Source organism: Pseudopipra pipra, chromosome 3 (genome assembly GCF_036250125.1).
Source record: "Pseudopipra pipra isolate bDixPip1 chromosome 3, bDixPip1.hap1, whole genome shotgun sequence".
NCBI classification, from domain to species: domain Eukaryota; kingdom Metazoa; phylum Chordata; class Aves; order Passeriformes; family Pipridae; genus Pseudopipra; species Pseudopipra pipra.
Genome location: NC_087551.1, coordinates 35,201,760 through 35,341,329, shown reverse-complemented (window position 1 = coordinate 35,341,329; position 139,570 = coordinate 35,201,760). Strand labels below are relative to the sequence as shown.

Below are 139,570 nucleotides of genomic sequence, written 5' to 3'. Positions count from 1 at the left end.
TTTTAGAGTAATTTTAATACTACATTAAAGAGCATTAAGGGGCTCTCAGAAAGCAGCCATGACCACTGCCTTCCACGCATCATTTTATCAGTCACTGCTAAAACAAGCAAGCCAAATAAAAATCAATACAGCAATGAGGAAAAATACCCAATGTTTTGGACTGAACCATGTGAGCTGTTTCTGTGATTCTGTCAAGGATTAATTCCTTGAGATAGAAGGACATCAATATTATCTATGCAGGGTAATTATCCAGTATCTCTTTTTGGCTGAAATGCTACTTCTTGGAGGTTAAATAGACTTCTATTCTGAGGAGATGCTCAGGTAAACTAAAATTAGTGGAGAAGCAAGAGCCTGAAAAAATATCCCACCACTTGCTGTGTTGAAGTCTACAGAGATTATGTACTTGGCAGCATACCCTGGACTGAAGTATCTTGGACTCACTAAATCTTTCCCATTCCAGCCAAGATGACATGCCTGGTGTCAGATGCATGCCTGGTGTCAGATGCAGGCATATCTCAGATGAAAATCTGTTTATTTCTGTATTTTAGTGCTCTAAGTTTGCCAGAGAAAAGTGAGAAAAACTAAGTTTAAAGTTGTTGGCTTTTGTTTGGGGTTTTCTGTTTTGTTTTTTGACTCATGTCATCTTTCTGCAAATTTCCAAATACTTTGTGAACTTGTGTAATGCAGCCTGTTTCCTACAAGGGTTCATATGGCTCTAGAAAAGAGACAGTTATGCAAATTCATCTTTGAGTAATTTTTTATTCTATGTGTAGTGATAATACAGAAAATATTATGTAGTGGTTAGGGCAGAAAAATACAATTTAACTAAAATCCACCTCTCAACACGTGATTTATTCCAGGTGCTGTGTTGTAGCTATAAAAAAGGGTATTTTTCAGAAATCAGCCTACAAACAACCTAATATGCAAAGTGCTGTTTTTACCAAATGCTTTTAAATATTTCACTTTTTTTGGCAAGTATATACTGTAAAAACAATATATTCTTTTTCATACTGTTATTTTCAAATCTCCTTCTAGCAATTTCTAAAAGGTCTAAAAATTGCCTCAGTTGTAAGACATCCTTGAAGACTGTTAGTTTTGTTATATGCAGAAGGCTGGTATTAGCTGTGCTATTAGTTGTAGTATTTTTCTTCTGAGAAGACACTTCTACTAATGGAGTTTCTAACTGTTGGCCTCTTCTGGGAATACCCTAAGGCATGAAATAATCAAAAAGCCTGACAGTATGTCAGTAATGAAGTAACCAAACAACTTTGTATTTGTGGAGCAAATCATACAAGATAAAATGTGACCCTAGTGGTTCATGTTAAGTTCTGATTGCCTGGTTAAATTTGAATGGAGGCAGCAGGTGCAATTTGAATTCTCTTACCTGTCATGCAGATTCTATAGAGTGCAAAGCTTATTTTCTGAAAATGTTCCCAAAACTACTTCTGTAGACTGGAAAAAAATTGTTGATTACAGCCAACAGCTTAGAATGAGGTCTGGGACATTAAATACGTGTTTCATGGAATATAATTACCTATCCAGTCTGATAGTTGTTCTTAATTAATGATCCTGTGCTGTGTAAGGACCAGATAACACTCTGGAAAATAAAAATTATTTTGTTTTTTTATCAGTAATTCAATCACACTGCTTTGCAAATGCACATGAACAGGAGACAATACACACTTAAAGTTTTCGCAGAGTGGCTGGGAAACAAGAACATGGCTTGTTCCTGGTTTCAGTTGATGTACAGGCCTCTCTCTCAGCCACAGGCAGGTAAGTCTTCTGGTATGTTTTACAGAACAGATGAGATGCAAATAACATTTTTAACCACTTTAACTATGAGCACTAGACAACTGAATAGACTGTTGAAAGAACAAAGATTGGGCAGTGTTAGAGAAAGTTGTATCTCAGTATGTACAATAATCTGTTTTAATAAAATAGCTTGCTTCAATTTTTGTTCCTACCTCTTTTCTAATTGGTTTGCAAATGCAATAATAAATAAGCTGTTTTATGACTAAATCTTTTGGTTCATTAAATCCTATGCAGGTGTTTTACAACACACTTTTCCTTAAGAGAGCTATCTAAACTTCGAAGGTGACTTCTGTTCTGTATTTTGTTCTCATGAATGCTGGTTCCATGTGAAGTGATCTTAGCGTGCAAATTCCTTCTGACAGAAACAATTGGGCAGAGTTAAGCAGTCTGCTGGTCAGCCCACACGAGGGGATGGCTGTCACCTTGCAGTCCTCATGTCCCGGTGTTCCAGAGCCTCAGTAGCAATAGTCCCTAGCAGAATCCTCCTTCAAAGCTTGCTTTCTGCTTCAGACTGCAATAAACTTTGGGATGTAGATTCCTCATCTGGACTGTAATGCTTCTAATGTTTTTAACATATTCAGGGCAACGGGAGCAGTTCTCAGAATTTTAGCACATAACAAAGTGACTAGATTTTCAACAGAGTTTCTGTAGTTTGGAGAGCTACTGTCCTTTGGGGGTTTTGCTGGGAAAAAAAATCCCTTCTGAAAGCTGTGTACTGACTGCCATTAGTGCCCAGTACAGCAGCAGAGCGAGTGCTGGCTGTGATGATGCTAGTGTGACTTCAGGTATATTTTTATACTGGGGAGCAAACCCATCCTTGCAGAGTTGCTGTATCATGACCACCATCTGATGAAACCTTTCCTTGTGTTCTCGCAGGCAGTGAGCAGATAAACCGCAGAAATGTGGTGGGGTGGCATACAAGATACGTGTTTGAGGTTCCATAAGGCAAAGAGCCAGGTCCTGCACTTGAGTTACAACAACCCCATGCAGCACTACAGGCTGGCGGAGGAGTGGCTGGAAGGCAGCCAAGTGGAAAAAGACCTGGGCGTGCTGGTTGACTGGCTGAACATAAGCCAGCAGTGTGCTCTAGTGGCCAAAAAGTCCAAGGGCATCCTGGCTTGTATCATCCACAGTGTGTCCAGCAGGACCAGGGCAGTGATCGTCCCCCTGTACTCGGCACTGGTGAGGCCACAGCTTGAGTACCGTGTTCAGTTCTGGGCCCCTCAATTTAGGAAGGGCATTGAGGTGCTGGAGCATGTCCAGAGAAGGGCAACGAGGCTGGGGAAGGGTCTGGAGCACAAGTCCTACCAGAAGCAGCTGGGGGAGCTGGGGTTGTTTAGTCTAGGAAAAAGGAGACTCAGGGGGATCTTATTGCTCTCTACAATCACCTGAAAGGAGGTTGTAGCGAGGTGGGGGTCGGCATCTTCTCTCAGGCAACTAGTGACACGACAAGAGGACACGGTCTCAAGCAGCGCCAGGGGAGGTTCGGGTTGGACCCTAGGAAGAATTTCTTCACTGAAAGGGTGATTAGACACTGGAACGGATGGAGGTGTCCCTGGAGGTGTTTAAGGAAAGACTGGACGTGGCACTTAGTACCCCAGTCTAGTTGACACGGTGATGTTCGGTCATAGGTTGGTCTCGATGATCTTTTTCCAATCCAGTTTATTCTGTGATCGAGCCCTTTTCTCGGATTCTCGCAGGCAGCGGGCAGATAAACCGCAGCAATGTGGTGCGGCGGCGTATATGACCCGCATCTCCCAAGGGACGTGCGTGGGCCGTCACTTGTGCCTTTGAAGGGAGGCAGGGAGGGCGGGTTTGGCCGCGCATCCCCCGGGGCAGCAGGACGGAGCCGCCGCGGGCTCCGGGCGGGCGCCGCTTCCGCCACGTGTCCGGCCGGGCCCGCTCGTTGCCGCGGCGACGGGAGCCGCCCCGCCCCTTCCGGCCTCGCATGGCGCCGTCTCTTCCGCTGCGGGGAGTAATATGGTGAGTGGCCCCCGCCGGGGGGAGGGAGGGGGCAAGGGAAGTCGTGCCTCGGACAGGGAGCGAGGAGGCTGCTGGAGGCGCCCCTTTCTCCGCCGGGGCGGCGGCGCCGCGGGGCGCCCGGGTTGACGCGGCCTTTTGGGGCCGCGGGGCCCGAGGGCTGCGGGGGGCGTCGGTGTCCGTGCGGTGTTTCCTCCTCGGAGCTCCCCGCCCTCCCCTCGAGCGCGGTCGCCGCGGGCTCTCGGGGCCGCGTCCAGCCGGCACCGCGGCAGAGGCGGGATGGTGCCGGGGTCGTGGGGGCTGCTCTGCCGGAGGGGCGTCTGGAATGAGATAACCGGGCTGGGTCTGAGCCTCAGAGTTTTCACTCCCCGGCACATCAGTCAGGGAACTGGGATTCACCCCAGGTTACAGTGCCCTTGCTCCTGTCTGTCGGTGGGAACACGGGGCTGTCACTCCGTGTCTCGCTTCCCAAAGAGAAGTCGTTCTTGTGGGAACGACCGCTTTGTGTGTGTGTTCATCTGGGCGGCGAAATGTTCTCTTTCCACGCTGAGTATCAATGAAGTGACATCGGTGTCAATAACAGGTGCTGTCACCTGTTGGCATTGTCGGAGCAGACGCGGGCGCTCGCTGCGGAAACACTTCTTGTGCAGCTCTTTTAGCACCACACGGGGACCCTCAGAGGCTGAGCTGTGGGGCAGCTGCCCTCCTCGCCCACACTGAGGTGTTGGCAGAACAGTAGGATTTAGGGAAGCTTTAATGCCAAGGTGCAACACCTGCTGCGTTAGAGCTCGCTTGCGGGGTGAGCTGTGATTAGGATGGGTTTGTGCGAGGTTCTCTGTGGCACAGAATATACGGCACAGCATCCTTCAGTAAGCAGGGAGATGGGGCATAATGTGGCTGGGCAAGGGACATAGTGCGGGAAAGAAATGGGTGCGAAGGCAACAGAGAGGGCTGCGGAGATGGTGAAGGGCTTGAAGGGGAAGCCGTATGAGGAGCGGCGGAGGTCACTTGGTCTGTTCAGCCTGAAGGAGACTGAGGGGAGACCTCATGGCAGTCTGCAACTTCCTCTTGAGAGAAAGAGGAGGTGCAGGGACTAGTCTGTTCCCTCTGGTGATCAGTGACAGGACCCAAGGGAATGGCCTGAAGTTGTGTCGGGGAGGTTTAGGTTGGATATTAGGAAAGGGCTCTTCACCCATAGGGTGATTGGCTACTGGAACAGGCTCCCTGGGGAAGTGGTCACAGCGCCAAGCCTGACAGAGTTCAAGAGGTGTTTGAACAACGTTCTCAGGCACATGATGTGATTCTTGGGGCTGTCCTGTGCAGGGCCCGGAGTTGGTATTTGGTGATCCTTGTGGGTCCCTTCCAACTCAGGATATTCTGTGATTCTGCAATACAGCAACCTTCATAGGTAGGCAGTCCACTGCCTGTTAGAAAAGCTTTCCAAAGTGTTCTGGCATCCTGCATGTCTCCGTTGAGAAATAAAATAATTGTGTAATGATTTGCTAGTAAAGAAAACAATAAGTGCCAGTGTTTTGCCCCAGATGACCTAAACTTGGATCTGTAGTACTGCTTAAATTTTAATTCATGGCACACATATATTTCTCAGATAATGTAAAATACAGCTGTGATGACAAAGATGTCTGTAAGTTAATTGAGTTTGCTTTGGTGACCAGCCCATTAGGATATCTTTTTGTCTTCTGCTGGTACTTGAAGTGTGATAGTTTAAAATCAAACCTTATTTTGTCCAGCCCCAAATTGCTGCGGATGACAGACCATCCATTACAAATCCACAAATTTCTATTGCAAATCAGAAGAGCTTTTCACATGGAAAGCTTATTTCTTTGTGGGGACAGCAGGATGGAAAACAACTGACTAGAAGCTTGAGCCCTCTGAGGGAAGGGAGCCAAGTGGCATGGCTGATGAATTGTTTGCTCCCTGTCATGCTTTCAGGAAAGGCACATAGCCCCCCCTCATTCCCATCTCCTGTATGCACATACATCCCCTCCACACCAGGAAAGAGCTTATCTGCATGCCACTGGAAGTTAGGAGACGGAGCACCTACAGTGACCACATCTACTGTGCATGATTAAGTTAAGCCGTAACTGAGCTTGTTTGTATCTCTCATAGTGTTATTGGCCTTGTGTCCACCACATCACAGATGATACTAGCATTGTTTTTACTTCTCTGATGGGTTCTCTTTTATAGATACATAAACAGTATTTTCCTGTTTAGTAAATCTATTGGCTTTAGGTGGGAAGTAGGCTTTGATAAAGAAAAATATTTGTGTTGTCAGACTGTCTGTAGTAGTTTTGTCTAAATAAAAGTTTAAACCCACTCTTTAAATGGTATTTTAGTATGTTTTCCTGTAAGCTTGAATTGTGGATTATGTCTAAATGAAGCTTGATTCTAAGTAATTCATCATTTTCTAATAGAATAACCATGTGAAATGGCTACCAAAATACTGTTTTATTTATTGTCTATGAGATATTTACTAGTTACACAAAAAATTAATTTTGAGTCTTCGATATAATTATGAAAATAGTTCACAAATGAATATTTTCTTTTTGCTAATTTAAACCATGGCTTAAGTAAAATGTTTTAATTAAAATATTGAATTTTTTTTAAGGGGACAATACATCTGTTCCGTAAATCACAGAGATCATTGGTTGGAAAGTTAACACATGAATTTAGGTTGGTTGTAGCAGATAGAAGGGTAAGTATTGCTTTAAAAAATCATCACAATAATAAAAAGACATTAGCTGTGATAAGTTAAAATATATTATTAAGTATATTTTGAAAATTATTCTTTGAATTTTCAAGTTGTGCTTAAAAAAAGAATCCAGCTCTGAAGCTGGATTCCTTCCTGTGCAGTGTCCCTGTTGATTAGTGTTCTCCAGAATTGTACTTATATTTAATGTGTTCAGTAGAACTCTAAACTGAATATGTGCAGATGTTTTTGGGTCCAAAGTTTCGGCTCAAAAAAAAGGGAACCCATTAATATAAAGTTGTACAAATCTGTCTTCAGAAGTCAGATGGCGTGTGCTACAATAAAATGCAAATGTTATACAGGGGTGATTTTTTTTTAGACCAAAAAGGTATTTTAAGCATGGTGAACAAGGACTGTTTATAAAGGAGTTTTGAAATAATCTATGAAGTTTAAAATAGAATAAGGGCTTGTTGTTCTGAAACGAGTGGTAAATTTTTGGGAGGGAAGAGAAGCCAGTTCTATTTTCATGATGAAGTCCTGCAATATTGTTTTTTAAAACCAAATAGATATATTTTTGTCTTGTAAATTTTGGAAGATGTAAAATACATATTTATTCTCATCAACAGTCCTGGAAGATTTTGCTGTTTGGTGCTATAAATTTAATATGTATTGGCTTCCTGCTCATGTGGTGCAGCTCTACAAACAGCATAGGTAGGTGACTCTCCTGTACTGAAGCTACAACCAACTACCATGTGTTTCTTAGCTTGTGAAGTTCTAACAGACTGAAAAAGCAAAGTTCAGCAGGTAGTGGAGGTAGGTGGCTACACAGCCAGGTTCAGAAAGAGCTTCCTTTTGATTTGCCACAGTCAGTTTAGAGACATTTTTCACAGTCAAGTGTGAATGAATGAAAGGTTTTCCCGACCTGCTGGTTGTTTGCTTCCTGCAGTATCTTCTTCATCTTTAAGACTGAAATCCAGTAGACTTTTGAGTTAGTCCTCAAACCTGTTCCTTGTATAAATATCACCAGTGACATACAACGGCCCTCACTTGCAGTTGAATGAAGATGTTTGTAGTGTGGCAAATGGCTTAGGCTTCTTTGATTCCAGGAATGCCCCTTTTCAGTGTTTCTGTGGTATGTTGACCTTGGCTGAACATTGCCCACCAAGCTGTGGAGAGAAAAAGGGAAGAGAAGATAAGATGGAAGACAACTTTTAGGGTGAGATAAGGCACTTTACTAAAGGAAAAGGTTCAAAAGGTTGCACACTCATAAGCAAAGAGAAAAAAAATTACTCCCTACGTCCCATCAGCAAGTGATGTTCATCCACTTCCCAGGAAGTAGGGCTTCAGCACGTGTAGCAATTGCTCTGGAAGGCAAACGTTCTAATAACGAATGCCCTCCTCTTCCCCCTCCTTTTCTTAGCTTTTATATTTGAGCTGACATCACATGGTATGGAATATCCATTTGGTCAGTTTGGATGAGCTGTCCTAGTTGTGTCCCCTCCCAGGATCTCGCCCACCCCCAACCCCTTGATAGGGGGGGAATGTTGAGAGACAGCACTGATGCTGTGCCAGCACTGCTCAGCAGCAGCCAAAACACCGGTGTGTTATCAACACCTTGGTAGCTACCAATGCAGAGCACAGCACTGCGAGGGCTGCTGTGGGGAAATGAACTCCATCTCAGCCTGACCCAGTGCAGTTTTGTATGTCTTCTGCTTCTGAATAGGGGCTTCGAGATCTTCTGTACTGAAAATAGAAGGTTGAACATTTTTAATTTTTGTCACAGGTTTCCTTGTGGTTTTGAGATAGGTGAGAGATGCAAAGCAAGTAAAAAATTCTGTTGAACCTACTTTTCACTGCAATAATGCACATAAGAAATCTCTTGCTTTGGTGGGTGATGTGCTTTTGGAAGATCTCCTGACTTTTCTGTATTTAATTTCCTAGTCACAACATAGTCACAATTGTAATACATTTTGTATCTCGGTATTATTACATGGTTTAGTAGAATTAGGATTGCCATAATCAATCTGTTTGATGTTAAATATATTGGTGTGTTTAGAACATTCACAGAGACTTGTTCTATCAAGCAGAGATGGTTTATGTAGATAGAAGATTGAAAAGAGCTGCATGAAAGGGACTTAGAATACAAGTGATTTCTGCATTGAAAAACTATATTAATTTTTAATATTTGCTTTTTTTACAGCTTTAACTGCTTACACATATTTGACAATCTTTGACCTTTTCAGGTGAGTTTTTTTTCCCATTTTGTCTTACTGTTCATTTGTGCCTGTCTTTTTATATTTCCATACACTTAACATTTACTTACAGATGCAAACACATGTAACTTAGTCATCAGTACAGAAACAGTAACTGGTTTAAATATAGAATAAATAAGTATAAAATTGGACATCACAATAAATAGATTATAAAAACCACCATAGCTGTATTGAGAATGACTAGTAGCAAATCAGTTCAGTCATGGAATTCTCTGTGCAGATGCATGACAACATAAGACAGATTCTAGCATCAAACTGTCATGTGGTTGTTCACTCAGACCATTTCCCTAATGCCAGAGTCATTGATTTTGAAGTAACCCTCAGTTTTAGCATCAGTAAACAAGGAGTAGGTAATTGTATTTCTATTTCAAAAATATTAATGAGCTGAGTCCCAGGCACTCTTCCCATGTGGTATTAGATATTTTTAGTGTTTTTCTTGTTTCTTAAGAAAATTATATTAAAACTACTTTAAGTATGATAGTTCTGAACAGTTTTGGTAATATTGGTAGTACAGATGTGAAATATATTCAGTTAAATTAATCTGTACTGCATTAGAATTGTGATTTAACTTTAATGAATCTCATATTTTTCTTACAATTTTGTATCTGCTGAGTTTTGTCATCTTGACCCAAAATACCTTTTTCACCTTGGGGGACGTTTTGATGTTGTATTTCCTAGTTGTGTAGAATTTTAGTTTTAGAAGAAGATAGAATACCCCTGGCAACTTTTCTGGGGTTGGACTAGAAGATTATTCTAACTCACAGCGATCTCTTTCAAGAGTTTTGATTTGCTCTAAGGGAGAACAATGCTCAGTAATTCTGCTGCAAAATTCAATTTGTGGTTATTTCATTTTTCTCATCTTCCTGATTGTTTATAATAGTCTTACTGAGTATATGAATTTGCTGTTTTGTGTATGAGCAGTATTATTTCCTCTGATTTTTCTTTCACTCTGCACAGCTGGGGATCAGGTTGTGAGGATGTGATTGTTCATCAGTTGTAGGGATGAGTTCTTGATCCAATCTGATTTAACATTGTCATTAATTATGAAAGGACTGCATGAAGGCAGAGATGGCATCAAATCCATATGGATTCCTGTTTAAAAAAACTGTCCAAAGGAGTCAAAAATAGGCAAAGTAAATGAGACTCATCCTTGAAAAATGCAGGCTAGTACCATGGGGATAAAATAATTGGAATTCTGGTGTTAATTGTGAAAGAAAAACGTGGAAAGAAGATAGCAAGAGAGACCTGTAGCTGTCAATGAATGGCCAGTTAGATTAGAGGTTGTATACATCAGTGCAGCCAAAGAAAGTAAATCTGTTTTGGCCATATATGTAGAGCAATTACACTGTGACAAAGAATTCCTGACAAACTGAATTCCTGGTGTATGTCTAAAAGAAGAGTTTAGTGGAAAACTTCCTTTGCTTTTTTTTTTCACTTTTCTTGCTGATTTCTTTCTTTTCACAGTCTTGCTGATTAGCTTCCTTCTTATTTAAATGGCCTTTCTCAGGTTACAGTATCTCTAGGCAAGTTCAGAAAGCAAATGCAAGGGGAACATTTACTGGGTGTCTAGTTTGATACTTTCCCTGGCTTTTGCTTTGTACTTTTCATTACTATGTGTGGTACCAGACAGTATTAAGAAGATTTTGTCAAGTCACTTTTGCCTGTTAGTCAGGTTCTGGGGTACCTGGTCTCGTATGCTCCAGGTCCCTTTCAGAAAAATTCATGGAGCACATGCAAATTAAACACTGGTTATGCTATTTTGTGTCAGGGTCTCAGAGGAAAAATGCATTGCATTTGGAGTTATGGTAAACTTCATTTAGGCTGGGTGATGTTCTATATTGAAGAAGGTTGGTGGTAGCCTTTGTAAGCACAGCATGCCATAAGGGCAGCGTTAGGCTGTCTCCTGCTCTGAGGAATTAGATCGACTACCATTCTGCTAAAATTATTTGCTGCCCTTTTTATGGGACCAACTGAGACATCATCATGCAGTCTCAGCTTTGTTCCCAAGCACAACCTTTTCTGGATTCACTGGAACAGTCATTGTGACAGTGGTGGAGGTGTTGAGTCAGGGTAAGATGTGGTCATATTTGTTTGTGGAGTTCTGATGGCTCAAGTGTATTTGTAGATTGTCCAGTTTATAAAGGCTGCAGTTATTTATCATAGTCTAATTCTCCCCCTTTTTTCAGTTTGATAACATGTCTAATAAGCTACTGGGTAATGATGAAGAAACCCAGCCCAGTCTATTCATTTGGGTAAGTACTAATAACAAGATCTGGTGTTTGATAATGCAGCATTTGATATGTTGCTGGCTATCATTGCCTGGATCCCCTAACAGCCATGAGTAATAATTCGTGTGTGAAAGAGCCCAGAAATAAGGAGGGCCAAGACTGATGTTGTAAAGAACAGTTACAGAGTAGGGGAGGGACAGGAAGAAGAATTAAGAAATACTTAATTTTAAGCTGTATCTGGTAAGTGGAGTATTGACTTAAAAGAAACTGAAAATAATGCCCACTCTGTAAAACTTCCCCTTTCTTCCCATCTGTCTGCTTTTGAAGGAATTGGAAAGAGTAGGTCTGTCCTGCTGGTTACTGTGCGGAAAAGACTCTGTCTGATGTTCAGTGTTCCTAAACTTAATTCTCAAATTTCAGGTTTGAAAGGTTTGAAGTTCTAGCCGTATTTGCATCTACAGTTCTGGCACAGCTTGGTGCTCTTTTTATACTGAAAGAAAGGTAAGTTGTGTACTGTTTTCTTTAATTTTTTGTAATGTATGAAGATATTCTTCACCCAGAGGGTGGTTGGGTGCTGGAACAGGCTCCGCAGGGAAGTAGTCACAGCACCAAGCCTGACAGAAGCGTTTAGATGATGCTCTCAGGCACATGCTGTGACTCTTGGGGACGGTCCTGTACAGGCCTAAGAGTTGGACTCAATGATTCTTGTATGTCCCTTCCAAATTGGCATATTCTGTGAATCTGTGATTCTGAGATATGGTCCAGATGGAGCAAAAGCACATGCATTCCAGAAGTGTTATTTTAGAGATATTTTAGAAAAAAATATAAAAAAAAATTTTTAAATATTGCTAAACCATACCACTTACTCACATTTATTACTCTACATGTAGGGTTTAGATATAATGATAGAAATTGATAAATATAAGTAAACAGCTCTCAAGAGAAGGTTTCAATGTCTTTAAGAATATATTTTTCCAAAATGTTGGGTAATTAACTTAATGCGTTTCCTTATGCATCTTCACTTTTTAAATTCATTAACAAATAAAACTGTTTTTAATTATTTTTTCTCTTTTACTTCTGTTACTCCGTGAAGTAAAGCAGCTACATAATATATTAAGAATCTGAATGTTTAAACTATCAACTGCTTCACTCCTGCAAAATTTGCTCATATATTAATTTGACATACCATCTATGATTGGAAGCATTTGTGTTTCAGGAGGTTAGCTTAAAAAATTATTTTAGTGTTTAAAGATGAAGAGGCTTTTGTTAATTTAAAACTGGGGCAGTGTACCATCCCTTTTTCTATTCAAGGGCTCTGTTTTCTATATAAAGGGCTATGTTAACAACTTAGCGATTTTATACTATAAGGTTGGTCTGTTGTACTGACAGTACACTGGAATGGACCCACTGTCAAAGCCTCCAAATTTTCCAACATCAAAACTGATCGTAGGCTTTTCTGTTACATCTCATTTGGTAATTTATCAGTGCATAAAAAAAAAAGATCAGTGTGTCTTCCACAGTGTCCAATGTCTACTTTATTTGACCTTACTTAGTGAGAGGCTGTAAGTCAGAAATTTCAGACTTAGTTTTTTGTGGTCACCAACAGTGGTGGTGGTAGCAGTAGCAGTATGTTCTTGCATGTTCATTTACAAGCATCTTTTTATCATGTAGGCAGCATTCATGGTAGCTAGCATCTATGTAGCACAGTTTGGAAATATTTGGAAAACCGAAATTACATCTGCTTTGATTCAGTGTTAAATGCTTTCATTGCTTGTAAAAATTGCTGTGTTTATCTAAGCAATTAATTTTTTTCAGTGCTGTATCCGTTAGTTTTTGTTTATGAATGGCATATACAGAACTATGAAAATACGCTTCAGGTTTCAAGGTTTTACTGTATGAACATAACTCAAATTTTCAATTATTTTTGTAGTGCAGAGCGGTTTCTGGAACAGCCTGAGATACACACGTAAGAAATTATTTTGACATGTACAATGTGTCCGTGTCCCTTTATGTTTCTAATTCTTAATCTATCATGTGTTAGTTATGCAAGTACATTCAACACCAAATTGCTTTTGCTACCTTGGCATTTGTTTCAAACCATGTGCAAGCTGTATTATGAACAGTTTTTTCGAGGTACAGTTGAAACGTAATTCTGATGCTCTCTTAAATAATGATTTAACTCTATGTTGCTGGGTTTTCTAGTTTAGTTACTCTCATTTCTTATCGAGGCCTCTTAGGAGGCCTTGTATGTTGAGGGGAAGGATGCTGTGGTCGTGAGGGAGCTGAAGGTGTTGCAAAGGTCATGAAGACTATAAAGAAAGTGTGGAAAGGGAAAGAAGGTGTTACATAGCGAAAATCTGGGACATGGGATGTATGGTGAAGTTGTAGTTCTAGAAAAAGGATAGGGGCATACTGTAGGAAACTAAGCTTTTTAGGTGTGCTGATGAGGGGACAATTTATTCCTATCTTCAAAGGACAAACATGTAATTAGTTAAGAACTGTTATTCAACATTAGGTACAGCCTAATGTGATAACAGTTATGGACAAAACTCAGTGATCTCATATAACCCTTACAGTGATAATACACTGCCAGTTATTAAGCATTACACTAGTTTATCTTACTCCTGTTTTCAGCCTCAGTGAAAAATACCAAGCAAAGTATTTTGGTATCGTTTCTAGTAATTACAGTTTGATGTAATTACTGTAGTTTTACTATACATGTATATATATTTATATATAGTTTTATATAGCTTAATGTAGTTTGTGATGGTGTGAAATTAAGATACTTATTTTCCCCTCCCTAGGGGACGACTGCTGGTTGGTACTTTCGTGGCCCTCTTTTTCAACTTATTTACAATGCTTTCCATTAGGAATAAGCCTTTTGCTTATGTCTCTGAAGGTACGTGATTAATTAAATCATAACAACAACTGAGATAAGATTTTAATGTTCGTATTTTTATTAAGATATAACTTGTCTGGTAACTTTCTTAACTAGGGGGCATGTATTGCTATTATAACCTCATGCAGTTTAAAATTGCCATCTGATTTTCAACTCTAGTTTGCTTATAAGGCTCTGAGTAGAATGTAGTCGTTAATATGATAAATTAAGGGTCATTTTAATGTTGAATTATCCTTTATTTTCAATCTTTTGGATTCAACCAGTGAAGGTCATCTGACAGATAGCGGAACTTGGAAGACATTTTATGGATATATTAATGGATAAAAATAATGTAATAATTCTTCTTAATAGCTCTTTTACATTTTTCATTGTGAGTTAGGCTTGCATTCAGTCCATCTAACTGTAAATTGTTTATAGTAATAATTATACATTATACTTTATCTTACACAAAAGATAATGGTTATAATCTGCAATTGTATTTGTATTTAATCAGTTCAGATTATTACAAGATGAGTGTTTTACTTACTGCCTGGAAAAGTCAGAGTTTGGTTTTTTTCACATGCCAGTGAATCTATTGAGATACATTTACTACTTCACAGTGTATTTATTGGATTCTTTCCTTAAAATAAAATTTAGGTACTTTAAAATGGATACCTTTGCTTGTAGTAACTTTATTACCCTCTTTCTTTTGCAGCTGCCAGCACAAGCTGGCTTCAGGAGCACGTCGCAGATCTTAGTAGAAGGTAAAGCTTTATACTGTTTTTCAAAATTGTTATCTTCTGAAGGGCAATGTTGGTTTTGTGTGTATACTAACAATTTCGATAGGTATTGAGGCATAAACTGTTGTATTAGAGCTTTTAAAATAGCTTTACCTACTCTAGGTTTAGTGTATGAACTCTGGAGCAAACACTGTCTGCCATATTTCACAGATACATCAATCTAACAGAAATACATCTTTCTGGATATCTTTCCTTTTGAATGTATGTGTTCAGTACATTGTATGTAATTCTCCTTGAATGAGACGAGGAAAACTGGCATTATCTTGTACATACTTGAACTGCGTTTCTCAATATTCATTACCTCAGTGATATATTTTGTAGTAATTTGTGTTTATTTACTGTGTGGGCTGGGCAAATGACTGAGATGGTTGAGTTTAAAAGTGATATGTGAAACAGGTTACTCACAGAAACATAGCTATGGAAACTCCTCATCTGTCCAGCAGGACACTGGAAAGTCTGTGTCTTCCAGGGACAGAAGCAGTGTTGCTCCTTCATCTTGTCTGTTAACTCTCTTGCTTATATTGGATATCTGAACCATTGTTTGCATATAATTTTGTCAGATCTCAGAAAAGTTTATTTTAATCCATACATGTTTTTCCAAGTAGCTGTCAGTATCGAAATAAGAATGTTAAAGTATATTGTAAAACATGTTAACTATGCTTCAAAGTCCATCTGTTTCTGGGTGTTGTGATCTTTTTACAGTTGAGGAAAGCAGAGAACGCTGACTTGTTAAACAGAATAATTGATATTATATGGGCATCAGAGCCAAATTCTGCAAAATAGCTTTGGAAGACTAATAATTGGGTTGCCCAAGTACCTGAAGTTTCAATATAAAAAAGAAAAAAAAAAATTGGATAGAAATCACAGACAGTAGCAGAGTTTTTCTTTTATCAGTGTAGAAACATGGTGTGATGGGGAAGGACACTGATGGGTAACTTGAAGGGGTCCAAGATCAAGAGTGTAGAATTATTACAGGGTTTTAAGATAAGCTGTATACAATTATGCCAATAATAATAATTAAAAAAAAAGAATTAGTATGTATACAGCAGCTGTTTCAGATGCCTCATGTGGAGCAGTGCTGATTACAAAATATCTGCACCTGTATATAATTATGTTGATTAAGATTCTTACAGGAGCAGGCCAGCACATGATGTCTAAACATAGGTTGGCTCTAAACAGAACAACAAGATGTTTCATTTTGTCCCTGCCTTTAAATTTTCCATGACGTGACATGCAGTTGTATTAACTGGGAAGTACAGAACCTCCTTTCTCTCTTCATTCTCCCATTGATAGGAGATAGCTATAAATAAGTAACTTTTCCCAGTGTTCCCTCATGGGTTTTTTTTGTCTCCTCTTATTCAGCTAGCTGGTCTCCTTACTCTTTTCAGACTCCATGAATTAGTTAGCTTTGGCTTTAGAACACTTTTGCACAGTAAGGTGGCAGATGGATTGTAGACTAGTGCTATGCAAACCCCTCAAGACTTACATATATGTAAGAACAGTATCTGAACCTGTAAAGTACTTGTGTTGCATATGGCTGACACAGCCAGCTGAGTTACCAGAAAAAAAGAAACTGGCACAAGATGTGTATTTTAATGTGTAGAAAAACTGCATAAAGATTAGCATAATATAATGTTTTGTAGATGGGGAGATAGATTTAAGGCAAATTTTTTTTAAGATGGAAGAGTCAAGTATTAAATATGGGAAAGAATATGACATGGATCTAAACTTGATTAATCTTTGCTGACAGCAGCCTTTAAGCACAATTAGAAGGGCCTTTACAGTACTCATCATACGCTGTGACAGCAAGGTGTGTTTGAAGTCAAATGCTGAAATAGTGGGTGTAACTTTTGGGTTTCGAAGTAATGATGAACAGCTGGCTGACAACTGCTTTTCCTGTTTTGTTACAGTATTTGTGGAATCATCCCAGGATTAAGTAGCATCTTTCTGCCACGGATGAACCCTTTTGTCTTGATTGATATTGCTGGAGCTCTAGCTCTTTGCATTACATATATGCTCATTGAAATCAAGTAGGTACAGTTGTTGTTTTCAAAAAGTAACTCTTTTCGTATCCAGTCTATGGGAAAATACATTTTTTACATGAAAGGAATGATTTCCTCTAGAGCTGTATTTTGTATGAATGGCATTGCAACTCCACAAATGCATTTGTCTATTTTCCAAGATGTATGGTTCAAATGAGATTAGTATGTGTAATATTCCATAATTGTATATAACTTAAAAGACTAAAAAAGAATCATAAGAAAGTTTTCCTGCCTTTCAAAAATGTAAATAGCAGTTTTTCTTTAAAATTACTCTTTCTCTCTAGCAATTATTTTGCTGTAGACACAGCCTCTGCTATAGCAATCGCTTTGATGACATTTGGTACCATGTATCCCATGAGTGTCTACAGTGGGAAAGTACTACTCCAGGTAAGGCATTGCCACAAAACAATGGGTTTTGTGATTTCAGTTTTGTTAAATGTCCTCATTAACAAAAGCAAACAAACCTTAAAATCTGTTTTAAGCATGTGAATAGAAGTGTTCCCATGGAAATTTGTGATGTGCTATAAGAATTTTAAAGGCAGTGGAAATATGCATCATGAAGTCATAAGAATTTATTGTTTAATGCCATTGGTTTCTTGTGTAGGTAGACCGGACTTAAAGGCTCTCTTATTTAAACAGGGCCAACTAGTCTTTATTATAACTTTTTCTTTTTTTTTCCTCTTCTTTTTGAAGACAACCCCACCTCATGTGATTGGCCAGTTGGATAAACTTCTTAGAGAGGTAAGCCAGTGTATAATACATAGCACAGTGTGCACAGCTAACTAAATAAGCATTCAAGAATGTGAAGAGTTTTTCCTAGTAGTCCAAGAAGATTGCTAAAAAAATTATTTTTTTAATATTATTTTTTAGTTGCATGTAGAAAATATGAAACTTGCTTTCAAAGATGAATAGTGAAATTCAGGTATCTGGAACACATCTGTTCAAGTAGCGAAGTCGGTTTTTATTTAAATTTGAGCTACCACTGAAGTGGTTTACAAATGTGAGTTGGAGGAGGAAAAGGAGTACAGGCAGCTGTTGACTTACAGCATATTGAGTTGAGAACATACAGCAGTTTGTCAGCAAGAGTTACTTGAAATAAGTTCCTTAAATCTTTTTTTATTGATTTGGATGTCCAAGGATAGAAAAGTAGTAGATGAGCAATAGTGGCATTAGCAGATGTCGTCTGTTCTGTGTATAGAGCTTTTATTTCACTACTGAAAATTATGTATTATTCAGTTATGTTTGCATAAAAGTACATTTCTAAAGGGATTTGAAACTTATAATTTATTTTCATATTCTGGATGTTTGTGCAAAATTAGGTTTCAACTTTGGATGGTGTGCTGGAAGTTCGAAATGAGCATTTTTGGACATTAGGTTTTGGCACTTTGGTAAGTCATGTCTATTATCTTTTTAGCTTTTAAAAAAAAAGTCATCAGTTACTACTTTAAACTTTTTATTTAAATAAAGATATTTCTTCTAAAATCTTAACTATAAAAAAATTGATGGAGTCAGTATGCAGTCCTTGTGCTTTATTGCAAAACTTATCTTCCCCTACCCTTTATATTTTTCAAAAGCCTTGCTATTGGGTAATATTATTAATGTATACTGCAGTTCTGGATTAAAGTATGCATTTTGCAACTACAGAATTCTTTTGTATTTTGGCAGTGAAGAAAATCCCAAACAACAGCAAAAACATTTTTCAAATGGTGTGTTAGTGTAAATGTCTAGGAAAAGAGAAGAAAACTGTAACCCTTCAGGTACTAAAAGTCTACAGTAGACAGTAGAATTGTATTTTTTCAGCATTTCTAGGGGAGAAGGTAGAACAAAACAACTAGAGATATGTACCAATAAAAAAAAAAAGAAGGGTTTTTTGGTTTGGGTTGGGTTTTTTTGGTGTGTTTTTTGTTTGTTTGGATTTTTTGTTTGGTTTGGTTTTGGTTTGGTTTTTTGGGTTTGGGTTTTTTGTTTGTTTGTTTGGGGTTTTTGGGTTTTTTTGCTGATACAGAATGATCATACAAAACTTGGTTATTCATAAGTTGATGCAGGGATGTTGTGACAGCTGGAAAATTAATACTCTTAGGATATTTCTCTACTTCTGAATTCTTCCAGTATGCTACCCTCCTTAAAAAAAGAAAAAGGCTGCAGTTCCTACTTGCTGATGTGAAAATAGCTTTCAGTTTACTTTTCTGTCACCCAAAATACTGGATCACAGCATTGTTGGATCGATGACAGATATTCACAAGAACTTTGTGTGCATATTTAGCTACTGGCATCTCCCAGATTGTAGTAGAAACCTCCTGAGACCTGGATATGTTTTCAGCTGCACCATCTGATGTAAAAATGGCTTGTAAGGCACAAACCGTGAACCATGTTCTTTATTAAATATGTGCTGAAAAAGCATGTGAGGGGTTCTGTGTTGTGTCCTGCTCTCTTCTGCAGCAGTAGATCAAGGTCAACGAGATAATGTTGCTAAGAGGAAGGTAGGGGGGGCCTGCAGTTACATGCACATCCAGGGAAAGCTCTAGGCCTGAGCTCCACACAGCCATTGCCTCTGTTCTTGCTAATGGTCCCCATTTGAGCCTGTTTGCCATGCACATTGTCCTCTTGCCTGCTCCAATAACACAGTGATGACACTTTTGCCTCAATTTGGCATATGAAGTTTGTCTGCACTTCGTTCTTCTTTTGAGCCATTTTTTCTCCCCAACTGTTGTCTTTCCTGCCATCACATGTTTTGTTGAATAGTTTGGTTTTACGACTCACTTTTCTCGAATTATGATCTTGATATGCTCATAAGAGATCGAAGCATTAGGAAAGATCAAAATGTATCATAATTATGGAAGTATGTATTAAAGTTCTTAATTTAGTCAGTGGTCTCCACTGCAGAATGTCTTGCTATAATTCTCTGCAGGATAACTTACTTCTTGATGCATAGAGAGAACCTTTATTGAAGTAACAGTTAACAGCCAACTTATTTTTGTCACTTTCTAGGCTGGATCAGTACATGTCCGAATTCGGAGAGATGCAAATGAACAAATGGTACTTGCTCATGTCACTAACAGATTGTACACATTGGTCTCTACTTTGACTGTTCAGATTTTCAAAGATGACTGGATCAGACCTACCTTATCATCTGTGCCTATTGCAAACAATATTCTGAACCTTTCGGATCATCATGTTATTCCAATGCCATCTTTGAAAGCTGTTGATAATTTGAACCCTGTTACATCCACTCCAGCTAAGCCCAGCAGCCCACCGCCAGAATTTTCTTTTAACACGCCAGGCAAAAATGTGAGTCCAGTCATCCTTTTAAACACTCAAACAAAGCCCTATGGATTGGGCTTTAATCATGGATCCACACCCTACAGCAGTGTACTCAATCAAGGACTTGGAATACCGGGGATGGGAGCAGCTCAAGGATTCAGGACTGGTTTTACAAATGTCCCAAGCAGATATGGAACAAATGCTCGTGGTCAGCCCCGACCATAATAAACACCATTATTTATTGTACTTAAGGGTATTGACTTAATTCTTTTATTACCCAATTTTTATAAACATTTGGAATGTCAGATCATTCTAAATGGCTGGGAACAAGTGCATTGTTCATATTCATGAAATGGTTAAATTGCAACTTTTTTCTTTGCATCAGCCTGTGTAATGCCACAGATATTTTTCAGACTTATGATACTTTACAAGTAGTTTTTATAGAGTGTCTATTTCTACTCATCTTTTTATCCACTTTTCTTCATTCATCCAAGAATGTATTGAGACATAGCACAACTCCATAAGAGAGTAGAATTGTGACCAGGTAGCATTTTTTTTCTAATGCAAATTGCTTACAGAAATACAAGTCCCAATTTTCAGAGATGTTTTGATTGCTTTATTAAGCCATCTTTTGGCAAAGTCACAATTAGTTTTTGGTTGCAGAAATCCATCAGTATTTGTATTGTGGCCATTCTGAAGACAATCTGGCATTTCAGATTGTAATTAATTTTGTGAGACCACGTTTTTACATTTTTATTGATGCCTTTATAGAAATTCAGATGGTTCAGCAACCATTTTCTAGTTGTAAGTATTTCATATTCATCTCTGATATTTCTTCCTTTTTGGTTTAACTGCAAAATTATCTAGCAATATACTGGGAAATAAAATATTTAAAACCTAAAAGATTTTACAAGCACCTCTTTTTTACAATTAACCCTATTTAGGATACAGAGCAGATGACTGTATTGTTTCTGAAGCCAGTATTTAATTTTTGACTATGGAAAGTATTCTGTGATTTGATTGTGACTTTGTATTTTTCCTCTTTGTATTTTTTCTGTAGTTTCAGGGGGAAAAGTATCTATTTATATTCCTGGTTTATATCCAGAGTGCAGATTGGTGATCGCTGACAGTTTTAGTCACTGCTGGAGTGCTTGACCTTTGGGGCACACTTGGAACAAGACCACTTACCTTGTCTCTGCTTTTGCATTACTGTTCTGCTGTACATCTAGATGGCCATATTTCTTCAGGGCCTTTCTCAGATAGCTCTTTCCTCTGACTGTTTTCTTTTTCTTCACTGCTCTGACAACAGGGAAAGGCCTTTTAGAAATACTTCAATTTTTTCTGTTCTCCTGTGTGGTATCTATCTTATGATTGCTCCTCTGCACATTCTTCTGCATCTCTTGGCTGTTGAGGAATGGGTTGCCCATTCCTGTTGTTTCACTTGCAACTCAGGGTGCTATATATTGGCTTACACCTTGTTCATTTGTATACTAAGTGGTCTCTCCATTTGTCCGAGGTGGTTACATGGAGCTGTAGTATCTCAGGGATTCCAAAGATATTATGTTACCTGAAGATAATGGCTTTGATAAAGAAATCGTTCTCTTGTACAACTGAGTGGAGAAAACAGTCTTCATTTGAATTTTAAAGATCTGTGGCCTCTTCACACTGGCTGAGGATTTCTTTTTCTGCATAAGTACACTGCATTCCTCTTTTTTTTTTCCCCTCCCTCTCCATTACCTGTGTTTCTCCAGCCAGTGCATGGAGAAGGGTGTCATTCCTGCAAACTCGTGTAAAAGCAAGGTGACATTCTGCATTATGGTATCTTGTGGGGATATTTTAGACTGGGAGTAATGTCCAGACTGCTACTGGGATACAATCCATGTAAGTTACAAGTAGGGAATCTAGTTCTGTACTTCATTTGCAGTGAGAATGACAATTTCATTGCTGTTTTAGAAAATGTAAAGACCTGGAAAAGTTGGATTTAAAGATTACAATGAACTTATAAAGATTGGCTCTGTTTTCATGAGGTCAGTATTAACTCAGTAATCACCTCTGTTTCGTTACCCTGTCTTTCTGTGTGGTCTATTACACATGCCATTGCTGCATGGAAATTCCTGAAGTACAGAACACTTGAACAGATTCTCTGTACCTCTTCAGTGCTGAACTAGACTGCACTTTCTACAGCACCTGCAACACCTTAGAGCCAGCAGAATGTTTACAATATACTACTCTTGTGTGGCCTATTTGAGAATTGTTCCTTACTCCAGTTTCATAACCAAACACGCGCCCTTTTTCTGACATTTTCAATACATTGTATTATATTGATTGCATGCCTACTTGTTTTTAGTAGAAAATTAAAGCTCCATTTTATGAAGCTGATCTTTTATTTAAAATCAGAAGGGAGGACGAGAATCCCAGAATTCTGAGTGCAATATAATCACTTTAACAAAAATATTTTTCAGAGTGATTGTTTACAGTATATATCACATGTGCAGATGATAAAGATTCTTTTAGAGATTAGAATAGCTTTTTAGCCGTGTTATTGTTGTGAATATATTAAGAATATTTGTTAAATCAGCACAGAGTAAAATGTCTCCTTTTATATGAGGAAAATAAAATCAGTGTAATTCTTAAAGGACAAGGAAAAAGTGGTAATTTGTGTACAAGATTTTATAGTTATCTTTTTATATATATTGATTGTTTAAGTGATGCGCTTGGGTGATACATCAATCTCAATGAGCAGATGTGTCAAACTTCAGAACTGTTTTGATGGATCTGCTACCAATGTTCACTGGGTCCTTGGAATAATTCTACAGACAGTATTTTTACTGCATTTTGTCTTTAACTGTATTTTGCTCTTAGGTGGTCACAATCTAAATGTTTATTTGCTATATAGCAAATAAGAATTGTGAATTTATATCATCTTCATTCCTAATGATAGGAGTACTGCCCCAGCTAGAGAGAAAAGAGGACTGGTACTTGCTGTCATTTCTATGTGCCAGAGAATTTGGCATCATTATTCCCTTAAGTTTTTTCAACTTGATTGAACAGAAAATTTTCACTTTTAGGTAAATGCATCAATTAGAGAGTTTGAGGGGCATGTACCGTTATTTAGACTTAAGATTCTTGTGAGCAACTGTGCTGTCCTGATACAAAAGGAGCCAGAGCACCTATTACAATATAAATAACTAACATAATATGGGTTTTTTTGCAGCTTTACATGTTGAGTTTTGACTCCTGAGTTCATTCGGTTCTGCATTCCCTTTACGCAGGTAATAACCACATATACCTTTGGGAGGACAAAGCCAGTGACAGTGTCTTGTGGATGGTAGACTGACGATTTTTATTCCCCTCCCCTTGACTGAGATGTGACAAATCCTATTCAAGGAGAGAACTTGTGCAGCAATTCTGCTCATTAGATTAGTCGAAGTCGCTCTTTTGATTTCTGTCCCCTGCTGCCACCATCCAACAGAGACAGAAACTATGTGGGGATAGGTTCTTCAATATAAAGCCTCTGTCTGAATTCTGAATTGATTATCTGTCCTGTGCTTGTCCAGACCCTATGGATCTGGATACTTGGTCATATTCAGTGTTGAAACTGAGAGTAGAAGAGATACAAGTCCTGGTCTTTTCACTTGTATTTTTTGTTTTCTGGGCATTTATCAAATGACTTTGACTTTCTCCTACCTCCTTGTTCTTCCCTGCCTTAGTAACCATGAGAACCCACCTTGCACCATGTCTTTGCTTTACTGACTACTTCAGGTTCTTGTGCTTTTGCTAGTTTAGATTCTTGGATTCACATGGTTACTGGGTTGATATAAATTTTCCTTCCAACAATTATTTTTTAAATGAATGACAGAACATATAAATTATTAAGATGTTGACCCTCCCCTCTTTAAACATACAGTTAGGAGATGCCCTTCTTTTCCTGTACCAAAAAGAACCAACCCCAAAACCCAAGGTGGAGGGGGGGGGGGGAAGGAAGCTTTTTCATGTTTTCTTCACATTTTGAGAAACATTGATTTATATTTCACCAAACTGTGTCTCATTTCTTTGAACTGAATAAATTTGGTGTACTACAAGGTTAATAGAGATTTTTTAAAAAAATAGCTTTTCCCAGTTATAACAACCCTCTGATCCAGCATTTCATAATGAAGCCTATTTTAAGGTAACTTTCAAATTCTTGAAGAAGCAGAGCAGCAGTGCACACTGCAAATGTGTACTGCATTTTTCAGAGGCCCTGTAAAGTATAGAGTAACTCAAAAGTTCACCAGAATAAATCAGCCACACAAACTCATGTTTAATATTGCTCTATGTAGCCATTCTCTTACCTTTTTTCACCATGTAGGAGGGTGAAGAGGGTGCCTTATACCGCTCAGAGTACTCAAACTTTAGAAGATTTAATTTTGCTTGTTAAACTATTTTCTCATGGGCTGCAGTAGAGGAGAATATGATTGCAAGGAGTTCAGATAGCCTTGATATATTTACACAGATGTACAGTAATACCTGAAAATAAACACATCTGTCCAGCTTTTTAGAATTTTCATTGTATTCTGTTTCAGAACTTGCATGCAAAACAAACATTTCTCACAAATGTTAAAGTGATGGGAAAACATAAAATGCGTTTGTTCCATCTTGAGCAACCAAAATCAAATGGAATTTAATTTTCAGGCTATCACTAATACTAAAATTTTACAAATTTTCGTTGCCGTAAATGTGTATTTCTGTTACAACTTTAAAATATGGATTTAAATATTGTCTTAGGCTCAGAAATGTTTGCTTTAGGAAAATGGTAAAATACAGGCCAAATCTGACATCCTGACTTAAATCCCCATGGCTTATCTCCTTTTTAAGTCTCTTTGCTCAGGATAGAACTTCCTAAGGGAAGAAGTTCAGAGGAGTAAAATACTGATTTGTTTTCTCTCAGTTCATCTTCCACCAGCTTGATATTTTTTTTTTTCCTTCAAATGCTCTTATCTTTTTCTCACCAGTGGAAACCATAATTCTGTGAGTAGCTTCTGAATACTGTTTTTCTGGCTTCCATTGATTTCATTACAGGCTTTCTTTTTGCTAGTGTTACACTAAATTTATTGAATAATTCCACTAAGGAATGTAAAAACACAGGGTTGCTAAATTGGCGAGTATCTTTTTGGTGCCTAAACTACCGTTTTGCTTCTAAGTAATTTTATTTTTGATAGCACTTTGCCTTTAAAATGGTATTTAGATAAAATGATTGTTTCTAAAGTGATCATTTGCCTAGTATCATTATTTCTGTTGTGGTTTGTATTAAAAATGGCAGGTGGGTGGGGGTTTGGGGTTTTTTTGGGTCAAATTATGAATGATTCTCATGTGATTGAATGGTGTGTGCTGAGGCATTGTTCCCACACACCACCTGATCTCTTTATATCTCCTGTGTTGCAGTCAAAGCACAATGGAAACCCCCCCATACCTTCCTGTTACCATCACTCCTCACCACCATTCTCCCTCAAAAAGTATCCAACAAACAATTTGGGTATTGCTCTGTTTACTGGTGGCCTGCTGTCTGCAGAGCCCTTGTAGCCCTCTTCATAGGGGAAGGAGGAGAGGGAGCAGAGAGACTTAAAAATCACATCCCATTTCAGGATGAGGTGATTTAGTTCAACCCAAAATAGAAGTCTGTTTTAGAGCATCTTTTGATAATGTGGCATACATTTCCATTGCTGAACATCGCAAAAGTTGGTCATGCCTTGTAAAAACTGTATCCAACACTTAAGCTGGCAGGCATCCCTTCCTGGGATCATAATATGTGACAAAAACCAGTGATAACAATCTGGAAGAAATTCTGGGTTATTTTTTATTCAGAGGGAAGACATGGAAAGATCAAATTCTTTCCAGGCTGAACTAGTTCTTATTTAATGCTCTCTTATTTGGCTACATGGAACATTGGGCCAGGAACAGCTGAATCAATAATCGGTCTAGCAAGAGCTATCTTATTTTGCTTTGCTTTTACTGCTCTTCAGTTCAGTTAAATAGCAAATGTGAAAGTGGGCAAACAGTATTTAAAATGGAGTACAATTTGTTGATGTTTTGTCTATCACAGGTCGAGATATTCCAGTACAAACACTTGTAGGATTTTGTTGAGATTGTCGATAGTGGTTTTGTCAAGGTTTTCTTCTGTGTCCTCCATGGTATGCCATACTGCAGGAAAAGGGGATGGAATCAGATGTAGGACTGGAACTCCTATAAAAAGAAAAGTGAAATTTGGAGAAGAAATATTGGAGAAGTTCTGTTAAGCCAACTGATATGTCGCCATTTAGCAATAGAGTCAGGTAACTACTTAATAAACTTGCTTTATAGGGTGTGTCACTGCAGCTTCCTTTTATCTTGTCTTATTTTGAAGCTTGTGACTGCATCCTGTCATTAAATTGTGTGTTTCCTAAAACTGTCACCTTCCTTTCCTTTGAGTACTTTTGCCTCCTTTTATTTTTAAGGCACCTGTAGTTACTTGTTGGGGTTTTTGTTTGAGATTCCTTTCATTGTAGAATGTTTAGGAGCCACAGAAGGGCAGAGAAACGACTGCAGCTCCTCAAACTGAAAACTGATTACCATGACAAATGATTGAGCGTTTTAGAAGCATTTTTTTTAGTTCTCTCCATAAATGGTAAAGTAGGGTCTCTTATTTTTGCTCTGTAAAATAGAACCACTGTGATCTTCAGATAAGGAAGTTCCACTTGAAAGGATTATACCACTGTATACATTATATATATATTATATATATATATATATGCATCAAGCCACCTATACATACTGCAGCTTATAGATAAAAGAGGAATTAAATCAGACTTCTGCTTCCTGATCACTTTTGGGAGAGGAACACTTTTTTTCTCCAGCCTTTTTCCTATTTTACTGCTTTTCCTCTAATTTTTCAACTGTGTACCCTTAAGGAATCCATTTTCCTCACTGGGTGTTGTGTTATTAGAAAAGATAAGGTGTAGTCATTGTTTTCCCCTATCAGCTTCTCCCATGTAGGATTTCTTATATCCCTGGACACACATAGGATGGCTGTGTTGGATTTGTTGGACCTGGACCCTGTCTTGATGTGAAAAATGAAAGACTTGTGGAGTTGGAGAGCCATTGAGCTGCAGACAGTAAGCACAACTCAGTGAAGAGAGCACTCACTTAGAAGTGGAGAGGTGTGGCTGCCCTTGTGCCTGCTTCCAGAGCTGTGTGCACATTTTATGTTATTCAGTAGTTAACAGAGCATAAGCAGTGGTAAAATTAGGGGCTGGATATGAAGATACCTCCCTCCTTTCCTAGGGAGACACCCTCTTCACTGAACTTGTGTCGCATTCCTTTCTGGTCAACCCTTCTCTAGCAATATGACTCTTGCAGTCCTTGCTGTACAGTAGAAAGCTTCAATCAGAAGAGTTTCACTAATCTACTACCCTTATTTGCCCCACCTTCGTTTTGAAGATGCTTTGCTGAGTGCTTAAACTAAGAAGGACATGAAATACACATTTCAAACTTGGACAAGTGCTTTAATTATTGACCTGTAGCTTGACAAGTGAGAAGCAGTATGACAACTACTTTCCCTTTCTTTGATCAAATCCCAAAGGAAAAGAATGAACACAGAGCCAGAGGCTGTGACCCAGGTGTCTGCCAGAAGAAGATGCTTAGATTGGGGATTACAGTTTCAGGTATCTGCCTAATTCCAGAAGGGATTTCAGGCATAGTGTGTCCTTTGGTATTTCTGTGGACTACTGTCTGCACTTTTCCCATCCTCAAGGTGACAGCTATGAAATCTCCATTCTTTTTAGGGAACGAGGATATCTAATTTGAAAATGTGAAGTTTTGCAGGAGTCTTAAGTCTTTAACTTTAAACAGTTTTTAAACAAGTAGTGATGTTATTGTAACTTTGACAACAGATCTTTAAAAAATTTTGTAGTTTTTAGAGACATAACCTTAAGTGTTTCACTGCTCCTAGAACAGTAACTAGCTGACTAGTGTGGTATGTAGTGATATCCCGCTGGATCAGGGTCACTTATCTTTGTAGGACACTACTGCTGACAGAAATTTCCATTCTCTCCATACCATTGAAGCTGTGTTCCCGCAAAGTTATGATGGGTGTGTTTTATTGCTGCTTTTTTTGGGCTATGTTTTTCAAAGTTGTAAAGTTGGATTCAGAAGCCTCAAGTTGGGGCAAATAAGCTTGAAAAACAGGATCATATGCACTTGCTCATTCAGTAAATTGATGCGTTTCTTGCCGAACATATACTTTAAAATACAAGAACGTCTGGTACCTCTTAATAAAAATGGAATGTGGTCATCTTCAACCAAGCCTCGATGTAAAGTACTGTGGAAATACTGTCCTTCAACAAGGTGATTCTTCAACAGATTCATGTTGTGTAGCTTTTGCTCTGTAAAGCATAAGGACAGTGAGGCATGTTAGCACAGTTGAATTGTTTTTCCTGTCACAATGAAGCTTTTTCCATCAAAGAAGGAAAAGGAGTTGGTGACTGTCTTTTGCGTTTGTTTAGTACTTAGAAGGCCTCAAGACTGGTGCTATTACCATCATTTTACAGAAGTGAATACTAAAACATAGAAGTCAAGCAGTTCCCAAGAGTCACAGAGTGACAATCAGTAATGGACTCTGTTTTGTGGCTTCCAAGTGTCTGTGAGTCTGCCTCAGTTGTTTTATTAATTAAATATTAAAATCTTCATGTAGGTTTAAGATAAATGAAATTTAATGTTTACATTAGTAAATATTATTACTGTAAACCAGAAAATTTATCTAAAAATCTGATTTCCAGGACTTAATACTCTTAGAAACTACACACTACATTTTGAAATTCATCCAAAGCCCATATCCCTCTGCTTACCAATTGCTTGAAGCCTCTGAAACCATCGAGTAGTGTTCGGAAAATAATTGGGAAAGACTGGGTTTGGTGCACCAATTAAATCCAGTAGTACAAGCAGGTCCTACAGAAGAAAGAATCTTTAATATAGAACTCTTTACTACAACACCACCAACAGCAATGAGCTTCTTGGTTCCTGTATAGGTCATGACCAGGTCTTTGCTAGCTCTGGCTAAATGTCTGGCTTTTCTACCATGGTGCCTGAGAAGAATTTATTAGCAGAACATTATTCCAAACTGGCACATTTTGCTGTCTTTCTAAGGAGGGAAAAAGTAGGCTATTTCTCTGTTCCTCCAGCTGAAGCAGGCTGCCTTGCTTTGTTTGCAGTTTTTGTGTTATATCCCTTTAAAAGAAAAACTATGGTAGGTGGGGAGAAAGAAGAGGAAATTGCTTCTTCCCCTGAGAACAACAAAGTCTGTCAAGGGAAAGCCATTTTATGAGTCACAAGAAGCAGTGACAGAAGTGCCTCAGCAGTGAGTAGGGAATGTAGAAGGGAACAGACAACCAGAACGTTAGTAGTAATCAAAGAGAAACAGAGATTGCTGTAACTTAGTACTGAGCTAGGGGAGATTTGTTCATAGGCCAATACTATGTGCTCTTTCCTTATCACTTTGAATAATCTTTCCTGAAGAAGGTGGGTATCCTAGTTTACATTCTAATACATTTGTGTATTTTGATTTTTCTATGACTGCTCCTTATACTTTCATGGGCAGGTCTAAGCAGATTCATCTGAACAGCTTTTGCCAACTCTGTATTTTATCATATCTCATAAGCCTGCTTCTTCCTTTAACTTTGGTGGGTTCATGGTTTCTTGGGAATTTGGCCAATTACCTACAAATTAAATATTTTAAAAAATGCAATTTACTATTATTCATTAAGGAGGTGAAAGCCACTTACTATGCCCTGCAGCTGGTTTGTAGTTGAACCAGGTGGATGTGGAGTAGATACCATTTTTTGAGCTAAGTGTTTAGATCCATAGAGGGAATCGGAAGGGGACCACCGGACAAAGGCTTCTTCACCATCAAAAAAAATGAGCTGAAGTGAAAGGTCTGGTCTTGAAGTTGAGCTGGTCTGTTGGAGGAAGTTAGAAGTAAAATAATTGGCCAGAACATTAAATAAAGGACAAACACTGTAGCCATATAAGCAACATAAGCAACAGTAAGGGTATATTTTCAAGGTCCCTGATGCAAACCTTCCTTTGGCTGTTAAACACATTATGGTGTAATAATGGTAGCGATTTATGTAGCATGGTGACAGATTCTGCAGTCTCGTATCATTCTGGTTCTGGTTAAAAGTTTCATTTCTGACTTTAGCAGACATGAGCCGAGTGTTGAGACAGGTCTGCAAAACTAGGTCGCAGAAACAGTATCTCAAATAAGGAGGAGACATGTCAGTAACAACACCGGATGGAGTGCTGATATTATTACTTGATTGTGCCACAAGGATTAATATAATTGCTACAGCTGTGCATCAGTGGAGGAGAATTATGTATTTGTGGAGTTGGTGGTTCTTTGAGGGACGAAGAGCCATTTTTCATTCGTGAAAAGAATGACTATTTCTTTTTTTTCAGGGGAACTTGTAATCACTGAGGCAACTTTACCCTAAAACCAAAGCAGAGAGAGTGGAGTAGATATGCCCTTCTATTTCAACAACCAAAAATATCACAGCACTCAAAACTGAGGATATATATAATAAATGTATTTAAGGTCACAAAAGAGATATCTCTGTGAAATTTCTTTCCCATGTCCCCTTCTCTCTCTGTCTACTGTATGAAGCCTTGTTTGAACTGTAAGCATTTCCTACTAATCTACAACATGGCTAAACCATGTTCACTAAATGAACAGTTTTGGGAACTGTAGTCTTCGCAGTTGCTATAAATATTTTAACCCCTCTGAATTAACACTACTTCAAGTGAAATTGCATGATGTGGTTAAAAAGGTGGAGTCACTGGCAGCAGTCATGTCCTGTATGGGCTACAACTCCCAACTGGCTGGAGCTGATCCAATATAAACAGTAGTGGAAAACTTCTCTAAAATGTCGCTCACACAGGCAAGATTATATTGATTATGCTTACAGTGATATATTGATTACTGGCAGTGGTTTGCTGCCCTTTGTCCTTTGCACAGGACAGAGGTCTTTCGACAGCAGTCATTTTGCATTACGTTCTGGAGGAAACTTTATCGATGCCATTTGAATTTTAGAAAGTAGTATTTGTGTTATTATTGCTGTTTAACACATTTTAATAACATAGAGAGATGTCTTTGCCTATTAATATTAAACTTACTGTATATAACTGGAGAAACATCAAACTAAAAATCACAGCTGCAAATCAAAGTATAAATAGATGTAGATGAAAACATAACAAAGTCTGTTGTGCTACCATGAGTAGAGCAAAAAGGTCATAGCTAATGTATTAAGCAGATGGATCCTAAAGTATATTTTTAACAGACTGTACAAATGGTGCAAAGTAATTAATTGCCCTTTTGTCAAATGCTGTCATCTTACATGAAATACATAAAACAATCTTCATTGTAATGTGATGCACTACTAGTGAAAAATGCCAGTCTTGAAAGTCGGTGTGCAAGCTGTTCTATAAATAAGCATCAGGCAAATTTATTCTAAATGAAGCTTCCAAATGAAAGCATATGTATTACAGGAGTGTTTTGTTTTGTGATTAAAAATATTGGCATATTCCTAATCTTCTCATTCTTACATATTTGCATGTCAGAAGGCATCAAATCAGTTTCTGGAAACTATCGTTGACAAGTAATTGTAATACCTGAGCTGAGTGTATTCCTGCCACTCTGTAAAGTGTTCCTCACACGTGAGAGACCTTTTCCTGAGAAAAATCTGTAAGTGTATGAAAATTATTTTTTGTAAATAGTGAATACTGAACCAGTAGGTGGCACTCCTGAATCTGTAATCCTACAGATTTGTAATCCTACAAGCTTTTAGAGTTTGTGGGCTCAACAGATTTTTATGCCCAGCAATTGCAGCACTTTGAAGCAGATTTTCATAGCATAGGTAACAACAGACTGATAACATTATACTTGTTTCATAAATAAACTATTCAAATTGTGATACAGGAAGAAAAGCTTAAAATCCTTATGGGATGGAGGGACATAAGTGTCACTCTCCTGCACAGCAATTAGTTCATCTGTGTCCCAAAGCAGAATACAACTGAGAAATTTTAAAAATGCAAGATTTGGAATGCAACAAAACTTTGTCAGTGACCCTAGATGTTATTGGATAGAACAGGAACTTCTGAGTAGGGTTCTGTGCGTTTTAGTTTGAAAGTAGCAAGTCTATGAAGCATGTATTATTGATGTAAAATTTGTTATTTTTATATAGTATATGTTTATTATATGTACAGATCTCTGTTCTTCTTGAAGTCAATGGGAGTTTTATCACAGGCACAACAATTGGAGAACCAGGCATGCAGGCTGCAGAAAGAATGTGGAAGTGCCCTAAGTCCTATTGCTGTTGCAAAAGCAAATGCAAAAGAAACAAGTACACTACCTTGATTAACTGAAGCTTGTTATCCAGAGCACGTGCCAACTCCAATATCATAGCACAGGGCACGGCTGAATCAGTTGCTCCTACAAACACTCTCTCCTGCCATTGTTGTCCAAAGAATTTTGAGTCATAGTGGCAAGCAAGTACTAGATGGCGTTTTGCAGAGGGGTCAAGAGTGCTGATAATATTTGAAAATGTTTGATATCCATATGGTGTGTATCTCTGAAATGTATCTTCTTCAATTTCCCAACCAGCCTTTAATCTTTGAAGACGGTGCTTGATATGCTGCAATTATAAAAAATAATCAGATCAATATTGCTTGCTTCAGAAAGATGTTGCAGACAAATTGTCATCACCTAATTAATAGTGACCCTTAAGCTTATTTCTGTAAGTTCATTATATTTTTAAAGGATAAATTTTATAGCAAAAAATGTAATGTCACTATATAAAATAAGTGACAGCTTTGCTACCTTAGCCTTTGACTAGCTCATTTGCTTTTCATTTCTCCCTTTTGACTCCTGCCTTCGGAGCCTGAAGGTGTTTTGAATTATGGCCCATTAATATGACACATTAAGATCTTGATCTCTAAAGTTTCCAGGCCAGTGTTTTTTTCATGTGTAACTAGAGCAGATTTAATGTTTACCTCTTAAAATCTAAACTCATTTGTGCCCTTAAAACTCAGAATTGGCTGCAGAGACCCTGGTGTGGCTATTTTGACAATTACCACACAGAGATGCCACGGCATAATAATAATAAAATGCTCTTTGGTTTGGTTGGTTGATGTGAGGTGTTGGGGGTTTTTTAGCTTCTATGAGCAATCTGCCTTTCAAGTGACCTAAGTTGTTTAAAAGGCTATAAGAGATGATTCCTTTAAATTAAAGAAAGAATTAAACGTTTCAGAACAACATTTTAAAAATCAAATCCTCAAAGTGTAGCTCATGAAAAGATAAGAATTAAGACAGTAAATCTGTAAAAGAGATAATTTATTTTAGTTATCTTCCTACTAAAGACAATACCTCTAACAACCCCAGTTGTACTTCATGCAGAGTTCTGGCTAACTCTTATTAAATGAGGGACATCTCTATTTCTCTGTTGAGCAACTTATTTTTATGGGTCCCTAGAGTGCTTCTTCAAGGCAGATTCCTCTTTCTTTAAGTAAACATTAGGAAAAGCCTCTAAGGGGAAAATAAACTTTGAAGACTTGTTCTGCTCTTAGTGAACTCAGTGGGAACATTGCCATGTATTTTAGTGCTAGAACAAACTTCCATTTTGTTTGTGGTCACCCACTGAAAGCTTTTATGGCATTGTATGGTCTATCAGCTATCAGTAGGCAGAGCAAAGGATGTCTGTTATGGATTAACGGGAATATATAAGCGTGGATGGAGTTTCCAGTGTGCAGCAGCCATGGTTGGCACTAGCCTTTTCCCCTAAAGGAGTCTGATGCTTTTTCTGTGTCTCAACAAAGAAGTGTCATCCATTTCAAACTCCACTGTGCTTCGACAGTGGGAGACTCTTCTTTTTTTCCTTTGATGGGGGTTTAATTTAATACATGCTGTTACCTTCTAACAGGATGACTCTACTTTGAATGTGATTCGTGGTTTTCTAGCCCAGGCTCAGCTATTTTTTTGTTTTTCTTCCTTTTCCCCTTTTGATTTGGCTGCCTTCCAGAGTATCACTAAAGAAACCACGAAACTAAATCTATAGAGATATGTGCCCTCACACACACACACACAAAACATAAAAAGGCTGCATTTTTGCAGTCTACCAATTGCAGAGTGGCAAATAAATTTATGGTAGTTAGAGCTGTCTTAGAGCTGTTGAGTCACTGCGTAAAGGGTGGATGAAGGCTAGTGAGATGTTGTGAATGTCTTCTAGCAAACTCAGCTGTACCATTGTTTGTCTCCTGCTTAGTTAATGCAATCCAGAGCCAGCATGGCACACTGTCCTGAAGATGCCCATGCTGTGAGCACAGAGCAGAGGTGCTGACCGGGCAGCAACCCAATTGTGTGGCAACTCCTTGTGGCTCAAAGACAGTGTGCTGGAGCCTTTACTGGCTTGGGGTCAGCTGCAATCTGGGCATGTTAGCCCAGCATTACCACACTGCTGTGCTTGGGCCAGTGGAGTGAGCATGGTATGTGGACCAATGCTGCACTTTGTTGTGCTGGCCATTTCATCTGCCTGCCTGTTTGGGCCCCTCTGATCCCTTTTGTTGTTGATACATCCATCTGAAGGAACACTTCAGAGGACTGTAACAGCACAGGACCCCTCTGGAAAAAGGTGTGTGTGTATGTATGTATTTTATCCTCATGCATGGTCTCAGAGGATTTGAACCAGTGACCAAAAACTTGCTCATGTGAGGGAAAGGGCAATGGCTGTGTTGTACTTTGGATACCAAACCTGAGGCAAACTTTTTAATTAAAAAAAAAAAAGTAAAATTTTTCGTCATGCTATGCAGCCCTGGGAAATAATGTCAGCTAAAGTGCAAGCTGTGTCATGTAGGCTCTATGCAGTCTAGACTTGAACAATGATAGAGTTCATCCTACTGAATGAAAGGAATGTGCTGTCCCTTTAGTGGTCACCAAGGCATTACCAGAATATAAGTACTAGATGTTCTTGGAGGTTTTCAGGAAGTGTTGTCTTACCTGTCGTACGAAATAATTTCCGGGTGATCCTGGGTATCTTTCTATCAGGATAGGGCGCAAATCATTCTGCCACATTTCAGAAATATCTGTGTTTGCCACAACTTTTTGAATAGCATCAGAACCTAAAATTCTTGGTTGGTGAGAATACTGTAGAAGGCAGAGAAAAGGAAGACTGCTATAACTATTACTAGACCTTTTTAATCATAGTTTTCTTCAAAATTACAGTAAATATGATATATTGTGCTAGTTTGATTTACTCACAACAAAAAGTAATTTTAAAAAGTTATCACTCTGAAATTATTTGCTCTGTATCTTTTATTTCCAGGCAAAATATACTAATATTAAAAATATGTGAGTAAGTTCTACATACTAGCTAGCTGTAAAACCTCAACCCATGAATGGGTTCTCTGTTTCCTAATATCTTAATTCTACATACATACAGTCATGTCTGCAACCATGCCACCTTCAGCTGAAGTTTCTATTGAGACAAACACCAGAAGCTTTGTTTCTAGTGGTAATAATGTTTAGCTTTATGCTGTGTCTGTGTTATGAGGTGCAGTACTGCAAAGAAATGCATAAGGTAGCTCATTCTCAGAGAGAGTGAAGCTGTGTCATTGTGGCCTCTGCCCACAGCAGTGGTATGAGTGTGACTACACAGCAAGGCATGGCACATTTGGGGCTGTATGTCAGCTTGGTGACACATGGGTTAACCTCAGAACTGATGGCTTGTCTCCTGTGACAACCATTAGCATGTTAGCTGCCTCCCACAGGACTGCCTTTCTGTTGCCCAAGCACAGAACTTCAGGGCTATTTCAGGTGACCTGGAGTGCTGGAGGCATCCTCATGGGGCTCCCAAGTGTATGTCTTGCATGTCAACAGCCTTTCTCCCTCTGACTCAGCTGTGGTTTGGGTGGACGTGGTGCCTGCGGATTTGGTCCTTCTCTCCTCCCCCTGACAGTGCTGTACCATGTCAAGTAGTGCCCGGTAGGCAGTGGCCAGGGCCCAGCAGGTTGCTGTGAGCTGGCCATCTCTGGAGCTGCCAGAACATTTTCCCTTCACCAGTCTTATCATGCTAACAGGATCCTGCAGTTGTTCAGGGGTGAATTTCCAGATCATTGGAGGAGAAAACTTCTCCAAATACTGGCCGATGTCCTCCCACTTCCCGTGCCACTCAGCATTATCTGCTCCCAGGGCAGGTGTCCAAACAACCTCCCTAGAAGGCCCTGTTCTGACCCTAAACATGGTGTACACAGTACAGAGCAGACAGAGCAACACTAACAATAACATTATGCTGTCCTTAACATCAAAAGGGAACTCAATATTTTCAAAAACTGTTGTAGCAGGTCTGAAGGGGAAGAAGGAGGTGAGAGGCTGGAAACAACCATCCCCCCCTGTTCCCCCAAAGGGCTGGATGCGATTTTTAATGAGGCCCCAGAGGTAGCAACCCAAACCAGGACACCTGTCTACCTCATCCTTTTTGAGATGAGTAAGGGGAGAGAAACTGGAACATGAGCACACCATAGTTTAAACTGTAGGATAATGGTATTTTCTATTTTACTCTTTTCCTTTCTTCAAACTGCTTAACAGCTGACTTGCTTTTGGGGTGTTGCTGCGTCAAACTGACATTTTCATAGATATCCATAGTCTAATGCCATCACTGTATGTGTTAGCAAAAAATAATCATTCCCTCTCCTTTTCCACTCACTCGTGCGTCATTTCACACGTGTCTGAAATACCAACTAAAACTCATGACCTGGCAAGAAAGTATACTGACCCTGACAGTCAGGTATAATGACTTGTTATTTTATTACCCTGAATGATGAATATTGTTAAAAATGGGGTTTATCTCGCTATTTGACTTCTTTTCTACTTCATTTGTGTGTGTACTGAGCAAAGCAGGTACAAGCACAAGTGTTTTCTCAGCTTTACTGTAAAGATTTAATTCTGCCTTTCTCTTGTTTCCTAGTTGTTTATCTACATGTAGACCTTTCCTCTAATTCCATTTAAGTTTAGTGAAATTAAGCAGAGGGATGATGCAAAGACACCAAATATTACTGTGCCAATTTTAATACAGCATTTAAAGCTGAATTTTAAGACTGTAAGGACACCAAATTTTAGGATGTGCAGTTAATATTCTTAATGCTAGGAAATTTAGACATGGGTTAAAGAAAAATTGCATTTTGTCTGATATAAAGAAAAACTTTTAAAAGTTCGGAAATTGTACTGTGGAAGTTGTAAAACTGTCTCTTGAAAGACTAGAAGTAATACAGTGGATTTAGACCAGTGTAGAAGAGGCACAGACAAGAGAAGATGTTGTCAGGGAGTTATTCTGTTTAGGAGGAGCAGGGTATAAGGGGAGAGAGAAAAGCTAAAGCTATGTGCTTCAGAAGAGTGTAGGAGGACAATTTAAGGAAGTTCAGAAAATATGTCTGCAGCTGAACAAGTGAAGGGTTCAATTAGAATGAGGAATCATCTTGCTTCCAACTGTAGAGCACGCCTGGTAATTGGGGTAATTGAATCACTTTGCAAAGAAATTTTTAAAGTACAAATGCATGAAAATACTTCAGGAGGGAGGAATCAAATTCCATTTCTAATAAGGGAGATACCTTCAAATTTGGGAAGTGAAAGTAATTGCAAAAGTGGTTATGAAATAAGCAAAATAAGATCTGTAGGTGACTCATTCTTTACAGTGTTGCCACAACAGGGAGGCAGAACAATGTATTTATGACAGGGTTGTCACTAAACCTGTTGTACTAAGCTGCATAAAACTGCAAGACTTCAAGTTCTACAAGTAGCCCGTGCTCACCTGTAGGATTTTGAACTTCTGGCTCACATTCCTTCAGGGATAAAGAACTAAAAGTTGTCAAGGGACAACAAGTTGATGAGAAAGAGGAAGTGGTTCTTGCTTAGTGTGTGCACAGGCAGAGGCGATCAGATGCAATGGTTCTGCGGTTAGATGGTGCTGCTGACAGCACTGGGGTGTAGAGTGACTGGTGGGAGTGGAATGAACTAAAGAGTGAATTGGTGGGACTCAAGGGGGCTGAGAAAAGGAGCACTGGGGCTACGTTCGTGTTCATTGACTAGTATGACTAAAGAATTAGCCTCACATATTCTTACATATATATGTACATATACATGTATTATGCATAATATAGATGTATTATGTTACAGATATGTAGTCAGTACATGAGCTATACATGTATATATAATAAGATATAATTAACAGAACAGAATGACAAAGTATCTCATAAAGAAACAACCCAACACTAACTTAAATGGGGAGTGAATAAAATCAAGGAGAAAGGGAATGACTAAGGGGAAGTGAGTGGAAAAGTATGAGGGAAGCTTGATTTTGCCAGTTTGTCCTGGACTCTGATCTATTGGTGAAGAGAATGGTGCACTAGATTAGTGGAGTTCAGTTGCTTCTGACTGAACTTTGAGTTCAGCTCTTCTACAAACACCTGGGGATGGGCCCTAGACATATATTTTCTGTTTGGAAATTCCTGAAACTTTTAATTGAATGTGATTTGTGGTTGTATGCTCTCCTATGTTTCATGTGGTTTAGTTCTTCACAAAGAAACTATGTTAGTGTTTCATAATGGACCATTGAGTTGTTACACAGAGAAATCTGTGGTTTTAGGCTTACTACTGTTTAATTAAACCTTGAGAGTGCTTTTTTCACTGGTTCACATACCATGAATTAGAAACAATATAATATGGGTCTGCAACATATTAGAGTATTATATCCTTTCAAAACAATTTCGTAGTGGATCTCGGTACCATTCCTACTCGTTTTTCCTAGATATATGTGCATCACTGCTGGAGGAGCTATTCTTAAACTAAGACACTATCCTCCGACTCACTATAATCACAATGAAAACTGGAGTACAATAGAATGTTACATGGAATATGATTTCAGATTTTGATCCGTCTTGTCCTCTTCGGGCTTCCCTTAATGTCACAAACTGCCTCTGACAAAGCATATCGCTCTCGCTGCCCGGTCTCACCGAGACGTCAAACGTGTGAAGGCGGCTTGTTCTCTGCAGTCACCAAGCTCGGGGTACGAGGAAAGCCGTGTCACCCACCCTCACCTGCGGGCCGGCCCCTTGGCTCCCGCGCCAAGGGCGACCCCCAACCCGAATTCATGTTGGCGCCTAGGGCAGGAGGGCATGGGGCTGTACCCCGCCCAGCCGCTGACCCCTGCCCGCCGGGAAGGTGCTCCCCCACCTCCACCGAGCGAGGCAAGAAGCGCCCGGGAAACGCAGACGCGACCCACCTTCTCCAGGGTCCACTGTGCTCCGGCGTCCCTCCCGAGCGCCAGGTGCAGGCAGGCGGCGAGGCACAGCGCCCCGGGCAGCCGGGGAGCGCCCCCCGAGACCCCCGCCATCCCTTCCCTCCGCCTCTCCGAGTCCCGGGGGTGGAAAGGGTAGAGCCGGCGCTGTGCCGGCGGAGGTGGAGGAGGGACGGACGGAGGGAGGGAGGAGGCTGCTGCTGCAGGAGCGGCTGTGGCTGATGGAGCCGCAGCCCTGCCAGCCTCTCCCAGCCCGTGTGCCCTCCGAAATGAGCCCCGTCCCCGGCAGCACGTCAGCACTGCCACGGGCCCGCTCCCCTCCTCCCGCCGCGCTGTGAGGGGCGGCGCGCAGGGACTCATGATTCCCACTGTGGGAAAAGCCGGAGCCTGCGGCTTTCCCCTGAAAGCTGGTTTTGTGTTCCGAGGGGCGGCTGTGGGATGGGCTGGGGGTCGGGGGCCCCGCGTGATCTCATCGCGTTCGGGCAGCGGTGGGAGCTGCGGGCGCTGGAATGAGGGAGGGCTCTGCTGCGCTGCTCGGGCTCCTGCTGGGAACGGGCCGGGATCAGCGCTCATGGCTGATGGCCAGCTCGGAACGGATATTCGTGAAGGGTCTGACAGGGCAAAGACCTACAGAACTGCAAAGGGGTTTAATTTATTAGTTTATAAGCTCTTCTTAATATCCTTTTTAGGCCTAAACCAACAGTACTTGCTAGAATAAAAATCCATTCTTCAGGCATTTTAAATTCTGTAATTATACTATCAACTACCAATGAAGCAAAATCTGTGGTGAGGTGGTATTTTGCAGTAGACCAATTAAAATTATTAAACCAAAGATACAAGTTTCTGAGCCCGTGATCCCTTCTTTACATCATTTGACATCACCGTTCTTGCTCTACGATGTCGCAGAAAACATCTAACTATTCTGCATCAAAGATACTCCTTTTAAAGTCTCCAGTTTTTATATGTTTCTTAAAGCTCAGGCTCAATGCCAAAACAAGAGAAAAAAAAAAGATGAAAGAAAGGAAAGAGGGAGGGAGCAGGAGTAATCATATTGCTGCTCTCCAGCCTAATACTGGAAAGTCAAATCCTGGAAACTACAGCTTTGCAAGTATTCAGAGTGTCTACAAGGGTAATATTAGAGAAACAGGCCAATTTGTGATTCGCAGATTGTTGACCCAGTTTTCACAGATTTCCTAAAAAAGCTGAAGGATCTGCTGCCCAGCATACAGATAACATCTCTGGTGGTGATAGCTTTACTGCAGGATCAGCATCCTTCTAGCTGATACTCAGAATGTGGCTGTATCCAAATTTTTCATATATGGGAAAACGAAGAGTTAATTTAAATCAGGGCCTTTTTCTTTCTTTTCAGTCACAAAAATCCACTCATTGCTTCGTTAGGAAATTGTTCTAAATGCAAAGTCATTGGTTAATAGGGAGAAATGGGCAGTCATTTGATTACCAAGAAAAATCAGCACAGTTTACAGATTTTTTGCAAAAGCTCTGGCATGTCAGCAGAGATCAAGTCACAGGAAATTAGTCTAAATCCAACTACCAAGATGACAGTGATCCTAACAGGACTACATGAAGAACAAAAATCTGTTGCCCCTCCATGAGACGTCCTGTGGTTGACCGTACAATCCAGATGCTGGGCAAAACTTTTGGCTGATTTGCCAGAGTTCTCATTTAGCAAAAAAAAAAAAAAAAAAAAAATACAATAGCAATAGGAGAATTCTGACAAGAATATAAGCTTGAGTCAGGACTTAGCTAACACTGTTTTTCCTGAAGGGATTGTGGTTGCACTGAGGGCTACAGTTCTTTGATGGATTACAAACTTGGCAAGTGTAAAGTCAGATTTAGGTAGTGTTAATATCACCTACATGGGAAACACATATAAAAGTGTAAGTGCTGGGCCAGATGCATAGAGAGATTGAATGGGATTTTTTTAAAGGTGTTACTTTTAAAATTTGGAGTGGAGATGTTGCCTCCCTCCTCCCCATAACTACCCCAGAAAGTTCTTTGCCTAATGGTATAAAGAAGACTGAGGGGAAAAAAAAATCCATTAAAATGTAACAGAAATCGGAACGATTCACAGCTGAAAATAGAATTATGTAACTATTTTAAAAAAATAATACACAAAGTTTAAAAAAATCAAAGTTGCTGGACATTTTGTTTTTTCCAGGGATTTATAAGGGAAAAATGTTGTTTAGTCCTATTCCATACCACCTTATTGAAAAGGTGTCAACAGATTGCTAAGTGGTCATCTGTTCTATTTTATACACTTAAAATAGTTGGTTTATTACCCCGGAAAATCAAATAAAGGTAATCAGATGTCATCTAGAGGGGGAAAAAAAAGAAGAGAGTTTATTTGAAGAAAAGCATACACAATCTGTGAAGGAATAATGTGTACACTGTCTCTTCCTGTGCCCCAGTTGGTGTGACAGTGCCATCTACTGAAGTCCCGACAGACAGACGGTAGAGGCAGTGCTGTCAAAAGCTTTTCCTTCTGCTGACTCTCCAACATATCAGAGGCCAAACCACCTCTCGGAAGCTGAGGCCATGTGCTCCGTCATTACCTTGGCTATTAACTCTCGAGAAACGTGCTGCCAAATGCCGCGGATTTAATGCTCACCAGTTTTCTCCAGAAGGGGAACTCTTGCACCTTCCACCATTGCAAATGCGGTTGTGATGCTCAGCTTTTTCAGCTGGCAGACCCATGGCAGGGAGAGCAGAGTGAGTGTGGTTTGTTTAGGTGGTTTGGTTGTTTGTTTGTCTTGAATCCAACTAATACAAGGTAATTTTGAGGCCAGGTTGGATGGAGCTCTGAGCAGCCTGGTCTAGTGGGGGTGTCCCTGCCCATGGCAGAGAGGTTGGAACTAGTCGGTCTTTAAGGTCCTTTCCAACCCAAGCCATTCTACAATCCTGTGATTTTGTGCCTGAGCTATGGCTGATTTGCCAACAGTGGTAATCCAGCAGTTAGAATATACAGGCTGAGATTTCCAGTGTTTGGCAGCCTGAGCTACTGCAGGCTCAGAAATCCATAGGCAGCTCTTACAGCCCAGAGGGAAAGGGTGGTGGGGCTGATGTTCACAGAGAAGCACAGGGGCCTGCAGGTGCCCAGTGCTCACCTGCAACCTGTGGGTTTGAGCTGCTGTTCATCCTGGTTAACTCCTCCACCACTGATCTCTATAGGGCTTGGAACAGACTTTATCAGCCTGTGGAAGCACTGCACTTGGTCACTCGGGTTTAAGAGATTCTGTTTCTATGGGCTGATGTTTTCACAGATGAAGTTTTAGTAAGTGAAATGTGCGGGTTAAATGTAAACATTTATTTAGGCAAATAACTTTATTTCACAGTTGGTACGGTAGAATTATATATATATGATATGAATGAAGCTACTCATCTGGCAGATGCAAGGATCTGTGAGATCATTCCTTAAACTGGTGGGGGTGAATTCCAAAAAGCCAATTACATATAATTTATAATATAAGTATGTATTTTGTTTTCAAAATATATGTTTATACCAAGGTAAATTTTGATTCCATGCTTTTTTAAGTCTATACTAAACTTTTCACTGGTTAGTTGGAGTTGGATTTTGGGACAAAGTTCAACTAAGGGCTCAAACCAAGACGATGAGGTAATTCAGAGACATATCCATATTTCAGGATTTTATCCAAACCAAACCTGAACTCCTAACTCTTTTGGGGGAAGGGGAAGAAATGAGACAATGACCTGAAAAAAAAAAAAAAGAAAAAGAAAAGCATTTTTATATTTTGTCCACAGAGATACTACTTCCTCTTTTCTCTTTTTGCAAGCATTTATTGCAGATCTTGCAAATCCTGAATGGGTGCATTTGCTATGCAGCATCAGTGTCAAAAGCAGTGTAAAAATAATGGCAGCATGTGCTTATGGAATTTCACAGACAAATGCACCACTCAAGTCTTCCAAGACATTGCTTTTTTTTAACTCAGTTAGATGACATGAAAATAAAACATTCAGATAGGTGAATAGAAATGAATATATTATGTATCCATTTTTAGATACCAATTATCCAAATGCTAGTGGTATTATTTTCTAACTGGAAAAACATAACGCATTTTTAGAGTTATAAAACAGTTGTTCCAAATGCAGTTTGTCTTTGTAGACCTTGTGGTCCATACAGAATGAAAAACAGTTTTTGTTTATAAAAGCAAATAAATACAATAAAAGTTACCCTTGTTTCCTGCTATCTTGTAGATGCGAGAGAGAGTGATTTCTAAAGGGCAGCTGGCTTCAGCAGGGAAAGCTGAGCTGTGAAAACAAGCTAACCATCTGAGGGAATGATGTGGACTCAGAAAAAAAAGAAACATTGATGAAATCCACAGGAAGTCACTAATTATGGTAGTCATAAAAATAACAAAACAGAATGCTCGCCCTGTCAGTTACTGCAGACAAGGCTGATGATGTCATGGTGCTGCTACACAGTCACACAAAGTCAGCTGTGCATATGGACAGATGTGTGTGCTGCTCTATACATAGATGCTGAATGCAGAGCTGCTTTTGGATGTGTTTTACACAGAGATCTTTACAAACAGAACAGGTTTTGGATGCTTCAGGAATATTTGCAGAAAGTAACATTGGAGAAATACTTACAGAAGTTTGGTTTATTTTGGCTGATATTTTCTTGTGTTCTGTAATAAATTGATTTTAACTAATCCATCTTCTGATTTATGAAAAGGCGGATATTATGGCTTAGGGCAGCAAATTAAATGGCACCAACCCTATTGGATGGTAGAAAGCTGAGCTTCTTTACAAAGAAGTATAATCGTTGCCCAGTGACTGTGCTAATTCCTAATATCCATCTGGTATTGTCCATAAACAGCTATTTTTAGGGCTGTTACTCAGAATGTGAGAAGCTTGCTGCACTTTAAGTACTGCTGCACTTTTAGAGTATGTGTTGTGCTAAACATCAAAAATCATGTTTATGGAGGCAAGCTCTATGTTTACAGTGGTGGCGTGTGGGAGTCCCACTTCAGAGGAAAAAGGAAACGAAGATTGCTCAGTTATCTGGTGCAGAGCTTTGGCAAGAACATCCTCTATTCATGGAATAGCCTTCATTAAGAAGTCCCAGGGTGGTTTTTGGCATTCAAAACCAGTAAAAAGCAGAATCAACCATTAACTGCTACAGTTTCAGTTTAAAGTACTTCCAGATTTTGACAAGAAGCTGCATGCTAATTATTTATCTAATGAACTGGCTCCAATCAGAGTGCAGACCTGGTTACGCTCCGTATCAGCTGCACTGTGTAAAGATCTGATGCAAAACAGGGTGAAGTAAAGTGGAAAGACTCCCTTCAGTTTCAGCAGGTTTTAGGCCAGGCCTCAGGAGTGTAAGATGAAGGAAATGAGAACGTATGTAACAAACAGCGCTATAAATGACAAGGCACTAATCTGCTTCTCCATCTGTTTCTCTCCGAGCTGAGCATTGGAAGCCTTTGAATTTCTGTTGACAGTTTGCCTTTTCCAAGTGTTTTTGGTCTGGTATATAATTTAAACTTCAGCAACTTCCTATGGTAGTGGGTATCATTTTAAGATTTGTACACAGAAATTGAATCCAAATTCAAGAAGGAAGATTACGGGTTGTCTCTTCACAGGGAGCTTTTGGACTGGAGGGAGGTTTCAGATGCAGTTTTGCCTTGTGACCAGTTTTATTTGGTACTTTTGCTCGTTGTGTTTGCTAAGTATCTTGCGTGCAGAGATTTGGTGCTGATGCAAGAGTGGCATCATTAACGCAGAGCAGGAAGACAGGATTTGAGTGTATCAGAGTATTAGAAGGGGGGACTGAAACGTACTAGCAGACGGTGACAGTTACGTCCGAAAGGGCCTGGAGAACTGAGATCTTGCTGAGCCACACGCACGTCCGTAGGGGCTACCGGGAGGCGGCGGGGACGCTGAAAGCCCTTCCCAGCTCCCAGGTCAGCGCGGCCGCGGAAAAGACCAGCGCGATGCTGTGACACACTAGGTCAAGTATTTCCTGTGCAGCGATGGAGGGCCTGCCCGCGGCCCTGGGGACACCCCCGCGGGGCTGCGCCGCCCCCAGCCCGGCGAGGTGAACCGGGGGGGGCGCGGGCGGCCGGACACAGGGGCTGCGGCGGCCCCGGCTGGGCGCGGGGCGCGCCCCGAGGCGCCGCGGGGAGGGCGCGGGGGCTGCCCGGGCGCGCGGCCGGCGCTGGCACAGCCCCGGAGGGCGCGAGCTGGCGTCGCCCCAGCCTTTGGCAGGGCTGGAGGCGGCGGGGGCTGGGGAGGCGAGGGCGGCAGCGGGGCGGTGGCTGCAGCACGGAGCGGAGGGCCCCGCTGCCGGCGCCGTGCCGTTCCACCGCGCCCCGTCCCATCCCATTCCATCCCATCCCGCTGTAGCGGTTCTGGGCAGCGCCCGCCACGGGCGAGGATAACTAACGGAAACTCTTTCGGGGAGCCCTGCGCCTGCGCCGCCGCGCGCGCTGAGCCCCCCAGCCCGCGCAGGGCACGCCGGGACTCGTGGTTCGTCGGGGTTGGGTGGAAGGTGCCTGAACGCGGTCGCGGGACTACAGCTCCCGGCAGCCCCCGCGGCGCAGCCCCGTCCCGTCCCGGGCGGCGCTGGAGTGTGCGGGGAGCCGCGGGGCTGGAGATGCGCGAGCGGCCGCTCCGGCCCGGGACAGCGGGGCCGCAGGTGAGCGCGGCGGGGCCGCGGGCGCCTTCGCCGTCGGCGGCCGGCGCGGGAGAGCGGGGTGCGGGGGTCGGGGCTGCCGCCGCCGCGCCGGGGAAGGGCGGGGGCGGACTCGGAAAGTTCCTGCCGCGGCGGCGGGAGCGGCGGCTCCGGCAGGGGCCGTGTCCCGGGGGAGCCCCCAGCGCTCCCCCCGCGGGGGAAGCGCCGTCGCGGCAACAGCTTCGCCCTGGGTATCCCGGGGTGGGGGCGACGGGCCGAGGCCACATCATCTCCGGAGATGGTGCCGGCGGAGGCGGGTCGCGCAGCGGGGATTTAAACCTTGGACGGGCGGACGGGACGGGCGGGTGCCAGCGCCGGCCCGGCCGGGGCTGCGTGACCCGCGGCAGGCGCGACGCGTCCCGCCGGTCCCGCCCGGGCCGTGCGGGGGGAACCGCTGTCCCTCTCGGCGGGAACCGGCACCCGCGGGGGTAAAGACGGCCGGGGGAGTCGCTGGGAATGGGGTGCGACGGCTGCGCCTCACCTCGCAGCGGGTTAAGTACCAGGAATTTGAGAAGCTGCCCGGGAGCTGCTCGGCTTGGGAGCAGCCCAGCAAGGAACGGGAGGGTTAGCGCTTCTGGGCGAGGGGAGGCTGCGAGCTGGGAGCAGGGGAAGGGGACAGAGAGGCTCCCTTCCTAGCCTTTGTACCTCTCTGCTCTTTAGGTGTGGGGTTTCCTTTACATAAATAAAATACGGAGTTGTAGACTGCACGTAAATTTCGACATACACTTACTTTATTTGATGTTCGGAAGAACTCTATCCTCACTACAAAATGAGCAGTTTGTATGACTTTCCTTTCTTAGAAAGGTCCATTCTTTCCCGCCAAGTAGCAAAAATAGCCTTCTTTAAAGGCTTATATGCAAATACAGGTGGTATGAAAAGGCTTTGTCAATGCAAATGTATCATGCTTTTGGTAAATATAATTGATGTTCTAATTAGGCAGCTTTTGTAGTGTGTTTTCACAATCTAAATTAAATTTGTTTAGTAGACTCATTAATTCTTTCTCATCATAAGGCTTTTGTGTTCTCTGTTATGTTGGTTAGGCATTACTGTAATTCTGATCCACACCTAAGGCTTTGTATTTGCTTGCTCTGGTGTCTCTTGAGAGGTACGGGAAGGAAAAGCAGTATGTAGAAAACAACAGTCATCTTCAAGCAAAGCTGAAGGCACTATGAAGCTGCTTTCTTGAGAAGGGTTCTTAAACGTTGCTGTTCTTACTCTTCCTGTTTTTGACCTTCACCTGTATCACATTTAGTGTGTTCTTTAAGGCAGAAGTTATCTTTTCATATGTTGTTGCTACATGTCCAGCAACTGTTGCATATTTGAAGACAACAGTTTCTAGGTACCTGTGCTGAAAATCTGGAAGTTATCAAATTGTTCTCTCATGGAGCACTTGTTAGGAATTTTTATCACACTGCCAAGAGCTTCTCTTCCTTCCAGTAATGCAGTTTGTGTACCTCTCTTTCCTTATTTACCTTTCAGAATGCAATGGCAGTGGGGCTTTGAGTTATTACACTGGTAAATATACCAGGAGTGCACAGTGTATTAAATTGACTCTTTTACCAATTCTCAGCCTTATTTCTGATAAGGGCAGCTTATACTATGTGCAATAAACTGTGGCATTTCTCTTCTGAAATTTCATTTCAAGAATGATGTTCTTTCAGAGATTTTATTTTTTTGTACATAAGGGAAGGAAAGAAAACCTTTTCCTGTGGCAGAAGTTGCATGGGGAATCTAAAAATTATTCTTTTAAAATATTTCAGTTGCTCATGAAATGCTTGAAATATCGAATTGGGTAAAATAGCATTTTGTAACAAGTATCTTGAGCCCATGCTCATGAAATTATTTATTTTAAAAAGTTGTAGCCAACTTGCTTTTTTCATCAGGCATGTGAATGTAAATTAATTTGATTTTTTTTTTCCAGTGGAACCAATGCTCAGTTGTATGCTCTGCATATCTTCCTGTAGTTGGAGTTTATGCAAGATGTTCTTCAGTTGTCTTGAATCACAGGATTAAAATCCTGAGTACATGCTATGTAGAATTTGAGTTTTGACTTTATGGGGGGTTTTTTGACATTTCAATGCATTTAATAAATTTCCTTCTCTACCCACCAGCTTCTCAATATAGACCTACAGAGCAGAGCTGTGGTCTACTGCCCCCTCTCCCCACCTTTTTAATTTTTTTCCTCTTAAGTGCTAAGTACTTTGCTCTGCCAAATTACCATTAATTAGAAGTTGTGGTAACATATTGGGCAGTGTTAGATCTGATTTGTCTTGAGTATCACAGAGTGGGAAAGTAGTTGAGTAGAACTATAAGTACAAAACATCACTAAAATAACACATTTGAGTAAAAGAAGTTGGTGATTCTGCTGCTTCAAAGTACAGCGGTTATGACCCTGCTATGCCACTATGCATTTCATGTGAAATGACAGCTTTATCTTTTCCCCTACAGGCAGAGTACAACGTTTCAAAATGCTGGAGATTATCTGGGTGAAGCTAGAGATTACATTTAATGTGATTCGGTCTTCAGACATTCTGCTCCTCAATTTCATGAGCTAAAATATTTTATAAAAATGAAATCAGATATCTTCACTGATCTGCAGGTTAACTGTGTCCTGTGAATTCAGAGAAGCCTTTCTGAAGGAGGAATTGATTCATCATACATGGACTTCTGTTGTTACTCAAGGATACACCTTTTTTTTCATTCTAAAAGCCTATCTTCATGAAGATGCATCTGCATTTGAGATATCTGTGCAATTAGGTGAATGAGGATATTTTTAATGAATTACCAGCATCTATTTCCATCTGTTTCTCCAGCTTTTGTTTTTTAAGAAAAATGAAGAACAAGTATAAAACAGCAGAGCTGATGTGTTTCTGTGAGGCCTTTATGTAAGCCTCTGTTGTCTGGATGTGGTGCTAAAGGACAGGCAATCTGCTTTCAATGATTGTAACTGCAGAAAGACAACCTTTAATTTAAAGTAACTTGCAGCTGTAATTATTTTGCTCTTTGGCTTGCACGAATGAAAGGGAAATTTAAGTTTTACTGGTCATTTTACTGAACTAAGAAAGGGAAACTTACATTATCCTTGTTTGCATTTCAAACTAAGAACTGATAACGTATTTTTCTTAGAATTTGACTACTACAGAGATCTTGACAGAGTAAAGCAAGTCAGATGTCAGCAAACGACTCTTCTCCCCCATCCTTACAAAAGTTTTCCCCATCTACGTGTCATGTTGCTGCACCACAGACCCCAACTTTGTCTTCAAGTCCCCAGTCGGGGCTCTCCAGTCGACTCTCCAATGGCAGTTTCAGTACCCAGAGCCTCACCAACTCCCGAGGCTCTGTGCACGGGATCTCCTTCCTTCTGCAGATTGGTCTCACTCGAGAGACTGTCACCATTGAAGCTCAGGACCTGTCCCTCTCTGCTGTTAAAGACCTCGTGTGCTCAATAGTTTACCAGAAGGTAGGGTTTAACCACATTCTGTTCATGGCATCCCTTGTTTGGTAACAGACTGCTTAGTGATAACAATGTGTGACTGAATGATGCCAAGAGATTTGGTATGGTGATAAAGATCCATGTTAGGTATTTGCAGTTTTGCACAAATTTTGCTAACTCTCCAGGTAGAAGCTTTTAATTTAAAAGGAGTAGACCCTCCTGTTACTTTCTCACTTGTGAAATCTAGTAAAAGAAGATGTAGTAGTAAATTTTCTGCAAGAATTACTTTTCACAATATGGAGACTATGTTCTTTCCTTTCAGCAATTGTCACTGATACCTCAGGGTTTTATAGTTTATGCTTACTGTTGTTAAGGAGTATTCTTGGAACTGTATAGCCAGCCCTAATGAAAGGACCAGTTGTGGCTATAGACATGCACTGCACACTTGCAGACTTGCAGGAGGAAATAACACTGATCTTGCTGGTTTTGCATCCAAGTTTTATCTTTATTTAGGTTTGCTAGGTTAGATCCTTCTAAGCAACCTTAAAAGCAATTAACAATATTTCATAAATAAAAAAATAATTGCTCTTTCCCTGCAAGGCCATGGATGAGTGAGAGTGAGGGAGTTGAAAGTGAATTATTTTGTAGGGAATTGTTTTCTCTATGTCTTTCATTATTGTGATTGGTATTTATGGTTGGTTAGTTTTATACGGTTTTTTTACTTAATAGCTTGAAAGAATGTAAACTCATATATTTTATGTTATTTCCATATGCTTATGTATCTTTTTTCCCCATCTCATAACTTACTGCATCTTCCATATTTTTACAAACTAGTTGTCAAGCAAGCCAATTTCGGAATGACTACCAAAATATAGTCCAGCATGTTAGTTCCTTTCTGAAGAGATGAGTTATTTGGGTCAAATTCTTTTTTTTCGTGTACCCTGTGTGTTAGCTACACCTTTTTGCAGCCATTTTAGGGACCGCTTTTTCTTTCTATATGAGCTCTTTCTCTTTGTATCTGCATATTTCCTGTCTTCTGTCTTAAAGAAAGATGAAAACAAATACACTTACTTTTCTTTTTCCTTTCTGTTCTCTTGGCAGGCTCAGCTAAACATTTAGCTCAAGTTCTTGTTATAGCTCAAGAAACTTCTTACATGCTGAGCCTAATCTACTGCAAAACTGATGAGGATTTCATGATCAGTTTTCCTCTTTTGTCTGGCTTTGCTGCAGTTTTTGCTCTCCTGTAGCAGATGCTATGAATAAATGACTGCTCAGTTAAAACATGTTTGCAGGCAGCAAACTGATCAGGAAACAACCTCACGTGTGCTGGATTCATCTTTCATAAGTAGTTTTGCAGCCACTGCCTCTACCCTCTATTTGACAGCAAAAGGTTCTGCCTTGACTTTTTTCTCTTAGATCTGTTGACTGTTGCAAGACTGTTGCAAGATTAAATATTCTGGATTAGTATATACATAAGACTGTGCTATTCTGTGTAGTCATGTGTATGGTTGCCTTTTTTTTCTAGTTGAAAGCTTTGAATCTGGGTATGCTGTTGAGGCTGAACAGTGTAAAAGCTTCCCTTTCCTGTGGTATTCCACAGCCTGCTTCAAGTGTCTTGTCTTGATGTCACTTCAGGGTACTGTATAGTTTGTTCTTTTGATAGTTCTGTACTTAGCAGTATCTACTTACTGTTGCATTCTTTAATGAATAAGGACAAATACTTCTTTTATTTGGAATAATAATTTACGATTTTTCTTCTTATTTAAGTGTTATCTTTACTAGAGTTAAATGGACGTTTCCTTACTTTAAAATCACATTTCAGACTTGTGCTTCTCTACATATCTGGAACAAAATAAAACTTTAAGGAATCCTTCATTTACTTGGGATATTGAACTACCTGCCTACTTGTATTTGAGACTACAATTACAGTATCAAAAACGTTGATTAGGACTAGAGGATCTCCAACAAGGCTGGATTTTAACATTTGTAAAACTAATTATAGCATCCTCAGACATTTTCAGAAAAATAACTTGCATTACCTTTATTTCTTTCAGGGGAAATAATCCACTGGGGGGAAGGCAGTCCTGCAAAAGCAGTGTTGGAGAGTGGTTTAGTTAGGAAAAATACTGTGTTTACCTAAAGCGTTTTCATAGCGCTTTATATATTGCCAGACTTGCTATATTGTTGATGGTTACCTGTGCTTTCTGCTTAAGACACAGGTCGTCTGTGTAGCTTGTTTGGGTTTTACAGAAGTGTGATTAGAAGCAGCATCAACAGAACTGAAACTAAAGAGGCATATGCCTGCAAGGAGAGCGAGATGAGTAATGCAAACATTTGGTGTGCCTCTTAGCTCTGTTACAAATCTTCTAAACATCAGGAGATGTTTTTACTTTTTAAATGTTTTTCTTTAAACTTGAAATTTTCAAGTTTAAATTTGAATTTTTAGGGGCATTATGTTAGGGTTATTATGTATTGAAATGCTTAATAGAAGTCCTCAGAAAAGCCAAATTAAGACTTTATAGGGATACTTCAAAAAGTTCTTGCTTATGGTCTCCATCTTCTTTGTTCATTCCTTATTTAGATTGCTGTATATTAAAGTATCAGACATGCAGTTCTCGGGGGCAATCTGAAGAGGAACCTAAGCATGAACAGTTATGGCTGCTGGAACAGAGGGGGTCTGTTTAGAAGCAGAAAATGTGTAGCAAAATTTGCAGGTGGACAGTGTGTGTCCCTGCACAATGATCAGATGTTACAGAGTCAAGTTCTTAATCCCGTTTTGTGTTGGAATATTGTTTTTTTTATTCCTCGTGTGAGAGCATATGAAAAAGAACAAAGGTATTACTAACTTAAAACTAGAAACTTGCAATGTGGTGATGCTTCACTGCCTGCAAACGGAGAATTATGTAGGACAGCATGCTATAAATGCTTTATTCTAGCTTATTTATTTTGTTCTAGCTAAACTGATAGCCATAAGTGAAAAACATTTGATAGTTCTGTGCTATTACTTTTTTAGTATCAGGACCTGCAAGATTTATCATAACTTCTTCCTTAAACTTAAGAATCTTCAATTTTGTGTTTCTGCAACTTCTCTTATCTACTTTTTTTGGGCTACAGACCCGTCCTTCATCATTTTCACTTTCAGTCATGCTCAGTATTCTCCTTCTTTACATATGTTTCCTCTGATGGTTTTGCTACATTTTGCTCTGAAATAGACCAGTTGCTCTTCTGCTTTACAGTGTTTGCCTGAAATTCTCCCAATTCTTTAACTGTTGCCCTCTTTTTGACTTGAATACTGATACATTATTTACCCAGGCACTCTGTTTCTTACTCTTCCAAACTAGTTTTTCTACTTCACTGAACCCATCCAAGCAGTCGGCACTTAGCAAAGTCAAAGGGATTTTTTTTGTCTTACCTATTGGATTTTTCTTCTCTATTTTCATCATATTGTGCTCTCGTATGTCTTAAATAAAATAAAAAAAGCCAATCAAACTTATTTTCTCACTTTCTGCCTCTTTTTTCCTCTGTCCTTATGTACTTCTAGTGTTTCATTCATGTTTACTGCACTTGTTTCCTGTCTATTTATCTTTTTCATATTGATTTTGATTCAGGCTAGTATTATTTTGTGTCTTAGTTAACCTCTGAAAGTAATTTTTCCTTCCATGATCTGCCTGTTTCTGGTTTTCTCTTAAACCTTTGCCAGCAGTGTTTATAATTCTGCTGTTGTTGAAGTCTTCCGTATGTAGTGCTTTGATTTTTTTCATTTCTTTCTTCAAAGTAGTCTCATATTTGTCTTGCTTGTGTATAGTCTTGAAAACCTTATCTAGCACCTGTTGCTTTCATCTTGATTCCTGTAACTCTTTTTTATTTGCTGTTATTGCTTTTGGTAGCAGTAATATTTTTGTTATGTTATGTATTTTCTTCATCCTGTCATGATCATTCTCTTTAAACTGTGTCTATAATTGTCTGTCTCTCAACAGCAAATTAACAATTGCGTATAATCTCATTTCTGCTTGATTATTGGCTTTCTTTGTGCTTCTTTGTTCCTTCATCATATTTTTTGGCTATTTTTTTCCTGTGGTCTCTATAGGCAGAGTCTTTCAGATGTCAAAACAGTATTTACATTTTCTTACTAATGTTAATTGTCTGATTGTTTCCCACCTCATTATGCTGTTTTGTCTTGAATCTCTGTCAATAGCTTTTTATGTAGGTACTTAATATGTATACACTTCTGTTTATTTCTTCAGGACTCTGTACTGGGTAAGGTGGTGTGAACACAGTCACTGGAAGTATAGCTGTGTTTATAAGGAGTTAAATTTTGTATATTGCACCTGCTTGTGAGTCTTTCTACTATTTCTGTAGTTTTGTACTTGCATTGTTCTTATAAATGTTGAAGTTCTGGTATTGTTGTATTCCCTGGTTAATAATTTGAATAATCTAAGTTGAATGTGATCCTATTAGTATGTATGCACTTTTTTGATAGTCCTACCTGTTTTTTTTATTAGACTTTGTGGGGTTTCATTTTCAATAATTAGAGTATGACTGAAGTCCTTGGATTGTTTGGAAAACTAGCCAGTTTTCTTTGAAAATGAAGCAGACTAGGGCATGAGGAGGAGAGAGATGAGGAGATGCGTTCAAACATTTTGCTTTGATAATCAAGGAGGAAAAAAAGCCTGACACGAACATGCAAATGTATCTGTAGAATTTTCTAACCAAGAGACATTTAACTGTATATTTGTATCACTGATTTAACTAAGAACTCAAGTTTTAATGGGGCTGAGTTAAAGTAGTTTGGGCTGGCTTTTCAGTGAGGGCTGCTGAAGGGAAAAAGAAGTATTTACTTTAAAATACTGTAAATTGTCATGTGAAAACACCAAAACATGTAGAATAATATGTGTAGTCTTCCAAAGGTTTGGACACTGTTACGGTAATGGCTGTCTAACCAAATTGTGGCAGAGGTGTTGACTTAAAGCTTAATATGATTTCTCAAGTGTTAACTGATGTTTTACTAATAAAAGATTGAGAAGTAAAAGTATCATATTACAAGGATCGTGTTACAATCCATCCATATTACAAATGGATCTTTACAACTTTTGCAGTAAAAACTTAATTAAGTGTAATAAATAGGTAATGGTACTGCAACCATCATCCTGTTTTTTTCTCCAGGTTAAGCTTGTAATAATTCATGGTATTTATTTTTGAATGGCTCTAAAATTAACGTAAATCATGTTCTCTGTCCATTAGCTGTGCTGAAATTTTTTTCCCCTACTGCTCTGCCTTCTTGTCATCTGCTTTCTTCATATGAGCTAAATAATGCAGCAGAGTAAGAGAGAGTTGAGGCATGCTTGTGAAAACATGCTTGTGAGAAGGTGGGAGCTGGGCAGTTACTGGGGGTGCAGTGGTGTTATATGTGGGGCAGATCAGCATTTCCAGTATGGTGATAGGTTTGTATGCTGGAAAACCTAGCCAAGCAGTAGCCCAAGTATGCCTGTACTGAAGCATCTGATGAGGGAAAGATCTGCAACATGTTTGAAGCTAATTGTCTGTGTGATAACGTGATTTGGCACATGATTCTAAAGAGTGGGAGTGAATAACTGGGTAGGGATGCAGGATAATAGAATGGAGCAATTTCAGTGAACGAAGAGACTTTCCAATGGTGTTTTGCACCATTAGACTTTGGAATTAACTTTCAGTGGTTTGAAGCATTTGTTTTGAGTTATGATGGGTCATGAGATATTGGACCTTGAAACAATATCCTCCTACGCTTTTCCCTAGTGTGAATTTTTGGCGAGTAGTCCAGAACTTTGTAAAGCAAGTCCTGGAACCTGAAATAGAGGGATTTTTTCAGTTACTGCCAAGATAGAAAGAAGCCTCAGTTATGTTTTGCTCAGCGATACTGACCACTGTATGTTGAGTTCTTCTGGATACAAAGGACAATGTAATGTACTATCAATTAAAGCTGGTCATACTGTAGTACTTACAGTATAAGCATTCTAGATAACACCAACTGTTTTTCCTCAGTGTAACTGCAATCATGTACTAGTAGTGTTCCTTGTGCTAGTACAACCCAAGTACTAAGGTTTGCATATATTCTTGATGTAAGGTGATGATATCGATATACCAGAGATTAATTTTGGAACAGTCTGTTGCATATGTAGACTTCCCACAAGTGATTTCCTGTAGCTAGATGCTCTTTTGGAACTGTTAACACTGGGAACAGTCATCTTTTTGCTTTTAGGAAACACAGTAATACTGGGATTAGCAATTTATATGCTCTGAGTCACTGTGCAGATACTTTGGGCTTTTATGCAGGACAGTAATAGCTGTATAATCCTGTAAGATAAAACAGGCTTAAAAAAATTCTGCTTTGAGTTTTGTTTTCAAGTTTACATTATGAGCTCTTAACACTTCAAAGGAACTGGATAGTGTTCTTCCTATGTAATTGAGCATAAGGAAGGCTATAAAAGCTGTACTTCGCTGCAACAGAAGAGAGAAAAATTTGGTAGTGTACAACTTGAACATGGTTCAGCTATTGAACATAGTTTAAGCTTTGCGTAAAATTTCTGTTAAAAGATACCACTTGAAATGAAAAACTTGTTAATCGATGAGGTTATTCTTGGCCAGCAGTGTGCACATAGCCTTCTGGCCAAGGTGCTAGCAAGGAATGCTGTATTCCCGAATGTACTGGGGAGTGGAAGAGAGAGCAGGATGCTGCACGCCTGTAAGGAGCCAAGCTGCTTGCTTGGAGCTGATTGCTCCCCCCATGGAAGCCCGGCCAAGTGCCTGAGACTTGGGCTCTGACAGGCCACCTGCAGCTCATCAGCGCCGGCCATGCAGAGGGCAGTCAGCCAGCGTTTCCACTGCATGGGTGCACAGGGCTGCAGTGGGGGCAGAGGGGAGTGATCTGGGCTGGGGGGTGTGGGAAGGAACAGTCAAAAAGGCATCTTCCTGGTAGGGTCTGTTCTTTTATAACAGAAGGACATGAGGGCGAGGTGGTAAGGAAAGAGCAGGATTTGTTCATCAATCTTGAAAAGTTTTGTTAGGGATAATTGAATCTGACATCCTCCTGGCAGAGGTGAGGCTGCTGCAGCTCTGTGCTCCATGTCCAATCATGGCCAGTAAGATTGACCACATATTCCCGGTAGGCAGCAGCACTTGGATACAGGTTTACAGCATATATGTGTGTACACACAGATCAAAACAGATCAACAGTGTGTCTGTCTGTGAGCTCTCACATGAACACAAACAGCACCAGTGGTCTCATGCTGTACCCTTCTCTGGTGGTTCAGGATGAAGGTCTGTTAGTGGGGAAAAAGCCATGCAGACACATACCCACGCCCCCAAGAAGAAAACCGTCAACAAAGAAAAAGTGGATGTCTCCAGCAGCCAGGTTCATAAACTCTCTGCCAAGTATCAGCTGCTGGATCTTGGTCTTTCCAGTTGCTGGCACCTGGATATTCAAGCTCTTGATTTTGCTTACTCTAACCTCTCCAGTCACATCACAGGTTCCTCCAGCTCCAGTTGCTGGTACTCAGACCCCCCCATACACACACATGTGCTCAGAATGAGAGAAGATTGTCCAGGAAAATATTTAGAAATTGAATTTAATGAAAGATAAGACAGATGGTGCTGATCATGCACAGGACATGATCAGACAGGCAATTGTTTGGCCCAACCCCTGTTTACAGGTGACCAGCCTTTTTTAATCTTTTTATCCCTTTATTTTTTCCACATTTATTCCTTCCTTGCCTTTAGTTCCTTCCACAAACATTCCATAATAAGTATTGTACAATCCTAATTCCCCAGCATTTTATAATCAGTGCCATACCACTGGACAGCAACCCCTCTCAGCCCAAAAGGTGTTTTAGTGTTGACTTGTCTTGATCAGTTTTGTGGAAACTGGGTCTGACAATGTCCCGTGGGAGCCCTGGGAGGGACTGGACAGGGTATCCTTTCCGTAGAGTCCTTAATTTGGTTTCCCACCTGCCCTTGTTTCTCTGTGCGCCCCTGGCTTGTGGAGATGGGCCTTTGGTGGGCTGATTGCTCCTGTGGTGGGTTTGGGAGGCCCTGGGCAGGGTGCTGTAGGGGCTGCCCCTCCTGCTTTGTTGCTCTGTGCTGCTTTGTGTGCATGCAGACAAACACTGAACAAGCAGAATAGGTAAAGGAGCTGTTGCAAGGTTCCTGTTGTGGATTCAGGAAGATCTCGTAGCAACTGCAACTCATTAGTACCAATGAATAGGTGAAGTCTTGTCACATATAACAGAACCTGTATACAGAGCTATGTTTAGTGAAAAACTTCTTGTACTCAATACTAGTGGAGATTATTCTTAAGTCTTGTTAGATCCGGACTTGTGATTCTGCAGCTCAGTCTAGGAGCTACTAACCAAGCTCAAGCTTGTAAGTAAAAGTATTATCTTTTAGGGGGTTAAATGTTACAGTTACAAAACCAGTCTTTCACAGTTATTTCATCCATGTGTATGTATATTTGTTTTGAAAGAACAGGGCAGTAAATTGTCACAACAATATGAGAAGCATTCATGATACACAACTTAAAAGGTCACTTTAATTAATCGAGAACCAAATGAGGGTGTTGATGCCAACAGTTCTAACAATCTGTAATAGATGACTTTGCTTTTTTTACAATACTTTTACTCCATAGAATTTAATTTTGCATTTGTCTGGAATTTATTTGAAAACCAAATCTTAATTATAGGCATTATAATGTTATTTACAAACTCTGGAGTTAATGTTGATGCTGCTTTCTAAGGAATGTAGTGTCTCATTAATGATTACACTTGCTGTCACAAAGAGGACTTGAGTATTCATCTCTAACTCTAGTTTATTGTGTCAGCTAATGCTTTTTAGTAATGAAAGTTAATGTAGTGTGTTTAAAACATTTTAATAAATCCAAGATTTGTACATGAAAAGGGGTAAATGGTGCATATGCAGAATAAATATGGTCATAGCATTTAAAATAAGTGCTGCTTGGGCAGCACTTATTATGTGACCTGTGGTTACTAGGGTTGGGGGAATATGTGCAGGAATATTCTGGCAGCTGCATAGTATGTTTATGGTCTCAAAGAGTGAAAAAAAAAAAGAGAAGCAATCACGTCTTTATCAAGAGAAGGAGACTTAAACCTGTGAAGTATCTTAGAGGTTCCTTAAAATCTGTGGTTTATAGGTGGTTCTGTGAACTTAATACAGAGAGTTCACCCTGGTTCCCTGGATTGTGAGTTATCCCTCCTGGCAGCTGAAAGTAATATTGGCATCAATAAAAGAAGTTGTGTTTATCTGCAGGCAGATGCATACCATAGTCATGTTGATTTTTATCTCCCTTTTGTTGTAAGTTAGTTTTCAGCAGCATGATGCAATTGATAGGAGTTATCTTGCGGATACAATTGATGGTCATTGAGGTGGTACCTTCCTCTTGTTGATACTAGCATTAAGATATGATACCTAGCTTAACAGTGCATATAGTATCAAGGAACAAAACCTCACAGCACTTATTTTAATGATGTAAATATAACTTGTTTTCTTGTCCATCAAGGCACGGTGGAATTTTGAGTTAGAGCCTAAAGTAGGTTTATGCAGTGTTTCACTTATAAAGAACTGTTAGTTTTCTTGAAAGAATTATTAGCATGCTGTATCTGTGCATGCTCTGAATATGAAGCCAAGTCCTGTGCACGCTTGCAGAGATACTGAGACATATTTGGGCAGCACAGCTAATTATCAAGCTTATATATTTGCTTTCCTAATACAAATGATCTTCGGACAATTGGAAAAAGAAGAGTTCCAAAGGCAGATGAAGGAGCCTGCTGCTTTGGCATCAGCCCAGTAAATCAGTTTCTTGGTGCTGTGGATTAAATATCTATTGGTGTCAGTTTAAATTTGCCAGCTCTGTCTTTTGGTTTTATGTGCATTCAGTGGCACAAATTCTGCCTCTCTTTGTGACTGTCCAAGGTAGGTAGTATGCTTTCCAGAGCACAATTTCCAGAAATTCTTCAGTATTATGTGTAATGTAATTGTGTAGTGTGTGCGCACCAAAACAGAGAAGAACAGCTTGATATTTCAGATAAAATTACTGCTGTAGAGAGGACATTATTTTCTCTCTGAATGGAAAGAGAGTGTGAAAACAATGGGCATGATGGATACCTTCATTATGTCTCTGATTTGGTAGAACAAGTCTTTGATTACTTTAGTGTACAGTTAATATACCCCAAGCTTCATGGGGTTTAGGTCCTGTTACTTATTGACTGTGTAAGATCTAAATTAACTCAGTAAAACTGTAGTCTGTTACCTCATTAATTGAAAATTTCTTCTGGGCTTTTCCATATTTCTTTCCTGCATTCTTCCTGTTTTCTTCTGTGTGTGTGTGTTCCTACCTCAAGTTTGAATTCTGGTTTAAACAAAAAGGCCAGAGTAGCTAATTGAGTGGTACTCATTCATCTCCAGGATCTGTTCCTGCTCTTTCTCTCTGTGAAATATTTGCTTTTAAGCTTTTCATTTTAAGAAGTCTTAATTTTAGGAAGTTTTGCTCACACTTGACAATATTTTGAGGAGTAGGGAAAATACAAACCAAGAAAGATATTTTTTTCAGTGAAGTGTCATGTAAAAATGGCATGTTACTTAGTGTATCTATTTCCTGTATGGATTTGCAATATTATCTTCTGTCCTTGTGAGGATTTGTGTCCTGAGCTGAATACCTGCCTGACCAGAATATCTGTGAAATAAGGATTACAGGTCGTGCTATCCAAGTTAGAGACCTCCATTGGCTTTCACTTGCCAGACTGATATGCAGGTTTGAGAGACTAAAAACCCAAAGAAATGAAAAGCTTACCTTTTTTTCTTTTCAGCTGTAAAAAAAAGTGTGACTGTTGGGGGGGGCGGCAACAGGGAAGAAGTTGATGAGTTTTAGTATGTTTTGTTTTGGTGGTTTTTTTGTTTTGGTTTTTGTCTTGTCATTGTTTGTTTTTTAACTTGTTATGCAACATTTTAGTTCAGAAGATCCTTTGTTTCCTCAAAAATAAGCAGACCAATTTTGTTTCCATGAAACACTTTAAAACACTTGAGTTCTGTAGATGTTATTAAAAACATCGATGGATAGGATTATCAAAAAACACGTATTAATTCAGAGTTTGTTTTCTGTTGCAGTTCCCAGAGTGTGGTTTCTTCGGCATGTATGACAAAATTCTCCTGTTCCGTCATGACCTGAACTCAGATAATATTTTGCAACGAATTACATCAGCAGAAGAGATACATGAGGGAGATCTTGTTGAGGTTGTACTCTCTGGTAGGTATTATTGTAACAGTGGAACAATGCTTTATTCGGTAGATTAATAGAAAATAGGACTTCATGGAGCACTATTTTCGTGCCTGCCTTAAGCTCTTTGACTTAAGTCTTATATACTTTGGGGTAGAGGTTTCCAAGAAAATCTGAGTGATACTGGTGCTTCAGTACTCAGTTTTGTTATTTTTTTGTTGTCCTATTTATTCTTCTTCTGGTTTACTATTATAAATAAATCTGAATTATGCAAATATGAAATTATATCAATATAATATTATAATTACTTAAGGTAAAATGCAGGTTGGATCCAGAATTTGTTCTTCCAACTCTGTCATTTGTTTTCTTTTGCTTAGCTTTATCTTTTTGTTCTATAGTGTTTGCTATTGATGGCTTATACTGCTGTAAGGCTTTCATACCTGTAAGAACAGACTCTTAAGACTTATTGTAGTACTTAAAAACAGTTTCTTTAAATGATAAAATCCTTAGAATGGTAGTTATTAACCTGTAGTACTCTTCAATAATTGGGACAAAAAAAACCCCCAGCCCTAACTGTTTCTCATTGTATGTGTTTAATCAATATTCTGTCAAATTCAGTCAAAAGAGCCAGCTGTAGTTAAACTACAAATAAAAGCTGGACTTAGTAATGAGCAGTTTTTTAAGACTTTGAGGATGAAGTGCCAAACTGAGGTTACATTTTAGGAAGAGAGACCTCTTGACTCTCATGGGATTAGACGTGTAAATTTGATCAATAAAATATGAATTCCAGAGCCGTGAGGCTGAGTTCCTTGGCTGCATTTCAAGGCCTACTGTTGTAGGTGTGTCTGGGGTGTTCAGTAATTGATCATCTTGGTTTGAGCTTTTCATTGCTTCTCATAAATGGCATGTTTGGAAAATTTGCTGTGTGTCTTTTGACAATCTCTGACAGTTTCCTTATAGACAGACAGACCTGAACTGAGGCATTTTGTAGACATGTAAATCTCTTTCAGTAGGATTTTTAAAAAAAGAATCTGAATAGGAAGTGTTAGTACTTATTTGATCAAAGAATGAGTAGCCATCAGAGCAAGGTGTTAAATACCTTTTAATTTAAATATATCTATGCTTGTTTAAGAAAAAGAACATTATTAGTGAAGTTTGCAGTGTTCCCTGGAAACTCTATCCACAGTTCTGTTTTGATACACCAAGAATTCAATCTAATAAGCTTCTACTGAAAAAATCCTTTAGAAGATAAAAATCTAACCTGTAGAACTGTCTTTTCTTTGAAAATTTTGTAGATTACAAAACAGCTTGAAAATTAAGTTGCTCTTCTAAATGTTTGCTGTTATTTTTAGCAAAGCTTCTTTTACTTGCCTTCAACTTAGTGAGGTTTTCAGCACTGTGACTCATACTGTTGATTAGTTGTGGCCATTAGCCTACAGAGTCCAATGGATCTTTTTTCTCAATAAAAAAGTTTACTGAAAACCATGTAGTCTTCTAAATGTGTATTTAAATGGTATACAGTAAAATGCTGATGTCTAAACAGCTCATTAGTGTTCTTTGAATTAACCATTTTTAACAGAGCATGTTCTTTCCATAAATCCTTGTTGACCCAGTGGTAAGAACCATAACTTACTGCAATTTTTTAAAAGCTTTGGCTACAGTTGAAGATTTCCAGATTCGTCCTCATGCACTTTATGTGCATTCCTACAAGGCTCCAACTTTTTGTGACTACTGCGGAGAGATGCTTTGGGGTTTGGTACGACAAGGATTAAAATGTGAAGGTAAGTCTATGATATTTAGTGTATTTGTGTGTGTGTATATCTGTAGAAGATGAGGAAGAAGAAATTGTATCGTGTTTGGTATATTAGCAAGTGATAAATGTGTTATTTAATTGTTGGAAGGGTTTGTGCATCAGAAAGCCCAAGTTCTGATCTTGGCGTTAACACAAACTGTGCATGACCTTGGGCGAATGACTTAAGAAGTGTTCTTGTTTCCCAGTTTGAAACAAATAGCTAGCTTATGACCATGTGTTCTTTGCACAAGGAGCACACACTCTGGAGAGTCTCTCTGGAGAGACTCCCAAAGGGGAATCCCTTTCCTTGTGGCTTTCATCCAGCTGGCTGCCGAGCACTCTGCAGCCTGCTGTCAGGTACTGAAGCTGCCTTCTCACTGGCTTCTCTCTGGCTCTGTGCTCCAAAGTGAGGGAGTAGTGAAAGCCTCCTGGTGGTGGGAGATCAGCTGCTTCCTTGTTTCTCGAGCTGGGCTTACTGGAGACCGGTACTATAAGAAGTACTGCAGAAAAAGCTGTTTCTGTGAATTGGATCAAGAGCATTAAAATAAGAGAATTTAACACAACGCTCTATTTCTGCCTTTACAATTTTTGGATCGTCTTTTTAAAACTGCTTGGTCAAAACATTAGTACAGTTTTTGTTACTTTGAATGTTGGGAGTTTTTTTGAATTAAAAAACTACTCTTCCAGGTTGTGGTTTAAACTACCATAAACGATGTGCCTTCAAGATTCCAAACAACTGCAGTGGAGTGAGAAAGAGGCGTCTGTCTAACGTGTCTTTACCAGGAGCAGGGCTTTCAGTTCCAAGACCAGCACAAGCTGAACACACATCCTCTGCCTCTGAAGAAGTATGTAATGTGAAAGGGGAATCAATTTCTGCTATTAAATTGTTATTAGCCTTTCACTCATGGTTATGTGAACTCTGAGAACTTTGGTTTCAGAATGATAAAACATCTTGCCTTCTTTGTAATACAGATTCATTCTGTAATTATGGTATCAGGATAAAATAGTTACTTGGCTAAAGGGATATAAATTGTGGGCTTTTATGCTGGGGAGGAGAGAGTGTTCCTGATATGCTGTTAAGCTTTTCACAGAGTTAATCTAAAAAACCCCAAGCCCTATCAAGGAGGGTGTAGGGGATCAAGGGCTTACAGTAAAAACAGTCATCCATAGGAGTTCCTTTTTATAATGGTTATGATGATTGCTGAGAGGTTATCAATTATACTGCAACTATATTGGGATCATAAGACAGGACAGGCAGTGATTAGATCCATTTGTTTGATTGTGCCTTAGTCTTTTCTACTTATCCATTACTTTACAGTATAACCATTCTTAGTTTAATCATAGTTTAAAATACAAAGTGTATAGCCTAGTTCAAGAACATATTTATTTTAGCTAGAGGCTATAAAAGCCTAGTCATGAAAAAATATTCTGATGTTTGTAAATACTGGTAAGATTTATTCAGTGAATATAGAATTGTAACCATTTATCACAGAATTTAACTTTTGTTTCTATGTGCTTGTTTAGTACCTCTTCGATACCTCTTTTTTGTTATACTCAACGCCTTTTCTGTTTTAACTGCTAAAGTTTTTCTTTTAACTTAATTTCAAAGATTTTTTTTTTAGGGGATTAATTTTCAAAATAATTTTTAAATTTTCTAAATACTCTTGCCTAACAGGCATGCCATACTTTGGTTTTAAAAACTGATAGCTTGAGGTAGTGATTGGAATTTGGTTTGCCTACCTCTAGTGTTTTCCAGTTTATCCTCTGTATGGGGGTCTGTATGTGCTGTCTGTGAACCTTGACAGGTTGCTTAAGAAATAAAAAAAAGTAATGAGCAAATATTTACCATTTTATCTTCTGTGGAAATAAAGGTTCATACCTACTTTCCCGTTCTCTATAAGGCTTTTCCATCTGGTGTTTTCTTGGTTTTGTTTTACAATACCAGAATGTCCTCTTAAAGCTTCTTGGCCAGGTTGCTTTCTTATCTGGTCACTTTGAGTCAACACCTCCCTTACAACCCCACTGACTTTTTTTTTCATCCACCAGCAACTCCAAGTCCCTCTCAGCAGAGCTGCTCTCGAGCTGTTCATCCCCCAGCCTGTATTGATACTGGTGGTTGCCCTGACCCAGGTGCAGCACCTTGTACTTGGCCTTGTTGAACTGCATGAGCTTCCCATAAGGCCCACTTCTTGAGCTTGTCCAGGTCCCTCTGTATGGCATCCTGTCCCTCTCATGTGTCAGCTGCACCACTCAGCTTGGTAACATCCTCAAACTTGATGAGGGTGGACTCAATCCCACTCTCTGTGGCAATGATGAAAGCATTTAAATAGTACGGGTCCCAGTATGAGCTGCTGAGGGACACCACTTGTCACTGATGTCTATCAGGACACTGAGCCATTGACCACTACCCTCTGAATGTGACTGTCCAACCAATTCCTTATCCACCTAAAAGTCTGCCCATTGAATCCATCTTTCCAATTTAGAGTGAAGGATGTGGTTGTGTCAAAGGCTTTACGGAGGTCCAGATAAATTACACCTGTAGCCCTTTCCTTGTCTACTGCTGTAGTCACTCCATTGTAAAAAGCCAGTAGTTTGGTCAGGCAGGACTTGCCCCTGATGAAGCCATGCTTGCTGTCTCAAGTCACCTTCCTGTCTTCATGTGCCTTAGCATAGCTTCTAGTAGAATCTGCTCCATGATATTCCCAAGCACAGAGGTGAGGCTGACAGGTCGGTAGTTCCCAGAATCCTCCTTTCAAACATGGTTAAAAATGGGTGCATTGTTTGCCTCCTCACAGTCACCACAGACTTAGCCTGACAGCTGTGACTTTTCAAAGCAGTCATGGCAGTAAAACTGTTTTTTGGCACGCATTATGTACACCTTCTTTATTCCAGCGCTGCTGCCCAGAACCGAGTAAAAGAATTCCCTCTTGGAGTGGCCGCCCCATCTGGATGGAAAAGATGGTGCTTTGCAGAGTGAAGGTTCCACACACCTTTGCTGTTCACTCCTACACTCGTCCCACCATATGCCAGTACTGCAAACGGCTGCTTAAGGGCCTTTTTCGCCAAGGCATGCAGTGTAAAGGTAACAATTTCATTTTCTGCTGCAGTGATAAATTTCAGTATAGGTCTTGTATTTAAAACTAATTTCAGCTTAGGTGGTTTGCATACTGCAAAATAGGGCAGTGTAATTTTTGAAAAATTTTGTAATTTTGAGAAGATTACAGCAACTGTCATTTTCATTTTAATAGACTGTGCATTGTACATTTTTCTGAAAAATAAGATTTAATCACACATGGATTGAGAACACCTTAATTCTAGAAGGATAATTATGAATTAATAAAAACAAGAAGTGCTTCCTTTTGTTCAGTGTCTGTCTTCTAGACTCATCACTAAAGAATTTGTGAATTTTCATTCTATTATTCTAGTACAGGATACTGGTTAATATCTTTTGGAAATATTTTATACTGGTAGGTGCCCATCCTGAACCAGCTTATACTTCATCAGCTGCGTAGTTTTTATGTAGCATATGTTAACATTCATGCCTTCAGTTCTCAGACTCTTCCATGCAGTTCCTAGGGCATAACTATGACACTGTGATGATCTCCTGGCTCTTTATGGCTCGACAGTGCAGATCTATCAGCTTTGTTGCAGTAAACAAAAGACTAGTGATGAATCATAAACATGAATATGGAAAGGACTTTGCATTTCTCTCGTGAGTTTGTCAAATGTGAATACCAAAGGTCAGCATTTTGAGAGAGGTCATTTAATACATTTTCAGTTTGCTTTATCAGAGGAGAGAAAAAAAATTAAACTTACAGCTGTGGTAACATTTTTTGACTAAAAATACTGCTGTCTCATGTAAGTAAGGAAGTAGTTTTATCTTTCGTTTCTGTTGTTATTAATTTGCAGTCTTTGTAGTCTGTTTGAAGTCTGCATCCTGAACTGTTTTTGAATTTTTTTTCAGTCAATGTGTGTCTTTCTTGAATAGATGTAATATATAAATAATAAAGCCTGAAAAAGATGCTTTGCAAGTTTAACATACAGATGCTGCAGACCATATACGATTGCTGTGACTATATCCAGCTGAACAAGTGGGGCTACCACATCAGTTTCAGGGAAATGAGTGATACTGGGTAAAAATAGCATTTATGGAGGGAAAACAAACCTAGAGAAATATTATGTATATGCATGGGACAGAAATAAGTGTATTAATAGGCCTCTATTTATGCAGTATGATCCTATACTTATTTTCAGTATATCAGGAGTTGATATCAAACAATCCAAATATTTTCATACTGCCTTCTCCTACAGATTCTTAAGGTTTCCCACCAACTTCCTTGTGCACATTCCCAACGCTTGAGATCTTTCAGCAGTCTTATGTTCCTGAGTACCCTGGATTTCTTGAATTCATCCAGGCTACTACTTGGACTCTGAGGATGATCTTTGGGATGTTAAGGCTGTATTCGTGGTAATAAATTAAATGTGCACAGAAACATTACTGCACACTGAGATCAACTCAGTGGGATAAAGTGAGCTGTGTTCATGAACACGTTTCCTTAGCATCTCAGCCTGGGCAGCTCATTGCAGACTGCCTGTTCTGAGCAATTTCATAGGATGCTCTGGTTTATGAGCTAGACCTTGGAATTGTTTGGGATTGTGCTAATGCTGTGGGCCAAAAGCATGCCAGGGGGTATTTGTAACTATTTACTAGACTAGAGAGTTGTATTGCAGTATTCAAAACTGTTTCTGAGTGTAGTTTAATTTATTAGGATAGACTCAGTTTTCTAGTTCCCTGACAGGGTTTGAAACATCTCTTTCTTCTAGCCCTCTTCAAACTAGTGAAGTAATTGTATTCCATAATATGGATTGAAACCACTACTATAAAAAAGAGAGTTCATGGGTCTGCTAGGATACATCCTTCTAGGCACTCAGAAGCCTAACAGTATTGTATTCTGCTTTAGAATTGGGCTTCTTTGCTACAAAACATGGAGAGGTAATGACTTTTCTCTTGTCTGGGCTTAAAAGGAAAACACATTGAGCTTGTTTTAGATAGCAAAAAGAGGCTAAATTGTCAGTATTAAAACAGTTGTGGGGGCAATAGGGATTTTTGAAATTCATGGTGATGATAGAGTTGAAAATTACAGGGATGGTGCTAATAAAGGAAATTTCTGTTAATACCACTAATGTTGTTCAGGGGGCTACATCTGATACCTCGGGTACAGAAATGGCACACATCCAGGTTAGATTCCATCTCCATGTCAGGCCAAATCTGGTCATAATGTTTTTTTGTCTGCCCTGTGTCAGCAGACAGAAATGGAGCTTCAGTAGTCAGCCAGATCTGTAATCTGAATGGTAGGGGAACTGGACTCTGGTATTTACTGCAGAAGATATTTGCTCTGTGATATAGGTGTGTGATTTTAGAGCCTCTGATGTCTGCAAGTCTTAGTTGGCAGGTGGGGAAAAATGTTAGAGATGAGACATTTAAATCATATACAATGGAAAAAAGGATGTGGATCAAGTGAGAGAATGGGAAAAATTACATCATGATGGAAAAAATAGCTACAGAGAAAGCTAGAGAAGTAGAAAATTATTTTGTACTGGAAGGGGAAGTGCTGACATAATAAATAGTGGTGGGACAAATCAACATGTGACATCAGGACAAGATTGTTAATTTCCTCCTGGGGGTGACCTCATTGGTGCTGTCTTTAGTTACATGCAAATGTATGAATCTGAACTGAAGCTTGCGTTTGGAAGTAGTGAATAATAGAATGTTAGTGTCTGAGTAGGAGTGAGGTTCTGATATCATGGGCTTATTTATCTTTTGTTTTAGATTGCAGATTCAACTGTCACAAACGCTGTGCATCTAAAGTACCTCGAGACTGTCTTGGAGAGGTGATTTTCAATGGAGGTAAGATGAGAAACATGCTTTCAAATACTGACAGATCTTTTTAGGCTGAACAAGATGCACTAGCATTTGGTTCTGTCATCTTTGGATATTTTACATTTTTAAATTTTATCTTCTCAGTTTTTTCACCTGTGGTCACCGAAAATGAAGAAGTTTCACTGTAAAACTTACACTTTCGTGACTTAAATTTTACTTATCCAATCTTGGCAAGTTTAGTACGCTTTGCTTGAGTTTGCTCAAGGGAAATGAAAAATCAAGAAGTCATCCCAATGTACAAAATTTAAACAACTGTTGTGACCAATCTGCTCATTGTTCACCATGAAATATATATTTTAAAATGAAAATATTGGAAGACAAGTACAATTTTTTATGACTTTCTCATATCCGTGATTTTTAGTGGCCAGAGTTAGCCCAGCAGTTTAGGGGATGAAGGAGAAAGAAAAAAAGCAACCCAAGGCAAACCAAAACAAAGAAACCCACTCTAAATTTTGGAAACCTCAATGAAGTAGGACTATTTTCTGAGTAGACCTTACAGAATTGAAAGAGGAATGTAGGAAACAGTTTGTGGAAGAATTTTTAGTGTCTTATTCTTTTAAGTTTCAGATCAGTGTTAAGTTGATAAAATATGCAATGGATGAGCAGACAGGGAGGTGCATTAAAAACTGGTTGAATGGGTGGACCTATAGAGTGGTTATCAGTGGCATGCAGTCTAGTGGTAGGCTGGGAACTAGTGGTGTACCCAGGGGCCAGTACTGGATTCAATCCTGTTCAACATCTCAATTAATGATCTCGATGATGGGGCAGAGTGTACCCTCAGCAGGTTTGCTGGTGATATGCCAGAGGGTTGTGCAGCCATCCAGAGGGACTTCAACAGGCTGGAGAAATGAACTCAGGGAGACTGTGGGATCAGATGACCTTCAGAGATCCCTTCCAACTTCAGCCATTCTGTGATTGTGTTGCCTTGATCTTTGTCACCCATATTTTTGAGTGGAATAAAATTGGTGACATACAGCAGTTCACACCAAACTGTACAACTTGATTCAGAGGCCTGGGCAGCAGCTCTGTTAGCCATTGCAAAATGTATCCCATCCATTCATACCTGCCTTCTCCAGCTCCAAGGCTCATGCCTGGATCTTGAGGTTGGTGGCCATGAGCAGTAATGTGCAACATGATGTTGCTGCAGCCTGCTTTTAGCACTCTTGTGATGCTAAGGTGCTAGGGCACATAGTTTGGGAACTATAGTTTCATATAATTCTTCTGTGGATGTAAGGAGTCATTTAGTTTTTTTCTTTCTCCCGCTCTTAAATTGAGTTTGCATCAGATAAAAAAAAACCCAAACGAAAAACTCCAAACCAACCAAACAAAAATACCCCCCACAACCCCAAAAAAAAGCTACAGATGAAGATATTTTTGTATCTTAATTCTTAGTTTTCTGCAGTGCAAGTTGTACACCTTTTGGAAACACTGAACTTCTGCCAGCAGAAAATCAGATGCGAATAAGATGTGTTATGCTTTTCTTTTTTTCCTGCAATACCACAGCCCTCCAAATTCTCTCTTTTGTTACTATGGGCTACAAGGGCAACAACAGCAGAGTTGGGTTTCTATTGATGGAGAATTTCATTTGCACAGGAATAATTCTCTGGGTCATCTCTAGCCATCGAAAGGTTACTTTGTCCTCATTACTTGTGAAACAACAGAATTACGTAATGAGATTTAGGTTTAGACTTTAAGCTATTCACTGTTTCTTTCAATATGGTTCTTGTTTTAGTTGGATCTCTCTTGGCATTTAGTAAAACCAGATTGATAACGTTCATTAGCGTATTCTGCATTGTTCAGCAAAAATCTGAAGATTTTATATTTTGTGATTGTACTTTTATATTTATTTGCATAAATGTAGACTGAAGAAAAAAAAAATCTGTGAGTTTTGAGCGGGATTTTAGTACTTTTTTAAAATGTGTATTTGAACTAATATCTGAATCATGTGTTGTTTCCAGAACCTGCTAGCCCAGGCCAGGACTTGGATATGCCAATGGAGGTCGATAGCAGTGAAATGAACAGTGATGGTAGTCGAGTTCTAGATGATGCTGAAGAGCCCTCTCCTCCAGAGGACAAAATCTTCTTTATGGATCCATCTGACCTTGATGCTGACAAAGATGAGGAAGCTGTCAAAACAATCAGGTAAGTCATAAGGTGGATGTACTTTTTTCAATATTTTAAGTTAAATGTTTCTGATTAGCCCAGTTTTACTGCTGAAAGTGTTTTTTTCATTTGTGTGGGTTTTGTTTTTGTTTTTTTTACTTGAAAATACTTTTTAAAGTTCTGTCTCAAGAAAATCTGAAACATAAATAAATTAAAAGAATATAGTCGCTTCCAACTGCAAAAAGTGTTGTGCTATAACTGTTCAAAGCATGGTAAAATTTATGGCTTAACAAGGTTAATACATGATTAAGGTCTTTGTGACTTTAGCCCAATTTAGTTCCTGTTATATGTGTGGACTTAAAAGGAATTAGTTGAGATATTTTAATATTTGCATCATAGTCTATAAGCATTTTAGGCAAAAGTTTGCTTTATTTATCTTGAATGTGATTTTTCTGAAGTTTTTTTGTCCAATAACTTACATAGTTCCCTAAATCAAGTTTGGTGTCTTTACTTGCTGTATTTTTCTGAATAATGTCCTCCTATTTTTCTTAGTAATTCTTAATGACATAGGAGCAGTTATATTTGGTCAAGCTAAAGGTCATTGCAGCTCAGGGCTTAATAGCAACTTTGTGAGGAAGAGCATATAGTGATATCTTCACAACTTTCAGTGATTTATAGCTCAAGGACTTCCTGAGTTGGAAGTAACATGTACCTCTAAGTAGGATTTTTCCATTTCTTTCTGATCAGATTTGAAGCAATTCAGGGATTTTGGCATGTACAGCATCCCGTAGCCAATTCTATAGTGTAACTATATGCCACTTTAAAGCATCTTTACATTTTTGAGTTTGAATCTGTCTGGTGATTTTGCGTATTTACAGATGTTGGTTAGTGCCACATGTAGGAGGTCTGGTAGACAGGCAGCTTGGTGGTTGACTTCATCTTCAGTGCCATTCAGACCTGTACATTTTAACTAATGACTCTGAATATTAGAGATTGTCAAATCCTTGTCTGCAGGACAGTTAATATCCTTGAGTATTGATGGAATTTTCTAGTGCAGTTGTGATTTGAATTAACACACACCCTTTTATGTTTTCATAAATTGAAAGTATGCTTAGATAGGGAGCTTCATAGTGACCATATTAAGAACCAGCATAGTCAACTTACATAAACAAGAGAAAATAATAATTATGCTGATGTTAATGATATTTTTATGCTGTATTAAGACAACCTGTCTCAGCAAATTGTTTTGAGAGAGGATGATTTCTGTAGGTGTCCTCACTCTAGTGTGGTTCTTCTGTGTTTCTCAGAGTAATTTAAGTACTGCAATACTTGCTCTAAGAGAGCTAGTGGGAGCTAATCAATACCTTATCAATTTCATCCATCAACTAAATTTGTATGGGAAGAAAAGGTGCCTGTTCCTGAAAATTATGGACTAAATGTGTAATACTGGTATAATTGCAGTATTGTTGTATTTTAACTTGTTACATATTAAATTGTTGTATCTTCTTTTTTTAGTCCTTCAACAAGCAATAATATTCCTCTCATGCGAGTTGTACAGTCAATCAAACACACAAAGAGGAAGAGCAGTACAATGGTGAAAGAAGGATGGATGGTTCACTATACTAGTAGAGACAACCTGGTCAGTTACTTTAGTTTCTTTGTACATTAAGTTAATTCTCTAAACCAGTGTATTTTATTTCTAAATTAAATTTTCTGATTTACAGTATCATTTTAAAGACCTTAGCTATGATGTTAATTATAAAGAAATGTGGTGCAAGGGAGAAACTGTAGTTAATTCAAAATTCTTCATGTGGTGATTGAACAGTAGTTTTCCTTCTCTTTAGGAAGGAAAAACATCTCTAAATTGTCTCAAATGAATTGCATGTGTAGTATTTCAGCTTTCCCGAGATGATAATTTGGAATAATTTGCTTATGTCTTTTTTCTCTTTTTAGCAGTTGAACTAAATATTTGTTTCTTTTTAAAATTTTATTACAAGAAAATATGGAAATCATTACAAAATGATGAGTACTGAAGTGGTTGACAATATTATTCTAATGATCTAGATGTTTATAAATATTTATGTGTAGATATGGGAACCCTTCATTCCTCTAGCAATTTACTCAAATACCTTTAAGTAAGCATTATTAAATACCAGCCTCTCCCCCTGAACAAACTCACTATTCCTCTCAATGTCAGTGGAATAAAGAGTTGTGGCTTGACTATATGTCCTTGGTCATGGATGCATCCTCCAAAAAGACTATGTTGTTTGTTGCCCGTGCTACCAATAATGATCTCTTAATTAAGCCTTCTTAGGCAAGCTCCTTGGTTTTGTGTGTTGAGGAGGAAGACAAGGAAGAGTAATAGGGTTCCTTAGTGTTATCTGATGAGAGATAGGGAATCCTCTTGTCTGTTGGTAGATGAATGAAAAAGATGAAGTCAAGAAGTTCCCAGATCTCGTGGAGAATTATGTCATATTGAGACTGTTCATGAAAGGCAGCATAAATACATTTGCTTTCTTTTTACTGTGGCGTCTGATTGAAGGGGACTTAGGGAATTTAGAGAAGCAAAGTTATTTAAGCACTGCTGAAATCAAGCTTAGGGGTAATAATTCTCAGGTTACTGTAATATTTTCACTTCTTGTGATCATCAACTAACCTGACTGCTGTAAGTGATCTGTCAGAAACTGCCTTACAAAGCATTTCTAGGTACAGTTTCCTAATACCTAGATGTATTTATCACAATCCAAAATAAGTATCTAACATATTTCAGAAGAGATTAAAGTCAAGGCTACATAACAGTCACAATTATCATCAGCTAACTATGGAAGAACTAAGGCCAGGCAGCAGACAACGGTGAGTAGTTCTAGCAGAACTGTTCAGGGCAGACCCAGTATTCAGCTCTGATTTAAACTTTCAGTACAACCACTGCATTTTTCCGTGGACTTTTTTTGAACCTCCTCATAGAATAGTGATCAGATGATACATCTTAGCTTAGTTTGATTTTCCTCATCTGTCAGTCTGGCTGCTACCTCGATGACATCTACTGAAAAAGGCCATACAAATAAGGTGGAGTGTTCTGACCCCAAGCAACGTACCTTCAGCCAAACAAGATCTCATAGAGCTTCCTAATGGGAGGAGACTTCCGTACTAGGCATTACAACATCGGCTATTTCCCTTGACTGCTCCATTCTCAGCAATGTCAGGCTGTTTCCTATTCCTGAGACAACTTGGGCTTTCTATCAGTTCCGAACAGGTTCATTTTAACAGCAGTGTCTGTATGCGTTTTGTGGTCCCTGGATAACAAGATATTCACTCTTTATAACATGGAGTTTCTGTATCATCATCGCTATTCTTTTCCTGACCCCGAGCCCATCCTTTCTCAGAATAGGGTATGGAGTAGATTTTGAATCCCTGAGTAAGTTACCAATCTGTTCCTTAATTGCCCTCCTCGAAAGTCTTTCATTATTTAATAAAGAGTATGTATGTCCAAAGGACAGGTTTAATCTTGTGGTTTCATCCATTTTCCATTCAGTGCTGTGTGGGAATTCCTTTTAGTTAATTTAGTTAATTAGTTGTGAATTCCATTCACAACCGAGCTTTCTTTGTCTAACTCCTATAGGTAGTTTTAGCTTCCCCATGACTGAAGTGATTTAAGCTCTGCTTAAATATGACAAAAATGCTCTGCTTTTAATATGTCAAAGTTATATAATATAATAATATTTCAAACTTTGTCATCCTGGGTCAGAGTTAAGGGTCTTGGATTTTTGTCACAGAAAAATGAAAATTGGTTTCTAACTATATGAGCATGGTGCAAGCAAAGTATATTAGATTCATGCAGCCATATTAACTTTCTAAATGCTTCTTTGTTTTGAGGAATATTCTTCCATTTAAATTACAAGACAGTAATGTGCAACAGTTTATTCAGATTACTTTTTGGTGGAGAAGATATTTCTCATTGGTGGAGACTTCCAGCAAATGGCTGTTTAGTCTTTCTTGATTTTTTTTTAACATCCTGAAGTATTTTGTCCTTTTGAGTCTCATAATGTGTCTGTTACAATTGTAACTAAATTAAAATAATTCAGATTTTTTGAGCACATGCACCTAGAGTAAAACCTGTATAGTAACTGTTTTTTCCTGTATGAGGTAAACACTGTTGTCACTGGTATTACTGTAAGGTAAATGATACTTTAGCTGGTTTGTTGAAATCATTTTTGAGCTTATTCTTCAATTAAAAAACCCCTATATTCCCAAAGTTTATTTTTTAATTTCTGTAGTCTAAGATGCAACTGTAGATTAATGTTAATTGATTATCTTAGTAATTTAAGACATTTCTAATTTAAATAATGAGATAACAGTGATTTACTCCTTATGTAAGTGTACTCTGCATTTTGTAGAGAAAAAGACATTACTGGAGACTGGACAGCAAATGCCTCACACTATTTCAAAATGAATCTGGAACAAAATATTACAAGGTAATTAATTATGAGTAATAATTCTGTTTCACTTGATGTACTCAGTGCTTTATAGGTCTGAAATCTACTTGTGAGAAGTATTATCTGCGTTTCCCCATCTCTTTTTTAATCAATACTGTGCCCAGGTTAATTGTTGGCCAAAGCCTGTAAGTGAGAAGGACCAAGACTAACTCTGAGAAGGTGCTTGCAGCTGCTGTTCTAATTCCCTTGAGTATGTCTCTCCTTACATTTTGCATGTACTGTTCTCCTGAATTACCTGGCACATTAAGCTTTCCTCACAATTTGGTTGCCAGTCAAATAAAGGCTAGGATTTTTTGTTCTCCAAGTAGTGACTGAAAATTTGCATGCTTATGTATTTTATTTCTAGGTTCCCAAAATTAAATTATTCCCAACTGTACAACTGAAAGTTGCAAACAAGTTTTAGAAGAAAACTTACTGTGCAGCCTGGAGTTTATATAAATGAAGCTTAGTGTATTGTTGATGTAGTATTGTGTTCAGTGGTGGAATATTCAGAAAATGCATTTGAATGTATAAACAGGATTTTCCCTTTCTTGTCTTATACCTTTAGGTGTGGGTCCAAATCTTGCAGCTTCTTCCTTCATAGCATCTCTAAGATCAAGCCTTTTCTCTGTACACCCAGCTAAACTTGCCCAGATCCTTGTCATCCCTATCTTGACCAATGCAGTCTCTTCTCAGACCTCTCTGATACTTGTATTGCCCTGTGCATTCAAAACACAGCTGGTAAAATATGTTCCTTGCTTGTTGCTCCGTTATGTCACTGCTTTTAGTCCTTTGACTTGCCCCTTTGCATCCCTTTTTTAAACTGCTTAGATCTCAGGTTGTTTGTCTTTTCTGTAAGAGTCATTCTAAGTTTTTGCCTTTACATTTACATTTACTTGCTCTTCATCTTAATCAGCTACTGTCTCTTATCCCCCTAATGCCAACCTGGTGTTCACTTGCTTGTTTACTACTCTTGCAAGTGGCATGCACCTGCACACCTTCCCATGGATGTGGAATGTCCTCCTCCAGCTAGTGTGAACTTGTAACCCTTTCTTCTTTCAGATCTGTTCTCTAGTACTGCTTTTTACCATGGCCTTAAACTGACCGGTGGAGGAGTCAGTATTAATTGTTAATATCTGTATGAAAGAATCTTTACCCAAAATGATTCAGATGCATGAAGCAGTGCTTATTGACTAGCTTGTATAACTACATCCCTTTTTGATGTCATATTTTCACTTTTCTCCCCTGTCATGCTCTTCTATAGCTAAACTGTATAAAATACAAGGGGAAAATGGTCATCCTATAGATGTGCATCATTTGCACATGTAATGGGGTTGTGTCTCATGATGAATATAAATGTAGTTTGAGTAGAAAATAGTATAGTTGTATAGAGAGAGAACTGGTGGGCCTGAAAGTCTCTCTGGGCTTGTATATAGGAATTCAGAAAACTGTGGGTGGGCAATGGTCATGCACAGTTTGTCATTAGTTATGAAGCTTGGTGTTTTTTGGTTTTGGTTTTTTTTTTTTAATATTTGATTTGATTTCTTTGTAATGCTTCAAGTATTGAGTGTTAGTATATTAATATGTTACATGTGTTTTCATTTTTTAATCTTTAATGTCTTTCTTCAGGAGATTCCACTTTCAGAAATTCTCCAGGTGACTCAGCCTCGAGATTTTTCAAACGTGGTGCAGGGCAGCAACCCGTACTGTTTTGAGATCATCACTGACACGATGGTGTACTTTGTTGGCGAAAACAATGGCAGCAGTCATCACAGTCCAGTTCTTGCTGCCTCCGGAGTTGGACTTGATGTAGCTCAGGGCTGGGAGAAAGCCATTCGTCAGGCTTTGATGCCAGTCACTCCTCAAGCTAGCATTTGCACTGCTGCAGGACAAGGAAAAGATCACAGTAAGCAGGCAGACAAGGCCTATTATTCATCTGCTGAAGCAGTTAAAGTAGTGGTTCCTTTCAGGAAAGTGCTTATTTAGAGTGAAGTTTTGTCTGTTGATTCTTTGCTGAATTGGGTCCATAATTTTCCGAGTCTCTAAAGAGTGACACTCAGGTTTTTGGAGGGTGGGCAAATCCTTTAATCTGTTGTGGCAGGAAGTAGTAAAGAATCCGATTTACAATGTGAATGCATATTGCAGAGTTTTATTGTAGGAGCATTAAGAACACATAGTTGCTGAATTTAAAAAGGGAGCATAGATTGGATATTTCTAATATACATAAGTAACAAAATAGATTCAGATTATATACATATACTTTGAAAGAACTAAATTTGGATGCTTTTTGATGTTATTGCCTACATATATATTTTTTTTTTAATTGTGTGAGACCGCAGTAGCTAAGGAGAAGAGAAGGAGTTAGTGTTGCAATGTAAATACCATCAGTGATGGAAAGAACTTGTTCTGAGTTGGGTACTATATAGTTGGGTACTATATAGTTGGGTACTATATAGTTGGGTACTATATAGTTGGGTACTATATAGTTGGGTACTATATAGTTGGGTACTATATAGTTGGGTACTATATAGTTGGGTACTATATAGTTGGGTACTATATAGTTGTGTAATATCAAAAGAGCCCTATTCTTCTTTTTATGCAGCTGCCCTCCCTTTCCTTCTGTGGCATAGAATCATATTAATTATCAAGGCTCCACTAAACTATGTATTGAGTTCTTTCTCTTCGAACATCTCCTTCTTCCTTGCAATGACATTGATTCACATTCTGTACTGAGATTTATGCTTTCGTTTTTAGTTTCCTTTCATCTTTCAGCTATTCTTTAATCTTCTTTCACTGATATTTTCTTTTGCTTGAGATTCTGAGGTTAGTTTCTCTGCCTCTGATGTCTGCTACTCTGCATCAGCCAACAGTTAAGAAATGCTAGTCTGAGATAAAGGCACTTTCTGAAAATGCAACCATGGTCTAAAATAGTAAACTATGAAATGCCAGTACTGGTATCAGTATTTAATTACAGTGAAGAAACACACCTGTAAGATGATATCTCATACCTGGCCTTATATGTACCTAAAATGCCACTTTTACTATGGAATTCTTAGTTCCAAATGTATATATACATACCAAAACTGTCTTTGTTTCCTAGAATCTAATGCTTACCGTTGTTGAGACTTGCAAAGACAGTTGCTTTTTCCAAAACAAGTATTTTTTCACGTATAAATAATAACATTTCAGTGACATTCGTAGGGAATAGAACTGCAGGGATAGATACCAAGAAGTAGTATTTTAGCATGTTCAGGACTGTAGAATTATAAGAAACTACTATGACTTGGGGAGTGGCATTTACATATTCTTAGACAAGTCAAGTTGTTTTTTAAGCTCTCAGAAGCCCACAAAATGTCCATTCATCCCTCTTCTTACTACACATTGTGAACCATTAAATGTATCCCAAAAGCCTTTTGGAAAATTAGACTTTAGTTAAAAAAAGTCCCAAGAGTCTCAAATACGTTCTTTTAAATGAAAATACCAAAAGGAGGAGGGAGACATTGCTAGTGCTCGAAATACTTGGAGCAAGGAATTTGTAGTGTCAAAATGTCCACGAGACACTAACCAGTCACTTTATACCACATTCTGGCCAGGAAGTAGCTAGAAATGAGGATGCTCTTCCAGTTTGACCCATGGGAAGGAACCTTTTCTAACTTTGTACCTGATGTTTGGAGTGGGATGTTTCTTTGTGGGGTGTTTTGGAGCTCAAATGAGTGAGTTAGTAAGTTGTTTACCTGGTATAGGTTGTATATTGAATTGTGGCATTATTGATTTCTCCAGAAGTGACTACTTTTCAGCCCTTACTCTTGCCTATTTCAGACACCAGAAAAATGGATTTATTTGGAAGGAGTGACTCAATCTTTACCTACCAGATATTTTGTGTTCTGTAGCCATCTGTGGAGAAGGGTTCAGTATGTTCTCTTTAAACAGTTTCAAAAACTGTATCTTCACTTTCTAGTTACCTTGCTGCAGTTTGTGTTGACATTAGGGACTTTTTTGTTCAACTTCTTTCTTGATTTTCCTTGTGTTCTGTTTTATTGGTTATTTCAATACAGGTTTGACTATAGTCAATAATCAATAGGCATATGCAAGGCTGTAATTACAGTTCATTTTTCAGATGCAGGGTCACATAATTCAGAGAGTCTTTGAGAATTAGTATTTGTTGCTGTCCTATCTCTGTAAATTCCTTCTTTGAGATAAAGCACAGGTGGCAAAAATCAGATATTTTCTTTGTTCCTAAAATCGTGTTTTTAAAGCTCAAGACTCTTTTTAGAGTGATAAAGACTCTTCTCAAAGTACTCATAAATCTATAGTGTATTTTCTATCCACCTTGATGATGAGTTCGTTCATTCTTTTTTGTTCTTTTTTTTAAGAGGTTAACATAACAGAATCACAGAATTGTTAGGGTTTGAAGGGAGCTCTGCTGATCATCTAGTCCAACCTCCCTGGGTCACCTGGAACAGGTTACACAGGAACGTGTTCTGGTGGGCCTGGAATGTCTCCAGAGAGGGAGATCCCAGCAACAAATGATAGATGTCCATTAGTGTGAGATGCTTTGCTTTGGTCTTGGAAGTCAAAGGAGAGAGAAGCATGTTTTCTGCCCTCTTTGGTATATCTCTTCTTGTCCATGCATCCTAATGTAATGAAATCTTCATGTCAATGTCTGCTGCAGACTGAAGAATTCTTTATCTGGTGCTTTTACTTGCAAATTACATTTCCTGAATGTGCTTATATATTCCAAGGATTGATATGCTTCTGTAGTTTATCCATTAAACAAGATTTTTATTTTTTTTTCAACATTATGGGCTTTATTGCCTTTTTAATTATCAGTTCTTTTGTTATTTGATTTCCCTGATTTATTTCCTTTTCTTACGTGTTAATTCTGTATATATTGGTGCCACAGAAAATAGGCAACCTATATCTGACTATAAGGGATCTATCTGGTCTTCTTGCCTGTATTTTTCTATATTACTACCAGAAATCCTTGTTCATTTAATGAACTCTGATACAATTGCTGCATTACTGTTGCTTTTGGTTCTCCAGCTGTCTGTTGTGTACACACTTGTACTGTTCTACTATTTTTGTAATCAATACAAAATAAAATAGGACAAAAGTAGACAGACAATCCCAGCAAAACTCCCATGGTTATTTTTCTAATCCATCTGTAAAATATGAGTGTCAGGGTATGATGTTTCTGCAGAATAACAGTAAAAATCATTTCACCATGACTGGGTTAGAAGTCAGTAGAGGTTGTTGATTTTTCATTTCCCCTTTCTTTTTGCTAGAAAAAAAAGTCTGTCCTTCCTGTTTACTTACTCAGTTTTATCTTCTTTATTGCAGAAGAGTTGTCTCTAAGCATCTCTGTTTCAAATTGCCAGGTCCAGGAGAACGTGGTGAGTCATGTGCATTGTATTATAGTCATATTTATTTATCTGGGGATTACAAAGTAATTGGTAGTAACGGTATCTGGCTCAGAAAACAACACCAGGGCACTGTAGCTGAAGAAATCCACGTTACATGCAGGAAGCACTATTTACCTGCCACAGCTGTTAGTCTGTATGAAAATATCCCTGCTTATAGTGCAGCTAAGTGGATCCTCTTCAGGAAAAGTTTGTTGTGTTTTCTCACTCCCTTCAGTGTAACGATGGTATCCTTTACAGAGTTTGATTAATGCCAAATATAAATACAGCTTAGCCAGTACTCACTAAAACAATCCTGAACATTTTGATTACTTCTAATATTTGTGATTTCTTTTTTTCATACTTTAGGATATCAGCTCTGTGTACCAAATATTTGCTGATGAAGTGCTGGGTTCTGGTCAGTTTGGTATTGTATATGGAGGTAAATGGCATTATGTTCCATTATGCTTTTATGAAGGTAGAATGTCTGATAAAATTAGCCTTTTCATATTTACTTAGCTGTATCTGGAATGTCTACGTGAAGTTTATCTTGTTAAAAGTTTTGTTCGGATTACTTTGTCTTGTGTCTCTGCAGTTTTATGTACAGTATTTCTTACAATTAAATTTTTGCATTTACAGTTTTGCATTGGCATCATAATCAGTTTTACAGTATGCATTGCATATTTGTATTCAGTTAAATACAAAGCAATCCTATTCTGAATTTGGCCTTGGTTAATGATTTTTTTTTTTTTAATTTGCAAATTCTAGCACTGTTGTCTGTGTTATACGGTATTAGAAGTCATGTATTTGAAGAGGCTGTGAGTTATACCTGTTTGGAATGACCTGTATGTATTTTATCGCCTAGTTTTTAAAAACTTCTATTGCCACATGTAACTTTTTTATAATATGTAATAACAAAGAAGAAATACTAGAAATACATCATATGAACTGTTTCTATCTCTTTTTTTTTTTTTTTTTTTTTTTTAAATCTCGTGTTATATCTCAAGTGTTGAGAAAACCACAGACCATAAATCTGGAAAGAAAGAAAAAGTCATGAGTAATGATTTAAAAGTGGTAACTTTTCTGCTTCTGTCATGTTTCCTTTCTAGTCAGGAAGTATTGTGGCTGTGATTTTTCTGTGTGCCACTTGCATAGTTAGATACTTTATTACTCCTAAACTGCTTGATGGAGATACAGGTTGGTCTTGTTTTACATCACTCTCAAGAGAGGTCAGTTTTTTTCCCCACTGTATTTCTTAGAGCATAGTGTGAAGCAAAGTATGCTCCTTCTATTATGAACAGAAATGCACAAATGCAGACACTATTTTAATGGTTGGATTTTATTTCTAAATATATTCTTCTAAATTGCCTGGTAGATAAATCTCATGTTGGTATTTTGCATGATTCAATGCTTATAAATGCTTGTAAGCATAATAAATACTTATGAAAAGCTTTCATTATATTAAATTTTTTTCCTTATGAGGCATTAAAATATATAAGATATGCATAATTCTTAAGATAAAATCACAGACTGAAACAGTATGAAAAGAGAATATAAAAGACTATTTTGCTGGCTCTTGCACACTGCTTAGTTGTTGCTGCTGTCTGGGGAGACTAGATCTGGTAACTTCTAATATTGGCTTATCCCCACTTGTGTAGGCTTACTGATATAATGGTAGCAAAATCCTTTTATTTAAACAAATAAAGGTAAAATTAAGTTGCTTTCATTGTCATTTTTCTTGTTGTTGTGAGGGGTTTTTGTGTCCTCTATTCTGCACAAACATTTCCAAAATTGGAAATCAAGAAGCTATGTTTCACTGAGAACAGTTTCCCTCTACTTTTCCTACTTTTGTTAATTTGAAGTGTGTGAAAAATGGAAACAGAAAAAACTATTCTTGACCATTTCTTATTGATGTAAAACTTGAACTGAAACCTGGTTGGCTGTGTTTTGCTTAAGAAAAGGAATTTTCAAGCTGCTTTTCTGTTAGTCTTTCTTCATGTTTCATTTTTAGCTGTGATCTAGCTTCTGTAGTTCAGCGTTTTCTTAGATTGGTTGGTTTGCTTTATGTTCTTTATCAGCCTAGCATTTGTCTTCTTTGTTTTGCATCTGTAATTGATGGTATTTCTGCTACGTTTCAATGTCCTTCATCCAGTGGACATAAGCCCTTTATTCATGATGATGTTTAAGGCAGGTGCATTAGTTGCTTGGCACAGCAGCCTTTCCTGTGCCTGCCTAAGCCTTGGCCACCAGTACTGACTGCAGAGCAGCAGGGAAGTCCAGCTGGGTGGTTGGTGAGGCATTAGCTGTGCTCCCCATAGCAGTGCTGGTAGAACCCTCTGTGCCACTTGCACTGTAGCTGTGTGTCATCCCTTGTCCTCAAATAGCTTCCAAACCTTTTGCTGAGTGGGTAATGACTACTTTTTCTTTGGTGCAAACTTACTGTCCTGTATTAGTTTAGTATTAAATGTCTTAGATTACCAAGGTCTTCCAGTGTGTGATCCCATTAACCTCTCTGATGTGACTGTGATAGAAGTCAGTTTAGAAGTTGTGAAGAAGCTGGGGAGGCATTTACGGTTACTCAGCCCTGGAAACAGCTTTCCTGTGTATTGCAGAATGCTTCTCATGTAGCTGATGCAGGCAGCAAGGAATAGTATATGGTGCTATGAGCATGGGTTTTTCTTACCACAGTCTTTTAGAGCCTTTTGATCACAGTAAACTGCCCCTGTGTGTTAAATGTCTTGTTACTCCTTAGGGCACATAATTACTGTCTCGTTCCCATGGAGTATTAGGTATGTAATTTCCTGTGCATGTGGAGCCCATGAAAGTATGAAACCACTGGAGAAGGCTTGTAGATCTGTCTTCACTTTGGCCTTGAATTGTTTTTTTGTTGTTTTTTTACAGAAGAGAGGCAATATTCTGTGGAGTATCTGTTACTTGCTTGTATGCAAGTTCCTTGCACAAGCAAAAACTTCACCTAATACATCTAATGTCAATGTGTGTACCTGAGAGCAAAGTAGTAACTAGTTTAAATTTAATTTTCAGGATTCCTGTTGAGGCTGACCACTTCTTTTACTCATATGCCAATTTTCAATTTTAAATATAAATATAGTAATATCATACACTTGACAGAATATACTTATTTCCCCAAAAAGGAATTTCTGCTTTAATGTTTTATAACTATGAATTGCTTCTATCTCTTGATGGCTGACATTGACTTTCTGTTTAGGAAAACATAGGAAGACTGGAAGAGATGTGGCTATCAAAGTAATTGACAAGATGAGGTTTCCAACTAAACAGGAAAGTCAGCTTCGTAATGAAGTAGCCATTCTCCAGGTATAAAAGTGTTTTTGGGTAATACTGGAGTTTTGTCTCAAACCATTAATGACATTTTTTATTGTGTGTAAGCACTGTGAATTGTTTTTTAAATCTGTGTATGTAATTTCTGAGTACTTTTTAAAAGGGAGTCTTAAAAGAGCAGGATTTCCTGATTACTTGGTAGAGTTGATAACTTAGGGGTGGAACCTACCCCCTGTATGAGATCCATCAAAGACATGTATTTTGGCTCCATGTTGTCTCCCCTTGGTAGCAGGCAACTGTGCTATTTTCTGCTGCCTTCCACTACTGGTTCCTCAATCTTTGAGTGTTATTCGTACACTCAGTAGCTTGAGTACAGATCACGCATCAACTATTAAATTAATCATTATGGATAACTTGTGTTAAACAAATTAGTCTTTGAAGTTATAATTGGCATATTTCATAACTTGATGTTTGTTTCAGGCTAGTTTCTTGCATCAGACATCATGGGTTTTTTTCACCTCTATCTCTGCACTTAACTGTGTCTTTTATTTGTGGTGCAGCATTTCTTTGTAATTCAGGATATTTCATACTGTTTGATTTTAGTGATATGCCTATGCTACTTTATTTTAGAATTTGCACCACCCTGGGATTGTGAACCTGGAATGTATGTTTGAAACCCCAGAACGGGTCTTTGTTGTGATGGAAAAGCTGCATGGAGATATGCTAGAGATGATTCTTTCCAGTGAGAAAAGTCGACTTCCAGAACGAATAACTAAGTTCATGGTCACTCAGGTTGGCATTCGGTTTCTCTGCTTTGGGAGGAAAGACTACATTTGGCTTTTGTAATTATGAGAGGATGGAATTTGGAGACGGTTATTTAAGAGACAGCACAGAGGGCTGCACATCTAATGAAAGTGGAATAAACATGAAAAGAACTTCAGATGTTAATGATGTTAATTTTTCTGGTCCTTCTTTCCTAAGACATAAGATTATGGGCATCTAAAGATGAATGTCAAGACAGTAAGTGGAGGAGGAGAAAAAAAGGGGTGGTGGAATAAAACCCATTGGTTCCAAGTCTAGATAGGCTGGAAAAAACAGTACTTGCACAGTATATATGAGTTTGTTCTTGAGGACTATGTTGATAGAATTTGCTGTATTGGTTAGTGTGTGTGTTGTTTGACACTTCTAATCTGTTTTAATATGTTCATAAAATGTTCTTTCCTTTTTGTAGATACTTGTTGCTTTGAGGAATTTACACTTCAAAAATATTGTGCACTGTGATTTAAAACCAGAAAATGTACTACTAGCATCAGCAGAACCATTCCCTCAAGTGAGTGAAGATTAAAAAGTATTGCTTTCATAATTTTTCATTGTTCTTTTCTAAAAGAAATATAGACATTGCAGCTTAAAAAGCAACCACTTGTGGGATTGTTCAACTGAGATGGCCTAGAATTACTTGAACTGCATGTATTATAGTTGTCTCTTTTTTTTTTCCCCTTCCCCCCCCCAAATGTCTTTAGTGCATTGCTTTTTCTTATACCCTAAGGAGGGCTTATTAACTTGGGGTTGGACTTGATCTGGATCCTTTTATCTGTACGAGTGCCTGCTGTGTTCAAGTTAAGGAACTGTTGCAGAACCATGAACATTACAGCGTTGCTGCACACACCAGGCTGTTGATGCTTTTTGCCTGGATATTCTGTCCAGAGTTGGTTTGGTGTGAATTTGAGAATTGTTTGATTTCGATGTAGCTGAAGCCTCCAGCTTCAAGAACATGATTAAGAGGAATGTGATATGGCTGGGATTCATGTGTGTTTTTAACTTTGGTTCTGTGCCTTGTGAGGGTGCAGATTTACCTTTGAAATGAGGTGAATTTGGAATCAAGTTTTTTGTCCTTATTTGCACGCTCGTGGCCATGTACTATGCAAACTGCCTCAGAGCTGAGGTTCATGCCTTGATCTGAAGCATGGCTGATTCACAGTCTGCAAAAGGGTATCAAGTACCCCTCTGGTCTCAGGCAGTAGCATGCTTTGGAGATTAAGCAGAGACTTCTCAGAGTAAAATATGTTTCTTTTGCAGGTGAAGCTGTGTGATTTTGGCTTTGCACGCATCATTGGTGAAAAGTCTTTCAGGCGCTCTGTGGTGGGGACTCCTGCTTATCTTGCCCCTGAAGTGCTCAGGAGTAAAGGTTACAACCGCTCCCTAGACATGTGGTCAGTAGGGGTCATTGTCTATGTGAGCCTCAGTGGTACATTCCCATTTAATGAAGATGAGGATATAAATGATCAGATTCAAAATGCAGCATTTATGTACCCACCAAATCCTTGGAAGGAAATTTCTAGTGAAGGTAAAGAAATTAATTTTCTCTGTTAGAATGTTTTTATGGGAAGATAACACATTCAAATGCTTAAACCTCAAGGTTCAATCAGAAAGGAGTGTGTGAATTATTGGTAGTTTGAGTTTAGTAGACTATGCCAAAGTAGATAAATATGACCTGGCATACATTTCTGAAAGATAAATTGTTAAATATAATGCTTTAGATAATTTTCAGGGCAGGAGAGTTAATAGATTTAGCAAGAAAAATGAATTGCATGCATGAGGAGGGGGATGAATAACCTGAAACTTCCCAAAATTTCCAGTGAAAGGTTCAGTCGTGTGTAAGTATTTGCTGAATGCTGATCTCAAACCATACTTAATCTAAACTGCAAGCACTGAAACAGTTCAAAGTTGAATCTGGAATTTAGGTTTTGTGCATTAGCAGATATGGATTTAAATGTCAGGTCTGAACAATCTAGAAGTTTACAATGTTGTCCTCAAGCTCTCCGGTGCCAGGTTTGGTATCAGTACTGTATACACGACTGACACAGGTAGATATGGGAAGACATGTACAAAAGTATACAATAGTGGAGGTACCTACGTAATTGTGGAACACAGGATTATGCTTAAGCTTTTTAGGCACTTCTGAAAATTATTAAAATCAATAGGGAAAAATATTAATGAATAACACAGTAAAGCTTTTAGTGTTTCCATCAAAAATAGAGAGAAGCTTATCCCATACCTTTTTTGTAGTCTTGTTTAACATAAGCAAAGCTAAATATGAAATTCAAGAGCTTGGTTAAATTTAGAAGAGTTCAGAAGTATACACATGCACATAAAATTCATTTCCACTGCACTATGTGAATGATGAGAGAAGTGATTAGTATTTAAACAATGCAATTTCTGTTTTGTTCTTCTTTGTCAGCCATTGATTTAATAAACAATTTGCTTCAAGTGAAGATGAGAAAACGTTTCAGTGTTGACAAATCCCTTAGTCACCCATGGTTACAGGTAAACCCATCTGCCTTTTTCACTATGTTTATAATGGGTGAATAATGATTTTTTTGGCTGAAATCCTTCAGAGGCTGCTTCCATCACATTCTGCTAACTAGCATTCATGGAGGCTTAAGTATTTCTGGTTTTAGCTTTATGTGCTCCAGGATTCTGGAGCATTCATTGTTTTGTCTCTCCCACCCTTTACTTTCTGTCTGACACCAACATGGTTTTACTCTTTTGGCTCCTCCCCTGAATGTGGGCAGTGATGAGTGCAGGGAGCCCTGTGAAATCAGCATGGAGACAGACATTGTTTGTTTGGTGCTGAAGTGGACACACGGGCTGGTGTGTGCTGTAACTTGTAGTTGGTTTAGAACAGATTTGTTAGGAATGGAATTTATCTGCTGCTTTGAGCTGGGTTCCTTTCACAGTGGTTTCACAATACTGCATGCACATACCCATGAGGTTAAGAGGAAAATTCAAATTATTTTGAGAACAAACAATATTGAAATGAGTATAATTTCATATATGTGTATGTATACAGTTAATAATAAAGGTAAATAGCCATCTTGTTACAAAAAGTTTTCATTATTTACAACCTAAACTAACCTATTTAATTTTGAACTACTCTTTTATGGACAATGCTGAGGTATTTTGTGGGGTGTTTGTTTGTTTTTTTTTTTTTTCTTAATTGTTTAGACAGATCTTGCTTGTATCTTGTGGCTTTTTATGCTAAAGTAGAGACAAACTGCAGAATTTATCTGGGGGAATATTGTGCTGCTGTTTCATAAAAATGCTTCCATTAATAAATCTCTTTTGTTCCTTAGGATTATCAGACTTGGCTTGACCTCAGAGAATTTGAAACCCGCATTGGAGAGCGTTACATTACCCACGAGAGTGACGATGCACGCTGGAAAGAACACGCTTACGAGCACAACCTTGAGTACCCCCAGCATTTCATTATGGCTCCTAATCCAGATGACATGGAAGAAGACCCTTGATTTATTCATTATGCTAAATTGCAGCAAAGAGGGATGCTCCAGCCAGAAACTGAAGATAAGTTTTGGAACAGCTATTGGTCTTTCCAAATGCTGTACGCATAGTTGGGTGTGTAAAGCCCCAGAGGATCCCGCATCGACATGGGAATAGACTGTCGTCTGACAAGCTTTTCTCCATCTCCGCCTTTAACTATGAGTAGTTACTGGACAGTGGGATAAGCCCTGTTGGGTAACATTTCACTCAGCTGGGTGGCTACAAAGCCACCTCTGAGGTGTAATGTGTACAGGTTGAATGGTTTCTGTGTTTTTCAAGGATTCTTGTTTTTTTTCATAGCCTACGCAATAGGAGTTTTGTAATAGTTTTCTAATCCCTATTTACTAGGCCATAGAGGACTGTTTTCTGTTACTTAGATACATTTCCCATTTCCTAAACTGTGGATGTTGAAAAGAGACTCTAAAAAGAAATTGGTGCAGAATATCTTGGCTAAAGCAATACATGGTGGTTTAGTCAAATACAGCTTTGTAGATGAAGGAATAATTTGCTGCTGTTAAGACAGTTAAATATGTGTGTCTTTGCCCTAATTGAACTTTTTCTAGATACAAAAACCCCCAAACCCATAACTTCTTACATTCCTCTTGAAATGCTGGGTGACAATCTAAGGAGATGACAATCAAAGCTATGCTAGTCCTTCATTTTGTCTGTTAAAGCAATAAGCCACAATGGTGTGCTACTGTGCAAGGCTGGCATGTGTAGTTGATACACACCAAAGGCATTTTGCCTTAAAACTACACAAGTTATGCACAGAGAGCACACAAGACTTGATGTAGCATATCCTTTCACTCTGGAAGACCAGCTTCTAGCAGAAGGATGTGGAAAAATAGGGAAAAATACATGCAGCTTTCTTCCGTTGTTTTGAGTAATTAGATTTTTAAATTTTTCTAATATTTTTCTAATTTTTTTAAGGTTCCTTGGAGTTACATCAAGAGTAGTTTGTAGCCTGCTAGCTTGTATCTTAACTCTGCTCAAAACCTAGGAGTAACAGTGGATGCATCACCTGTTGCTTCTGCCAGGGCAGCTGGATTGTAGGAGAAAGGACTTGCCTTCCCACCTTAAGCTGCAGCCCCTCCCATACTTTTTACGGTGTCCAGTGCTGTTTGAGATGAATGAAGAGTCTGAAACCAACTTCTAACTCATTTTTTTATGCAGATGCCTCAGTTGAAGAACTCCCAACCACCTGTTGGACTTGTAGCACAATACAGCAGTGTTCTTTGGAAATGAGAGAACAGTTCGAGTTCATGGTATTTCAAAGAAGTCTGGGGCCATGAATGCTAAATGCAAATAGAAGAGGAGGTTTTTTGTCCTATTTTAAAAAACAGAAAGGGTGAAATCTTTATCTTTGTGGGGGATAACAGCATTGTGCTGCTGGAAGGTGCAGCATGGCTGTACATACCACTGATATGCCAAGCTGTTTAACTGGAGCTTGGTTGGAAATACTTATAAAATACTGATAACAGGCTTGAACTGCAAAGTCAGTGAGAGGATTTGGGGTATCTCCTCTCTCCTACAAAGATTTTCTTTTTTGTTTCTGTGTAGATAAGTATTTTTTTCTATTGTTGTTATTCAGGTAAGGAAACAGGTGAGCAGACTTTATAAGTTGTTAGATAAACTTAAAATGTTACGTGGTTATTTCAGGGTTGGCAGCTGCTTGTGACAGCAGTGACCTGGCAGTAAAGTCATTGGCAATTGCAGAAGTATATGCCCACAGGTAGGTTTGGGTCTTTGACCTACCTTTTCCTTTCCTATTGCCCTTAATCTTTAACTGCCACTGCATTTTGGAGGCTGAGCTCTGGCTTCTTAACCCTGTTGGGGAGGGTTTCAGGACTGATTCTTCAAAGAGGCACAATTTTTCATCTTTGGAACCTGTGACATTGGTAGTCTGGCATTTGCCCAGGCTTGGCAAGGGAAGCAGTGCTGTTTTTCAACTTCCACTGCTCAAATGACCAAATTTCAGTGAAGCCATTGCTATCTTCCATCCTAACTGTAATAATGTAGATACAGTTTGGTTTTAAACTTCAGATTTAATACTTGAGCTGTCACTTCAGTTTACCTGTGGTTTTTTTGTTGTTTGTTTGTGTTGTTTTAAGGGAGGAAATAAAGCCAGCTCAGTCACTTGAAAAAGCACAACAGGAACAGAGGAAGGAGGGGACAACAATGAAGTAGAAGGCCTGGCTGATGTCTCTCCCCATGAAGTCTGCTTTGCTTCAAAATATTATAGGAGCTATTTATTCTTCAAGTTGTATTAAAATAAAAATAATGCTGTTGGCCTTTGGAGGAGATTGCCTGATCATATATGCAGACTTATGGGGCCAGACAATAGAAGCCACAAGCAGCTAATAGCCAAGAAACCAAAAAAAATCAGACATACATAAGGAGTAAACTTTCTTCAGAGTAGTAAAAATAGCTGAGTTTTTTATTCCCTTTTTTTCTACCTTAACTGCAAACTTTGACAGCAGTAGGTTACAGTGTTTAATACCCTTATCCCTAGATGAATTAAGTTGCATTCATTCAAGCAATAGTGCTATGGTGATGCTAGGAAAAAAGCTCATGTAAAATTTATAGCCTTGAAAGGACACTGTCAAGTACTTTTATATTTTTATACATCCCATTGTTTGTAAATATCCTCTGATAAGCTTGAAAATAAAATTTATTTCCCTATCAGTCTTGTTCTTTTTATTTACATGAATTATCTCACCTATCAGATGTTCTTAGAAGTAGATACTTGCTTGTTTGTGGATTTGACATTAGATATGCCCTGCTCTGGGAATTCTGTTAGCAGTAACTTCTTTTGCATGCATCCTGTCACCATTCTCTTTATAAAAATATTTTCAAGGCACCTTGATTTTATTCAAGTACAAAAGCTGAGTACATTTAAAGACTCCTTAGCACACCTCTTTGTTACTGACAAGTTTTGATTCACTAGTCAATACTTCACTCAGCTCTATCCTAAGACCCCTGAAACATTGTTCATTTTCCGCTGTGTGTGTGCTGCTTTCTGTATGAGCAGTATTTTATTACCACTTATACTGCTTTGAGTAGGTCAGTCAGGAGGTTTACTGTGCTCCACTAGATTTCCTCTGAAATAGCACTCCCTACCAAAATATGGCTGGGCCCTGATGCATAGATCAGTTTGAGAAAATTGCCTGAAGAAGGTGATACTTATCTGCTTTCAGTTCAAAGATACTTAGTTCTTACCTTACTGCATATATGTTAATTACAATATTGCAAAACATTTAGTATGTAAAACCATAAAATGCATTCCTTTTACTGGGATTTGTTTTTCATATTTAACAGGATGTTATTGAAAACTACTGCTATCAGACATTTTGCTATAGTATTTGAAATTACTTCAGTAAGAGTTCATTAAATCCAGCAACAGGTGGTAAGGGAGACTTCGATTCTGGCTTATCTTTCTTGTCAGGATGTACAAGTCTGTGGTGAGGCAGCAGGGCAAAGAAGTTAAAGCAGTCCCCCATGTTCTCAGGATTCATCAGCATATCGTAGCTGTGAAGTAACTGCTCACGAGTCGCTGTGTCACGTGAATTCTGCAAGAGCACCTGAAAAAGAGAATGTAGGTTACAGCTCTTCCTGCTTTCCTATAAATTCCCACATACCTGCAATCCCTTTTGCATCCTTTTCACTTACACTAATTAACAGTGCTGTAATGGTTGGTGGAACTGGTGAGATCACTGGTGGTGCTACATACATCCATGTATGAGCTAAGCTTTGCATTAAATGCTCCTAAATATAATATGATCAGTTTACTTCCAAGGATCCTGAGTAACTTATGTCTAGGAGAAGCAACTTTTTGATCTCCCATCTATGCGTTATTTTGAACAACTTCATTTTAAAATCAGATGTTTATAAAAGCTCTCTTGCTGCTTAAAAGTATTGTCTGTGGATCAGGAGAGTTTATGTACCTGTAAGCACTATCGTACCTGCAACCGGAGGTCAATGCCCATGTTTTTTAAAAACTCCCGCTGTTTTATGGGGCCTAATGTAGTTGTTCTTTCCTGTGTCATCTTTCGAAGATAGCTGAAATCAACATCTGCTGTCAGGTCTGCTGTGCCTGGAGCGCTCAGCACATCGTGAAGTTTGTGATTCCGGAAACCCTGAAAAATGAAATTGGAAGATTATACTCAGCTGTAGTCCAGCTGTCGTAGTTGGGGCCAGCAAAAACTAAGTTGTGCATTTGAGAGGTGAGAATAGCAAATTATAGATGGAAAATTTGAGATATATCTAGCGAGGGCTCAGATTATCCTCTTCCATCTGACAGAAACCCTTGTGGGTACAGATTAAATAAGAATTACTCAATTTTATGACTGCAGCATAATGCAGTTTTTGCTATTACATTCACTTAAGAACTTTCTTTTACAAGAACCTAATGATCAAAGGGACAAATAAAAGATAACAGAGTATTTTGGCTTCTTATTTGAGGGTAAATGACTTACCCGGAAGGTGTCAGTTTTGGTTCCATCATGGCCATAATCCGCAACCAGTGCAGCCCCACCATCCTTCTCTATACGACAGGCAAGCCTCTGGATGATGACACCAGCCTCGGGACACACTTCCACGTGATCTCTCATTTCTTCCGGCTAGTGCAGAGTTCAGAGACCAAAACACCTGTGTTAGCAGACAAGTACAGGGCAAGAGTTCTTCACACTTGATGTCTTGGGACTGAGGTACAGGGCGGGTATTCTAGGCTACCTACAGCTTGAGCTAGTTTTTGCTATCAGTCATTTTCATTGAGTGCTGGATTTCAGTCACCTCTTCTGTAGTAACCTGTAGTCCAAGAAAAATTTTTCTACCAATTAAGAATACCTGCATCAGGTGAAACCTCCTTACTGTGGTACTGAAAGAATGAAAATAGCTCTTCGGCTATGCACCCGCTTCAAAGAGACCTTCCTGAGTGAAATTTTGTAGTTGGTTTTGATCTCCAGTACTTCACTTTATAACTCTGAGTAGCCAGTGAACTTCAGGAAAAAAAACCACTCATGGACCCTTTCCATTAAAGGTCAGTGTAGCACGGAAGCGCCCAGCTGCATGCAGCAGTACCATGCAGCAGGCTGAGAGCCTGGCTGGGGCAGGGCCACTGCCGAGATGGGGATGTGACACATGCAGTGCAGAACTCTCCCTTGTCACTTGCTGCCTCGGTTTGCTCTCTGAAGCATTTTGCGTGTTCAAGCTCTGATTTTGCAGAGTTGGGTAGATGTGTTATTTCTGTGCTATATTTTCACAGCATACAAAATAAAACGCTTGTGGAAATTTTGCAGAATGGAAATAAGCTCTATTTACTCGTTCGTAGACTGAGAGCCCTCCTCTTGCTATCAAGGTAATTGAAAAGCAGTAAATGTACTTGAAAGAGTCAGTAAAAGTGTAAGTATGAGCTCTGGTAGGCATAAACTCACTTGGATGAAGTTTTCTGTCGCAGGGGTGCTGGATGGTGACAGGACAAACCGCAGCTTGTCAGGAACTTCTGGATCTATATCAACCAACACTTCCCGCCAGCCTTTCTCAGTTCTCTGTTTAACAAGCCCAAAGGACTCATTTTACATTCTAATGGGTACCACAGCATCTTGTTTATTTGATTGAACTAATATGTCAAGCATTTTCAGAAATGTTTTAAGAACACAATATGCTATTAAAACCAATTACTCATTCTATTTAATTCCAGTAACTGCTTTAGAAAAAGCTTGTGGTAAGAGTCTCATCTGCAGAGCCAACAAATACAGGTTTAATGACACTTAAAAGGAATGAATGATGCTCTGAAGAAAAATGTTGCCTCTTCTATTGACAGTGCAACGTTTAACTTATCAAAATAAAATAATTCATTCTACCAGAAATTTTTCATAAACTAATTTCTTCTGAATCATAACCAGCCTCTATTAGCTACTCTCATTGCCATTTAAATGAAAGTCCTTCAGCCTTTTGTTAGTAGTGCTAGAGAAAATCGTGTGGAAATTAATAACTTCGCTAATGTAACATCAGAAATAAAAAACCCAACACTTTCAGCATTATTTCAGCAGAAAGAAATCCTTAGCTTTCTACAAGTTTTTCCAATTCATCAGCATTCCATTTTATCAGCAGAGACAGTACATATGTCTAATTTGGCACCCTAATTCTGTTCTTCCTCAAAGGGAAAAAGCGTTTGAGCAGATGGTCACAATTACAATAATAATCTTACTATACCTGAAATTTATGTATTGGCAAGGCATCAAAGAACTCATGTGCTAGGTAAAAGCTGTAACCTGGGGGAAGGTAAAAAAAGAATGCATTAAATTATTTATGCTTCTGTAGCAGCTTCCAGTTGAAAATTAGTTTTTTAAATGATTTTTAATGAATTAAGCTAATTAATGTGGTTGTGAAATAATTACTTCCAGCTTGGATACATCAAAGACAGTATTTCTACAGCTAGTTCTAGTTTCCAGTCCATGAATTTTAGATCACTATATCATGAAAGGAAATTCAGGCAAAGCCAGTGAATAGTTTTCTATGAAAAGAAAACGTCAGAAAATGAAATTGGATAGCTATCCCCAAATGAAGGTAGGCGGACTATGTTGCAGTTATGAAAATGAGTCCATATCCTGCCTCAGGCTTGTATAAGTAAGAGCAAATATGTATTTTTAACTACTTTTCTGTCCAGTGTGAAGGATAGAAGAGATGCCCTCCGTTATCAAAAGCTGCATATGAAGGAAGGACACCATCCCTTTAATGAGGTGTTCAAGCTCCTTACCTGACGGCACATCTTGAATGTCTCTGTACCAAAAAATGGGAATTCCAGTCTTGCTAATGCCTTTCATGTAAGGAGACCCGTCCTTGGGACTTGGTTGCATCTTCCCTCCTGTCAGCATCCGTGCTTGGATCTCACCGAGTTTGGGACTCACTTCTACCAGGTGAACAGAGACATCACATTTACTAAGTACAGAGGAGAGCTGGCTGAAGACCTATAAAGGCAGATCAGTTCTATTAGCCACAGTCTTGTGCAGTGTACATTAAAGGCTTAAGTACTAACCTTTCATCTCATTACTGACAGTCAAGATAAAAAATTTATTTGGCTTTCTGTTTAATAAAACAGCCTCAGTGAAACAGACTGCATTCAGAAGGAAGTGAAGTGGGAATTTCTTTATATATTTTAATAAAAGCTGCTATGCTTCTAGTAAAGTTGGCAAAAGACATATTACAGGCTGTAAGGACAACATGAAATGCTAATTGGAACAGTAATAGCAGCTCCTCTAAGATCTGCAGAGAGTTTAACATTAGGAGAAAAATGGTTCAGTTTTCACTGACACCATAAACAAGTGTTCAATATCCCACTGTTCTTATTATTCACTAACATATGTAAATAAAATAAAAGTTCTTCTGAGGTGCTAAATCCCATTAGTGATCTGTTTATGAATCAGCAGTATTTTAATTGACAGCTATGCAAGCACAACTGAACACAAAGGGTTAATTCAAAAGGAATAAGCCCCTAAAATCCTCAAAAGAACTAATACAATTTCACTCCTATGTTACTGTTCTCCCTCCCTTCTTTCCTATTCCTTGCACTGAGGCTTCCATTCCAGTTACACACAGCTCCTAAATGCTTTCCAGTTTGGATAATGCTTTCCTACTCAGAGGTAATTTGTAATGGAATATTCCTGCCCTCCCCTTCTATCAAGTGGTGTTTGGAAGATCACACACATGTCCATGCAGTGGGTGCACAATGGCCTGTGTTCCGCTTCTGAATGAGAGACCTGCTGTCTCAGGAACACACATCTATTTCAATTTGAGTCTGAGCTGCAAACCTGACTGAAGTGATTTGGTTACTAGGGAAGGTTAAACCCTGACAGCAAAACATCATTCCTTCAGATTTCACAGTAGCCAGGGAATAAAGCCAGAAACAAAAATATGAACAGTTTTCACCTACCCGTAATATATCCTCAGTAAGGGTGCCCCTCCCTGGGCCCAGTTCCACCAGCTGGAAGGTGTTAGGTTTGCCCATGGCCATCCATTCACTAATATACCATATTCCTATTAACTGTCAGTGAGAAACAACACAAAGGGTTTACAGTAGTAACTTCAGAACTTGTGGAAAGTGATACCTGCCTTTTGTTTGATAATAACTAAGATAATACGGCCACATTCTCTCTCCACATTTCAAAGTTAAGAATAATAATGATACATAACTTCATGCTCTTCTCTTTAAATAACTAAATTGATGATTGATTGCTGTCAGCCCAACAGAAGCAACTCTCCATCAGTAAATGCGGGGACTCTGTTCTGGCTGAACTTTTACTTAAGGCTCAAATGCAGGTCACTGCCCAGGTGCCTCTGAACAACTGTTCTTCACAACAGTGCATTTACCAAAGTGTTAACAAGAACAGCAGTCAGTGCATCTTCACTACTGAAAACGAAACACAAACCAGAGTCAGCCAGACCGAACTCTGGAAATTATTTTTGAGGAGAATTTTTACAGTGGGAAACCACCATAACTCTCTTTATTTATAAACAAGTTCCATATGAAAGTAAGCGTTAATAATCACAGACCGTGTTTCAGACTATACACATGAAAGGACTTTAAGTAAAACACCCCTTCCTCCCTCAGAACCAATTTTGATTTTGGGAAATAACTTGAATCTTATTATTGCTACCCAAGTATTTTGACATTGGTAAGGTACCAGAACACTGGCCTGGAAATCACAGAATGTGTAAAGTTGGAAGTGACCACATCTAGTCCAACCTCCCTGCTCAAGCAGGGTCCTCCTACAGCACATGGCACAGGATTGTGTCCATACAGTTCTTTGCCTCTTGTCCTATTGCTTGGCACAACTGAGAAGAGCCTGGCTCCATCCTCTTGATACCCTCCCCTCAGATAGTTATAGACATTGATAAGTCCCCTCTGTTGTCTCTTTTTAAGGAAGAGGCTGAACAGGCCCAGGTCTCTCAGCCTTTCCTCGTAAAAGAGATGCTCCAGTTCCTTACTTATCTTTGTTGCCCTCCACTGGACTGACACCAGGAGCTCCATGCCTCTCCTGTACTGAGGAGCCCAGATCTGGACACAGCACTCCAGATGCAGCCTCATCAGAACAGAGAAGGGGGCAGGATCACCTCCCTTGACCTGCTGGTAATGCTCTTCCTGATGCATCCTAGGATAGCATTGACCCTGTAGGCCACCGGGGCACACTGCTGGCCCAGGGACAGCTTGTTGTCCACCAGGACCCCAGCCAGTCCCGCGGGGACAAGGTAAACAAACAAACAAGCAAAATCACTCAGGACACACGGAACTGCGTTACCTCTCCGAACACCTGACTTATTTCAGGCGAGGTGATGAAGTCCCCGCTCTCGCCGATGCCGCCGCGGCGGGTGTAGTAACCCTGGGGGGGACAGAGAGGGGAGAGGGGCCGCGGTGAGCGGCAGGGCCGGGGCACAGCCCCCCTGGGCCGCCTCGGCCCGTTCCCGCCGTACCTGTGCAGGGTTGGTGAGCGCCTCCCGCATGTACTCGGCCACCGTCACGGGCCCGCTGGCCCGCAGCTTGCGACACAGGTGCCGCAGCAGCGCCCCGTCCCCGCCGGCCGCCGCCGCCGCCTCGCCCCCCGCGCCCGAGCACGGCCGCGCCGCCGCCGGAGCTGCGGGGAGAGCAGGGAGAGAGGGGCTCAGCGGGGCGGCCCCGGGAGGAGCGGCAGGGAGAGGCGCGGAGGGGCGAGGGGCGGCGCTCACCGTGGGGCGGGGACGGGGCGCGGGGGAGCCGCCGGCGGCCGGCCAGGAGCGCCCGGCGCGCCAGCAGCAGCACCATGGCGGCGGCTCCCGGTTCTCCCGCTCCTCCCTCTCGTTCCTCCTCCTCCTCCCGGGTCCCGGCCCCCCGGCAAGGACGGGGCAGCGGCCGGACGCGCGTCACGCGTGTGCGCGGGAGACCTTCCGGCGGGCGGCGATGGCGGCGGCGCTGTGGGACTTCGGCGTGGGGGACCCGCGGAAAGGCGGCGGCGACAGCGGCGAGGAGGACGGCGAGGACGATGGTGATGAGGAAGGAGGAGATGGAGATGCGGGAGGGTTCACGCTGGACGAGGTGCTGCGCCTCGGCGGCACGAAGGTAAGGGACGGGCAGGAGGGAACGGGAGCACGTGGTGGATGGGACTCCCCATCCCGGGACGGGCCCTGGGGCGGGGGGGGGGGGGGGGAGGGGGGCGAGGTGTGTGGGGTCCCACTCAGATATTGGGAATATGTTTTGTGCTCGGGGGGTGGTGAGGCACTGGGACAGGTTTGCCTGGAGATGGTACGGATACCCCGTCCCTTGCAGTGTTCAAAAGCCACTTTGAGCAACCTAGTCTAGTGGAAGGTGTCCCTGCCCATGGCAGGGAGATTGGAACGAAATGGTCTTTAAGGTCCCTTCCAACCTAAATCGTTCTGGGGGAAGCCCTTGGGAGTCTTGAGAGAGCTCGCACTGCATCTGCCCATAACAGCTGTGCATTGCTGCCCACAGCAAGATTACTTGATGCTGTGTGCCGTGGACGAGGAGGGCGAGATGGTGGATGGCGGCAAGAAGGACACGATGGATGACCTGAAGGAAGGGGAGCTGGAGGCGTTCATCAGCTCCCTGGGACTCAGCAAGTATGCGAAAAGTTGCTCGGTGGAGGAGGGGGATGAGGATGAAGGCAGCAGCAAGGAGAAAGAGAAGCCTCCAAAAAAAGAGAAAAGCAAGAAGGAAACTAATCCTACTTCACTAGAGGGGAGAAAAGAAAAAAAACTCAAGGAAAAGGCAAGCAGTGTGAAGGACAGCAAGAAGAAGCAGTCTGGTGGTGATCAGGGCCAGCAACCTTCAGCAAAGAAAGAAAGACTGGAAGAAGATTTTGCATTTCATGCTAGGCAAGCAATACTGATCAAACCAGGGGGCAAGTGGTATGACCTAGAATACACCAATGAATTCTCTCCAGAGCCACAGAATCAGACACTTCTGTCCCAGTATAAGGCCCTGGCCCAAAAGCTGTATGAACATGAGACAGACCTGTTTAAGAACAAGACAGACTATCAGAAGGGGGCCTCTTCAGCATGGATGAAAACTGTTGTGTCCTCGGGTACCTTGGCTGACAGGATGGCAGCGATGACCCTTCTCATCCAGGACAGTGCTGTCCACAGTCTTCAGTTTGTTGAGAACCTGGTAAACCTCATAAAGAAAAAGGGCAGCAGGCAGCAGAGCCTCATGGCTTTGGATACTTTCAAGGAACTTCTCATTTCAGATATCTTACCAGACAATCGAAAATTGTGGTCTTTCTCGCAGCGACCGTTTAACAACATAGTGAAGATGTCGAGTGGCAACAAGGATTCCAGAGACAGACGGTTGATACTGTGGTACTTTGAGCATCACCTGAAACTGCAGATAGCAGAGTTTGTGCAGGCGTTAGAAACACTGAGCCATGATTGTCTGACAGCCGCGAAATCCCGAGCTCTAGCAGTTGCTCATGAGCTTCTCTGTAACAAGCCTGAGCAGGAGAAAGCTCTACTGGTCCTGCTGGTGAATAAACTGGGAGACCCTCAGAACAAGATCGCCACCAAAGCCTCTTATCTTTTAGAGACGTTGCTTCACAAGCATCCAAATATGAAGGGAGTAGTGTGCAGTGAGGTGGAGAGGCTTTTGTACCGGTCAAACATCAATGTGAAAACTCAATATTATGCCATTTGCTTTCTGAATCAGATAGTCCTCAGTCACGACGAAAGTGCATTGGCTAACAAGCTGATAACTTTGTACTTCTGTTTTTTTCGGAACTGTATTAAGAAAAAAGATGTTGAATCCAAAATGCTCAGTGCTCTCCTTTGCGGGGTAAACAGAGCTTACCCTTATGCTGAGACAGGTGATGAGAAAGTGAAAGAGCAGATGAACACCTTGTATAAAGTTCTGCATCTTGCAAACTTCAGTACCAGTGTCCAGGCCCTGATGTTGCTGTTTCAAGTGATGGACTCTCAGCAGACTGTGTCAGATAGGTACTATGCAGCACTATACAAGTAAGTGGCAGGTTTGCATTTTTTATATAAATTTCATTTTATGAGATAGTCACCATTAATTTAAAGTTGTAGAAACACTTATTTTGCTTTTAAGGTCTTGTTAATTTTGTGTTTAATTGGCTCAAAATTTCTGATGTTTTGTGTGAGCTGGAAGAAAATGTATGTGATTTCTTTGACTTAACATGGGGATAAAACAAAAGGTTAAAAGGATAAAACAATAGGTCCCGAGAACACAACATATGCATTTCATCCTTTGCCACTCATTTCTGGTGGCAGTTTTTTATTCCAGATAAATAAATTGAAACTAATTGATAACTGTTTCTTCTGAAATCACTTTTACGAGTATTAGCCTGTAAAGTAAATAAGCCTGTAAATAGTCTAAAATCTTGTCTCCTTTTTTTTCTTGTTGTGAGGAGGGGGAATATTTTGTTAACGAATTCTTTAGATGATTTAGTTTGTGTAATTGGAAAGCCTCATATTATAAAAGAATTTTTTTTTCTCCCATCTGATTGTTCAGACTCTTTATAGGATCTTTACAGGTTTCTGTTTAGTTGATCAAAGGGAAGTTGCTGTTTTTTTAAAAAGGGATCTTAAGTTCCCCCAGACTGTGGAATGTATTTAAGCGCCTTACTGTGCCTGACAGCCTGGAAAAAATTGGGGTAGAAAATGAACCTGCCAGTACATACATCTGGTCTGATTGTGAAGCATGCTGATTCCTAACCATTTTCTTTTTATTTTTTTTTTGAATATCTCAAATTTTGAAACTGTCTCCAGTTGAATTCAGTTTATTTATTTATATTTTCTTTTTTTTTTAATCTTCAGTGTCTCATATATAGGCAGATATATTAGACAGCTGTTGACAGTTCAGGTTGATCATAATGATTTTGAGTATTGGGGAACAAGCTGTCACTGGTCCTTTAGATGGCACTCTGAAAAATGTAGATAATTGTTGTTAATAGCAGTTGTTCTCCTGCCTGCATTATGACAATCAGCAATATTTTCTCCTGTGTGTTCTACAGGAAGCTTCTAGATCCTGCCTTAGCAACCTGCTCAAAGCCATCCATGTTTCTTAACCTTGTCTATAAATCTCTGAAGGCAGATGTAGTGTTACGGCGCGTGAAGGCCTTTGTGAAGAGGTTACTTCAAGTCACTTGTGGCCAAATGCCACCCTTCATTTGTGGAACCCTCTACCTTCTGTCTGAGCTTCTGAGAGTAAAACCGGAGTTAAGAGTCCAGTTACAGGATCATGTGGTATAAAATGATTTCTTTATCTCATTTCTTTTTCAGTAAGAGCTATTTTTATAAGCACCTTTCCCTGACCTGTTTATTAGTAACCTGAGGGTTTGCTCAGATGTTGTTTCTTGAAGTGGGGAGGAACCATCACATTTGTGTGTTCAATTTTAAGTCCTGTATCAAGGACAAAAATCTGTATTTCTTAAACATTGGCCATCATTTACGTAGATTTTTGTAAGTAGCTTAAGAGTTATATGTGCATTTCTCTAAAAAATCAGAATAAATGTGGAAAGGAAAAGCTGTTTGCTAACATTTTTTGGTTTTTAGGAGTCAGATGATGAAGAGTGCTTTAAGGATCAAGAAGAGGCTGAAGAGGATGAGGAAAAATTTGTGGATACAGACAAAGAAGTAAAAGATAAAGAGAGAAACACAATGGAAAATTCTGCAAAAACAAATAATTCAAATTCAACAGCCTCGTGGGTGCATCATTTGAATATGGGAGGTAAATTAGCAAGAAAATGTAATTCATTTAATGTGTAACATTCTGTAACAGTGACATGTTGATCAAGAGTTGTTTTAAGGTTAAGTGACTAAAACATTGGTTTTTAAATTGAAGTTTGATTGAAAGCAATCAGTCAGAATAATTTATTTCATAGCTCAGCAGTGATGAAGAGACTCTGACTAGTGTATTTCACTTTATGCAGTTTGTAATAAGCAAATATTTGTTTGTAATAAACACATAAATTATGCTTTAGCAATAAACAGGCTTGGAATTTTTTTGCTTCTGTGTTCAAACACCTTCAGAGCCATATATCCAGAGTTAGCATGTGTAGCGTCTCATTTGTCCACCTTTGAACCTGTGCCCGGTTTCACTCCTTCCTGAAGACCTTTTGGAACAGGGCAGGGTGTTTTCAAGACCTTCCTTAGAAGCACGTAGGAACTTAACCTGTACATACCCCTGATCATACACTGGTGAAGGACAGCTGAATGTAGCCTTTACCTGCTGCCAAATGAATCCATGGCCTGTCCAGCTGAGAATGATGGGCAGCACTGAAATGAAAATAATACTCTTGTAAAGTTGCCTAAGAAAATTTAAGATGTTTTCCTCTCCTCCGTCCCTCAGGCAGGAAGACTGGAACTTCGTATGATCCTATGCACCGAAGTCCTTTATACTGTGGTGCTGAAAGTACAAGCCTTTGGGAACTGAAGAAGGTACAGCATTCTTATCTGGGTGTTACTGTGTTTCTTAGTGTGGCCCTTGTATTAAGAGAGGAAAATGAACTTGGTTATTCTTGGAGTAGCTCCCTGGATAACATAACAGAAAGTTTAAAGATGATACGTTGTTCAGCTTTAAGCTTGTATATGTTCCTTACAATGCTGATATTCTGGAGTAGGGAATAAGAATTTTTAAGTGGAGATTTGGACAATAATAGTATTTCTTGAGTTTTGGATCTTAATTTTGATCACTAAAGCTTTTTAGTGTTGCATTAAATAAAATTGTAAGTGAAAATGTATTTATTTAACGCAAAGAAAAGATTAGAACTAGATGTTCTTCAGTTGTTCAAGGGCAGAGCACATCAGCCTTGCTCTACTGTGTGTATCTGCATGTTATTTGATGAGTTACAGAGTGGTCTTATGACATAGTGGTGTTGTCAAGAGTCTGATTGTCAACGTGAGTAATGACTGCATTTATTTTTTTAAGTAGAAATAAATAAATGATTCATGTTTTTCAGCTTTCTGAACATTTTCATCCATCTGTGGCCCTATTTGCAAAAACAATTCTAGAAGTAAGTAGTCTTTAACTTTGAGGTTTGATTTTTTTCATGGTATGTGTCTTTTGCTGTTAGAAAAAATACATTATAAAGTCTCCTTGCACTCTGGGTAGATTGCAGCTCTGCAGAACTCTACCATAAACTCAAATGCTGAGCCTTTCATGGAATTAAAGTATTTTGTGCAAAGAAGACTGCTCACAAAGTTCTAACTTTGTAGAAATGTGGGTATTATATGATTCTTAAAGTTTTTATTAGATTCTTAGAGTTTTTATATAGCTTTTAATGTGACTTTTTTTTTTTAAATGTGCAGAACCCTAATGTAGGAACAAATTCTTTTTTTAACACTGTTGTGGTACCATGCCCAAAATACTCAAACCTGCACAAATACATATTTTAAATATTTATTTTCCATTTGAATGTGTGGTGTCCAAACGACGCTGAGTATTAACTGCTATTAGCAAGTACATTGCAAGGCAGTTCATTGCTGAAACAAAGCAAAGGAGGTGTTTTTTATTTAAGAAAATATAGAAATTGCAACAACAAGAACCAGATCAGGGCTAAGTGATGTAATATCCCCAAGTCTTTTTCTTTTTAAAACTATGGTTTAATGTTATTCTTGAACTGATTGACTCTTCTGCGTTTAGATGCTGTGTTTCGAAAATGAAGACCTTAATGTTATTTGGCTTTTCTCTTCCTTCAGGGAAATCACATTCAATACTCGGGGGACCCTTTGCAGGATTTCACATTAATGAGATTTTTGGATCGCTTTGTGTACAGAAATCCCAAACTCAGTAAAGGAAAAGGTATGCACTTCTCTGTGTATATTAGCATGTGATCTTGATTATAGATGCTGTCCAAATTCTCATTCTCTCAGATTGCCCTTGCCAAGTAATCAGAGTGCATGTGGTGCAAGAGGAGTGGGATCAGTCTTCAGGGCTGCAAGAGAAATGTCTGCAGCCAGAACCAGCTGACAGTCATGTACTGCTGACCCTCACACTCGCAGTGCAGAACTGCTGACTTTGCAGGAATAAGCAAGTGATAGGGGAATATAAAGACTGCAGAAAGGTTGAGGTTGGAAAGGACCTCTGGAGGTCATAGGCTCCAGAGAGGGCCACCTAGAGTGAGACCATCTAGAACAGACTGTTTAGATAGCTTTTGAATGTCTCCAAGAATGGAAACTCCACTGCTTCTCTGAGCAACCTGTGCCAGTGCACAGTTGCCTTCACAGTGAAAACACGTTTCCTGATGTTCAGATGGAGTCTCCTGTGTTTCAGTTTGTGCCCGTCACCTCTTGCCCTGTCACTGGACACCACTGATAAGTACCTGGCTCTTCTTTACACCCTCCCTTCAGGTATTTATATGCATTGATGAGAACCCCCTGAGCCTTATCTTCTCCAGGCTGTACAATCATAGCTCTCTCACACTTTGCCCACAGGAGAGATGCTCCAGTCCAGTCCCTTCACCAGCTTAGTGACACTTTGCTTGACTTTCTCCAATATGCTCATATCTGCCTTATTCTGGGGAGCCCAGACCTGGACACAGTGCTCCAGGTGTGGTCTAATAAGTGCCAGGAATACTGTCAGCCTTCTTTGCTGCAGGGGCACAGTGCTGGCTCACAGTCAGCTGTGTGTCCACCAGGACTACCGGGGCATTTTCAGCTAAGCCGCTTTCCAGCTGGGCAGCCCCCAGCATGTACTGATCACTGGGTTTGTTCCTCCTTAATGCAGGACTTTGCACTTCCCCTTGTTGAACTGCAGGAGGTTCCCCATTTGTCCAGCCTCTTGAAGTCATATGGATGGCAGCACAACGAACTGGTGTAGCAGCCACTCCTCACATTTTTGTATCAATAGTAATAAAGTAATTTGTTTCTGATTTATATTATGATGCAGAAAACACCAGCAGTGTGGTAATGCAGCCAAAGAAGAAGCAGTTTATGAAAGATATGCAGAATCTTGCAGGTAAGTCAGCTGCTTTTCAGTTAAGATTATGATGACTAAAAAATTCTGGGTTGGTTGTTGTAGACATGTTATCTGCACTGTCTATGCTGTTTGTTGTAGCAATAGAAGAGAGTTGTGTCTGTCAGTACAGTGGTGGTGCCTGATGTTCAGGATCAGGTCTCATCTTCTTGTAAGGGTGTATGGAATCTCCACAGCTGAAATTTTGGATCATTGAATCATTCTAAGAACAAATGATGTAGGGAAAGGCAGTTATCCTATAGCCATTTTTACTCTATTATGATTGAAAAATTACTTAAAATCTCAGCGAATTTATCTGTATAATTATTTAAATCACATTAAGCTCTTTTATTAAATGATATGGATTACTCCATACAATGCCACAGCTGCAGCTATTGCTACGATTAGTGTAAGGTACCTTTGGCACTGTTATTTTGCTGAGAGTCTTCCTGCTTCCAGAAAGAAGCTGCCTTTTCCCTAGTCCCACTGTTTCCAATAATTAAGAGCAGGATTTGGTGGTAAGAACCAGCAGTTAAAAATCAGGGTAAACCATCATTAAAACCTGCAGCTTGAGGACAGAAGAGGTATCATCTTCTGTGGTAGAGCCTCTGTAACATTCCCAGGGATGTGCTTTCCTCTGACTTTGGGTCTGTTGTGTAACACAGAGGTTTTAGTTATACAGATTAGTTGACGTACCTTTATGGCTGTTAAAACTTAAAGTAGGAATTTTAGCCTAGAATGCCTTTGAAGGTACAGTTTATTTGTCACATTCTTTAGCTTATTCTGAATTGAAGGAGCAGACTGAACATTTAGAATTTGAGGAATTTAAATTTTCTACAAATGAAACACTTGATAACAAAAATTTGGATATGTTAATATGCAATATGCAATTGTTGCATGTAGCTGATCTCTGCTGGGGTTTAGAGAGCTGAGATTGCAAATCCTCTGGTACCTTCTACTGGTCATTTGAAGTATTTCTGTGAGTGTGCGGATCTGGTTTCAGAAACTTGGACCCTTGTCACTTAGAAAATATTATAGTATATTCTCACTGAGATAATTAGTACCTCTTTTTCCTTTGATTTACTTCTGAGGAGGAGGAGGAGGGAAGGGGAACGTATGAGGGTAAAAATCTTCTCCACAGGGAATCCTAGCTGGTCTGCTGTTGCAGTGTCATATTTTGCCGCAGTTTCCCAGAAATGGAGGCAAGTTGAGGCTCGATCCCTTCCTCAGTGTGCTCAGCTGGTGCATGGTCCTGCCGTGCAGCTGCTGACAAGCATTTCTACTGCCAGGAGTGATGGGCAGAAGCAGTTCCAGCGTTTTAGTGCCTGACAGCAAGTTCATCTTACTTCCTACATTTTTTTTCCCGTTTTTGTTTTAAATGCATTCCTGCTGTAGGTGATTGTAACCCCCCCCTTGCTGATACATAACTTAGAACCTGGTTAGGGCTTTGCCTCTTCTGTTTTTCCATGGGGTCTGTTCCCACTGAAGTATCAGTATATACACTGAGAACTATTTGAAGAGGTTTTGAATGAGCTTCACTTTATTTAACAGATGACCCTGGGTATCTGCGTACTTCTGTCTGTGCATGCTGTTTAACCTCTTAAAAGAGTAACAATCATTTCAACTTGAAGTAAAATCAGTTCTTTTTTTGTTTTTGCAGTCAACAGTAAGGAATTCCGTGCCAAAGATGAAAGCAAAATCCCAGTGGATGAAGTGTTCTTTCACAGGTAATGAAATGCTTGTGAATGTTCATTTTAAGTGTTGGTTTTTTACTGCAATGCCATTAAAACCCAATACATTTTCAAGTATTCTCTGGTATTTCAAGTATTTGCAAATTTTGATTGATTTGAGTGACTTATGATGATAGTGCTTTTCTGGGACGTAATTTTGACATTTGTCGAAAGTGATTAGGAAAGAACATCGCCTATGAACAAAGGCAGTCAGGGCTTGTAGTCTAAAATTAAGTAAACATCTTGTGGGTTGTAGTTCTTATGCATTAGAAGTATATTTAAAGAAAGCTGGAATATACCTTGTTTACGTTATTAGCATCAAAGCTTATTAGAATAGAACAAAGCAAAAAAAGTCAAAGGAGCTACTTTTCAGAGTATTTATTTTTTCATTACTCATAGTTCTGTTTCTCTGAATTTCCTTTCAGAGTATGATACACAAATGCAGATATAGCACTAAAACTGGAGTGATACACATTTGGCAAAGACTTATTTTTATTAGATCAAAATACTGGTTACCTGTGAGTGTCTCCTTAGGAAATTAGTGTTTGAATTAACTTAATTTATTTTTTTTAATTCACTTAGAGTGTTTTTGTTTGGTTGGTTTGTTTTGTTTAATATATTCATTGCTGTAGGGACCTTTAAACATTTTTGAACTGTCAGGTTACTGGAACTTACTGATTTTAATTAATTGATATTATAATATTGAGGAATATCTTATTAATAAATAGTGGTTTTAATTTCAAGATTAAAGGAGAGCAGCTTAAAAATGTGCCCCTCTCTGAAAAGTTAACAGTACTATTGCAATGAAGATTACTGAAACTGAGATTACAGATTTAAAGTCACCTGTACAAAGTACTCTTTTGTATATGATCAGAATTGCCTTCTGTGTTTGGTAGTTCTTCAACATAAAATGAAGGTGAAAAAGTGTTTTAAAATAGCTGACAGAAGGTAAAACTGTGCACCCAAAAGAAAAGGGCTATAGGAGAAAATAAAACTTAAGGGTCAATGTCTTTTATACTTTTCCCCAATTATATTCAAGTTGCACTTCATCCCTTCTTCATTACTGGTCTACAGCAAATTTTTACATCTTTCTTGTGCCCTTTCATGTTAAAAATAACTTCTGGCACCTTTGGCCAGTGAAATTTCATTGTTTTAAATCTTACAGTAGTGACGGACTGTTTGAAAAACAAAGGAAATATAAATCTCTTGATTTTAGGTGTGTTTGAAATCATCACAGTTTTCAACTGGCAGCATACACAGGAAACAATCTGCAGGTGTTTTTTTTTTAAAGTTATCATAAAGATCATCACCTGTAATTTTGTGTCTGAGAGCTATACATTATTTCAGGTTTTATTCAAAGTTCGATAAGAAGAGAGAGAAACAAAGGCGTCAGGATGATGAAGAAAGTGTGGAAGATGTAGATGATGATGAATTTGAAAGAGTATTGGGTAAGGCTGTGTTCTTCCTTGCAGTAACTATCCCAGTATTTCCTGCTTTTTCAGATTATTAGTTTATCCCTTTTGTAGTTCATATTGCATAAAAGAACAAGATACAGGAATATGGAAGTGGAAGAAAACTGACTTTCCAGTTGCCATTCTATGGTACTGCAGCCAGCAGTTCCTGTGATCCATTGTGCAAGCCAACTGGATGGCCATCTTGTAAAAGAGGTCTTGCTCACGCCACTCCAGTAGTCAACTTGTTTGAATGGTTGGAAATCATCTGATTCTGAGCTTAAGCTCATGAGTGGCAGTTCATGCTTTTTTTTTCTTTTCCTAATGTAGTCCGAGTAACTTTTTCTAGCAGAACGTAACATTTGCTTCCATTTTTTTCTTTGCTGCTTGGCCTTTTTCAATCTTGCTTACAGTTTCTCTCATAGTTTCTAACATATTTTATGAGGTTATTTGTTCAGTAAGGTCCTTGGTGTACTTCTGCAGTAGTCTTAGCTCTTCTTGTATCATGTACTTTGTTTGCTTTGGAATTGGTGTGTGATTTGTTCCAGAATCTAAATTTCCTTGTGTACCACAAAACATCTCTTATTTTATTATTTCATATTTTACTTACACAGTAATATATGCATTTTGAGAAAAGAAAATGCAGTTAGCTCTCCATAACTGTTTTGTACAGTCTTTTTAGAGAATTCTGAATTCTCATAGCAGGGTTCTTTCTAAGTGACTCAATTAATAGAGTCTTTGTTACGACAAGAATCTGTTAATAATTGCATTTGTCTTTTTACTGTTAGTATCTCTAATGAAAATTTTTGAAACAGAACAGCTGTAATTTTTCAGATTATTTTTTTCATTTCCTTTTTTATATAGCAAATTATTCCAAAGTGAATCCTATGATAGGAGCTTTCAACCTCTAGTCTGCTTGCTTTCCTTAAGAAATTATAGTGGATACTTCTGATCTGAAAATGAACATACAGATTAGCTGACAGGACATTTGCTTGGGTATCTTAATTTAGTTTTTGTTCTATCTGACTTGGTGCAAGTGTTTGAGACTTCTGATATCCCACCTGCTGACTAAGTTTGTATCACGGGCCAGTTGTCTGTCTGTTTGTGTCTGTCTGCTTCCCATGTCATCCAGTTCTGGTGGTAAATTACATCCTGGATAAAATAAAACTTCCATTACTTTTCAAAGAAAAGTATTTTTCTCAGAAAAAGTTCATTTAGCTTTAGGTAACTATTTTGTGGATTTTTTTTTACTACAGGAGTATGAACCTTTGGTATCACTGGTGCAGATCATATAAACCGTTCAGGAACATGATACCTAAACATTAGGTATTTTGCAATGATAGAATCATAGAATGGCTTGGATTACGTGAGACCTTAAAGATTATCTAGTTCCAACCCCCCTGCCATGGGCAGGGACAGCTTCCACTAGACCAGGTTACTCAAAGCCCTATTCAATGTGGCCTTGAACACTGCCAGGCATGGGGCATCCACACATTCTCTGGGCAGCCTGTTCCAGTGCCTCACTACCCTCACAGTAAAGAATTCTTTGCTAATATCTAATCTAAATTTACCTCTTTCAGTTTGAAGCCTTTCCCCCTTGTCCTGTCACTACATGCTCTTGTCAAAAGTCTCTCCCCAGCTCTCTTTTAGCCCCTTTTAGGTAGTGGCAGGCCACAATAAGGTCACTCCAAAGCCTTCTCTTCTCCAGGCTGAATAATCCCAACTCTCTCAACCTGTCTTCATAGGAGAGGTGCTCCAGCAATCTAGTGATCTTTCTGGCCCTCCTCTGGACTTCTCCAACAGGTCTATGTACTTGTTGGACACAATGACTTAATTCATATTTCTTTGCTTGCTTTGTAGTAATAATTTATTTTCTCCCTAGATACCTTTGAAGCTGCTGATAATGCCGTTATTGACCAGGATGACCTTGATTTTGCTGGGTAAGACTTCAAATTTGTTCTTACATCTCGTTTCAGTAGAGATGTGCAAAACTGGATAGACCTTTTTCAGAAAGACTCAGACTATCACCTTGCAAAAAAGGCAGTAGCAGTTGAACACTGAGTAATGCTGTTTTTCTGCGTGTCCCATAATGGATCATAATGATCCTGTGGTGCTTATGGTTTGCTGGCTTGACACGTGAGAGACCTGTAGTATATTATTTATACAATGGAGTGACCCAGTAGGCAAGGTAAAATCTTGTTTTTCATTGTCTCAGGTTTCTCTTTGAGAAATACCAAGTACAAAAGGAAGCAGTATGAGGCATAATGGTTCTACTGCTTTAAGGACTGGTTCTAACCAACACAGTAAATAAACATTGTGGAATACAGGGTCACAGAGCTCGGTTCTCAGGAAGTTAGCAGCTTCATTAGTTATAGAGTCATTTAGGTTGGAAAGAACCTTTAAGATTATAAAGACCAATCGTAAATTATTAAGAAGCCTCTTTTTTTACTTGAAGTATCTACAATGCAGCTTTTGAACGGGCACAGAAACTTTTCCTTGAGGTGACAGGAGAATTGAAGTCTAAACTCCTAGTGAAATCTGAAAATTTTTATGATCTAGAGTGGTGTTTAGTAGAGCAGTTTGTGTGTGTTACAAACAAAGACTTTCTGAAAAGGAGCAAAGATAGAATACTGCAGCTGACATTTCTGCTAATTTCAGAATAGTATTCTCTCCATAACTTCTTAAAATGGTTGACTTTTATAATACAGTTCTCTATACTAATGCTGAGAACATAACCTGAGTGCATAATACATATACCTTAGGTCTCAGCCTACATTTACAGTAGTTTGCAATGATGTTGAACTTTTCTACATGGTGTTTACCAGTAGGTAGATGTCACCTAGATCTAAACAGTATTTTGCTGGATGAAGTGCTAAGCTTGTTACATCTTTCTTTAGTAATATAAAAAAGAAAACCAAAGGCAGTAAGAAAGGCAAAAGCAATGAAGAATCTGGTGCTGACTGGGAGGATTCTGATGATGAAGATGAATTCAGTGATCTCGATGATGAGGAAGTCTCCTTAGGAAGTATGGAGGAAGACTTTGAAGATGATATGGATGAAGAAGGAGGTGTATTTATGGATGTGTCTGATGATGGTAACAACCTAGGTAAAGAACCATTTATTACAAAAAACAGGGGGAAAAAAGCCATAAAAATATGTTATCTAATATGTAATTACACACGTAAATTCTGATTTAGTTACCTAGGTGGGGAGTTTGGATTTTAAGCAAAGAAATGACAGGTCCTTTTCTAGACAATGAAGTCTTAAGAGAAATATTTCCTGACAGTCTCCTGGGCAAGAGTGGGATTTAGGCATCTGTGTATAAAAACTTGCAAATGAGACATGTTTCTTTCATTCTGAAAACACTGGCAGTAACAAAAGTAGCTTTCTACACAAATAACTGGCTACAGTAGGAGAAATATTAAAAGATCTCAAAGAGAAAAATAAAATAATCTCGTAATTAGTAATTTTCAATTTTCTTCGGAATCTTAATGTTGATTTTTTTTAGATGAGGTAACTTTTATTTAAAATGCTGTCTCACAAGTAACAGCTTACTCCTCTAATACAGCTATGCACCCAAATTTTTATTACCACTATAATAACTGATTCTTGCACCTGCATGGTTTTATTTTTTCAACTGAAAAGCAGAGTTTACACAGAATACAGTGTAAGTGGCTGGAAAAGCACAGATTAATAGAATATTTGAATGACTACCTAAAGGCTACAGAAAGATGATTCAGGGTAGAGGAGATAAACTGTTCTTATAGCTGTTAACAGATTAATCTTTTTTCTGTCAGATCCAAACAAGAACAAGCAATTGAAGTCTGTGAGTAAAAAGGGCAAGAGAAAGAAGGATGTGAATTTTGAGGGATCACTGAAAGGTAAGAAAACACTGCCATAATTTCCATCTGATAAAGCTCAGTACAAATACAGAGTCTAAAAAACTGTGGAATTGGAGGGTTTTGCTACAGTAGATTATCTACAGTTTTGGATCTGGATTCAGATTTGAATAAACCGTAAACAAAAAGGAAGTTGTCCTCAAGACAGCATGGCTAATGCAGAGCGACAATTTGCTGTTGAAGGAAGGGAGTTGAAGGAGGAACTTCTTTAGAAGGATGGAGTCGTTCTGGTGGTTTGTGCATCTGTTACATCTGATGCACGGATTTGTGCCATTTAGTTCTCAGAAACTTTTCTCTATTTTTTTTAGGGGAGGTGGAGAATAAAGTTTTCTAACACAGCTATTTTAGATGGTCTCATTAAATAAATTTTAAAAATTAAAAACATGGTAACGCTTTGTTTTAGTGTCTCTGTGAACTTGAAATTCTGTCTCATATTTTGTTTAAAGGATCAAACCGAGTAAAGAAGAAAAAACTCCAAGATGCTGGTATACTGGCATCTGCGGAAGAGGTGAGTGTGACTGGTGCTTAGCAAAAAGTGATCAAGCATTTTACCTGTTTCTTTGTAACAAAATACAAAATTTTCTCTCTTTGAAGTTTGGCTATCTGCTGGATGAAAATGCCGGGTCCAAGTTTGACAATATTGGAATGAACGCCATGGCCAACAGAGATAATGCAAGTAAGTGCATGCTGCAAACAGCAGACAGTTGTAATGCTGGTTTACTTCTTTCTCTTCAGATTCTGTACTTGAAAAGATGGACCATCTTCAACTGAAATACACAGTCAGAAACCACACAGTTGGCACAGTAGCTCAACATCAGAAAGACATGATGTAGTTTCCTTCAGCTGCTCCTAATGCCAGCATTTCTAGCATTAGTAAAATACAAATCGGTGTCTAAAACTTTGAGATGGTAGGATTTGTTTTGTGAAGTGAAAAAACCTCAACATTTTCTCAAAAAAAAAAAATGTTCACTTGCACTTTATTTAAACATTTATAAATACAGTAGCCAAGTTTTAACTTCTGCATGATTTATCTGTATGCCATATCACGGTAAGACATATCCATCGGCTCCTTATTTCTCACCTTCCCTCCTACAGATGTCAAACAGATCCAGTGGGAAATAGAGCGTGACAAGTGGCTTCACAACAGGGACGTGAAAAGCATCATCAAGAGGAAGAAACAGTTCAGGCACAGAGGGCTGAAAAACAAGTACAAACGCAAGAAATCAAGAAGATGAACTGGACATTTTGATGTGGACATTTTAAAAATAATTATTCAAACCCAGTTTTTTAATTAATCCCACATTTTTCTTACTTCAGTTCTTGCTGCTTAACCACGTCATTTGGTCATTCTCCCTTATGCCATGAATTCCAGACCACTCATTGGATTTGTAATAAACTGAAAAATAGGAAAATCTGTGTCAGCTCTAAGTTAGACATACCTGAAGAAGAGCCACTTTGTGGCTAGTTTTATTGGATATACACCCCTCTAGTTCCAAGGTCTCTATCCAAAAGCCTGACACTCCAGCCAAAACAATAAACATTTCTGCAGTGTCTCCTGGAGTATTAAGCAGTAGTAACATTGGTTTTGTACATTAAGATGCAATGGAAGCTTCAGCCATCCTTCTGAAGCCAACAGCTGCAAACCTACCTTCCAGAATTGATGGAAACCTCTTCTGCATTGTGTATCTGAAATCTGACAAGAAAGGTAAATCACAGTTACTTTCCCAACATACTTTAAGGTAATTAAATGCACTGTTTTTCTAACTAGATTAGTTTTATCTAAATTTGTTTGAGCTCTTTAATTACAGCCACCACTATGATCTGAATTTATTTTTTAATATCATATCACAGACTGTATTGAGGTTACTTGTACGTGCAGCCCCATCATCAGTGTTTTCTGAGCTTCCTCACAATTGTGATAACCAACTACAAGCTACAGATACACAGGAAGCTGAATGCCTCTGAGAGACAGACATGCAAATCAAAACTGGGAAAACTGCTTTGTTCCCTTATGCAGCTTTAGGTATTCAATGAATCCTTCTGTGGGCTGCTCTGGCAACTCACTAGAAAATTATGATAGCTTTATGCTATTCTAAGGATTTACAGCAGCTCATAGAAGGATCTTATCCATTCTATTGCTAGAACAAAGAAAGCAGTAAAAGCCTCACTCTGAGTTCACTGAGCTGTTAGATGAGCTCACTACACCTTACTGAACTGCAATTTAAGAAAATCTACCTAAGCATATAAAAATTAGGATCTAGAACTGAAAAGCAGGGGAAAATAGAACCGTGAATGCTCAGCACCAAGTTACCACGACAGGTTGAAACATCTGTTCTCCATGGGTTTGTTATATATTTCTTTAATAAAAATGCAAAGAAAAATAGCCAAACAGACAGATGTCATCTGAATCTCAAAAAACAAATGCAAATTGATGTAGTGCAGGCAAAGTTCAGCTTGAACTTTGCATAAAGACCATAATACTGTTGAAATGGGCGGACTCTTACCTGCCTGGCCAAAGCAACAGCTGCCTTTTGGCAGCAGGACAGGCACTCTTTTACTGCAGGGACACAAGTCTGTCAAGGTACTGCTGCACCCTCCAGAGCCCTGAATGCAAAATAAGGCCATTGCTCTGCTGAGCGAAGATCCTTGCAGTAACTAAGCTGGTGCTTGGCTTATTTCTGGGCTCCCTAGGCATGGGGGTGTAAATCTGAGAGACTTGAGGGACTGAAGCTAAATAATCTGGAAGACAATGCTGGCTGCCTTATGCCAGCCGGGTCAGTCCTCAGCCTGGGAAATGTCAAATCCCGGAGACCCAGACACAGGCAGGGCGTCCCTTCATGGGCTCAACACCAAATGCCCGAAACAGGACCAATCAACTCCTGCCTCATTTGCGGACGGCCTCTGTCCTTTTTAAGTCCTTAAATGAGTCCCTGCTGTTACTGTAAGGAGGAGGAGGATTCGGCTTTGCTCCCGGTGCGGTCGCGTGCTGCCCCCCAAAGGATTCCCCGCGGGCTTGGTTTTGTAAAAACTAAAATTGCTGCTGGTTCTTCAAGACCTGTCCTCAGGGGTCCGCCCAGCGAGCCACTCCTGTGCACCTGCACTCACACGAGCCGGACTCCTGACCCCAAACCGGCAGGTTTTCCTTAAAAAGCCCGGGCGGTGCGCGGTTGCTCCCGCCGCGTAGAGGAGCCTCCCCTGCCCGCCTCCCCCTCCCCGCCCCGGGGGTGCGACCCCCGCCCGCCCCGCCGCACCTTGGCTGCGGTCCATGGCGCGGTAGAGCAGGAGGGCGCCGAGCAGCCCCGCCGCCTCCAGCAGCAGCAGACCCTTCACGACGCGCCGCGCCATGGCCGGGGCTCAGCGCCTTCCGCCACCGCCCCCGGTAGCGCCGCTCAGGCGCCGCCCCGCGCGTCCCGCCCGCCCGGCCGCGACATGGCCGCCCAGGGGCTACGGGGGCGGAGGCCGGCGGGGGTCGGGAAATGCGGGATGTGTAAAAATTTTCTTAAGACAGGAAGGATGTCCCCTGACGTTTGACCCTCGTATACTTTCAGGCTTAATCAAAAAGAAAGTAGATTTAATTCGTAAAGCAGGTAGCGGCTAACGACCTCTAAGCGATGTCCGTGTTGTCCGCAAAAATTGGATTCGTTACCCAGTGTGAAAAAGGCAATAATTACACACTCGAGAGAGACATTGATTATTTATGTCAGAGTTGCACGAGCCCAGGTGCTCCGGTAGTATTTCATAAATCAAGCACACTGACTATCAAAGCTTTTCACTATTTATACATTTTAGCAAACAAAGGAATTAGTGTACATTGGCTACAGGTTACGTAGTTCTGTTATTAACTAGTATTCTGTCTTCCACTTGTTAATGATTCTGTTGCTTCCCACGCTAACTAACCTACATGCTCAGTCTTTCTCTTCTGGGTTGGTGGGTTTCTTGGATCAGTGGTCCATGAGATGATGGTCACAATCTGCCCCTGCTGGAATTACCTTTTACCCAGTTGGAGCGATATCAGCACAGTTGCTGAGTGGTCTTTAATAGTTTTTTCCTCATCTTGAGACTTCTGCCAAATGTCGTGGCCTGTAAATTCTGCGTTCTTTGTGTCCTTTATCAGTGGTACATCCTTCTTCCCAAGCTTTGGGGTCTGAGATCACTGAAGCATGTCAAGCCCCAAACTTTAACAAGGCAATTCTACCAACAGGTAATTTGTTTTTCGAACACATGGACATCACTTAAAACTTTTACTTGTTAGCTGCTCTCTGTTTCATGGGTTGAATCTCCCTTCTTTTTTATTAGGCTTGAAAGTATATGAAGATCAAACATCAAAAACATCCTTTCTTAAGAAAATTTTGCATATTCCACAATTTGCAGCACCCAGGTGTTAGAAAGACTAGTTATTTGTTGATAGAATTGCCATGTTAAGGTTTAGGGTTCAACATCTTTCAATGATCTCAGATCAATGTGGACTAATTAGTATGAGAAGTAAGAGAATCATTAATCAATAGATGATAGAATACTGATTAATAAGAGAACTAGGTAACTTGTAGCCAATGACCATTAATGCCTTTGTTTACTAAAATGTATAAATAGTCAAAAGTTTTGATGGTAGTTGTGCAGGTTCTGTCACCCAGCACCCCTTTCTGCACAGAACTCTAAATAGATAAAATACCTCGACTCTTCATGTGAATTGGCCTCTTGCACACTGGGGGAAAGAACCTATTTTGGGACAATGTTCTGGCTGCTGGCAGCAGGTCCCACTCACCACCGCCTTTCCCTGCTGCCCAGGGGTACCCACTGTCCTCACCTCGCTGTTTCAGGCAACACATGAGCAGGCAACACAGCAAAGGGGCTGGGCCAGGTCTTGTTGCTCCATGTTGAGGGTCCTGAGCAGGTGCCCCAGTTGAGCGAGGAAGCAACCCTGCATGGCAGCACTGCACTTCTGCATCATCAGCTGGTGGAGGAGCAGCTCAGATCTTTCTGGGAGCCAGCACTGGTCTGTTTGTGTGTTTTCTTCCAGGTGAAGGCACAGTGAGATGCATCAGGCTCACAGCTGTTAAAAAGGGATCCTAGTTTTATCATGGAGATGTGAAAAAAACGCCAGTGCCATACAAGATCTCAGTATTTAATTGTTTTTACCATGAAAAAGGGCATTAGTGCAGACAAGCTCCTACAGAGAGGTATTCAGAACCTCAAATGGCAGCATTCTTTCCCTCTCAGTAGTGTTCTTTCTGTTTTATAGTTTTGTTTTCATTGTTTTTTAGTATTCATATTGCTCTTAACTCGTATTATGGGACTGAATGTATTGCCAAAAAAAAAGCTCTTCAGATTTTTCTTAATAGGGACTTTATTTTCTTTGTAAGATGCTTTCCCCCCCCTTTAATGTTTTGTAAGATAAGATATAATATTTTTGCTGCTCATTCTTACGGGGTGATTCATTTTCCAAGTCTATTTTCCCTGGTGTCTGAGCTTGCAGGTATTGCTTTCACTCTGAGGGATTTCTTAGTAAAGTAATTCCTACTCTGAGGGATTTCTTAGTAAAGTAATTCCTACTCTGAGGATTTTAAGTGGACAGGATCAACCCAAGCATCAGAAGCCTAGGGTTGTTGGAGAAAACATGGACCTAGGAAAGGAATTCATTGCATGGGCAAATAAAAAAGGAGGAAGCTGGCACAAAATGTGAAACGTACATCTTTATTTTAAGGAGCCCATAATTCCTTTGGGCTTGGGACCAGACTTCTGCTGGACCCTATAAAGACCTGAAAGGTCATTTGTCGTATATTGGCACTGGCTTTTATTTCTCAGAGACTTCAGACATGATGCTGATTGCCTCTGGTTCAGTAATTCCGTAAACCTCTTGTGCTCAGGGAGAGGAAGCAGCAGATAAAGAAAGAGATCTCACACTGTTAATATTGGCCAGTTTGTGGTAGGTTAGCAGGGGGAAATTTCACCAAAGACCACTGCTGGTTATTCAGTAGGAAAAGGAGTACACAACTCCCTGGTTTTCTGAGGAATACAGCACTTTCTTACCTGGCAGGCCCTGGTAGAAAAGCCTGTATGAGAGGTCTCACAGAAGAAATAGGAAAGCAGGAAGGAGAGAAAATTATACATTTGTGCAGTGCAGCGTAGTTACAATCTGCAGGTAAATATTTTGGATTTTTCTCCCATTTGGATATTTGCTTTTATATTTTCAAACCGTGCTAAATAGATTTCTTGCCCTAATTTCCTATAGCTTGCAAATTGTGGGGAAAAAAGGCAAGACAAAAGGGTAAAGAATGAAAAGGAAAGATTACCTGCCCCAGTCTGAAACCAGAAATTTCTGGGCTCCTTCTTGCCCCTTGATGTGACACTCAGACTCACCAAGCCATAGTGTCACCAGGCAGTAAATAAAAATGTCTCTGCAGGTCTCTTTCCCTCTTGAACCTGGGAGCCTGGAGTCTGGCTTCCTCTACCAGCTTCATGGGTGTTTTCTGTGCAGGGCTCAAACTCTTTGGCAGCATGAACGTGGCTGATGTTCATAGAGCCACTCACATAGAGCCCATTCAAAGGCTTTTTTCTTAAAGCTTTAATATTGCCCTCATTCATTTTACTCATTAAGTATTATGAAGGTTAAATTACAGTAATGTCTCATTATATTAAAGGTTTCCCCCAGCTCACATGTGTGTAGTAGAGAGGAAAACTGATGCAAATAACTATTTATGAGGTAGGGGTGAAGGACAGTGGAGCTCTAGGAGTCAGAACTTGTGAGAGATGGATCACATGGTTGAGAAACCAGTAAGAGGATTTAGAGATTAGGAAATTTAGGTTTATCAGTTGTAGCTTGTCATTAAAATAAAATTTGTTTTTGTGCACATCTGGGCAGATGTGAGCACAGATTTGGAAACTCAGTGATTTTCTCTCTGTACATAAATGGGAGAGTGATTTAAATGATATGCATCATACGATATCATATATAAATATGATATTGGGTGGTTTATAAATGTGATATATGTATTATTATGTGTACACATTGTATATACATTACTGTATAAATGACATCTATCTGCTGCTTTCATCCAAGCATCCTGAGGCACTTTATGTAAGATAGGGTGGAATTTATTTCTGCCTGGGAATAACTTTCCACTGAAAGCATGAGGTTAAAGCTGCTTGCACTGCGTGTTCCATGTTAGTGCATCTGGCAGCTGTGTTCACAGGGGATTCGCCGCAGGAGGAGGCAGTAGCAGCTCCACAGCTCCATCTTGGTGAGCTCCATGGGAAGCCCACAAGGACACAGGGAAGGTGCTGCGGGTCAAGGTGAACACACTGTTCCCTTGCTCTGTCCTGCCAGCAATCATCATAGCTTCAGTGGGGCAAATGTGATTCATGGAAACCTTGGGGAAGCTGACTCCATGGCACAGCTCCAGGAGCTGGCCACAGGCTTAGGCTGGAGTGGGATGGGGTGTGGGAGAGAATTTACTGCAAGATCCCTTCCAAAGGGTGAGGGGTGGGGAGGATGCAGGTGTCCTATGGGTAAAAGCTCTTCTAGCACTTGTTCTGGCATGTGCTTTATGGAGACAGTCACAGGCACAACTGAGGAGAAGCACCGGTAGTGCCATCAAATAGGTGACACCTTTTTGTCCTTGACCCGGGGCAGCAGAGAGAGGCAAACACTTCCCTCGGCAGAGGGAGTGAAGCTTCTTGCTCATTCCTTCCTTTTCCTACCCAGAACCTTCCCATGTTTCTCTCTGTAAAAGACAGGAAAGCTCCCTTTATTGTCTGTCACTGATTGTTTTTATGAATATGTGAAAAAAATGTAAAGTGCGTTGTTGAATCAGTTCTGCCCCCAGTGCTTTCCAAATACTAGCTATTAGTGAGCCAGGAAGGTCACAGTTAAGAAACTGTCAAGGATCTTGTTAGTGGAAAACATTATTTTGTTTAGAATCATTTGAGTGCTTTAGTGTTATTTGTCATCCAATGAGTATTACGCTGAATTAAACCACATAATTAGGAGGCTCTGAGATCTTATATAAACCTCTGATATGTTTTATTTTGTTCTTTGGGTTTCTTGGTGCAGGCGTGAAATGGCTTATCCAGATTTTAAGTGATTTAATATTTACAACTATTCAGAGTATGCCTGTAAGTGCAGAACTACAGTTTATTGAATATGGAGATCCAGGTAAATATCAGGTTAGTGAAAAGAAACTGTCGAACCTCTAAAAATCTGTTGTTTTCTCTTTCCTGCACTCCCACACACAAGTTATTAAAATGAAGTCATGCAGCAAGTAAAGATATTTCTCCTCAGAGGAGAAAAAAGATAATCTTGGATGACTAATGCCTTTTGATTAGGGGCTGTTTCACACAGGCGACTCTCACAAATCATTGCCGCACCCGTGTAATAAACCTGTTCCCACTTACGGTTCTGATTAATTCTAAAGAAGATGAAATAGATTCCATCTCCAAGGATTTTGGTAACACATCTGAATTATTATTGCCTCCCCAAGTCTATTTTCAAGAACAAAGCTAAGGTGGGCTTTTTTTCTTTTTCCAAGAACAAGCCTCATCTCTCTCACAGCACCAGTGTGCAAGAGTAATTTTTGGGCCATATCGTTTTCTTGCACCCAAGCTGGTGGCACTGGGAGAAAGCTACTTGGAGACAGTGGCAGTCTGTTAATGCCTGGGCTGTCTTAGCACCCCTACAATTTACAGTAGCCATAGGAGTGCTGTAGTTAACATAAACAAGGGCAGATGTAGAGCTGTTGCAGTGCTCTGAAATTGATGGGGTGTCATGATTTTCTTTTTTATGCTACTCTTTTCTGTGCCTGACTGTGGTGGGAATGAATGTGGCAGCAGTATCTCAGGGACATTGGCTGTCTCCTTGCAAAGAGTCACGTGGTTAAAACTTCAGTATTTCTGATACTCGGTCACTGAATGGTGGCAGATACATGGCACTTACAAGATGCACCACAGATGAAGGAAATAATTGATTAAGGGAGGGAGGTTTTTTCCATGTATTATTGGTATTTTTTCCTGGATGAGGCAGGAAAAAATAAAACATGTCTAACAAAAATATGTAATGTGTTTAACGTGTTTTCAGAAGTGTTTATGCTTCTCTGAGGACTACGGTCTCTTAAAGATTTCAAGAACCCTAATGCCATACTTTGAAAAAATCAGAGATGATTGTAACAGCTGTGGTTTTCCAAAGGAGCTTTTCCTAGCAGGGGGTTGGCAAATGGCTCCTTACTATTTGCCAGGTCTTAGTTAGTTATGGGATAGTATTCAAGGACAATATTACAGTATTTCCAGTTACTTCTTTTTACGACATAGGCAAACCTTAGAAGTGATAACAAGGTCTTTATTATAATTATGTTATAATTTTGTTCTCCATGTCTTAACTAATAAAATATTTTATAGCCCCCAGTATGTTATTGGTTGCAGAATGTTTGGTTATACTCTCATTTTGGTTGCCAGGGTAAATAAGTGACCTAAAATTGTTGACTTCTTTTCTCCTATTCCAGATAGTATTGTTGTTTCAAAACTCTAAAGATACAGCTGTTTCTTTCATTTTGCCATTTCCACAACAATGTGACAAGCATCCCCAGTTACAGCTCCTGGAATGAGTTCTCAGGATTAGTGAAAGAGAATGGTATTGTTACAGTTACTGATTGTAGCTGCAAAAGCAACAGAAAAAAATATTAAAAAAGCATGTAGATGGGACCAGTGGGAAAACAGCTGTGCTGTAATTAGTTTACTGATGGTCATACGTCATGATAAAGGAGGCAGCTGAATGCCAGAAGGGGGAGAATGTCCAAAAGATGCTTTGCTTCTGGGTATTTTGCTCTTCCAGGCAAGGGTGAGGGAGTTGCATGGCAGCTGGACAATGGAGTTGGGTCAACATTCTGACATTTAGTGATGGAGAAAATGTCATAGATCTGAAGTGTTAATGAAATGGCAGTTTACTGTGTTTACTCTTTCTGAACATGAGGCCAAAAACCTCATTAGCAACCCAAATTTTAGATTTAGACTGATGTCAGGCTTTGTCTTTTAGGAGGTGGTTGCATGACAACATAGTAACAGAAGGGAAGCACATAGTGAGATTCATATTTATGTGTGGAAGGCATTTACCTACAGAAGTTCAGAGGAAGTCTCTGTCATTCTGTTACATGGTACAGTGTACCATGGAAAGGACGGGCTGGTCTGTACTGACAGGCAACAGAAGGCAATTTGTCAGTCAGAGAGAAGAAAGTATGAAAAGAAGGTCACACTGATGGTTTTTTCTCTTCTTTACAGTTGGCTGGGGATCCTGTTTTGATCCTGGAGTCACCTGGAACAAACACTTTGAGGATGAGAATACTATGGTCATAATATGAAGACCTGAAAGAGGTAAAGCAGATGCTGTGTGCTGACAGGAAAAACACATCTGAATCCATTCCTTGAAATCTGCTGAAATGAAGAGGAAATGGCATGGGTTTGTGAAAGAGCAAAATCAAGTTGATTTTAGCAACAGGTTGAGTTTGGCTGTACAAAAGGAGAGCTCCAATGCGACACTGAAAACATCCAGTGAAGGAAAATCTATATTGTCTATAGATGATGACAATGCATATCCCAAATGGGTAACTCTCTTTTTTAGAGGAAGAATATTGCATGTCCCATTTTCACTGTATTACTTTCAGAACCTGACTGCCAGTGTAAAGCAGATAGCTGAATTCTTTGGATTCTCCCCAACAACTGAACAGGTCCAGGCCATTGCAGAAAGGGACACTTTGCAGGCAGTGAGAGTTAAGGCTCGGGAGATTTCTGATGCTGTTGGCTTGATTCTTTTCTGCCAAAGTAAATTCGTTTGTATTTTGCCAGAGTGGTGAATGGTAGATCTTTATCTTGGGCAGACAGGAATTTGGATCAATAGATGGTTAATCTTTATGTATAATTTTCAAGGCTAGGTGTTGTTTAAGAAACACTGATTGTACTTCAGGAACCTCTCACTTATTTCGTCACAAGGGCCTATGTCATTCAGTAAAGCCCTGTATAATATGATTAGCATAAGTGCCCTACAAGTAGCAAACCCTTTAGTCAAGGTGTGCACTAAGCACCAACTAAAACAAAGAATAATTTTATTTTGGCTTCTGTGAGTACTGGGGATAGCCTGGCACTTGGTCTACAGGATGCCTCCACAGATTTTTCTTGGGTTTTCTAAATAACCCTTGTGATTGCTTATCATGTATTGATTGCACAATCAACACGTGGAATCCACACACTCCACAGAGTGATCTGTGTCTTTTAGCCATGGATCAGGATAGAATCTCAGACAGCCTTCGACTGTGGGCTCTCCAAAATCTGGGTTAGAGGTAAACTGCAGTTTAGGGCAGTGTCTAGATGCAGCTCACAAGGCTTTTGAAGTTAAAAACCCCATCTTTGAACTTTCTGGATTGGTTTCACAGCTGCTGGTCACCTTTTATAGTCTTCTGCAGCTGTGCAAAGCGCATGTCAAACTCATGAAGGCAGAACAGTAGCTTCCTGTGGTCACTTTATGTTTACATGCTATTGAGGACACCAAACATAAGGCAAACATATGAGTGTATTCTTGGGTCAGATATTTTTTTCTTACAGGAAAAAAATTAAAAAAAAATGGATTATCGCAAAGTATGATAATAAGAGAGAAAAGTTAGTCTTTTGTTTGAAATTATACTTTTTGGTCCTTAGAGTCAAGGGTAATAATTTACTTGTCTTCATTTTCCAGGTGTTTTTGGAGACTGGAAGATTCTTTTCACTGAAGCTCTGAACAAAGATGCCAAATTCTAAGTGTGCTTAGAAGGAATTAAGCTGGGAGTGAAGTACAAATATGATGGCTATTGTAAGGCCTGAACCTCCTTTACATAAAAAACCCCACTAATGTTCAGGCTGCTTTTCATTCACTTCTGTTTCAAAACAGAAACCAGGACAATATCCTATTTAAAAATTTTGAATATATATGCAATATGCAAGCCTATTTCTGCTGGCCTAACTCAAGAAAGCAATCCTTGCCTGTGCAGTTAGTATCACTGAGGTCACTGGATTCTCTTAAATGACTTGTAGCTCTTTGGTCTCCCTTGTTTTTAACACTGATTTTTAGCTTTAATTTCTTGTTACCCAGTAGAATGCTGTGTGAAATATATATGTGGTAATTAAACATGCTGAAATCACTGGAAATGTGTTCTGTATGTTGGAAGTGATTTTCCAAGGGATTTTTTAAAACAATCGTGAAGTATCATTTTGATTCTTAATTTCAAAGTTCATAGGATTCATATATAATTTTAAATTCTAAGTTCATAGCGTAAAATGAAATTTCAGAAAGTTTTGTAGTTGTCTTTTGCTACTTTCTGTGTGCTGACAAATGTAAGAGAAAGGTAAAGGAACTCAGTGGTGAAAATTTTCTCCCCATTTCAGCAATATTATTTTTCTTTCCTCTGATAGTGTGAGGTCACTGGAAATGGAGCCTTTTCCTGGGTTGTCTGGGTTTACCTGTTTTTGCTTGGGTTACTTTAAGCCTAACTGTAGTCCATATGATCTCATAGCTAGGATGTGGATTTTTCCTGGATGTCTGTCTGGGAGCTTTGAAGTGTCACAGCCCGAAACAGAATGACTGTCCTTTGGTGAACCCAGGAGACCAGTGTGCACAAGACAGTTTAACACTGAATGGCCTCTGCCCTTTTAGGCTGAAGCTTTCCCTTGGGACGCTGGTTAAACACCAGTCTTTGGCAGCTGGTTGTTTTCCCCACCAGAGACATTTCTTTATCTCCAAAAATTAGGAATACAAGGGAAAGAATATGTGTGTAATGGACACACAATTGCTAATTTAACCAGCAGAGAAGGTTACAATCTTCCTTCTCATAGTTTGTCAGATTCTCTTTCATAAATAATTGCTTCTGGGAGGTGGCTTGGCAGAATGACTGTTTGTTACAGATACACTGGGTAAAAAATGTGCCTTAGACAGGCTGAAAACTCAAGTGTTGGGTACTTGAGGTGTTGATAAAAATGGACTCTGTGAGACCTTCTGCTGCACACTTTGTTAGCTGATGGTAAACACAACAAACTCTCAGCCATTCACTGCTGATGAGAATCCCCTTCTAAAAGTTTGCCAGTGACAGGAATGATTAAACAGCTTAACTTCAGTTCATAGTTTGGAACATCTTGTCATTTTTTGTTTAAGTCTCTACAAAATCTTGGTTTTCTGTCTTTCCTGGCACATTACCTTTTAATTTTCTTAATAATCTTTTTATGTCAACAGATGCCCGGACTTGTATTCTAATGTGTCTTTTTTTTGTTAAAGTCCTAACACGGGTCTGAATTTTGGCTGAATGATCACCTTTGGTGGGGATTAGCACCTTCTGTTTTACTTGTAACACACTGCAGAGCTTGGCAGTGTACACTGGAAGTGTTGAAATGAGACTGGTTAGGGATTGTTACAGATGATAATGTCAGGATTGATGCACAGGAGAGAAACAGAACAGCACCATTATGAATGAGAGCACACTGTATCAGTGCTGCGTCTGAGTGCATTGATAGAGCACTCTCTTAAAATGTCATTTATGTTCAGATGTTTATGGTCATAGATACAATTGTTCTGTACTGCTATTGCACTTTGTAATAGATGTAGATTGGATACTATGAAGAATTACCCAATAAAATATTCAGTTTGCATCTGAGTAGAACAATTTTCATATGATTATTTGGCTTCTGCAAAAACTTTAGAGGCTTGAGGAAGACAGAAAATTAGTCTTTGACTTTGCTCAAAACGTGAGACAGTCAGGAACTGTCAGAAAATGAAAAGAGGCTGGGAAACTGATGTCTTGGGAGGCTTGTGTATTTGTGAATAATATAAGTTTATTGACATATGCTTGTGGGGTCTCCAGTGAGTTCCCTGCTGTTTTGCATTTTACAAACTAGTGAAGGCGTTTTCATTACTAGAACACTCATTAGCATTCCCCCAGCAGGTAAATAAGTCATAGTTTCATTATTATGTATTTCTGTTATATCCAAGGCAATGTATATATATACAGAGGAAAAAAAGAAATACTAGATAATCTTAGGCATTAAACATATGTCCCAATAAATGTTTTAAAAACTCAAACCAACAAACAACCAAAAATGGAGCACTTACAATCTTTTGTCTTTCTGATTTTGTTTCTCACAGACAGTGATGGAAACAAGTTCTGCAGATGTGGTGAGACCTCTTGCCAGTGAGTGGGGGAGCCCTGGGGTCTGGTCTGCCCATGCCTGGGGGAGTTTGGGCATGGCCCAGTGGATGCTGCCTCTGACAGGCGCCACTGAATAGTCACCCAGTTACACAGGGCAGCCCTGCCTCACAAGGATGGGGCATTAACGGGGATTGAAGGAGCAGCAGTGTAGTCTGGGCTTCCCTGCACCTCCATCCCTCCAGTATCAGGTGTGGATGTCTTGTGGTGTCATGCCAGGGCCCTCACCATGCCTGGGGGAGGGAGCAGCAGGAAAACCCCTCTCACCTCACCTCAGGAGCAGAGGGGCAGTGGGAAAACTCCATGGCTGCCACAGCCCACTGGCCTGGGGCTCTCCTACTCTCTTGGGCTGTCCAGAGTTATTATTCTATGTCTGAAAAGTACACCTTAGCTCTCGGACCTGGGACAAATGCAGTAGGGAGTTAATTCCCCTCCCGGTGACCGAGGGTGCCAGCCTTCCTGGGGTGAGCAGTGGTTGCAAAGTGGTGGTAAGTGTGGTAGGTCCTCCATGCTGTCTGAATCCTGAACTCATGAGAATTTTCTAGCAGTAAAGCCTGGCTGTGGTCTTACCAGAGAGAAAAAAACATGGTGTGGGAGAATGTGGGAGAATGTGAGCACACAAAACAAGTGGGTGCAGGATGGAGATCAGCTCTGAAGGTCGTATTTGTTTGATGAGTATGTTCCCCATATGACTGGAGATTATAATTTGGAGCAGAAAGCCTCAGGAAAGCCTCCTCCACAGTGGTGCCACTGGGAGGTGTGCGTGTGCTGCAGAGTCTCAGCAGAGCAACAAATGTGTCAGAGTGCTGGGGATTGCTCAGACTCCTGATGTACCTGGAGCAGAGTATTCATGGTCAGGACTAAACAGGGCAGTAAACAATCTTCCGTGGTTATCAAATCCAAATGTCTCTGTGGCACTTAATTGCTTTTGCAGGCCATTTTATGCCTTTCCAGCCCCTGTGCCCTGACTGTTGTCATTTAAAATCAGCAATCTGAAGTGCAAGAGGCAGAGTGTGTATTTTATACATGGGTGATTTCACAGTTTCTGGGCAGTGGAGGACAAGCCCTCCAGGGCTCTCTCATGTTGTATTTTTCACAGTGGATGTTTTGAATGGTTTACGATTGAGGCCATACAAGTGCTTTATCCACAAATGAAATGGGTTCCGGAAGCCCAAGGGCACCAAAAGAGATGAAAAATGCATTAATATAGAAAGACAACTATGTAATGCAGTAGAATAAGTATCATTATTAACTGCTGTAAATATAAGGCTGTCTGCTGGCATGACAGACTCTCCAGAATAAAAATAGCAGAAGTGGCCTGAGTTTGTTTCCGAAGGAAAACTGCTCAAAGTCCATAAGTAAATCAAAGTCATTGAGGGTAAAAGAAAGAGATAATACAGTGTTAGCTTGGGTACAGCTATGCTGCAGTCTTTCAGAAGCAGAGGTACATGCTGATGCACCAAGGAAGTTGTATCAAAAGAGGGAATATGGCAAATCATGTTCATTGAGTAAGGAGCATCCAAATACAAACCAAATACATCATCTCATTGCAATAGAATGAACATAAGTACAGAATAAATTAAAAGTAAGAAGCCAAAAATAAAAAGCCAAAACTTAGGCCAAGATCTCTTTGGGCAAATTGAGCCACTCTTATGTACTGGCACATGGATTACATTTACACTCATTTATATCAATGCCCATGAAGTCTTGTTTCAAGATGCATTGGCTTCAAGGACCAAATCCTGCTCACTGCCTCTGTAACCCACTCATGGCAGCACGTCACTCCCTGAAGGTCCCACTGCACCCCACAGCTGCCCTGCTGTCCCCTGAGGCAATGCCAGGAATGGTGTCCCAGGCATGGGGGCTGCTGGGATACTACAGCAATTTTATGGTGAACTTAAAGAGAGGAAAGGAGCTTGAAAAGAAATACATTGAATGTTTGCTGTGTAGTTTGCATGTAGACATGAAGAAGCTCCAAGCTAGCCAGGCAGGAGTCAGCTCCAGCCTGGGAGCTGCGTAGTCATGATTACTGCAGTCCCCAGGACTCACATTAGCAAGAACCACAGGCCAAGTTTATTAACTAACATAGTCCCTGGGCTACTTGTGTGCTGTGCCTTGGAAAGATGGTATAGACATTGACAAAAAAGGATCTAAGAAAAGATTTGCATAGATAAAATGAGATGTGTTTATTTAAAATAGCCCCACAAATCATCTGCCAGAGGGGCTATTTTGGAGGCAGAGCACATACTAATTACTGGAGGCTGAAGGGAGAGGTGAATGCCAAAGAAGTGCTTTCAGGCTCTGCATTCCAACTCTGGAGAGGGGGAAGGTGGTTTTTCAGATGTGCTACATTCTGCAGATTTTTCTAGCAGTTAGCTGCTATGGCGTCTGCCTTCCCTCTGCCACTCCCATTCAGTGTGCAGGGCACAGTGAGCTTTGTTCTGTGATGCTCTAATTCTCCTCATTCACTGTATGGAGGACATCACCTGGGGGACATCAACTTGCCAGCCTGGGTTCTTGGTTTGTAGATTGTCTGTTCTCAAGTTGGTCTCTCTGAGGGGGCTGTCAGAGGATGTGCATGGTTTGTTTAGATCTTTGGTTAGTGGCTCTGCATAGCAGGTAGCTCTTGTGTGTTTACTCTGGGGTGCTGTAGTTATGGCCCTACCCAAGGAAGTTATCCTGACAGACTTGTGGGATGGGGAGAGTGCATTGGCTTTCACTGACAAGCTTGTGCATTATTCTCTGAGCTCTGGAGGATGTACGCCACATCTGTCTTCTCCTTGCTACTTTTCAGTGCTATCACAGTCTTTCCACATTGCTTCTGTTTTCACCAAAAGCCCAGATTGACTAAAGTTCTCATTGACTGTGAAAAATTAATTCTTTGGTCTCCTCACACTGTCTGGCAAGGAATGTGTGGCAAGGAGTATGCCGTGTTGAGAGCTGGGATCCTGACATCCTGGTATCCTGACATCCCGGTATCCTGGCATTCTTGGGGCCTACAGTGTAAAGGTGACAGAGATACCGGGTAGTGTAGCTTTTCTGCTCTGCTGTTGGCAACCGTGGGCTGCCTCACTCTGCCCAGGCACCAGGGATATGGCAGCAGTATGGCTGGAAGTGGTGGGACCCATACCTGTATGCTGATTGAGAGCCTGAGCACAGCCTCTCTGAATGACATTGATGCTCAGCACTATGACCCAGATGAAAGCAGAGTCCCACAGCATGGATGCAATTGGCTTGAGTAATCCAACTTGCCAACTCTAAGCCAAAGTTTGAAAGGTTAGTGTATCTCGAGGTGAACAGGGTGGGTAAATCCACGGCACCATGGAGCTGCTCATGGGCATGCTGCTAGACATGTGAGTAAGCAGCTCAATATTGGTGCACTGCCACAGTAAAGCAGCGAATGAGTTTGTTTTGGGGATGGTCTGAAAAATGGTGGTTGTTGTTTAAATATTGATACCTGCACTCACTAATATTTTTAATGGTAAAACTGAGTGCAATTTGATTGTGTTCTGGAGTGATTTTATATAAATCACCTCCTTTTAGAAATAGTTGTTTAGAATTAAATGAAATATTACATTGCTGGGGTTCACAGACTTTTGCTAACTTATATGAACACAACAGTTAGTTGGCATTTAATTTTGTATGTAACTTATCCAAAGTTGCAATGTTTTATAAGGATAATTGGTAAGTTGTCATGTAGGTGGTTTCTCTAAATGGCTTCATAGCATTTAAAAGGACAAAAGAAATTGCACATAAATAGTAGGTTATTAGAAATAAATGGCTATGCAATTATTCATAGCAGCAGAAATGGACAATTCAGCTTACAATGGAATTCTTCAGAACACTATAGCAACAGTATTTACATGAAATAACATCTGAAATTTGCAGTTGGCTTTGTTTCCCATTTAGAATGCCTTGTGTAATTACTATGCTAGTCCCCTTTTGAAGAAATCCATTATAATTTTAATTATGCTAATTCTGATGCTGTGAATAATTTGCCATATATTCAGTAAAATTGATTTTTTTTTTTGCCCCTTAAATATGAGTAAACCATCTTATGAGGATATGTGCTTGATGTCTTTGGAGCCATCTTTTTCAAGTTTTTGCATAAGAATGTCATACAATTAATGCTGTAATTAGGAGTTAATTTGAGGTTGAGGAGAAAGTTTAGACCTAGGTTTACTTTAAGAGAGCATAGCTGGATGTTGGGGATTCTCACAGCAAAACAAAAACCTTATTTTTGTCTTCTGTGGACTATAAATGTTATCAGAAATTATGTGCCACATTCTGTTTTCAGATAAATGCTCTCCTTATAATCAGATGCTGTCATGGCATCGGTCTATTGGGAATGATTTTAATCCTTTAAGTGCACTCCCATGTATACTGGAAAATGCTCCAAGTTCCTTTCTGTTGAGGGGAACAGAAGGGAATTCATATTGTGCTCTTTTTTTTGTGCCATGGGAACACAGTCAGATTGCTGAGGTGCTGGCATTGGTTTAGTCAGTAAGTATTTGTTTTGTTCTATCTGTTTGATTACCAGGTTTGGTCAAATATATGAAAAGACCTATCAAAATGCCCTTCAGCAAAACATGGCATGATCCTGTCCTGCAAATGTCACATTACTATTTGTATTGCGACAACCCATTTCTCTGTGCAGATTAAAAAGCCCAGTGTATTTTTGCACCATTACAGGAGAAAGATGTCAAATTACAGGAAAAATCCTGAGGGACAGTGAAGTCTCTTCAGTTGTATGTAATTTCATCACTTCTCTCAAGGCAATTGGTTTGAGAATGAAGCCATCAGCAGCTAGGTACTGTCAGTGGTTATAGGTTACAAGAAACATACTGGAGTTTGCATTTCCTTCTTTACACTGTGTGCTGGTTTAAAGGTAAAATGGCAGGAGAAATGAACCCAACTCAAAAGAGATTGTAAGTCAGAGTTACAATTTAATAAAAAATAATACAATAATACAATTACATGGTTTTAACCCACAAAACTCAGACATATAACCCAGCACCCTGGGGCATGAACAGAATGGTGTTCGTTGGCCCCCGTGCTGAGCCCCACGTGGTCCCCCTGAGTCCAAAGTAAAAGGGGAGGAAAACCTGTTGGTGAGCGCTGGTCACAGTCTGGTCGAGAGTGGTGGTTGCAGTCCAGTCGAGGTTCTGATCCTCCTCTAGATCTGACTAGTGGTACTAGAAGTCCCAAGACCCCAAGATTATATACACTCAGGTTGGAGTGGGAATGCCAGTACCTCTCCCAGGGTGGGGAGTTCCACAATGGGTGATTGTGAGTAGTGAGATATTTTTGGAATCCTTGGTGACCTGTTAGCAGACATGACCCCTCAGGCTGGGTGTGGAGGTGCTAATGACTCCCCGGAGAGGAGTTCTCACACCTGAGTCATTGGTGTGAGAATAGGAATATCCTCCTATCTCACAGGCTTTCCTGAGGGTGTAGAATACACAGTTTGGATTACACCCACACAGTGATGAACTGGTCCCATCTGCTTTAACTAGGACACACTGCTTTTCCTAAAATATCAGCTCGAGTTCCTTCAGGTAAATGCCCAAGGGATTTCAATGTCTCGGTACCCTGGGGACAGACACTGATTCCTCCCCCTCTCTGCTCCTCCCCACCCAGCAAAACAAAAAAGTAGGAGGGACTGGCCCTCTCTGTTTAACTGAAGCAATGATGCCAGTGTTCCCTTCTTGTGTTTATGGGACAACCTTATGGGCTCCTAACTTTAGTTCTTTCTGCAGTCAGAGGGATCAAACCCAAGATATAACAGAAGAACTGGGTTGTAGACTCCTGGGTTTATAAGGAGATCTCAGCCACTCCCCTGTTGAAGCTGTTGCACAATCAAAATTAAGACTGAGGGACTGTGGCATTAACTGGGCAAACATACATGCTATTGGGAGATAGGAGGTGAGGTGCTAAACTTGGGGAAGAGGAAGGAAGGAAATTACTGGTCTCTTGCGTTCTGCAATAGTACATTAATTGATGAACCCTACATTGTGCTGTATTTCTTGAATGTAAATGGCTGCTGCTCCTGTGTCTGGAGTGGACAGCAATCCTATGTGTGCATGTCAGGTAGGCACATGAGGTCAGAGGTCCTCAAGAAGGCTTGGAAATGTTCATCTGCTGAATCTGGCATGGGAGAATGAAAATATGGACATATGGGCATGAAAACAATATGATTCTCAGGTCAAATGGAAATTTCAGCTCTCAGAGTAGTATTCATCTGGTCAGACTCCTCTGCCTGTCTGTCCTACATTTGGTGGATAAGAGAGCACTACCCTGTCTTCATCATTTCCGTGTGTCTCAGGACAAGGAACAGGAACTGCTGGAAAATAAATGGCGAAGAAAGGAGGCTGGAGCAATTTTAAAGAAAGTAATTTTTGACAGAAGAATAGTGGGAAAAGGTAGCTGAAAATTGCTAAAAATTTTGTTACAACCCACTCTTCTACTTGTAGTTCTTTGTCCAACTGTCCTGCAGTTTTCAGTCTTTGGTGTGACTTGCCTATGCTGTATCCTAATCCTTGTCTGAAGACACCCATTCTGTCAAGATGGCTTTTATGACTGCCTTGTCTCACCTGCTCTGTGCCACTGTGGACACACCTAAAGCAGCATAGATAATATAGGAGAAGAAGTGGTTTATTTGGTTTTAATGGCAGTTTGCCATTGGTGCCTAGAAAGAGAATGGGTTAATCTCTAGTTTGCAGTATCATTTCTAGCCTGTGCTGCCTCTACAGCTCTTCTGGAGAGAAGAGATTAAAGAGCTCCAAGATTTGCTAGCATTACATGGAAATCTTGGCGTACAACAGCCCTGGGAACATCAGTCAGTTCTCAGCTTCTGAAGTATCATTTTTTTCCCCCCTGTTTTTTTTTTGGAATCTGTTCAACAGCACAAATCCTGTTTACCTCTTATTCTCTAGGGGAAGGTCTGCTGAAGAAGTGAGCCTAATGCTGCAACCTGCAGGTGCCCAAGGTTTGTTAATGACCTAAAGCCCAAGGTTTGTTAATGACCTAAAGCCAGTTACTTCAGGAGGGATAACTGAAGGGAGTAGCAAGATGGAGAAAAGGAGGCAGCAGGTAAGAGAACCACATGTGGAGTATCACTGAGTTAAAAATGTAGTAAAAAAAGTCAGGGTTATCAGCATTTTATAACCAGTTTGTTCATGCTACGGAAGAGTTCCTCTCACCCTAAGCTGTGTGTTGTTCCAAGGTTGCATGTGTATTCAAGGGACACGTGTACTAGTGTAGTTACTATTACTTTTACACAAAAGTACATTAAAAAACAATTTGTGCAGGATTATTAGTCTTGTAAACTTCTCATTATCAGTTGTATTAATCCCCAAAGAAAGCTGAAACTGCTGTAGTTACTGTTTGTTGACCAGCTAAATAACAGTTATCTTTAGCACTGTTTACTGATTTTTTTTTCCCCATTGTTTAACCGCTAATAAATTTGATAACATTTTACTTGTAGGGGGATTTTAGGCTTATGTTGAAAGACTGGTGCTAAGAATTAGCCAATTCTATTAGACAACTTTCCAAATTCTAATTCCACTTGCATAGAAGGATGCACTCTGAATCTAGTTTTCCCACAGTGTTCGTTTTGAATCAAAAGTAGCTGATTTTTGTCTTTTTCTGATAAATGCTTCTATTGATTTTTCTACTAGTTAAGCCCCTGCTTTAAGAAAAAGCACTTGTTTAAATCAATCCCTATTTAGAAAAACATGTGAGAACAGGCTTAGATTAGGGTCCTCTGTAGGCCTCGTGGGGGTTCTCCCTACATAATAAGAGTGTTTGTATTATGAGGCTGGTTGGGTTAAGTCCATTAGTCATGGTCTCCCTCATCCTTCATCCACCACTCTTCTCAATCTCAAATGGCGATAAAATATTCCTTTCCCATAAATGGATGTTCTAAGGTGCCTGAACTCCGAAGTCCTCTAAGAGATTGTTGCACAGACTGCTCTATTTAAAGCTGAAACTACATTTTCTCCTTCTCACCCTTGCTCTGGGCTCATTTGTCCCTGATGGCTGCAGCTGTTCTTTTGGGTTCAGGATGGGAGTGGTTGTTGCTGCTCCTGGTCCAATGATGGCTGTCACAGGAGGATGAAGGCCATGGATTTGTTGCAGGGGAATGCCTCTTGTTCCTTGCAATATCACATTAAAATAGTGTATGTCCTGCACACAGGACATTGTTAAGCTAGCAAAACAAAGTAATACCATTAGTTTTCAAAAGCATAATCTGTCTGTAATTTAATGGTACCTGAAATATAATCTTCTGGATCCCTAATTAGGGAGACTCCAAATGTTGAATGCCTTAAAACAAAGATATATTTATATCTGGGGTTGGCCTGTTTTAGATAATATGACCACCTGAGAAATGCAGATCCAGAATTTTAACCATGCTCACTCTAATAAAGTGTGTTTTTAGTTAGGACTCAAATTCAGGCACCAGTTGGTCAAGAGCCGCTCTGCCAGTTCAGGGTATTGCTAGGCTGAGAACTTCTCTTACCTGATAAACAGGGAGATGTTTAGTAAAATAGCATGTATTTTAGTACAACCATCTTTTGTCACAGAATGTTAATGAGGGTTAATGGAGGGGGAAAGAACCCAGTTCCACAGGCTGAGGCACATCCATCTGCAACAGTGGAGTGCTTGGCATAGTAGCCATTGGCTCTCTTCTCAGACCTCTAGGTGAAACTACAATATAAGTAAAAAGGAGCAATGAATTAATTGTATCCTTCTTCAACTGGATTATTCTATAATATTTTCCTCCAGTCTGCTGTACAAAATTCCAAGATCCACCTTCTATGAAGTGTTCCATACTTATGTACATGCCACAGTGGAAAGTAAAAACATGTACCCTACATTTGGTCATCCCTGCATTAGCTGCTTATCAAATAAGTTTGATTTATACTGATCTTTTTACTGAAGGCCCTGAATAGCAAAGACACAAAGTATAGTGTATTGTAGCTGAAATTTAGGACCAAACCATCACCTGACTGCACATCTAATTGAGAAATTGCTTGAGATCTTTTACTGGTATTTTTTTCTTTCTGTTGCTTGAGATTTAATACTGTAGGAGACTTAATGTTTATGGTGACAGTAGCTTCTATTTCTGTTGTTTATCTTCATATGATATCTTTTGCTGTCCTTCAGAAATACAGGAATTGCCCCTATGTGGTTACACACAGGATCAGGTTACTCTAGGTTTTAGGGAATTTACAAGGCCTGGGAGAGCGTTCATCCTGATTAAATTCTCAGTCTAACCTTTAACAGTTTGCTGAGATGAAGATCAGATATACGGTACTAAAACAATTCAGATATAGTAATATTTGCTTCTATAGTTAATGGAATTCTAATTTTCCTTCCTTATGTCAAATACAGGTGGTTCTTCCATTCAGATTACTTATGCAATTGCTTTGTTAGTTTGTAAAAGTATTTGCTGCTCCTGTGTCTTAAATGTCAGCTATTTCTTAGGCCTCAAATATAGTTTTGACATAACCTTCATGTGCACTGCCAAAGGTGTTTTGCCACATGCATGGAGTGATGTACATTTTCTTCAAACAAGATAAAGATCCTAAGAACTGTTCATTTTCTGGAGCAATGTAAAAGGCTTGCTGACCTTTTGAAATTAAGTGTAACTGAACTCCAGTATTTATTGATCTGCACAAAAAACTTCCATATACCTTGAATTGCTTTGTGATGTACTCTCACCTTCTGGCATCATGTGAAGTATTGAGCATCAAAAGTATTTTGGTTATGCATTTAAGAGTGGGGAATGTGTGAATATATATTTATGTGGATTCTATGGGTTATAATGACAGGGTGCTAATGCCAGGTTGCAAACTTCATTTTAATTGCAGAGTCAGTCCTTACCTTCCTCCCCTCTGTTTATCTCCTGTGTGGACTGTAATTTGAAGATGCTGCAGTACAGGGCTGCCAGTGGAAGGTCATCAAATTCAGGGTTGTTTCCTTGTATGTACTACGCTGAGCAAGATAGAAGTAGGTGGTGTATCTTCTACATCAGTGCATTGCATGATTGAGCCCTCAATGAGTAGCACCTCTATTTGTGGTACAGTGAAAAGGTGTAGGAAGTTGAATTTGGACTATTTTGCTTCTTAAATGTTATGGGATATTCAAGGATTAGGGATTCATTTTAAAGTCCAATATTTCTAGGCAGTTAGCAATGACCTCTAAAAGTGAAATGAGGTTTTTGATTTTTTTTAAGGCACCCTGACATGAAGAGCAACAGACCACCAGTGGGTCCATGTTAAGTTACTGGCCTCATGAAGTAGCCAAGCTATGTTCCTGATCCAAGTAGTTTGCAATACTTTTTCCTGTATGTTTTCTTGAACATATCTTGAGGACATGTTCACTTTCTGGCAGCCTCCTCTGGAAAAGCCACCTTATTGCATTCTGCCAGAGGTCATAAAACCAGTGACAGCCCTTCTCAGCTGTGCTGCTGTTGTATGGACACTCCTTACAGCTCTGCCATGTGGCTTCTCCAAACAAGAGTGGATCACTGCTTATGAGCCCATACCAGAGGAAGTAGGCGATGTGTTTCATGCTAACACAAAATATTCTTGGGTAGCAGTGAAGAGCTACACACTCAGGCAGCCTCTGGGCATTTCTCTGTATGGAGACATTCACTGTTGTGCTGTGTTTGCAGTATTCCTTGAAGGCTTTGTGAGGTATGAAAGAACAGAATATGTAATACATTAGCAGTCATAAGTTATGCCTAGTCAATTCTTGAAGTTTTATTTGTGTCATTGAAGTTTTGTTGTGACTTTGAAGTTGCCTGTCAGGGAATGAGATCACTATCTTAAATGTTTATGGAAACCTTTAAATGGGTCTGAGCTTCAATAATAACATTGTAGGATGCCCACACTACAAAAACAGTATACATACCTTCTTTCCCCGTATCTAATTTTTTTTTTAAGATTTTATTTAGAAACTTCAAGTAACAGTAGTATTGGGAACACTTTCAGTTGAAATTGCACCAGGTTTTTGGTCGTAATATCCAGTACTGGAACTCCAGAAGGTGGGAGTGGAGCTGGGGTGGAGCTTGGTAGCTAGAGGTGCAGTTCCATAGCCCCATACCACATAATCTCAGGCTTGCATAGAGATCCTAATCAACTTATTTTGTAAATAAAAATCATATAGCTGTGTTGGAGACATCTTAGAATAGAATATTTCAGTTGGAAGGTACCTACAATGATCATCTAGTCCAAATACCTGAGCAATTCAGGGCTGACCAAGTTAAAGTATGCTGTTAAGGGCATTGCCCAAATGGCTCTTAAACACTGACAGGCTTGAGGCATCAGCCACCTCTCTAGGAAGCCTATTCCAGTGTTTGACCATCCTCTCAGTAAAGAAATGCTTCCTAATGTCCAGTCTAAACCTTCCCTGGTACAGCTTTGAACCATTCCTACACATATTATCACCAGGGAGAAGAGCTCAGCATCTCCCTTTCCCTTTCCCCTCCTCAGGAAGCTGTAGAGAGCAATGAAGTCATCCTTCCTCAGCCTCCTTTGCTCCAAAATAGCCAAGTCCAAAGTCCTCATCTGCTCTTCGTATAACAGCCCTTTCAGCCCTTTTACTGGCTTTGTTGCTGTCCTCTGGATGCATTCAGAGACCTTCACAACCTTCTTAAATTGTGAGGTCCAGAACTGCTCAAGTATTCAAGGTGAGGCTGCACCAACTCTGAACTGAGTGTAACAATCACCTCTTTGGTCGGATAGTTTGATGCACTCCAGGATGGTTTGCCCTCTTGGCTGCCAGGGAACACACTGTTGACTCATACTGAGCTGCTGCCAACCAGCACCCCTTTCTTCAGGGCTGCTCACCAGCTACTCCTCTCCAAATAATAATTGTGTTCAGTGTTACTCCATCTTGGACACAAAAATCTGGCATTTTGACTTGTATAATTTCATCCCATTTATCACTGCTCCATGCTTCAGTCTATCTGGATCCCTCTGCAAGGCATCTTGTCCCTCAAGAGAGCAAACAGCACCTCCCAGTGTGGTGTCATCAGGAAATCTGCTAATGGTTCATTCAACTCCTGCATCCAGATTGTTGGCAAATATATTGAACAATATATTGGCTCTCAAATTGAACCAGTGGTCAGCCAAGTGTAGCCCCATTCAGTGCATCCCTCTGAGCTCTGCCCTTCAGCCAGTTCATCACCCAGCACACCGTGAACTCTCTCATCCTACAGCTGGACAACTTCTCCAGAAAGATGCTGTGAGGGGCAGTGTCAAAAGCCTCACCGAAATCCAGAAAAAGGACACCCACCACCTCTTCATCCACTGGGCAGGTGACCTTATCATAGAAGGGTGTCAAATGAGTTAAACAGGACTTTCCTTTGTGAATCCATGTTGACTGTGCCTGATGATTGCATTATTTTTCAAATGCCTTTCAACAGTACCCAGTAGAATCTTCTCCACAATTTTTCCAGGTACTGAGGTTAGATTGACAGGTCTGTAGTTCACTGGCTCTTCCCTCACAACCTTCTTGTAGACTGGAATAACACCGACCAGCTGCCAGTCAGCAGGAACCTCCCCAGACTCCCAAGACCTTTGGTAGCTAACTGAGAGAGGTCCTGCCATAATTTCCACTTGCTCCTTAGTACTTTGAGATGAATTCCATCAGGCCCCGTGGACTGATCCCCCCATTCAACTGATCCCTTACTATTTCCGTGTCCACAAATGGAAAGTCACTGTTCCCACACTTATGGTCCCCCAGTTTAGGGGACTGGGCAGCCCAAAGTTTATCTTAATTTTCCAAATATGTTCACCTGGAATTGTGGTGGAATATTCTAACCAGATTCTTGCTAGAAAGTAAAATGTTTGTGAATAGATATATTTTTTTAAAGTATCTAGAGAACCCCTTCTGTGTGGAATCTTTTGCACATGAAAATCAGGATCGTACAAAGACTTATGTGGTGTTATAGAACAATCCCCCACCATCTGCTTTACAGAATTGAATTACAGAATCTTAACTTGTAATCTGGAGAGGAAAAAAAAAATCATTAGATACAACTAGACCAGTCTTTTACTCTTATCTTATGAAAAGTTTAAAAATTCATTGTTGTCAGATAAATACGTTCATTCCTGTGAGTAATAAGCTAGAAAGCTATACTTCATCTGCACTGATCTCGGTGGCTAATACAGAAAATGATGGATAGTAATGAAAATATCTGCTTTGAGTTGTTTTAAAAATTGAACCAGATAAACAACCCTTC

General features: G+C 39.8%; 6 protein-coding genes and 2 long non-coding RNA genes across 12 annotated transcripts; 4 read left to right on the top strand and 4 right to left on the bottom strand.

Moving 5' to 3' along the window:
• The first annotated feature begins 3,706 nt into the window (after window positions 1-3,706).
• SLC30A6 (solute carrier family 30 member 6) lies at window positions 3,707-20,227 on the top strand. Of its 2 annotated transcripts, XM_064648613.1 has the most exons (14): window positions 3,707-3,795; window positions 6,419-6,505; window positions 7,126-7,210; window positions 8,700-8,742; window positions 10,959-11,024; window positions 11,421-11,501; window positions 12,931-12,966; window positions 13,805-13,899; window positions 14,594-14,642; window positions 16,589-16,708; window positions 17,005-17,107; window positions 17,414-17,461; window positions 18,040-18,108; window positions 19,709-20,227. In XM_064648613.1, exons 1-14 carry the CDS (start codon window positions 3,793-3,795, stop codon window positions 20,204-20,206), a joined length of 1,383 nt encoding a protein of 460 aa, XP_064504683.1. In that variant the 5' UTR covers window positions 3,707-3,792; the 3' UTR covers window positions 20,207-20,227. The 2 variants fall into 2 exon arrangements, with proteins under 2 accessions (XP_064504683.1, XP_064504684.1); XM_064648614.1 differs by lacking the exon at window positions 10,959-11,024.
• A 4,030-nt stretch (window positions 20,228-24,257) lies between these two features.
• QPCT (glutaminyl-peptide cyclotransferase) lies at window positions 24,258-39,912 on the bottom strand. The gene is made up of 7 exons (XM_064648612.1): window positions 39,310-39,912; window positions 35,034-35,180; window positions 32,395-32,676; window positions 29,773-29,946; window positions 28,840-28,939; window positions 28,261-28,377; window positions 24,258-26,200 (listed from the first exon to the last, which is right to left on the bottom strand). The coding sequence occupies exons 1-7, from the start codon at window positions 39,895-39,897 to the stop codon at window positions 26,055-26,057; spliced, it is 1,554 nt and encodes a 517-aa protein (XP_064504682.1). The 5' UTR covers window positions 39,898-39,912; the 3' UTR covers window positions 24,258-26,054.
• A 1,747-nt stretch (window positions 39,913-41,659) lies between these two features.
• LOC135411271 (uncharacterized) lies at window positions 41,660-45,525 on the bottom strand. Its single transcript, XR_010429072.1, has 2 exons — window positions 43,535-45,525; window positions 41,660-43,053 (listed from the first exon to the last, which is right to left on the bottom strand). It is a non-coding gene; the product is annotated as an uncharacterized LOC135411271 (long non-coding RNA).
• PRKD3 (protein kinase D3) lies at window positions 45,497-90,759 on the top strand. 4 transcript variants are annotated; one of them, XR_010429069.1, is made up of 20 exons: window positions 45,894-46,006; window positions 48,491-49,502; window positions 60,624-60,762; window positions 62,382-62,513; window positions 63,212-63,369; window positions 65,417-65,606; window positions 68,355-68,432; window positions 70,424-70,607; window positions 72,084-72,207; window positions 74,963-75,040; window positions 76,670-76,946; window positions 80,381-80,433; window positions 80,809-80,881; window positions 83,666-83,772; window positions 84,367-84,528; window positions 84,968-85,066; window positions 85,813-86,080; window positions 86,975-87,060; window positions 87,870-89,806; window positions 90,186-90,759. XR_010429069.1 is itself a non-coding variant. In XM_064648603.1 (19 exons), exons 2-19 carry the CDS (start codon window positions 49,212-49,214, stop codon window positions 88,041-88,043), a joined length of 2,673 nt encoding a protein of 890 aa, XP_064504673.1. In that variant the 5' UTR covers window positions 45,894-46,006; window positions 48,491-49,211; the 3' UTR covers window positions 88,044-90,759. The 4 variants fall into 4 exon arrangements, 3 of the variants coding, with proteins under 3 accessions (XP_064504675.1, XP_064504673.1, XP_064504674.1); XM_064648603.1 differs by having other exon boundaries at window positions 87,870-90,759; XM_064648605.1 differs by lacking the exon at window positions 48,491-49,502 and having other exon boundaries at window positions 45,497-46,006; window positions 87,870-90,759.
• NDUFAF7 (NADH:ubiquinone oxidoreductase complex assembly factor 7) lies at window positions 90,475-96,114 on the bottom strand. The gene is made up of 7 exons (XM_064648617.1): window positions 96,005-96,114; window positions 94,832-94,984; window positions 94,288-94,346; window positions 93,507-93,620; window positions 92,550-92,693; window positions 92,037-92,210; window positions 90,475-91,655 (listed from the first exon to the last, which is right to left on the bottom strand). Exons 2-7 carry the CDS (start codon window positions 94,947-94,949, stop codon window positions 91,443-91,445), a joined length of 822 nt encoding a protein of 273 aa, XP_064504687.1. The 5' UTR covers window positions 94,950-94,984; window positions 96,005-96,114; the 3' UTR covers window positions 90,475-91,442.
• Window positions 96,115-97,555: 1,441 nt separating this feature from the next.
• CEBPZ (CCAAT enhancer binding protein zeta) lies at window positions 97,556-114,494 on the top strand. Its single transcript, XM_064648601.1, has 16 exons — window positions 97,556-98,164; window positions 98,555-100,071; window positions 101,091-101,322; window positions 101,632-101,806; window positions 102,428-102,516; window positions 103,038-103,091; window positions 103,777-103,879; window positions 104,966-105,034; window positions 106,692-106,758; window positions 108,109-108,209; window positions 110,095-110,152; window positions 111,110-111,318; window positions 112,010-112,093; window positions 112,558-112,619; window positions 112,706-112,787; window positions 113,207-114,494. The coding sequence occupies exons 1-16, from the start codon at window positions 97,571-97,573 to the stop codon at window positions 113,344-113,346; spliced, it is 3,636 nt and encodes a 1,211-aa protein (XP_064504671.1). The 5' UTR covers window positions 97,556-97,570; the 3' UTR covers window positions 113,347-114,494.
• On the bottom strand, window positions 109,022-113,639 carry LOC135411269 (uncharacterized). Its single transcript, XR_010429070.1, has 3 exons — window positions 113,551-113,639; window positions 109,274-113,307; window positions 109,022-109,165 (listed from the first exon to the last, which is right to left on the bottom strand). It is a non-coding gene; the product is annotated as an uncharacterized LOC135411269 (long non-coding RNA).
• Window positions 114,495-115,454: 960 nt separating the features above from the next.
• Window positions 115,455-124,270, top strand: SULT6B1 (sulfotransferase family 6B member 1). The gene is given in 9 exon segments (XM_064647380.1): window positions 115,455-115,698; window positions 120,162-120,274; window positions 120,523-120,612; window positions 121,603-121,653; window positions 121,655-121,730; window positions 122,375-122,447; window positions 122,449-122,467; window positions 122,758-122,914; window positions 123,822-124,270. Coding segments are annotated over 9 exon segments (948 nt in total). The 3' UTR covers window positions 123,947-124,270.
• The last annotated feature ends 15,300 nt before the right edge of the window (window positions 124,271-139,570 follow it).

Coding starts and splice junctions, on each gene's coding strand:
- PRKD3 (XM_064648603.1), top strand. CDS start 49,212: ATGTCAGCAAACGACTCTTCTCCCCCATCCTTACAAAAGTTTTCCCCA. Junction 63,370..65,416: donor CATCCTCTGCCTCTGAAGAA/GTATGTAATGTG, acceptor TCTTTATTCCAG/CGCTGCTGCCCAGAACCGAG. Junction 83,773..84,366: donor ATGAAGTAGCCATTCTCCAG/GTATAAAAGTGT, acceptor ACTTTATTTTAG/AATTTGCACCACCCTGGGAT.
- CEBPZ (XM_064648601.1), top strand. CDS start 97,571: ATGTACTCGGCCACCGTCACGGGCCCGCTGGCCCGCAGCTTGCGACAC. Junction 108,210..110,094: donor TGAATTTGAAAGAGTATTGG/GTAAGGCTGTGT, acceptor TTTTCTCCCTAG/ATACCTTTGAAGCTGCTGAT. Junction 112,788..113,206: donor GGCCAACAGAGATAATGCAA/GTAAGTGCATGC, acceptor TCCCTCCTACAG/ATGTCAAACAGATCCAGTGG.
- SLC30A6 (XM_064648613.1), top strand. Junction 6,506..7,125: donor TGGTTGTAGCAGATAGAAGG/GTAAGTATTGCT, acceptor TCTCATCAACAG/TCCTGGAAGATTTTGCTGTT. Junction 17,108..17,413: donor GTGGGAAAGTACTACTCCAG/GTAAGGCATTGC, acceptor TTCTTTTTGAAG/ACAACCCCACCTCATGTGAT.
- QPCT (XM_064648612.1), bottom strand. CDS start 39,897: ATGAGCGCTGATCCCGGCCCGTTCCCAGCAGGAGCCCGAGCAGCGCAG. Junction 32,677..35,033: donor GAAATTATTTCGTACGACAG/GTAAGACAACAC, acceptor TTATAATTGCAG/CATATCAAGCACCGTCTTCA. Junction 28,940..29,772: donor CAAACCAGCTGCAGGGCATA/GTAAGTGGCTTT, acceptor TTTCTTCTGTAG/GACCTGCTTGTACTACTGGA.
- NDUFAF7 (XM_064648617.1), bottom strand. CDS start 94,949: ATGCTGACAGGAGGGAAGATGCAACCAAGTCCCAAGGACGGGTCTCCT. Junction 92,694..93,506: donor CGACAGAAAACTTCATCCAA/GTGAGTTTATGC, acceptor ACTCTGCACTAG/CCGGAAGAAATGAGAGATCA. Junction 92,211..92,549: donor CCAAAACTGACACCTTCCGG/GTAAGTCATTTA, acceptor TTCATTTTTCAG/GGTTTCCGGAATCACAAACT.